At 34.4% G+C, this 125072-nt stretch overlaps 10 protein-coding genes and 1 long non-coding RNA gene across 13 annotated transcripts; 5 read left to right on the top strand and 6 right to left on the bottom strand.

Annotated features, from left to right (window-relative positions):
- Positions 1–6449: 6449 nt before the first annotated feature.
- On the top strand, positions 6450–11602 carry Aasdh (Aminoadipate-semialdehyde dehydrogenase). Of its 2 annotated transcripts, none has more exons than XM_089704389.1 (7): positions 6450–6809; positions 6886–7718; positions 8315–9029; positions 9204–9362; positions 9780–10095; positions 10633–10896; positions 11114–11602. In XM_089704389.1, exons 1-7 carry the CDS (start codon positions 6580–6582, stop codon positions 11498–11500), a joined length of 2904 nt encoding a protein of 967 aa, XP_089560515.1. In that variant the 5' UTR covers positions 6450–6579; the 3' UTR covers positions 11501–11602. The 2 variants fall into 2 exon arrangements, with proteins under 2 accessions (XP_089560515.1, XP_089560516.1); XM_089704390.1 differs by having other exon boundaries at positions 6450–6512; positions 11114–11601.
- Positions 11603–11694: 92 nt separating this feature from the next.
- Gdi (GDP dissociation inhibitor) lies at positions 11695–13551 on the bottom strand. The gene has a single exon (XM_089704391.1). The coding sequence runs from the start codon at positions 13443–13445 to the stop codon at positions 12114–12116; it is 1332 nt and encodes a 443-aa protein (XP_089560517.1). The 5' UTR covers positions 13446–13551; the 3' UTR covers positions 11695–12113.
- Positions 13552–14373: 822 nt separating this feature from the next.
- Positions 14374–75193, top strand: LOC149482064 (phospholipid-transporting ATPase VD). The gene is made up of 16 exons (XM_089704192.1): positions 14374–15568; positions 57165–57369; positions 57867–58688; positions 59012–59160; positions 60023–60167; positions 62011–62217; positions 63452–63674; positions 66250–66494; positions 66783–66986; positions 67758–67848; positions 68727–68878; positions 69337–69460; positions 69902–70164; positions 71613–71800; positions 72160–72297; positions 73225–75193. The coding sequence occupies exons 1-16, from the start codon at positions 14754–14756 to the stop codon at positions 73280–73282; spliced, it is 4029 nt and encodes a 1342-aa protein (XP_089560318.1). The 5' UTR covers positions 14374–14753; the 3' UTR covers positions 73283–75193.
- cN-IIIB (cytosolic 5'-nucleotidase IIIB) lies at positions 75179–79718 on the bottom strand. Its single transcript, XM_089704176.1, has 6 exons — positions 79561–79718; positions 79206–79406; positions 78745–78904; positions 76790–76852; positions 76561–76690; positions 75179–76130 (listed from the first exon to the last, which is right to left on the bottom strand). The coding sequence occupies exons 2-6, from the start codon at positions 79402–79404 to the stop codon at positions 75795–75797; spliced, it is 888 nt and encodes a 295-aa protein (XP_089560302.1). The 5' UTR covers positions 79405–79406; positions 79561–79718; the 3' UTR covers positions 75179–75794.
- A 4774-nt stretch (positions 79719–84492) lies between these two features.
- Positions 84493–86653, bottom strand: LOC149482062 (uncharacterized). Its single transcript, XR_016316698.1, has 4 exons — positions 86321–86653; positions 86183–86227; positions 85951–86073; positions 84493–85803 (listed from the first exon to the last, which is right to left on the bottom strand). It is a non-coding gene; the product is annotated as an uncharacterized LOC149482062 (long non-coding RNA).
- A 288-nt stretch (positions 86654–86941) lies between these two features.
- Positions 86942–96476, bottom strand: LOC149482061 (protein SPT2 homolog). The gene is made up of 9 exons (XM_089704137.1): positions 96253–96476; positions 94636–94809; positions 94263–94485; positions 93480–93590; positions 92958–93251; positions 91192–92091; positions 90762–90879; positions 88859–88947; positions 86942–87954 (listed from the first exon to the last, which is right to left on the bottom strand). The coding sequence occupies exons 1-9, from the start codon at positions 96310–96312 to the stop codon at positions 87872–87874; spliced, it is 2052 nt and encodes a 683-aa protein (XP_089560263.1). The 5' UTR covers positions 96313–96476; the 3' UTR covers positions 86942–87871.
- A 675-nt stretch (positions 96477–97151) lies between these two features.
- Positions 97152–99083, top strand: RpL27A (ribosomal protein L27A). Its single transcript, XM_089704535.1, has 5 exons — positions 97152–97247; positions 97421–97484; positions 97595–97692; positions 97794–97946; positions 98925–99083. The coding sequence occupies exons 1-5, from the start codon at positions 97245–97247 to the stop codon at positions 99051–99053; spliced, it is 447 nt and encodes a 148-aa protein (XP_089560661.1). The 5' UTR covers positions 97152–97244; the 3' UTR covers positions 99054–99083.
- A 399-nt stretch (positions 99084–99482) lies between these two features.
- LOC149482059 (uncharacterized) lies at positions 99483–101678 on the bottom strand. The gene is made up of 2 exons (XM_089704534.1): positions 101547–101678; positions 99483–101233 (listed from the first exon to the last, which is right to left on the bottom strand). Exons 1-2 carry the CDS (start codon positions 101629–101631, stop codon positions 99927–99929), a joined length of 1392 nt encoding a protein of 463 aa, XP_089560660.1. The 5' UTR covers positions 101632–101678; the 3' UTR covers positions 99483–99926.
- Positions 101679–102434: 756 nt separating this feature from the next.
- Alg-2 (Apoptosis-linked gene-2) lies at positions 102435–104932 on the top strand. Of its 2 annotated transcripts, XM_089703905.1 has the most exons (6): positions 102435–102610; positions 102838–102899; positions 103004–103110; positions 103384–103652; positions 103761–103856; positions 104205–104932. In XM_089703905.1, the coding sequence occupies exons 2-6, from the start codon at positions 102844–102846 to the stop codon at positions 104214–104216; spliced, it is 540 nt and encodes a 179-aa protein (XP_089560031.1). In that variant the 5' UTR covers positions 102435–102610; positions 102838–102843; the 3' UTR covers positions 104217–104932. The 2 variants fall into 2 exon arrangements, with proteins under 2 accessions (XP_089560031.1, XP_089560032.1); XM_089703906.1 differs by lacking the exon at positions 104205–104932 and having other exon boundaries at positions 102436–102610; positions 103761–104014.
- Positions 104933–105492: 560 nt separating this feature from the next.
- Positions 105493–107847, bottom strand: wol (Dolichyl-phosphate beta-glucosyltransferase wollknaeuel). Its single transcript, XM_089704221.1, has 6 exons — positions 107459–107847; positions 107137–107311; positions 106814–107022; positions 106385–106599; positions 105984–106121; positions 105493–105750 (listed from the first exon to the last, which is right to left on the bottom strand). Exons 1-6 carry the CDS (start codon positions 107525–107527, stop codon positions 105561–105563), a joined length of 996 nt encoding a protein of 331 aa, XP_089560347.1. The 5' UTR covers positions 107528–107847; the 3' UTR covers positions 105493–105560.
- A 121-nt stretch (positions 107848–107968) lies between these two features.
- arr (low-density lipoprotein receptor-related protein 6) lies at positions 107969–122042 on the top strand. The gene is made up of 24 exons (XM_089704396.1): positions 107969–108271; positions 108348–108574; positions 108742–108932; positions 109197–109487; positions 109712–109896; positions 110627–110856; positions 111055–111225; positions 111501–111734; positions 111997–112138; positions 112269–112433; positions 112943–113087; positions 113255–113382; positions 113642–113795; positions 113963–114237; positions 114504–114737; positions 114933–115071; positions 115274–115549; positions 115790–115972; positions 116298–116469; positions 117718–117920; positions 118727–118885; positions 119416–119527; positions 120124–120359; positions 120850–122042. The coding sequence occupies exons 1-24, from the start codon at positions 108181–108183 to the stop codon at positions 121088–121090; spliced, it is 4584 nt and encodes a 1527-aa protein (XP_089560522.1). The 5' UTR covers positions 107969–108180; the 3' UTR covers positions 121091–122042.
- Positions 122043–125072: the final 3030 nt, after the last annotated feature.

The following is a 125072-nucleotide window of genomic DNA, read 5'->3' as shown; positions in this document are numbered from 1 at the left end:
AAACGGTCTGCTCTTACTTGACGTTTCGTCATAATTGCTGTTATAAATAACTTTTAGTGGTTATATTTCGAAGGAACAACTTTAAAAGCTAAATCTTATGTATAGTAGTGACATTTAACAGATTGCATTGTTAGATAAAAATACACATATTTTAAATTATATAACGCAGAATTTTAAACAAGTTATATTTGAAGTTTTATAAACTTTCCTAATATCTCATATTAACATATTTTAAACAGATTTTAATTACTTCTTGTCAATATAACAACTAATTAAAAACAGAAAACTATACAAAATTAGGGACGAATATACCAATTAAATTTTTTCTATTCTCTATAAATGTATAAGAAAAATATAATAGAAACAGCTTTCAAGTAATATAGAGTCAAATATAATGTGCAGTTTAATTGAGAACCACCTCTTGTTTTGAAGTCGGTTAATAGAAACGATATATTTTAGTAATGCTAGAAGAAATTAGAAACAATGTAGAATAAGGTACTGAGGCCTTATTAAGTTAGCTGTGTGCCCCGTGCTTGTACCCGCATTGCTCCTCTCGGCGCCTATGATGATAAAATAATTATAGCCTCTCTCGATAAACCTACTATCTGACAGTGACGAAATATTTTTCAAATCGAAATCGTTGTGATTAGCGCGTTCAAGCACACAAACATATTTGTATAGGTATACATAATATATCAAATATAATATGTTTGACACATACATAATATTATGTATCATTTTTACATATTATGTATCATAAAAATTTTTAATTGTGAAAATGTATCAGCATGTCGAAAACTGTAATTTTATATACCTAGTTAACCTTTTGAACGCCAATGACATCTATAGATGTCATGCGCAATCGTGCCCTGTGCGCCAGCGACACCTATACATGCCAAGAAACAGATCATAGATAAATACAAAATAAACATATTAAACCTTTACTTTTACGTGTTTTATTTATACAGTTTATGAACTGAATCCCCAGTTATTACATAATTGTACACAGTAAACAAAATTGCCAAGTAGTTATTCAAATATTTGATGACAAAAAATAACTTAATTAATGGCTAAAAAAGCATGTTCTCTCGCGCCAATGACATGTATACGTGCCTACTAGTGATGTAGTGTAATATTCAAGTAACTTCATTAAAATTTCAGCGAAATTACTCTAATTCGCTTAATTTTTGTAATAACTACAAAAAAAATATATAAGCTTAGTCACTGAGAAAAAAGGTAAATACTACATTCTTTGGTATAATACCATATTGTCTATATTGTGGATATTGTTGATTTGAATATTTTCCTTTTCGCCAATCATGCGCATCCCTAGCACAGTATCGATATGCAATCCCTTCTGCGCCATTGACATGAATAGATGTCGGACTGGTGACGTCGTAAGCGCGTGCCGTGTTGTTAAGTGCGGAAAGTTGTAAAAATATTTTATCGAGTATTGCCGAGAGTGTGAGTGCCTTTATTAGAATATTCTTATGATACAAATTGTCGCTATGTCATATCAAAATATGGTAATTGACCTAAATAGGTACCTACATATAATTAGTATTTGTAATAACTCAAGTATTAAACTAAATGATTGGAAAATAAATATGTAGTTTTAGAGCTATTACGCACTGTCGACCAGTCGCCGGCGACTCAGTCGCCGGCGACTGGTCGACAGTGCGTAATAGCTCATAATGCAATTCCCTTTATTTAAAGGTAATAGTTGTTTTGATATTTACAAATAAACACTCCACAATAATACCTATAGTTCATATAAACTTAATAAATAAACTCGATAAGTTACAATAACATACAGCTACACATCCCTAATCAGAAGCGAGAGATTATAAAAAAAAGGATGGTTGCCCGCGCCATTGGCATGTATACATGCCAATGGGGCGTAACTGATAGAGAATAGTGCTGTAACTTGCTGCAATTTTATATGTATTTTTGTATCTCAAAAGGTTGATTTTTTTTGTTGATAGTTGCTATTTAATGTGGTCTTAAGTTTTTACAGTAGGAGATGGGGTTAAATAAATATTATTTTTGTGTTATAAGCTGTTTATTCAAATATTCAGACGTGAATTATTATGTTTATCGATAACATTTTGGAATCCCTACTATTTTCAAGGTTATCTCATTGAATTTGTGGCTTGGCGTGGAGGGCACGGCGATGCGTTTTTGCTCTGGCGGTCAAAAGGTTAACAATAAAATAACATGATTTCAGTCTATTTTTTATAATGAATAGAATTAATTTTATTCTATGGTAATATCAGAAATATGAATAAATGGTTATTATACCAAAACAAATGCGAAAGTAAAACTTATAGATTATCATTATGCTACTTATAAGTTTGAGATATTAATTTTCGTATTTCAGATTTTTACCATAGAATAAATTAATTGTATTCCATTATACAAAATAGATTTAAACAATATAAATAAAAAAACACTATGAACAATAAATCTACGAACACTAAATCATAGGTAGTAGTTGTATACGTAGTATATTATTATTAGTCTGTGGTAGTAGGTACCTATGCAAAATTAAGACAATTGTTTTTAACAATAAACTTAACCGTCTACTAATTGTCAGAAATAGAACAAATTAAAATGAGACTCACGGGAGGCCTCAGCTTTCAAATAAAAATGCCTCATCAAAATCGGTTAATTCAATATGAGATAGATAACACAAAAAATACGGTTGTATTTATAACCGCCTCCTTTTTTGGGATTGGTCGCAAAGCTGGATCGTTTGAAGAACTAAAGTTTCAAATAAGTTTCAAATGAATAAAATATATTTTTAATAAGAAAGGCCAGGCAATTAAATCAATAAAAATCGCACAAAATGAGAAAAATATTTATTTTAGGAGCCGATCAATGTCTGAGTCAATTTAATGTGTTATAAGCGTTTATTTTTTAGTCTCTATGCAGTTTAAAATTTAAGTCTTCTTTCGACGTTATGTAATCAAAATGACAATTTTTCAAGGGTTAAATACAAAAATCAATAAACTCTAATCAAACATAGTTCTAAAGTAAAATTATGAGAATCTAATACAAAAATAAAATTTTAGAAATTATTTTTCTATTTATAACTAAAACTACAATATCCCACTTTTATAGTAAAACTAGCGACCCGCCCCGGCTTCGCACGGGTGCAATGCTGATACTAAATACACTACAGAAAAACTGTGAACGTTGTATATAAAAACATAGCGGCCCGCTCCGACTTCGCACGAGTATAAAATAGATAGCCGGGCAGCCGGCCGGTACCGCCGCAAACGCTACCTACGTCCCGCAATTTTTAAACCTGTAATATCTTCGAAAATAATTACTTAAATCAAACGGTGTAAAGGGCCATATAGATCTATATTAAATGAACAATGTATTCAAGGTATTTAATTGGTTAAGGATTAATGCTGTATTGGTTAAAATCGCATCGTAAATTAGCCATTATTTGTCGTAAAAAGTAAATGACAAAAAAAAGTTATTGTGGGTTATCCATAAGAGATAGACATATATACCATCGCGGACTTTTCTGTAGACCTTTTCAATGTGTATAATACTCAGTACATTATTTTGATAAAACACACAGCCTGCGTTTGCAATGTAAGCGGAAAAAATGTAATTTTTTACGACATCACATTAGAAACCTCAAAAACAACAGTACTTCTCCACTATTTAATGGATGTTATTATACATATAAACCTTCCTCTTGAATCACTCTATCTATTAAAAAAACCGCATAAAAATCCGTTGCGTAGTTTCAAAGATTTAAGCGTACAAAGGGACATAGGGACACTTATAGGGACATAAGGACAGGGAAAGCGACTTTGTTTTATACTATGTAGTAATTTATACAAAAACTTACACAGCGTTTACACCAATCAACTATTCGTATATAACCGTATTTTTAACTTTTAAGTAACGTGTAACAAACAATATATCAATTTTATAGAACAGCGCAAAAAGGAATTTAATTAAAATTCAAAATTAAGACTTTCTTTTTTTTTAATAGCTGCCAGCTATGATCATCTGAAAAATATAATAATTAATGATCTGAAAAATAGGAATATGTGAATAAAATGCTTAACGTTACGATTTAATGTTTCAAATTTCAATGAATTTAATCTCCGCTGATATTTTATTTAAGAATAATTGTAAAGGTTGTGTTTTCACTGAATAAATGATAAATAAATACATTTGATAATAATAATAATTCATTCATTTATTCAAGTAACGGACTCATTTTGTTAGTAACAATTATTAATAACTTAAAAATTATGTTAGTAAAAATACTATTTATTATGACTGCTAGAAATGCACTCCACCGCTACAAAGCTGGAAGAAGCAAGGAAGCAGACAGTTTGCAGCAGTGGTTTACATACCAGCAGTCGAGCCGACTCGCTATACAGCGCATGATTAAACTTGTAACAGACGTTCGAACTGGTGCGACCGGACCACCGTACCTACTCGTGCGGTGCGATCGACTCGCCACACGACCGCACCGCACCTAGGGTTGCCAGTATTTGATTTAAGGGTTAACAGCATCAAAAATACGAGTTTTAGTTATTTTTTACGGGAGATAATTAAAATAGCAATGTTTAATAGAGAAAATTTATTTTTGGCATTTATATTTGCTGTTGGAAGAAACAGCTTTTAATAGCTCTTCATTTTCTAAAGCGAATGTATAAAAATCTTTGCACGATAATTTAAAATTACATTTAATTAATTTGCAGCTTCGCCTTTACAGTTTCAATATTCAATCGGTTTCGGCTATCCGTCCAGGCATTGCCGCACAAAGAAAATATTCTTAGTTTAAAAATTACGATTAAATTTACGATTTTTAAAAAAACATTTAAAATATTGGAATTTTCGCGGCCGACTGAGCTAAATAAATTCGTATAAAAAAATAGATACACTAGTGACTAGATAATTTATTATGTTGCTAATATATGAAGTGATTAAAGGCGCAAATTATCCCTTTTTGAAATTTTCGATATTGTCGATAGAGGCGAAAGTATTGTAATTTTTACTGATTTTCGTTTTTATTTTTTTATATTATATGCAGGCGTTAGTAGAAGCTCTGTTTAGTACCAAAAGAAACCTTGAACTGAGTTCTACATGTGACAAAAATACCACATTCTAGCCACGAAGTTATTACGAGATATAGATTTTCAAAGAATGTCAGGGTTGTCCCTAGTAAACAAAATTATATATATCATCTATTACCAAGTTTTTGTTTGTTTTAGTCGTTAGTTATAGTCGATATTTCAATATATTATTATATGTAGGTAAAAGGTTAATTTATTACAATCTTTATATGTAATAAATTAACTGAACAAAAAAAATGTCTTAGATTTATAAGACAATTCAATAGTATCAAATTAATACAAATTAATCTCCTTTTTTTGTGAATATTTCGAGCATTGATCATAGTAATCTCATTAAAAGTCAAACCGAATTCTTTGAAAATCTATTTCTCGTAATAAATTCGTGGTTAGAATGTTGTATTTTTTTCACATGTAGCTACCTCAGTTCAAGGCTTCTTTTGGTACAAGTACAAGTACAAGTTACAACCATTGAAAAGAAGAAAACGAAGAGAAAAGAATGGGCAAAATTATATTTAAAAGACAGGGATTCATTCAGATATATGCAGTCATATCATAAATCTTTGTAGAGTTCTAAAATTTATATTATTAATCTTTTTTCAGTATTAGCCACGTCATCCGACGCCATCGCCATTGATAACGATCGACCGACGTCCGTTTTGTTTGGCGGTAGAACTGTGACTAAAGCTGTAATAAGTATATAGTCTATGACTAATGCGCTGTCCGGTGCGATCGCCCGTCCACACGCGCGAATTTGGTACGGTCCGCACCAAGTTCGGATGAAAAAACCATCGAACCAACCGTACCGTCAATAATAATAATTATGTCCGGCGGACCACTGTACACATGATCGAATATGGTCCGGAGCGCACCAAGGTCACGGTGCGGTCCGTACCAAATTCGAACGTCTGTTTATAACTTTACATTGGGACTGTCCCGCACACGGCGCACCAGGGATGTGCATCTCTTTCGCATTATAGCGTAAAAACAGTCTATACGAGCTTCTGCAAACATCCCTGATGCGCTGCAATAACGGGACAGCCCCATTAACGCCCGGAACGCATTATTACATATTGAACACGGAGCGAGCTGTAAGAATGTCGAGTATGACTAGCCCATAGGCTGCACGTGTAGAAAGATGAACAATATTTGAGAGTCACTGTAATTCATTTCATAAAATAATGACTTACTAACTTACATTTTAGCAATATTATCCTTACATATATTTTCAAAAGGAAATAGACTAAATGAATATGCACCCGTAAACAGAGACAATAATGCTTTATGGAAATTTGACAGTTGACATTTTGTGATTTCGGGTTTGAAAACAAATACTATCATAACAATTTGGAAACCAATGATTTATAATGGCATAAATAGTAAATATTTAATAAATTGAATGTACGTAATAAATAATAATACTAATGATAGTAAATATTAAAATCAGTAAAATTAATTGAGTACGTAAATGAAGTTCAAGCGAGGATATTACGACGTTTTCGTAAATACATGTGCAAATTATCCTTCAAATATCGCTATAAGGCATTACAATCATGGGCTCTATAAGAATTATACGTATTCTGAGCTATACGGCGTTTGCGAATACATCTCACAAAACTTACAACAACTCAATTGCAATAAAGGAATTATTGGATTAATTACAGAGAGGAATATTATTGTCCCTTGTATTATAGCTGCGTGAGTACTTTATATGGTTTTCAACTTGTATTCTTTTATTCGTGCTAGAACTAATCTTTCTTTTATCTATTTTCAGTGCACACAAATGTTGTACAACATTCATGTTTCTTGATCCCTCGCAAGATCTGGAACCAATTATATCCGAAATAAAATTCAATTTTATTATATCCATTAAAAATGCAGATGATCTTTCCTCTACAGAAATATTTAACAAGAGGCCAGAGAAAACAATTACAGTTTTCAATTTAATAATTCATATTTATAATTTGCAAGCCAATAATCTTAATAATTCGCAATATGGGCCAGAATATTCATTTATTGCCATGACATCTGGTAGCACAGGGGACCCAAAGCATATACAAGTGCCTATAAAATGCATACAGCCAAATGTGGATGATTTGACTAAACTGTTTGTTATAGAACAACGGGACATTATTTACTTCTCCACACCGCTCACATTTGATCCATCAATGATAGAAATCCTTCTTGCATGTATAAATGGAGCTTCACTTATGATAGCTCCGGAAAAAACAGACATATTATTCCCTGAAAATCCAGACAATTCTATAACATTCTGGCAAACAACACCGTCAAAGTTTTTCCAGTTTTCAAATGCTGATATAAGGAACAAAATTTTGTCTGTACAGTCGACTTTAAAAATATTGGCACTGGGTGGTGAGCCTCTGAATGGAATAAAGAGGTTGAAAGAATTGAAACATACTAACAATAAAACAAAGATATTTGCTCTGTATGGTGTCACAGAGATGTCCTGTTGGGCGTGTGTGGCCGAGTTAGATCTAACCAAAATACAGAATGACAAGGAGGTGCCTCTTGGCAATTCTTTATCGGAAACGAATATTGTAGTTGAACCACAAAAGCAAAATAAAAGCACAGGGAAAATAATTTTAAGTAAGTTGAGATGTTTATATTTTATACACTTGATAAAACTATATTATAATTATTAATAACTATTTTGATATTTATTATGAGAATTAGTTGCTGAATACAACATAAATAATGTCCGTGATAGATAAAGCGCAATACACATTGAGCCCGCCGGGCCGCCGACATATGTCGGCAACTTTTTGTCGGCGGTCTAGTTGGCGGCTTCACTTATTACAAGTCGGAAAATTTGGTCGGCGGCATGTCGGCGGCTTGAGATCAGAAATTTAAAGAACGCTTTGGTCGACTTTTATGATCTGGGTGTTTTGGATTCCACAATACCTCCTTCTCATGATAAAGATTAATTAACGTAAGACATTTTTCGTCGTGCCACTCCATGTCGTAAAAAATACAAGCACGTTACTGGTCGAGCGTCGCCGGGCAACTGAGCGCAGGCGTACCCAAGCCGCCAACATGTCGGCGGGTAACACGCGCGGGCGCATGTTGCCGACATGATTCTTTTCATACAGGCCGCCGGGTTGTGTCGCCGGGCTTTGTCGGCGGCCCGGCGGGCTCAGTGTGTATTGCGCTTTACAATAATATTCCTATGTTATCTCTTTCAGTGAGTAAAACTAGAAGATGTGTGATTTTAAATAAAACCAATGGAGTAGATGAAGAAAACTCTTTAAAATTCATAGATACTGGTGATATGGGGGAAATTCGAAATGGTACCATTTACTATAGGGGTCGAAGAGATGACACCATTAAACGATTTGGCCATAAAGTTAACTTACAACTAATTGAATCCACCATAATGCAATGTCCAAGAGTCAAAACTTGTTCATGTGTGTGGTTGCCAAAACCATTACTTCTTGTTGTTTATTTTTCATCAGAAACCTTGAGTAGCCAAGAGCTATCTGATTTTCTTAAATGCAAACTAGATGATAAACATTGGCCTGATAAGATAATACGAGTTGACAATTTACCTACTAATCCACATGGCAAAATATCAAGACAAATATTAGCACAGATGTTTGAGAAAATCCTACCGCTACCTCAATCAGTAAGCTCCCTGAAACTATTATTTTTAAAAGAACTAAAATTCATTTTGAATAGAAACTTTACATATGAAGAAATAAAGGACAAAGATTATTTCTCCCTTGGTGGAACTTCATTTCTCGCTATATCTATGTGCAATAAATTATGTTTAACATGTCCACAATTTGGTAAATTAATTTTGCCGCATCTACTATCACGAAAAAGTACAATTGAAGATATAATGCAACTTGCCGTAAAAGAATTAGGCATGGAAATTAAACCGAAAAAGAGATTAAAAAGGTAAACTATTAGATGGGTAAACCTTATTGATATCTAAATTAATAATCTTCTAAAATAATGTTGAAACAGATTTTACATCACGCATTATAAATCAAGAGCTTATATTACTATACTGTATTCCTGATTGTATGTACATATTATTTTCTATAAGTATTTATTTTTTCATTATTCAAGGTCTCGATCAAATACGGAAAGCTTTTTATCTACAACACAATCCATTAAGAAAGCAACAGAGGTTCCAAACAGCTCTAACCCAATAGATTTTGTGGTTGCGTGGTCTTATGATACTGGGAAATGTGTAGATGCATCGCCGTCTCTCTACCAATATGGATAGTAAGTTATTTTTATTTTTAACTAGCAGTCCGCCCCGGCTTCGCCCGTGATACATATTTACGTTTTCTCTACGTAAGAACCATCCTTGTACTTCAAGGAATATAATAAAAAAAGAATTAACGAAATCGGTTCAGCCGTTCTCAAGTTATGCGCTTACCAACACATTTTGGGATTCATTTTTATATTATAAGATCATAAAATCCAGAATTACAGAGAAGCATACAAATGCAACTATTTAACGCAGACCTTCTATAAGGGTGTAGTACCTTCCCTAATTTCCCATTTGATTATTTTGTTCTGTAGAAATTTACAAAATATCTATAGGTATCAAGCTACTTAGCTTCCCTACAACATTAACCACAGCTATACTTCCATTCTATTACCGCAAATTATTCAATATTTTTTTTGCATTGTTAGCAAGCTCTACGTGACAGTGGGCAGCCACTCCGGCAAAATAGTCGTATTCGACGCAATCAGTGGCTTGATGCAAGGGCTGATAAAAGTGAAATCAAGGGTCGAGGCCGCTGTATACTGTACTAGTGAGGCTCCATTAACCTCTCCTTGTGGTATAGTCGGTACATACGATGGTACTATCGTATGCTTCATGCTAGAGAGTTGCAAGGAATTATGGAGAATTAACATCGGCTGTATGATTAAAAGCAAAGCCACGTACTGTAGAGGCGAGCTGTATGTCGCGTCCTATGATGGGAACGTACGATGCATTGATGTTTTGGTTAGTGTGTTGTTTTTTGTACACAAATATTAAAGCAATTTTATAGTGTTAGAATTTCTTACATGTAGGATTATATTAACAAGTATATTTGTATGTCAAAATGTGTTAGAGACAATTTGACTAGAAATTAGGTATTTGTTAAAAAAAAGCAGGTAAATAAGTACCTACCTACTTATATAATATATTATATTATATAAAGGTACCCATTATTTATAAAGGATTAAATCGCCTCTAATTTGTAATCTCTTGTTTAGAACCTAGAGTACTATCTATACCTAGATGGTAAACATCAACTTTATTTTCTATGTCATAAGGTTTAGTTTCGGTTTTTATTTAATGACTACAGGAAACTAGTTTGAAAATCATTCAAGTCTGACTAAGCATAAAAAACAAGGTCTTATGAACTGAGTGATCTTTGCAATTTCAATTGTAGGTACTTAATAGATACAAATTTTGTATGATTATTATTTGTTCAATTTTTCGTAGCACTTTTTTAATACCTACATATTATTTAAATTACATTCTCTTTCGTTTCAGACTGGAAAAATAAACCAAGTAGTGAATATAACTGATCAAGCTATATCCGCGGATCTAGTGCTTGCTAAAAAGGAATTTTTTCTCCTCGGAACACTTTCGGGTGTATGTGCAAGCATACACACGGAAACAAAGACAATAGTGTGGCGCGGAACGCTCAGTAGCCCAGTATTTGCTACTCCTGTCCTCTATGATAACGATAAATATGTAGTTTTTGCTGAGGTGAACGGTGAAATTCACTGCCGGACTGTCGAGAAGGGGATTAAGGTATAACTCGCATGACTATTTTGTGGCATGCAATCTATTTATACAATTTAAGCCTATTATGGTTACTTTAGATTTCTCATAAATTTGTTTTGGATTTAGAATCACATAATATACTATATACAACTGGGTGAAAAAAGACCAAGTCTAGAAATTGCAAAATAAATTTAACTTTAGACATAAATCCATATTGTTTAGCTAATTTGATATGTTCTTTCAGATATGGAAATATCAAGGTGCCAAAGGAAATATTTTCTCTTCTATTTGTGTTCGGGAAATGGACAAACTTAAGTGGCAGATGATATTTGGATGTCACGATAATAAAGTGTACAATATAAATATAAAGAACTTTCAACCAAGTCTAAATTGGAAGGCTGAACTAACTTCACCTGTGTATTCAACACCATGCAGCTTAAGTGATAAATTAATTTTAACAGCATCAAACAATGGAATACTGTGTATTTTAGATGCAGATTCAGGAATGATAATAGCAGAGTATCATTTGCCAAATGAAACATTCTCTACTCCGGCTGTGTATGGTGACTACATATACATCGGCTGCAGAAATGACCATTTGCTTGCCATAAAATATGTACTGAATCTGTAAGATAGACTGGAAACCAAACTAGCTCAAAATTGAAACATTTATTATAAATATTAGTAAATCTATAAGACAAAATGTTAAAAACTGTTTTAATAAAAATGTTACAAAAAATATTTTGTGAGTCTTCTTTATTCCATAAAAAAAGTAAGTTCTTTAAATTGTAAGTTGGGCACAAGGAAAAAAGAAAACCATATTGATACATAATAATGTAATTTTATTCATGATCATACACAGAACATTAAGATGTACAGTGAGCATTCATTAGTTGACAAAGTATGATATGGATACAAGTTACAATGTACCAATAATGGAATGCAAATATTTGCACAGAAACTGCTTGTGCAGATTAACTTTAGCCTTGTATCTTAAATTATATAAAAGCATCTTTAAAAAAAGGATAATTCCTATAAATAACAAATCTTATATGTATTATGCAAATATTTATAAGAAATAATAAAATCATTGACTGGAGCACTGAGAAGTATAACGTGCATCTACATACACATATCTCTTATAGACATACCCAAAAATCCCTATGGAACAATATAGAGCCAGTTTAGTAACAAATTTCAAAATAACAAGCAATAATATACATAGATTATTATATACGACAAACTTATTGATCTTCCTCTCCCAATTCCACCTTAACTTTGGAGAAATCAAAATCTTCACCTGTTCCCCTCTTGTAGATTTTAAGAACATCTAAACAAGTGGTCTCAAAGTGAGTGGTAGCATCATAAGATTCAGATATGAAGATTTGGCTCTGGCTTCCATCATCAGTTGGTTCATAGTAATCGGTTACTGATACAAACTTCTGTCTGATGGGACCCAATAGGTCAATACCAGGTTTGATCTCAGACTCAGGGTCATTGGTCTCCACTGTTGTAGACACCATAGCAACGAACCAGCCTTTGGCAGCGACTTGGTGTGTGTAGGACACCACAGATACATAAATGTCGGAATTCCTGCCCACCTGCTTTTGTGGAATAATGATCTGAGTCGATAGAGCATCCTTGGTGTTGTTGATAGGATGATCCAACAAGCAAATGCATCGGATCACCTGGCCCTTCTTACGGACTCTGTCAGGGACATAGCTGGGATCGCAGTAAACCTGCTTACACTTGGCTACCTCATTACCGGAGCGGACACCAACAACCCTTCCTCCCTCTCCGAGCACAATCTCGTCAATAGGCTTATCCAACATGTAAGTGCCTCCATAGATAGCAGACAGACGAGCAAATCCTTGTGGCAACTCACCTAGACCATACATGGGGTACAAGTAAGGAGACTTACCATACCGTGCGAGTGAATCGGAATACAGTTTGATACGACGTATGGTTTGACTAGCTGGTTGCTGAAGATAGTTGTCATCCAGATAAAGAGCCAGAGCGTGTCCAGTGAAATCTTGAGTGTTACGGTCGAGACCAAATTTGTCATAAAGAGCTTGCATATTAGCGGTAGTTGGATCGAAATCCTTCCAAGTCTTGGGATCATCTTCTTGGAAGTCTTGAACGTAGATCAAGAAGTTGCGGAAACGCCTCTTCTCAAACATACCCATAAGATCCGACGCGAGTGCTTCTTTTTGGTCAACTGGCACCTTGGAGATCTTACCACCCTTGTATACGTAACTGCCTTCAATTGACTTGAATTCCAGATACCGGGTGACGCCCGTATGGATAAGAAGTTTGACAAGCAAGCCATTGGCCATCAAAAATTTGGGAATCAAGTCCACATTCCAATCGCGACCTCTGCCGTATGTCTCATCCGGAGCCGGAGCATTGAACTTAGAGAATAATTCTTCTAACGGGGTAATTGACGCAGACTCTCCTCCGTAATACTTGTTACGATCAATGTGTAGAACCTTCTTTCCAGACACAGAAAGCATTCCACTAATGATACATTCTTTAAGTCCTGTGCCAAGCACAATCGCATCGTATTCTTCATCCATGATTGGAATAAATTATTATATTTTCACGAATCGAAAATACAATAGGCAAGCAAGTAGCAACCGGGACAAACGTCAAAATGTCGGAAGTTTTAGAAAATCAAGGTAATATGTCGACCGGTGATGACGTCTACAAACCATAGTGCCAACATAAAGAATTAATTGTAGACTTAATCGAGAAATGTAGTAGTTTTATAATTTAGAAATAATTGGAATTTTATACTATTGTTAATATTAACATATTGTATTTACTTCTAATCATGTAAAAAGTAAAGACAAGATTTTACATTATATAATCTGTGTTAAAATATTATGTTCTGTGGTGGTTCAAGTGTCATAAATTATAATATTATTTGTAGTGATGTGATATCTAAATAAAATTCGATAATTAGTGTTGACAATCTCTAAGGCAGTCTTTATAGCAGTCGTATAAAGGGTTTATTTTAGGAATGCGTTTTTTCTTATTAATTGATATAAGTTTTACTAAACAAAATAAGTATCACAGAAGAAAGAGTGCCCATCGCGTTAAATATTAAATTCTTATATTACCTAATTCTTATTTCTTTGTGTTGCTTCTTTAAACTTTGAAGCGTATGGTTTTAAATATCATCATAATAAATATATTTTGATGATATTGTATGTGATATGTATTCAAATAGTTTTTAGCGCTAGTTATAGTTTCTTTACATTTCAGGCATTTATTGGCCTACCTCTTTGTAAGTATTATTATTACACTTTGTGAATCATGACATAATTTTTAAAATCAGTTGCCTGTTATAATAATCGTGTTTCGTGAATTATTTCGGAACAAACTTCTATCACTCAAAAATCAAAATATTAATTTTCGACAGAGCTTATATCGATACTACCTATAGACATCACTAAAAGGGATCAACGTCATCAATGCTGCTGTCGACTGTGGTCTGCTCACTCATTCAAGGAAAGAAATTGTCAGTGTCAGTCGGTCGGTCAACTTTGCTTGTTTTGAGTTGCTGTCTTCATTTCGTAACGACTGTTTTCTCTTCGTGGCGGTCAAATATTACTGTGATACATTTAAATAAAATAAAAAGTAAATAAAAATATGCGCTTCTTCGTGTTGTTTTCAAAATTAAATGTTGAATTTATTATTTTTCCGAGAAAAGAACATTAGTGATGTGTATTACTGTGAACAGGTGATTTCAAACCATATGCTTCTAAGTTTACGATACAATTTTTAAAAATCTGATGTGGGAAAAACAGTTCCGAGTTGACGGATATCTTTCTTTTAAATGAAAGGGAAAAGTTGTTTATCCGATTCGCAGATGAGTAAAGATGTCAACAGAAGGGAGTGGAGAGACACCTTCGACTGTACCAAGTTTGCCGGGGGTACCTGAGCAAACGTACCTTTTTCCTAAAGTGAAAGGACATTCGAGATCCATTAGTCATGGAGGGACTCCGATGCTGGCAGGCAATCCTGCGGCATCTAGGCCACCGCTCAAGTCGGCTATGCGTGGTCATCAACGAGCGCTGTCTCACGGACAAATCGGCGAAGGTCCACGCGCTGCGTCTGGGCCGGGCCACAGTAGAACTGGCAGTAGGACCGACTTCATATTGCCGCCGGGCCATCGAGATGCGGCTCCAGCGAGTGCGCAGCCCCGGATCACTTCCGTCAGAGGCCATCACTCACGCCAGGCTTCCCGATCGGACTCTATCTACACCTTACGGCGCGCCTCAGTCGTGGCACCATGGCGACGCGCGGTTTTCTGGCTCATGCGGAGACAGCAACCTGCCATTGACAATAGGCACCTCATTGTCATACCGAATCATTTGGTCCCTGATAAAACACCACCTAAAGACCATCCCAATGGTCATAGATGCAATAACAAAATCAGGACTACCAAATACACATTGCTGTCTTTTTTACCTAAGAATTTGTTTGAACAGTTTCATAGGATTGCAAACGTGTATTTTATATTTATAGTGCTACTGAACTGGGTGCCTGCTATTAATGCATTTGGCAAAGAAGTGGCTATGCTACCAGTGTTGTTTGTGTTAACAGTGACTGCTATTAAGGACCTTTTTGAAGATCGCAGAAGACACATGTCCGATAAACGGATAAACAACTCTTTCTGTCGAGTCTACAAAAAGTAAGTATATAGTTATAGTTCTTTATAGTGATACAGATTTTCAAAACTGTTATTTATTATTATTTTGTCTTTATAATATGCTATTTGAAGTTATGGCAAATGAAAGTTATAAAAAAGTATTTATTTGTTCCAGTAATATGAAATTAAAACATATAAATGATATGAATTGTAAAACATATAATGGACAAATAAATTTATTTCATATTTCATATCTAAAATACATATTATAATTAATAATCCAATCATTATTAACTATATCACTCATAAACTTAACAACTTCTACGTTATGTGGAGGCGACAATAAAAATTAAATAAAAGCAAATAATATGGTTGGCCAATGAAAATTTGATATAGAAAATAAAGAAAGTAAGGTCATTCAAATTATAATTGATGCCTTGAATCAAAGTATAATTTTTATTAATTGCACAAGGAAAAGTGCATTAAAATAAATATTCATATACAGTATACACCAACTTATTTTATGTGCCATAGTCATAAAATGACCATTTTTATAGTAGAGCCATTTTAATAGGCAACATTTGACAGTTCAACAAAATTCAACAACTTAACTTAGTAACGACGACATAGAATAACATGACATTTCGTTTTGTTAGAACTGCATATTTGCTTAACTTTTTTCAATTACCATTACTTATATTTTATAATAATAATGACTGATATAAGTAATTTTAAGATTTGATTTTACTGATAAACCATTCTAAACATAATAAACAATTTCTGATTTAAAGAACTGACGTCGCTACAATTTTGTGTCAGTAAACCTTTTTTCTTTTTAAATACCAGAGACGTTACTCTAAAAATCGAAATCTGACATCTAGAATCGAATGCATTGATTACTTGTGAATAAAAATCATCATAAATTAATAAATGCGTTGTGTTTTTTTAATTATGTAAGTATTATACTTGTCTTATTTTGCTCCTTAAATTTACGAAAGAAAGTATATTACTGGGACAGGGATTCCCCTGATGAATTTGAAAATTGACATGTGTTTCAAGTTCGATTGACAAATGTTTCAAGTCCGTATCGATTAATTCACTTTAATCGATGTTTTCAAGCAGGTTACCTCTCTTCGAAGATAAAATTGATAGACGTCAAATGTTGCCTATTAAATTGGCTCCACTATAATGGTACAAAAACAATGACACTAGCTGAGCCTAAATGACGTCAAGTACGACAATAACGATCCCACGTGAAACAGGCCGTAAGGTTAACGCATTTAATGAGTTCGGCCAGTGTACACACACCTATGTACATATATGACCTAATGTGTACATACACCTTTGTTACTTACCTATGGTCTTTTGTGAATACTTAAACGATCATCATTTTGTGTGGGTGTTATAGAGGACAATGACTAAATGCCTTAAATCATAAAGATTAATTTACTATTGGCATAAACATGCTGTAAAGTGCTTTACATCAATGTTATTTTAGTAAGCAGTGGGTGGACTAATATGGAAATTCCAAGGATTCTTTAAATGCCACGTTTTCTGCATATGTTCTAAATTAAGTTTTGACCAACGCAGGCTGCGAATTTGTTTAAGTGAATAAATTTGTGTAACATTTCGTGTGTGTTTTATGATGAGTCTTACGAATATATATTATCTAAGCTTTAACAAAACTTTCCTTACTAAATTATTTTTTTCTTTTATGGTACAATAAGTTATTGTTACCTGTTCTGTTCTGTTATAAGTTACCTGTTCGTAAATAAAATAATTCGTAATAAATAGATTTTACGCAAATATTTCGTCATACATATGGACGTAAATTCATTACGTTTAAGTATATCAAGAGTTTTCTTTAGTACCTACGGTTTAATGAAGATAAGATCTAAATAAAGTAAAACGTAATAATTTGCATAACTTTGAGGTTTATAGGTAGATCCATGTAACACGAATGCGACGCTAACAAACTTTCACTGCTCCAGATCCGGGTAGATTTCTTTCACGTACATTATACTCTTTATGACTACGCCGCGCCTGTTTAAAAGTAAGCTATGAGAAATAAATATAAAATGACCATGGATTTAAATTGACGTTGGTCTGCCGTGTTCGTTGGAGAATATACATTTCTTTGGCAATAGGTACTTATTCTGCAAACGGACTAGGACTAATTATATTTTATTACTTTAGTTCCCCAGTTTATATTATTAATATCTGAAAACTAAATAATAAAAGATACAATAGTATTTGCTCCACTCAAATATTAATGTATTTTTTCTGAAACTTACCGAAAACGTTCATTTTCCTTCATATAATAGGTAACTTCTGTCACTTAATTGGCCTGCTATCGTCACAGGAAATGAGGAAAATATACTTATCCTTGTTATTATTGCAATTAAAGAAAAAAATATGTAGATAATAATTATTATGGTACATTAAACATAATTAAGTGAACAAAATGTACATGGTCGAATATCAAATACCCATAGTGGGTAAAGTTCAGTTAAAGACTTTACGAAATGAATTCACAAAGAGGTGCCAGTTGCCAAAAGTACTCCTAATAATTAAAAGACCCCATTTGTCGTAGAACCTCGGTTTAAGAGTACTCCCCTTAGTATATCGCCGAAAATCGGAATCCTCGGAGTTGAAATCTCGAGTGACGTTCAATTCCGCAGTCATTTGGAAGCGAAGGCTAAATTAGCCTCGAAAAAGCTTGGTGTGCTCAGTAGATCGAGACAGTACTTCAAGCCGGCCCACCGACTTCAGCTGTACAAGGCTCAGGTGCGACCGCATATGGAGTACTGTTCTCATCTCTGGGCCGGAGCTCCACAGTACCAACTCCTTCCTCTTGACCGCATCCAACGTCGAGCAGCTCGAATTGTCGATGACCGTAGGCTTTCCGATAGGCTCGATCCTCTGTCAGTGCGAAGAGACGTTGCGTCTCTCTGTATACTGTACAGAATCTACTATGGGGAGTGCTCTGAGGAATTGTTCCATCTACTACCAGCCGCACAGTTCCACCACCGGACCACACGCCGTAAAAATCTGTTCCATCCGCACCATCTGGATGGTTGGCGCTCCACCACTGTCCGCTTCACCCGCAACTTCCTTCCGCGTACGGTGAAACTGTGGAACAATTTGCCACCTGCGGTGTTTCCGAACAACTACGACATTGGGGCCTTCAAGAAAAGAGCTTATTTGTCCTTAAAAGGCCGGCAAAGCACCTGCAACACTTAGTGTTGCAAGTGTTTATGGGCGGTGGTGACCACTTACCATCAGGTGGCCCACCTGCCCCTTTGCTTGCTCTGACATAAAAAAATAAAAAAAAAATATTTTCCAATGTTTATTAACTTGCAACCAGCAACCATTAATGAAATCGCATTGCAGTAGCTGCTTGCGGGCTGGTTAATAGGTTACGTCAGGCTTCACTGCCTAGGAAAACACTCAAGTGTAGGATTACTATGGTTTTTATATTCCATACCCTTCCACTAAAGCGTAATGAGCTAATGTGTGTTATGGCCTAATTAGTTCACTCTATGTGTTCTGCGCTTAATTGCACCGTTTTTGTAGTAACATTCGCGAAAGTGTTCGTTCGTTTTATATTCTGCACATCTTACAACGATAAACGATTATTTTACAAACCGTATAAATAAGTAACCGTTGATTACCTAAGATACATGTTCTGGTTCAAATTCTTTGAAATTACTTTGGTAGTACAAATTCACAAAAATGCTAGCCATTTTTTATTTACAATTCCTTATTTATCATATACCTACCTAACAATACCATTCTATCCAAAATCTAGTTTTAAATTGATACGGATTTCATGAATAAAACGTCTACCTACTTCTTTTCAATGCTCCATCTCTACACTAGATACTTAGATAGAATGTGTACTCATACTCAGTAATATACGTATGCATGTAGGTATACCCACTAACTATAGTCTACGAAGTGCAATTCATCGCGTGGAGTAGCTCCATGTCATCAATTTTTCAGTTTGTTTGTCGTCGAGTTGATTCAGCTCACTTAAACCACTCGGGACTGTAATTTATCATACAAATATAAGGACGGTGACACGCAAACTGAATTCTCACGGGGCACGTAACATAGATTTTCTCACGAATATAATAATATTTGTACAAAGGTTACTAGAATTATTTACATTTGCCAGCACGACCTCATTTGACAACTTTAAAATTAAAACGAGACGCAAACAGTAAACAACCGCAAATTTGGACATTTACCTACAAGAACTTTACAAGAAATATTACCTACTAAAAATACGGGACGAAATGAAAACCTTCGCCTTTTTGAGAAAGTTAATTAAAAATCTAAATCTCGTTCCGGATCACTTACTTATTAAAATAAACTTATAAAAGCGCTTTCGAACCGTTACATATTTTTTATTCAATTACGCACTACCTCGCGGGTTCGGAAACCATTAATAATAATAATCGGTAATTATTATAATAAATTGATCTAATTTATTGTTCCTGTTATTAGTATTTTAATGTAATCTATAATAGGTTTATTGTAGGAATGCCTGTTGCGATATCGACCTCTTATCTATCTTTAGTACAATCCATAATCAATAATCTCTCGAGTGTCAGTTGGTAGGGCTTTTAAATTTAAAGCTCTGTAATTCAAACATTTATCTCGATGAGTACCTACTTGAAATTATTAAATTTGTGTATTATTTACATATATTTAACATTTGTCTTCTACAAGTACAAATTAAACCGACCAGTAAGTACAAATTTTATTAAAAAAAGTTCAGTTGTACATAGATATAAAAAAATATTTTATGGATATAAACCATATACCTACGAGTGTGTTTACGGAACAAAGTCATTCGTTATTAATTTTCTAACCTTTCTTTGATTAACAACCTTTTGATATTTACTGTAGATACACGGAAGTCAAGCAAACATTTAATAAATTGAGATTTATTATTTATAAAGCAGGTGTTCGATGTATACTCGTCAATATTAGATTACATACCTAGTCCATACTCCACAGTGTAGGACTTATGCAACACTCTCCCACGAATTTAGATCGGCGGGAATTTATTGAACGGACTATTTTCGTTATCTCGATGCTTTCAGTTTATGGAAAGCATATTTATTATATGCTATGCTTTCTTTTGAACGCGTTTTCTCATTGAAAAGAGTCTCTCCATCGAAAGATTACAGACTGGTTGTGTAAGATTTTGATGAGAATTGTTGCATAAAACCTGAAATCACTGTTTACCTAGAAAGCAAAGTACGTAATATGCTTATCGTATATTGCCAAACTTCCAAAACTGCTACGTAAACAGACAGGAACCGTGTCAAAAACACATTTCCACGATCATGTTCGTTTCGATTGATTGATTCGAGTTTCGTGTGAAGGCCGCGTGGTACAATGCACTACACACAATAGCTGGGCGCTTCCTTGAAATTAAGAATATGCGTGTATTTCCTTAGATTCCGTCATATGTAACAAACGTGTATTAATCCACTTCAATATTATTTATAATAGCAGACAAATAAAATTCATGTTCCTAAGAACTCTTCGCTGAATTATATAAATCTTGAGAAAGATGAGACGTGCCAGCATGTGGGAAATCCGCTGGCGCTTCATTAGTTCTTCGGAACCTACTTAATAATATATTTGTTATTAATGTTTTATGCATTTTTACTGTAAATACCTACCAGCGCGCTGTTGAAAAACCAGTCGCGATAATTGCTTTCGTCAAAATTATACGTCTTATCTTAATAACGGGTTGGAAACATTAACGTATAATAATTAATACTCCGTTTTAAATGTCCCTAATAGCGTATTCAAAGTCATATAATTACGTGATTCTAGAATAACATACACATTCAGTAATTATTCAATATATATAAATTAAATATACTCTAATCACCTGGAGCAAAAAACAACATAAAGAGCTGGAATTAATTCACAGATAGCATAACTTTAATCATAAAATAATTAGTAAATTAATTCCAAGGTATATATTATTTATGTAATACGAAATCTGTATGGTTAAAAATGCTTTTACTAATGCAAAATAAATTATATAAAGGCAATATCCGATATTCTTCTGAGTTCTGAGACCTTGTCCATTTCACTATAAAATTCCATTGTTTACCCTTAATGGCGCTGAGTGTTTCCATGAATTTACAACATATGATTGTAATTACAGCGTCTAGAGAATCCAATCCCGCATCAAAATCGCGATCCCGCAAGCCTGCGGGATTAAGATCATCAATCCCGCGGATCCCGCGGGATTTGCGGGATTGATTTTAATTATTATTATTTTTGTTTCATGTAATTTAAAGAAAGAAAATACACACAAATATTTTTTTTTATGATTATTCTTATCAACATGAAGCAAAGTTATCACTTATATTATAAATTAAATATATAATAATGATGATGTTTAAGACAATACAATATTCACAATATTTCACGTTTCATATTTAGATTTTTATTTGAAATAGAACATATTCATTGGTTTTAGAGGCATTTTAAATCAGCTTATTTTTTTTTGAAAATACTTTCGAAGAAATGATAAAGTATCTAACGTTTCATCTTTTAGATTTGATCTTATGTTGTTGCATAAATAGCCAGCGGCGGAAAAAGCTCGCTCAGCTTCCACACTTGTAGGCGGAATTGACTTTACATAAGTATAAACAGCTTCCAAATACTTCCCCCTATTCCCTCCACATTCAAAAAGTGTCAATATCAAATCAGTTGAATTATCTCGAGTGGGTACACGCACAGCAGCTCTAGACTCTGCCACCCATTCAGTACGCGCAAAGTTAAATCCCCGTGAAGGGGAATCCCCAGTCATAGAGTACCTACTGGAACTGACATTGATTACGTTCCGTTCCGTCCGATAATAGTTCAGATCATCGTCTGAGCCTTTTTTTCTTACTTTTTTTCAATCCCGCGAACGTGCGGGATCCCGCATGAGTAATCCCGCATTTTTGATCCCGCAAAAAAGGTGCGGGATCCCGCATTAGCGGGATCCCGCGTTTGCGGGATTGGATTCCCTAACAGCGTCATTCATTCACAAAGCCATTATCGCGTGATTTCGGTTCACATGAATATTTTAGAAAGGGTGTGTAGTCTGTAAGCCACAAACCACCCGGTAAATAGGTCATTGGTCAAGGTCCCAACAAACTGACTACAAAACGATACAATCAGGTGGAAGGTTAAATATTGTATGTAAAGAATGTGTGAAACAATATAACACTGTGAGTACTTATATAAAAAATAATTTAGCTTATCATTAAATAAATAAATATTATTATAGGACATTCGGTATTAGGTTATTTACTATCTGATATCTATAAGTTTACATTTGCCTATGCTGTCATAAGTTACACCACGCTACAAATGCAAAGTTCAACAAGTTAATATATTATGTACTAGAATGTTTGAGTGGATGGAATTAAGATTACCAAAATGTAAATGATATTTGATTTATAAATTTCAATCTCAAACAATCAATTCCTCGATTAAATAATTCTAAAGGTAAATAAATAAAAGATTGAACGTAATAGTCATTACAATATTGATTAAGCGTATAATTAAAGGCAAGTTGCTTTAAACGTTTAATTGGCAGAAAGAATAAATAGTAAATACAAATAGAATAACCGTGAACGACAACCGGACATTCAATAAGGTTACATAGTCACGAGTCACGACTGTCATAAGGTCGACATGCAAACACTTCCGATTCATATACGATTTTTACTGTAATTACGGTTTAAAAGTACATTGCATGATTTTTTTATTACACCTACTCTATAGTAAAGTCGTATACCTGTGTATACGACTTTCTTTTAAAATGTGACGCTAATTTAATTTGTTATAATAAACGTGGGGATACAAATGTATCATAAATCATAATATAAACGAAAATTATTTGATCTTAAAATTTTAAAAGCACGTTTAAAATGATTCAAACTTAGTTTACATTAATTTGATTTACGAAATTGGAATAGTTTGGCGCTTTTACAAAAAGGTCAGTACGAAATCAAATCATAAATTCAATACCGTACTAATATCATCGTTTAAATAATACAGAAAACATTTTCCTATACTGTATAAATAAATGTTGCTATCAAAAGATAGCATTTTTGTAGATTAACAAAGAACAAATAAAACGTTTATTACGAGCATCATAAGCGGTGTGAAGGCAGTAAAATCATTAGCGTTTTATATTCAAACTCACATACGTAATGTGTATTGTTAAACGTAAAACTGTATCATTTTCTAGAATATCTATCTACATACAAATAATTACATGCATTAAAGCAACGATTAAATCATACCTATACATTTTTCAAGAATAGAAAAGATTCGATCACGAGGCTGGATTAAATCATTTTTATTTACATTCACAATTTGTCTTTCTTATCAAACATTGTTAGTTTTATATTGAATATTCTGTTATAAGAGAATTATGTAAAAGTTTACGAGAGTATCTGAAGACGTAACTCTATTTGAGCAATGCTTTCGGTTGGAGGTCTTCTGTAATATTTATCTAGGTGCGATTGCAGGCGGTTCAACAAGGTTTCGCAAATACAAAAACGCTCTTGAGCATTTTTGCAACGAATTTTGGTAGATAGGAAAATAACTTTTAAATGACTCAAGTTGTTGCTGGCACAAGTGGAAATAATTCTTTTTAAGAATAGTAATATAACCTTAGTATACAAACTTATTCAGGTTTGACATGGGTATCTACTATAATATAAAAAAAGATTGTGAAATTTGGAACAACAACTACGTATCATAATAATTTATTATGCATTAGAAATTAGATTACAGCCTCGAAAATCTGGAATAATTGTTAAGTGACCGCGTAATCTGCACAAAATTTACAGCCACATAAAGCCGGGTATCCACTTAGGTTCGCCGTTGATTGCGAACAATGTGTGCTCCGCGAACGTGAACGTGTACAGTGTACACACTTAGGCGCGGGTCAAACACAAGCGGCGCGGGCGCGGGCGTGCCATAAGCGCACCTCTTGAATCTGTTTTGCACCACGTCCTTCTTATACATTTTGTATGAAATAATTTTGGAAAGGCGACGAGGCGGCACGCCACGGTTGCGCCGCGGGCGTACCGCAGGCGTACCGCAGGCGCGCTTCCCCCATCGCATCCAAATAGAGGTCAATTCACGGTCATACACAATCAAAAACAAATCGGGTGGTAGTAGACCGGGAGATACTGACACAAAATTTCGAGTCATTTGTCTGTTACAATTTTTACAAAAAAAAATTTGCAGATTTTCGGCGGTATGGCGACCATTTGGAATCGTCCGAAAAGTATGGCATGGCGATTTTCGTAAATGGCTGCACGACGATGGTTACCTGTGCAAAAGTTAGCCTGGTACAAATGGTTGAATTGTTTTTTTTAAATCAACACATTCGCGTCGGTATGGCGGGCTGTAAGTCACACCGGAAAGCTATTTTTCCGACGAGTTCGACTAACGCCCACGCGACTAAGCCGCCGGTACCAGCGTTCACACCATTTTTTTTTTTTTGTCATTGCGTACTAAGACCCCTGTAGAACCGCCATCCTGTTACAAATGACTCGAAATTTTGTGTCAGTATCTCCCGGTCTATAGGAGACGGTAGCCTGTCAGTCAAAAATGTGTTCTCTCTGTGTGGAATTATATAGAGCTGCTATTACATACCCTTCTTCGTTTTGTTTTTAAAGGTGAATTGAATTAATCGATGAAATGATTTACACAGGTGATGGCAGTAGGGAAAGTGAAAATGAAGAAGAGCATAATGAAAGTTCCCATGTATTTACAATGTCAGAAATAAAGATAATCCTGATTTTGATTGTGTTTTTTATTTATTTGTAATTGTAATAATATTGTGGAATGATCAGTACTGTAAATACTTTTGAACTGAGATTTTAATGATAAGATTTATATGGTTTAAATGTAAACCTGTGTTTGAAAACCATATTTTATCTATACTAATATTATAAAGAGGAAAGGTTTGTATGTATGTATGTATGTATGTATGGTTTTAGACCCTGAGAAAGAACATAGGCTACCTTTTATTGCGAAATATGTACCACGGGCGAAGCCGGGGCGGACCGCTAGTACAATATAAATTTTGTGTTATTTTAACCTTCTTTTCTTCCATCATTACACCAGTACTACTTTAAAATTACTTTAAAAGTACTATAAAATTTTCCAAGTAAATTCCAACATTTCCAACAAAGATATATTTGCAATCGTGGGGTTATCCTCGCTATTTACTTACAAGGAATTATCAAAACAAAATCGTTACTTTCAAATTAATGTTAATCTCTTTTAGCACAAAAAACATAATTTTACTAAATTATGCATGAAGAAAATGCATTTAACCACTCTATATAAATATCATTTTCGGACGCCAACAGCGCGCCCGATGCGCGCCGGCAGCGCGCCCGAGGCGCGCCGGCAGCGCGCCCGAGGCGCGCCGGCTGGCGCGCCCGCGGTGCGCCCGATGCGCGCCGCGCCGCTTGTATATGTCCCGCGCCTTAGGCTGCAACATCAGTGCTCCTGTCGGAGCGCTAAATTCCGCGCTCCGGTCTCCAGTAGACACACGACAGACGGTCGGTGCAAACATGCCGCCTCCAGAATTAGTCGGAAGTGCAGCTTATACATTATTTGATACATTATATTGTGATGGAATACAAACAACCTCCTCAATTTTGGCAAGGTAATATGAATAAGGGAAGAAGAAATAATGAAATAATGCATAAATTCATCATTTCATCGGACCACTCCATGTTCGCGAACTTAACAAACACACGCTTGCGTCCACGAACAAACTGCGCTCCCCTTTGAGTTCGCGCAAAAAACCGCTTCCCGAGCGCTCCGCCGCGCCGTGCTCCGATCGTGCTCCAGTCGCGCTCCGCGATCACGACGTATCCATTATGTTTGGTTTGCGGAGCGGGCGCGTTCGCAAACCACGGCGAACCTAAGTGGATACCCGGCTTAAGGGGGCGCATAAAGCAAAATAACCAATCTTCTATTAGATGATACGTGTAATATGCAAGACCAAATCTAAAAAATAAAATATATATCAAACTAGATGATATGTTCAACGATTCTGTTTAATCAAAAACATAAAATATTAAAATTTACTCGATAAAAAAAAATCACCAAGTTAGCTCTAATTTTCACACTTTTACGTTTTCTACTTGACATGGTAATACTTATTATGATTTTTTTTTCATAAACAATTATATTAAAACATTTGCAAGATATTTGTCAGAGCATTTTGTGTAAGTACTTTTAGTTTTGGTTTTATCTGCGATAAACCACTTTTATCGTGACAAAATCAAACGTTTATCTCGAGAAAAAAAGAGCGCCAAAAGTGGTTTATCGCAGATAAAACCAAAACTAAAAGTAATTACACAAAATGCTCTGACAAATATCTTGCAAATGTTTTAATATAATTGTTTATCAAAAAAAAATCATAATAAGTATTACCATGTCAAGTAGAAAACGTAAAAGTCTGAAAATTAGAGCTAACTTGGTGATTTTTTTTTGTCGAGTAAATTTTAATATTTTATGTTTTTGATTAAACAGAATCGTTGAACATATCATCTAGTTTAATATATATTTTATTTTTTAGATTTGGTCTTGCATATTACACGTATCATCTAATAGAAGATTGGTTATTTTGCTTTATGCGCCCCCTTAAGATAACGCGTGGTTGTCACTAACTATACAATTATACGTAGACTAGCGGTCCGCCCCGGCTTCGCCCGTGGTACATATTTCGCAATAAAAGGTAGCCTATGTTCTTTCTCAGGCTCTAAAGATTATCTGTGCCAAATATCACAGTCAAAATCGGTCCAGTAGTTTATGCGTAAAAACCATACATACATACATACAAACCTTTCCTCTTTATAATATTAGTATAGATAGTTATAATTAATATGTAAATTTACAATAAACATCAAAAATTGCACTTGTTTCATAGAGTGCATATATATATAGTTATACATAGTACATAATATATGGAAGTTATTTATATTCCTTTATTGTGGGTAATAGCCGCGTCCAGACCGACCGAGCGCGGCTCGCGAGTCCCGCTCGCGAGCCAATAGCTCGGCCGGTGTGGACGGCGCTCGGGCTTCCTCGGGCGCACGTTGGCTCGGCCGAGCGCCGCTCGACCCCGAGCCATGCGTTGTCGGTTTTTGGCGATGCTCAAAGGCGGCTCAGTCCGAGCGGCTCGCCCGGTGTGGACGGACATAACGACGCTCGCGAGCCAGAATCAAAAATGGATAAAGAAGACAGTATTCGCTTAATACAACTTTATGGAAGCTTCAAAATGTTATGGGATTCGAAAGATCCAGATCATTTAAATAAAAACAAGCGAGTTCCTGTTCCTTTAACAAACTGTTACCGTATTGGTTTCGGTTTTGGTACAATTTTTTAATCCAGATTTTTTGTTTCTTTTTTCTTTTTTTTATGATATATCCAGACAACACAAGCGCCGCAGCAGCTAATAAAACGTGGTTTTCCATCGTTATACGGAGATAAACTGAATGCTCAAACCGGCTCACCTTGGCTCGCGAGCGCGGCTCGGAACTTTTCACAAATAGCTCTGGTGCCACGGCTCGCGAGCAGGAAGTCTGAGCGCGGCTCGCGAGCCGCGCTCAGCCGGTCTGGACGCGGCTAATTACTAATTACACTTGGGATTTTACAGCATAGGTATTCAGTAGAATACGCTGTAAAATTATATGGTAGTAACTATACATTGATATTCTTCATATGGATAGTACCAAACTAACTTACGTCATTTCAGTATATACCTCGATTGATACTCTATTTAACGACCAGGCTTTTACGAACGGATATTTCCGATGATGAGCCTGGCCTTACTGAGTCAGCTTAGGTAATACGTGTTGATGTTGCTATCAACTCCAAAATGATGATTTAAATTTAAAACAAAGTATGAATAAAAAATAATTATTTAATAAGCATTAATATTGGTAATACATACCAACTAATATTTTTGTGAAATATAATATGTTTATTTTAATATAGGTAATGCAAAATCCATTCAGCGGAATCGCAAATGGGTAATTTGTCAAAACATTGGTTAAATTTAGCTTAGAATTAAACAAAAAAGCTTCCATACTGTTTTTAAATGTTCTTCATTACACATTCCTAATTTTAGTTTCAAGTATTTGCGTGGATATGAATGCAAACTGTATTTATGAAACATCGAAACGGTTCCCTAAATATTTATATTCTAATATTCAAATATTATTACAGTGATTTGTAACACTTAAAAATGATTATTTGTATTGAATACATGTTTGTGCACTGATTGATTTCTTCATTATGATAAATCTGACAACACAGTTGAAAACAATAGAAAGCATTATTCATATAAATTAGTAGCTGATTCAAAACAAATGTACAATTCATGTTTACTAAGTAACTAACTATTGTAAAATCAGAATTGATTATTAATATTTTTACAGCTATAATATTTTTTATGAGTTCATCATTCAATGATATTGTCTGTAACATAAATATGAGTACAATAGATAAGAAACCGATATTGGTGGCGTGTGAACGACATCAAGTGCATGAACCCTTTGTGCTTGCACAAAATGGTCTCATGATTATGGGGTAGCTTCTTGTCGACCATAAAAGAGCGGAGACTAGACACGATAATACTTTTATAACCTTTGTTCGTCTATTTTATACATTTCAAAGCTACTAATGCAAGGCTAATAAATACTTTGGTACATGCTATCGCTGTGTCTATAATTTTCCCAATGGAAATCTAACACATGAATCAAAGTTAGGTTTAAATAATATATCGTTTCGTGTCATATGTTGATTGTAATCTTAACTTTGAACTTGTGGTACTGACCACAATAAAAGTATAAATGATTAGTAGAATTACGATTCGACCGTTCTAGGTCAGTTGCGGCACATCTCAAATTATGGCAGCATAACACGTATGAGAATGCATGAATGCATTACAGATATATTAAATTAACGTTATAAATTATCTGATATACCTGTAGAATGTTCTATCAAATCTGGTTTATAAAATAATAAAGTATTCGAAGAATAAAAAGCAAATTAATGAAAGATATTTCAAGTTTCAGTTAAAAATTACAATATCTGAGATCTGTGTTATTATTTATTGTTTTACATATATAAAACATTCTATGACGTTTATCTACATATATTATACATTTATACCTGCGACCGCAACATCATGTTTTATTCTGTTATTAAAATTTTATGCATTATCAGTAAGTCGTTAAACTCGCGTTTTATAATAGTCACGGTTACGGGAAGGTCTGGGTCTTTTAATTATTATAATAATTCAATTTAATTAAGCGCAGATTATAACATTATGTAATAACTTGGATAAAAAGATAAAATAAAAAAACTGTAAATGAATCATCACTTGGCGATCTAAAATCAAAATTTAAGATGCCTTAGCAAATAATATTTATCTATTTTCATTTTTTAAATTATTTATTAGCAATGAATATCTTCAATTTTTGATTTATAAGAAATATAATTACACTATTGTTTCCGTATAATTGTATGTATTTCTTGTATGCGTCATGTGGCACAGGCAGCTGAATACAATTTATTGGACCACTTGTGCAAACTTAGCTCATAAGTATGCGTGGCTTATCAAAAACACCGATAGTCGACGATATTGATTTCGATAAGAAATCGTGATGAACGAAATATTGATGCGTTAAAACGGAAACTAAATAAGCTTTATTATACAGTAGTCAGTACATTAGTATTTACGTCGCTATCTCTATTATCTGTAATCAATCTAATATTGTTTTTGCTTGTTCATAGAATAATAGAGGTGACACACATTCAACATTAATCGAATCAATTGAATGATTAGGGTTTTAACTCTGTAGTACGCAAGCGTTGTTTACAAACAAACTATCAATTGATTTAATCTTATATCAAAATTAAACTTATTTGGTACGTTGAGACTTGAGACGCACTCGCATATGGAGTCGATTTATCACAAACAGCGGCTTAGCGACACGTTACTTAATAATGTCGCTCATTATGGCACTCCGCCAATATCCCTTCGAACAATCGCAGAGAACGGTTACGTTACAATATTTACAAAGATTTTCACACGTCACACGTAACTTTCTCGAACTAAATACTTTCGATATTTTAAGTCGTTGTGTAGAAGTTTATTTTAAAGCTTTTCCAGATGAAGACCGCGTGACCGTCGAGACGCCCTAGTTATAAATCAACGCCAGCCACGCGACAGGCTAAGCTGTTAGACAAATTAAATTATGGTCTGTACTCTACTAGTCTAGTCGAGTTACACACTTTAATGTTTCATTTATGGAACTCATTTAAAATTCTACGAACCTTGTACCTACATAGTTATAACCTAAATGCAATTAATCTTTAACAAAACTTGGAATGTTCTGGATGTCTTCTGTAAACATATTTATTGGCCGAGCTCATACACTTCCTCGTTAACCAATAAATAACCTTCTCTTTACAGAAGTGCTTTGCTAATTTGTTTGCTTCGACCGATAATTATAACTAATTGCCTCGCTTCTGTTAATCACTTTACGTGCTCATTGTATCCTTCGTATAAAGGCTATGGCCACTAATTATTGAATATTTTTATTTTAAATTCAAACTTGTATTTCATTTCGCGTTATCTAAAATTTAAATACTCATATAAATTCGTTAATATAGTCCCTATCGTGTATATACATAGCCATTATTCACTAAATTATCCTGTTTACCATTGATTCACGAATCACGTAGGAAAAATGCTAAATTATTCATCTTCGATAGCTACAAGCAATTTCTAAACTGTCAGTTCTATCATAAAATGGTTGCATATTGAACGCTGGTCACTCATTAAAGAAAATGGGGATGCGATGTGATGAATTTAGTATCGATTAATTATTATAATAGATAATCCCTGGTGTGGTGTGGAAGATTTAAGTGCTTCTAACTTATAATTATCTGTTAAGCTATTCAGTATTCACGAAAAACATTTAACTGCAATTTTTCTTCCAAGACCACAGTTAGTTATTACTTATTAGTTATACTTTATTTATACACTTTTCATAAGTTATCAGTTACTGTGGATAAAGGATTTATTCTACACATCTTATATTTAACAGTTGTTGATATTTATTTCAAACTGCTCATTGTTATTAAAATTGCGTGTATGGTCTAACTAAAATTAGCTGCTCCACATTTGAAGCATTTAGATTTTGAGAACAAACACGTATCAACATCGGGTTTGTATTTACACGTCATGGGTCTGAAGGAAAACAGACATTTGAAGGAAGCTTCAAAAAAATTAAAGAAATTATTCAAGGTTAAATTAAACTAATTATTGGGTAAATAAAGTTAGCTTATTGTTTATTCCGTTTTATTAATATTTTTTTATTGAACATTTTAATGAATATCGTAAGGGTAAAACATAATGAAAAAAGTAAAAACCACTTGTCCCAGTTTGACGTAGATAAAAAAAATACAATATATTTAAACCTTATGTTGCTCGGAACAAATAGTGATTTCTAATGGTAATGCAATTTTTCAAATCGGTCGAGTAGTTTTAAATTTAATCGGAACAAACAACGAAAAAAATATGCCTCTTTATAATATTAGTTGAGATGCATCTTATAAGTTATTGCACATCAATATACGCGCACCAGCCAGAATGCACGTGAGAGACCTTGATCGATCTCGAAGCATTCACTTAAGATCCGCGAATAGTCGCAAAATGAAACAAGCAATCTGTTCAATCTGTAAACGTCGAGAGAATTAATTGAATGAGCGTTTTATTGTAAGCAAACTGTTCCTGTTCTCCTTTGTGTGTTGTTAGGTCGATCGTGATTTGAAACAAAACAACGTAGGTATTCGTTTCACTGTAACGTTATATTGAATTCATTGTGATCGTTTGTTTAATATATATCATATTTTTTTCGAGGAATCATTAAATAAACATGGAATTTAATTATTGACGTTATTTATTAGATACTCGTTTGGATGGTTCGTGTGCTACATTTTAATTGTAGCTAGTTAATTTTAAATAGATGGTAACACGATTTAAATTCTGTTACGTAAAATTATTTAAAACGTGTCTTAGCATAAAATACTTTAAAATATTTCCAACTGCACACTAAATTTAAAACGCGATTTATTTATGTGTTATTTAATACCTGACGTTTTGCACACTACAGCGAGCATACCAATACGCTGCTAGATTTAGATTAATTAACATATCTTGGGGATGATTCAAAAATTGTTAAATAATCCTCCTACCCCTTTTATTTATTTATTTATACATCTTTGACTTACAGTACAAAACATACCAAAACGCACAAAGATAACAATTATTACAAAGTCTGACTTAAAAATATATATATGTACAATATATATAGGTACAATTAGAGACAAACGATACAATATTAACATTAAATAGGTCCACTTCAGATTTAGCACGTAAAAATTTATTTAACAAATTGATGTTAAATAAAATTTATTTAATTTTGAATGCCATCTGCTTGTTAACCTATATTCACTTGAACCTTTCCTAATTTAAATTGCTACCGTATCATAAGTTTTAGGACACTCAAACACGTATTGCTTTTGTGTCAATTCTTTCATCTGTGTTCTTTTAAAATTGTCGGTATGTTGTGTTTTAGTAAGGTGCCAAATACAATGTACAAAATGTCCAATTTCATTAAAGCGCCCGCACGTTTGGAAGCGACATTGACTCTTTATCGTCTCCAATTTGAAGCAATTATGCAACATTGTTTCATGATTGCTGAAACCAATACATTTGAGTTGTTGTAAATTGTCAAAATTGCTTCACCAATGAGCTGCTAGAATTTTTAATATGCACAATTCTTTGCGAAGGACATTAATAAGTTTTATTGACTGCTAGTTAGTTGGCTTGTTAAGGAATACACGTTATATAAGCTATTACATATTTATTTACAAATGTCACAGAGGGGACAAATCAGTTGTGGTTTTTAATATATTGATAAGAATATTGGATATATTAAACATGAGCTTTATATTACGAAGTGTTTATCAAGAATGTAGGGTTCTGTCAGCACATTATAAAGTACTATGTACCTATGTACACAGATAGAAACTTACCTAGATAATAATTATATATATGTATTAACTATTATGTAATTATTTGTTTGGCGAAATTGTATCCGCTTTCTCTCGTATATCGGCTGCTGTACATTAGTTTGTGATTCAGTTTTCGTAAGTCCATAATGAGTAAGTATTCATTTAATAATGAAAATATAAATCAGATTAAATTAAAAAATGCCACATCATTAATTTATAGTCATTTCTAAATAACATTATATTAACTACTGTTTTATAGTTCGAAACAGTAATTATAAAGAGGAAATTAACGATCAATATCGTTTGAAGGTACGTATATAAGGTGTGGCTAATCATAATAATATACTTATATAATACAGTGTTAGAATAAAAATTCATACATGTATCAATACAGTTTTTCCCTTATCCATATCCTACGAATGAAAAATAATATTTATGTTGTACAATATCGCAATGGTCGCTTTTCCTGTACGAAACATAAAGCTCTTTTATAATCATACAAATGTCATCATCTCAACGACTACTTAAGGAGGGCCTTTAGTATTCCAGTATTTTAAAAAATAGAGCGAATGCAGAAAATTGCATTTGTATGAAAACACTTCTGGCGTCACTCCAACCACATTCTCTCTGGAGTGCATTATTCAATTCGCTAACATTCCCACTGTCGGATATAAAGAACGTTATTTTTTATTATTTTTTTTATTTATTTATTTGGAGATCTTACAGAAACAATTAAAGGCGTATACATAAATTAATGACATAATCAATAATAACATTAACAATTGTTTCCTCTACGTCTCACAGTGAACATAATAGAAAAAGTAAAAGAAAAAAAAAAAAACACAATACAATTATTATCTGTTGCAAGGTAGCCAAATATTTAAAACTAATACAGACTTCTGAAATATTAAACCGGGAGAAAAAGCATTAATTTAAGCGTGTAGATACTTATTCAAAGTTAAAAGGTTTATACATATAATTGGTTTATTGAACATTTGAAACTATATCGGGAGCATGAAAACAGATCTATTTCATTTAGTTTGTCATTGTGTAAGACACACATTCTGTGAAGTGGCGCGCGTTGTCCTGCGTTGGTTCTGGTATGTTGTATGTGGAAAAGACATTTGGAACGAGTTGGTCGCGAAGGCACACGAAAGGACAAGTCGGCTAGTAAGTTCGGAGAATCTATTTCACCTACACAAATGCTTCTTAAAGTGACAGCATCAGTTACTGAACGTCTGTTGGACAAGGACATCATGTTATATTTTTCTAAGAGTTGATTGTATGAGCATCTGGGAGAGCATAAGCGATAGTTAAGTGTGCGCAGAAACTTCTTCTGTATCATTTCCAATTTATTTATATAGCAATTATAAAATGGATTCCATATAGGAGATACATAATCGAGGTGTGATCTAACTAATGATTGATAGAGGCAAATAAATGTATCCTTTCGTCTGAAATTCTTAGTAATTCGGGTGATGAAACCCAACATACGGTAAGCTTTATTCAATATGTAGTCAATATGTACGTCCATTGTGAGTTTAGCATCAAGGTAGACGCCTAAATCACGAATAGAAGAGTCGGTATCAAGAATGTGTTCTCCTAGTTTAAATTTTGATGGAATAATATTTATATTTTTAGTAAAACGGACATGTTTGCATTTATTGTAAGATAGGTATAGCTTGTTGTTTTTGCAGTATTCGCCTAACCTATCAAGGTCTTCTTGTATAAGACGAATGTCATTTTTATTTGAAATGGAAGAATATATTTTTAAGTCGTCGGCATATAAAAGAAATTTTGAGTGAATAAAGCAACTGGATATATCATTAATAAATATAGTGAAGAGCAAAGGGCCGAGAATAGATCCTTGAGGAATACCAGATGTTACAACTACTGGAGAAGATGTAAAACCGTTCATTACTACTACCTGGATACGATTTTGTAAATATGAAGAAAACCAACGGAAAAGATTGCCTTTTATGCCATTGTAGGACAATTTTTTTAAAAGCAACAAGTGATCCACTTTGTCAAATGCTTTTTTAAAATCAGTGTAGATGGTTTCTATTTGACACTTCTTATCCAAACCTGTAAAAACATAGTTAGTGAAATTTTAATTCATTGTACATAAGATTAAAATGAAACTAACATTTTCTTCGCGAGCTAAATGAGGAAAGTGCATTGTTTTGCGGGTGTCACGACAAACACAGAAAGGCTTTTATATTCTCGTATTGTGCACGTAATTGCATAAATGAAATAATGTTAGGTAAGGAAGCAAGTAAGAAATAACTGCTTTTTTGAATGAGAATCTGCTTTTTGATCACGTATTTTGTTTAATAGAGTTGAAAAAGTTTACATGTCTATGACCATACGGAGGAAACCCACATAGTTAAAACTTTTGAAATAATTTTCGATAAATTTGAATTAAATAATAGTAAATGTAGTAAGTAAGTCGCTTAAATTTATTCGTGTGGAAACTAGTTCCGAGTTCCGGAACATTGTGAAGGTTGTATATGAGTCTCTTTAAGCGCAACAGGCAACCCTGAATACTATCTAGGTAGATAATAATCAACACTAATTAATGACGATTAAAGACGTTTGTTATCTTGGATCTCTTAAATCGTACAGATTATAAACTTATGGTCTTATAATACAGTGACAAAAATGTATTCCTAAAAATCTTTAATTACATTTCCGAAAAGTCTCATTAGTAACTAAATAGTTATAAGATAATCAATACCTTATATACAGGTATATTAAGAAGAGCTGGAACGTCAACACATTTACACATTGCACATGTTAGGCCGGGAGATACTGACACAAAATTTCGGGTCATTTGTAACAGGATGGCGGTCTAGAGGGGTCTTAGTACGCAATGACAAAAAGAAAAATGATGGTCAGAATGCTGGTACCGGCGGACTAGTCGCGTGGGCGTTAGTCACACTCGTCGGATAAATAGCGAAAGTCCAACGATTTGTAACACAAAAATTTAAGAATTTACCGATAGCCCTTAAAAAAGATGTAGGCGGTAGTGTCATGCCATACTTTTACGATGTGACTTACAGTCCGCCATACCGACGTGAATGCGTTGATTTAAAAAAAACAATTCAACCATTTGTACCGGGCTCACTTTTGCACAGGTAACCATCGTCGTGCAGCCATTTACTAAAATCGCCATGCCATACTTTTCGGTCGATTCCAAATGGTCGCCATACCATATAATTTTTGAATTTTTTTTTCTCGCCAAACGATTTGTACCACCCTACATTTTTTTTCAACAACTCCTGAATGATTATAAATAGAAGTGTGATAATGCCATACCTGTGGGAGGTGGCGAATGTGTATAAGATTTTTTTCTTATTGTAAGATTTTATTCGTAGTTTGAACGATTTGTAGCAGTATGGCACTAATTTTTCCCTCTATTAAAAGTATGGCAAATATAATAATGGTCACGTTGCATCATATACTTTCCAAAAATGCCGTACTGGTACAAATCGCCAAATCTTTTCATTTTTTTTTACGTCTTGGCTTAAGTCTTACAATCATCCGCCCCATGTTTGCAATCTGCGATATTTTTTTCTAGGTATAATTGTATACAAACAAACAGAATATAATGATCCCATACTGTAAAAAAATTATTTTACGTATTGTACAGTCGTATTTTTGAAACGTGACGAATAAATTAATTTTCAAGTATGGCAGCACTTTTTCCCCCTACTAGAAGTATGGCAAATATAATAATGGTCACATTTTATCAAATACTCTCCAAAAATCCAAATGCAATACTGGTACAAATTGTTTGGCGAAAAAATTTTTTTTTGCAGATTTTCGGCGGTATGGTGGCCATTTGGAATCGTCCGAAAAGTATGGCATGGCGATTTTCGTAAATGTCTGCACGATGATGATTACCTGTGCAAAAGTTAGCCTGGTACAAATGTTTGAATTGTTTTTTTTTTAATCAACGCATCGCGTCGGTATGGCTGTAAAATACACCGGAAAAGTATGGCATGACACTACCGCCTACATCTTTTTTATGGGCTATCGGTGAATTCTAAAATTTTTGTGTTACAAATCGTTTGACTTTCGCTATTTATCCGACGAGTTCGACTAACGCCCACGCGACTAGTCCGCCGGTACCAGCGTTCTGAGTTCTGACCATCATTTTTCTTTTAGTCATTGCGTAATAAGACCTCTGTAGAACCGCCATTCTGTTACAAATGACCCGAAATTTTGTGTCAGTATCTCCCGGCCTATGTATGTGTCATATTTTGCAATTGTTTATAAATACAGGGTGATGTAATTGGTGTAGTACGAATATCTAAAAATCTATGAAGAATTTTGTGATACAGTAAATGGAAGAATTATAGACTATTTTACAGTATTTAATAAAATCATTTAATTTTTTGTTCATTTTCATTAGAAATGTCAATTTTTCTCACCAAGGTGGAAATTTGGATGAAAAGGATCTTGTTAGAAAAATATAAATTTTGACTAAAATCGGCATTTTTTTTTCAAAAATCAAATTACTAATTAATAATCAGAGTTATCACATTATTAAAAAACGCCCGTTATTTAAATCATTATCAAAACAACCATCCGTGTGTTGGGACTTGGGAGTAAGCGCACGTGTTATTTATATTGTTTTTATGACCTGAAATTTAATTATTATTTTATAATTGAATGATTATTTATACTTTTATCCAATTGATTATTATTAGAATAAATAATTAACTTCTTCAATTGATTTACTTTTAAATTATAATTATTTTAGAGGTAAATTATGAGAGCTTTCATAAGTACATAATTATATCTGCATATATTTATCTACAACGCACCCATTTTACAATTCAAGTCTAAAATGAAACTAGAGTCGCATTTATTTTTGAACATACTGTAAGTGAAATTGCATAAGTGTGAGTACTGTGAACATGCCAGCTTTCCTTAATTGACCGATAGTTAGATAAGATATTAGTAGATTGACTTCTGTACATACATATTATCATTAATTATGTATAACTAGCTTTCCACCCGCAGCTTCGCCCGCGCAGTCAAAGAAAAACCCGCATAGTTCCCGTTCCCGTGGGATTACCGGGATAAAACTTATCCTATTTCCCGGGGTAAAAAGTAGCCTATGTCCTTTCTCGGGTATCAAAATATCTCTATACCGAATTTCATGCAAATTAGTTCAGTAGTTAAGGCGTGATTGAGTAACAGACAGACAGACAGAGCTATTTTCGCATTTATTAGTTATATTAAGTATGGATTATTTAAGAAGGAGGTGGTAGGTACCTTAGATTTCCCCACTTTAAAAAAGGTAGTAGGTACCTACATAAATAATAATAGGTATGTTACAGTTAGACGTTATATTTTATCCCTTACGCAATATGATGATTCATTTCTCTTGTAAAGATACTATACGTAAAAGCCATATAAGGAAATAAATAGTCAGTACATAATGTAAATCACCCACGATATTCTTTCCTTTTAATAAAGTGCAATGAAGTATATACTACTTAGTACTTATCGTAAAAATGTTGAGTGCGGTACTCAGTACTCACCCCGCTTGTTACGGGCAGTTGTGATCTGTACCGAGTCACGACAATAGCACAACGGGACTAGGTAACCCAAGATTATAGCACAGTGACCGCTGATGTAACTAGATTGTCCATACCACCTGTTTAGACATTAACGGGACATCTATTTGTGAGCGGGAATGCATTGTTTTTATGATACGTTTGTCGTTTATACGGCATCTCGAAGCCTGTGGAATGAGAATCGAAATATCTCGCTTTGTAAGGCTACAATTATATCAAATAATATGTAGCTTATATATTTTGTAACTCTAAAATCTATCTATCCAAGAAACAACCGGGATGTTTCTCAATCGATTTCCAAAATGACTTAAAATATTATGTCGCCACATAAAAAATTAAACTCAATACAGACATAGTTAAAAAGGCTGGATTTTTTGGTTATATTTTTAACCTCCAGTGTTATCGCACTTGTAAAAACCTCGCGAATAAAGGACATTTTTATTCCGGAAACGGAAACATTTTGTCTTGTTGTACAACGCTCCGCTTTTAACATACTTTTGTATGCACTTTATTGAACGAACTGGTTGTTATTTTACTTTTGTTATTCGTAGATTATAATAAAACCAGACAACAATCATACCATAAAATCGGTCTGAAAAACAAACAAACTCACTTTCATATCTTTTATATATAAAAACTAGCTTTCCGCCTGCGGCTTCGCCCGCGTTTTCAAAAAAAAACCCGCATAGTTCCCGTTCCCGTGGGATTTCCGGGAAAACCTAGCCTATGTCACTCAGAAATGATGTAGCTTTCCAACAGTGAAAGAATTTTTCAAATCTGCCAAGTAGTTTCGGAGCCTATTCAATTCATACAAACAAACAAACAAACAAAAAATCAAACCTTTCCTCTTTATAATATTTGTATAGATGAATCGCAAAATGTGTTGGTAAGCGCATAACTCGAGAACGGCTGAACCGATTTCGATAATTCTTTTTTTATTATATTCCTTGAAGTACGAGGATGGTTCTTATGTAGAGAAAACGTAAACATGTACCACGGGCGAAGCCGGGGCGGACCGCTAGTTTATAATATAAGCAAAAGGTTTTAATTTATTTCAGTTTTACGTACCTATTTGTGTAACAGAAATTTGTATTTCAGGTTATTGTAAAAAAGTTTGTGTGAGACACTTAAAATTTCGATACAGGGCCCCCAAGGCACGCTATGTGACTGATACTTACTTACTTACTCCTGTCACCTGTGGCGCTGAAACCCCGAAGTGGGTCTTGGCCTCCGAGACGAGAACTCTCCACCTTCCCTGGTCCTGAGCGGTCTCTTGCCAATTTCCAATTGCCAAACGACACTGATACTGAGACTAAAAATCACTGTGCCTACATTAGCGTAATGTTATCTGTCTCTGTGTACATGTGCGTTGCTAATTAAATATTTTGTAACAGTATAATATAGCGTAATGTGATTTAGTATCTGATGTAACAGCTAAATGGATTAAACAAATATATAACCTACGAACGGATTCGTCATGAATTCATGATCCATTAGGTAACGATTGTGTTTTTATTGAAAACAGACTACCCACAGCCTGGTCCCAAATCCTAATGAAATATGGAAATATGCATCCATATATATAGATTTATTTAAAATAAAACAAGTATAAGCATTTACGTCGATCATATCATAGTACCTATGTGTTATTGCCAAGTTATTGCAGTTAGATCTAAAGGAATTGCGTTTTCGGTAATCAATATTTGATGATATATATACAAAACAATTTTTTTAACATATCAAATTTCGATGCTTTATGATTTTTCGTACACTATGGATTAGTCTGTAGATTAACGTAATACGCCTGTGAATAATATTGAATTTTTATAAATAATCCGATTAAACTACAAGGTTGGAGACGCCGACAATCGCACGTACATTTATTTACCTTCGTCTGAACCCAGGAATTCTCTTGCTTTGAATGGAAATAAATTTTAGTTTTATGTCCGAATTTATAGCCAATCCCATTCCATTTTACTTCTAAAGATTTGTTTTGATTTGCTATTCCGTGTGCAGTTCTTCGAATGAGCAAAGTTTTCTATATTTTATAATCTAGAGAATTTGGGAGCAAAGCCTTTCTCATTTTTGGGCCAAAGAGCATGTGAATTTCAGTAAAATATAAGTTAAACAACCCAAATAGATCTTCATTTTATTACTGACTACATCCGCAGCTTTTGGGTGGTATCCGAATAAAAACTAGCCCACGCCTAATAATAAAAACTAGCCCTCTATAGCACGTATTTCTGTATGTATAGTTTCGATGGTTAATGTTATTGTGCGTCATTCTGTTGCATCTGTAAAGAAGCGCAAAGAAGTGTAAACAAAATACAAATATATCAAAGAATATAATATTTTCACACTATAATTAGCATATGATTTAAACAGAATCAATTATTGGCATTGCTCAAGGGGATTCCTGAAAAGAATTAAACGTCGGTCAAATACGAATATCATGTGATAAATTTAATTTTATTATCCATACATTATTTTAACACGTTAGTCGAAAGCATGAGTCAGTGCTGTGTTGCAATCCTGATAACAATGATACATTACACATGACAAAAGTATGAAACATCAAGTTTAATATAAATTTATATAATAACTATTTAGTTTTACTCAAATCCCAATTCTTTTCGGGGAAATACCGTACATTCATTGTTTATGGTGTGGGTTGATTGGTTGTTTATTTATTGTTATATTTAGAGTAGGTGTGGAAGTGAGCTTTTAATGTCATAATGCGCTCTAACAAGGTCTTCGTCTATCTCTTAAGTTGTACCGTGGCTGATCGAATATCCATAAACCGGTTGACCTACAGTTTATAGAATTTGAAGAACAAATTCTTTAATTAATTAATAATTATGAAATGGGATAACATTTAAAATAACCTCACATCCTATTAGAAGTCATTTTAAGAGGCATTTAGTTACCAAAACTGTTAGTATTGATGTACACAATACTTGACACAACTTTAAAAAATTTTCATATCAAATTTCACTTCGTGCCTCGTGGTCCAAAGATCTGTAATCATGAAAAGACAGGGAGACAAAAAATTGCGTTCCACTAACGTCCACGATTCGATTTAGATGCGACGTCACGATAAGGATCCTTATCGAGCGTTCAATGGAATGCGAATTTGTAAGATCATTCAGCTAAATCTTCGTTTATCCGCAAGACGTCATGCTGTTACGATCCGAACATCTTCGAGTCATTGCGTATATCGCGAGTTTCACCGATTCGAGATAGGGTTGTCAACTTGTTGTTCTTTAGGTAAGTATAATCGTCAACAAACTTTTAATAAAAAAATATTTATTTAATATTTTATTTTCATATCATCATGCATATTACTTAAGGCTTTGGTTTTAAACAATCATATATAACTTCTAGCCATACGTGATAACTGATAAGTTGTTGTATACGTGTGAAATTAAGCATATTAGCATTGGCTCGTCATTTGAAATCGTCATGGTATTAGCGTGTCTTGAAAGGATAATTTCACGCGTAAGAATTCGTTCAAGTGTTTGTTTGCATCATCATGAAGCAATAAGCATATTTAATTTATGAAAATCAGAACCATACTTCAATATTTATCCAAAATGCAAAAGCCTCATCAATGCTTCATGAATAATCGAAACTACATCCTATATTTGTATAACTTAATGCCTAACTTTCTATTGACAGCCCTTTTGCGAGTCCGAAAAGAAAGCGAATAGATAACGGTACAACGCGAGTCATAATTATCTTGTACATATTGCCAAAATTGAGTTGATTCGTCACGAACATGAATGCTTTGCCCACTACACGTAATTCGAAATACATATAATGAAGAGCTTATTCGCTTTGGCAACGTAAATAACAAAGTTTTTTTTTCCATCGTCTCTTGTTTAGTGAATTCCTCATAATATAACAATTTAAAACATCATAATGCTGAACTATGTTGACTTTTTAACTTAAGATAAGTCGAGCCATTAAACCTATTATTTGCTATATTAGAATTATTGTACGGTTTATAATGCTAATAAGAAAAGTAAATATAAATACGGAGTTTATCCGCTAATGCTCATAGGAGGCAGCCTTATGAATGTGCTCACGTGCCAAGAAAATATGATACTCACGTAAGTCGTAATAACCCTATACCATTGTCTATAGTAAGAAAACTAGTTATATTATGTAAAACGCGAAGAAGTTAAATTTGATCCGTTTGTCGATATGCTCAGAACGTTCATGGTAAATTAACTATCCCATCAAAAACATCCTGTAAAAAACCCAAGTCTCGCAGCTCAGTCTTTCTACCGTCAAAAGTTGTGAGATCCATGTAATACCAAGTCGGTTAATCTATTTAGTGTCTACTTGAAGGACCTTCTGTCTTAAGTTATTACATAAGTTATTATCATGCCAATATTAAAAATATTTAACGTTTTAAACAAATAGATCGACTTGGACATCGCTTGATTTGATTATTAGTATGTATCACACTACACAGCACGACGGGCCAGCGACCAACAGGAACGAGAGTTTCAATCGCGTGAGGCGCGAGAGACTAAAGAATCTAATATAATATTGTAATATTCATTTTGTTTTCATGCGATGTCCAAGTCGATCTATTTGTTTAAAACGTTAAATATTTTTAATATTGGCATGATAATAACTTATGTAATAACTTAAGACAGAAGGTCCTTCAAGTAGACACTAAATAGATTAACCGACTTGGTATTACATGGATCTCACAACTTTTGACGGTAGAAAGACTGAGCTGCGAGACTTGGGTTTTTTACAGGATGTTTTTGATGGGATCTCACTTCTTTTTGTAGAGCCTTTCTTTTTGATACCATCTACTTCTAACAAATTTTGTTAAAGGTCTTATGATATTTTCTTATTTTTATATGTAGTCTTCCTCTTTTTCTTTTCCGGTACTACTTCTTGAGCTTCAGCCTCAATCGAAATTATAAATGAAAATCGCAAACTTATAGGTTAGGTTTCGAGGCACATCCGAACAGCATGAGGGCGCTCGCACGTATGCGTGCGGCTGCCGCTCGCTCGAAGGCATTCACATTTCATTGTTCTGTCATTTTGGCGTATATTTTGCTTGTCAGTCATAGAGTAAAATAGAGGCCAGTCTGTCTGTAAGGAGGCTAGTCGCGCCAACAATTTATATATAACAGATTTAAATTATAATATATTGTTTTATTAGATTTTCGTACTTCAAGACATGTCCAATCATGTGTTTTTCATTACGTCGACCATTTTACAAGTAATAATGTTGTTCAGTTTCATGGGCTAAACACACCCTTACCCACCCTATACCCCCTCCCTTGCCTCATATGGTAGGTACCTATCTACACCTATTAAATTTATAACCACCACCAACCACCAACTGCATAAATAACTTTGTAATCCCATATATTTATATGGGATTACAAAGTTATTGATGCAGTTGGTGTATTTGGAAAACTGGACCGAAATTACAAAATATTTAAGTTTTCCCATGATTAAGACACTAAACTCTATATGTATTCCAAATATGAAGCTTCTAAGTCTGCTAGAAGTGCCTTGGACTTTTGATGATCGGTGAGTCAGTGAGTGACAAAATTTAGAAACTTTAACAAGTTGTCATTCTTAAACTACTGGTTCAAATTGACTGAAATTTTAAATATTCCGTGTTTATACAATGCCGGATTAGTTACTGAAGATTCAGGTTTCTTGCTTTATCCACAACCGAATTATAGGGGGTCGAAAAAGGCCCGAATTGCTTCGAGAAAAGGATGGTACGGCCGTGCCGCTTTTTTTTTGCTCGACTTGGCGGGGGCACTGCCGTGCCCCCAGATGTAGGGCTAAAATTTTCATAATTATAAAATGATTTATACAGTTATAGTTTACTGTGGTTAACTGTGTAGTCTTCAACAATTGACATTTAAATAGGGTTTAACAGACCAAATAATTAAGCACATACATTCCCAGACTAAAAATTGTATTGCAAGTTCAATGTCAACAAAGAGGGTTGACATTATCATAAATACCTGTAATACGTTTATTGTATGTATTTTAAAGAATGTTTTGTTCTTATCGCGATCAATTATAGCAGTAAATAGATCGTTATAATGATTTATACGATTCCGTGTCTATTCATTAATTACCGGTTGAATGAATAAATTATCACGTCTAAATCGTCTAGGCTTTGTTGTAGTTCAATGTTAAAATGTCCAAAATGGATGTACTGTGTAACAATAGCAATACATATAATGATTCAAAATATGATTTTTCAATAGGTAGGTACATAAATCAAGTATCTGTGGTTCTCTACATAATATGTATGTAGACATGTGTCTATTATGCGGGAAGTGAAAAACTGCTAAAAATTCTAGCATTCATACGATGATTTGATGATCGTTTGCTAGTTTCCAAGACGTGAATCTAAATTCTTTTAGATTTACACCTTGAAAATAACAAAATAACAGTTTAAAATTACAATGAATTTTACAAATTCCAGAAGCTTTTGCACAAATTGATAATCTAAAATAATAATAATTAGTCGATATCTAACTTAGTATTTTTAATATGTGTATTGTTTAATGTGTGGTATATAAAATATCTATATGCATTGCATGTCGCGTTTCACTTTCTATTCTACGTTTATAGAAAGATCTTTAAACATAATACTGGACATTAATTGGTGAAAGTTAAAGGTAAATATTGTTAAAAGTTCAAAGTATACATGGGAGTACCGCAATATTACCTACTTGAGTTAATATGCATTTAGCATTATATCTATTGAATTGAGATCTTTTGTCATTGCTAACTTTAACAAATGTGTAGAAATTTTGTGCAAATGATTTCTGGCTCATGATATTTATTGCAAAAGTTTCCCAGAATATCACTAAGCCTCGATAACTATCTAAGTAATTATTGTTTTATTTCCGCCTACCGTAGGTGGGGCCACATGCTAAGGTCGGACACACCTCAGTCAACAACAGTTCTATTAGCGTCCAATTTGCATCTCCGTATTTATATTTGAAACAACAAACTGGAAGATGATTTTCTGAGATGAAATTATCTTGTACCTTAAAATTTCCAGTGTACTTTAACTACGATTATGTGAATTTTTTTTCTTTTGAAATGTGTGATTGTATCATTTAAGTATAAAGGAGTAATTTTAAGTTGTAACCAGTAAAACGTTTAAAAAATGTATGGCATACAATTTTTCGTACATTTTTATGTTTTGTGGTATTTAAGATAAAACTTTGTAATAAATTCAGATAAGTTATATGGTACAATTAATGTTTATAATACAACAATATTAATAACAAGAAAATTTCGAAAATATTGTTAATATTGTGTAAACAAATATTTCCTTATTTAGCTTAGCTTTGTGTTGAATTTTTTTAAATAATAATATAACACGTAGAATGAAGGTCATTCGTGCAAATCGAACTTGATATAAATAAAACAAATCAAACAATGACTACCTAGTCGATTCGCTATAAATGCAATCTGTTTCTAGTACTTCGCTTTTTGTATACAAATAATAAATACAGTTCTACAAACGATATCAGAGTTTTGTCGACACGCTCATAGAAAGTGTGGCATATTATGTTACATTTTCGTAGTGTAATGAAATTATAGTACTGTATATTTAGATAACGTCACTCACAACAGCTATGATCACAATGAAAAAATATAGAAATAGTAATATTATAAAGCGAGATTTATCTTGTGTATTAGCACAAATTAATTTGTAATATTAATTAGTTTAATTTTCTTTTTTGAACAAATCAGTCAAGTTTTTGTCACGATATGTCTTCGATACAAGTACTTGGATGACTTGGATCACAAGTGGATATAAATTGTCGTTTAAAATCTGATACGAAGTCGTTTAAAAACAATTAGGTCTGATGCTGACAAAATTGTATGTCGAACATTTTGTACGTTTTACTTGGTCAGAAAACTGTTTGCAGTCGATTAATAATCAATCGCTAGTTAATAGTTCATATTTACTTACAGATATTTGGGTCATAGTTTTAGACCGGGAGATACTGACACAAAATTTCGAGTCATTTGTAACAGGATGGCGGTTCTACAGGGGTCTTAGTACGCAATGACAAAAAGAAAAATGATGGTGTGAACGCTGGTACCGGTGGGTTAGTCGCGTGGGCGTTAGTCGAACTCGTCGGAAAAATAGCGAAAGTCAAACGATTTGTAACACAAAAATTTTAGAATTTACCGATAGCCCATAAAAAAGAAGTAGGCGGTAGTGTCATGCCATACTTTTCCGGTATGACTTACAGCCCGCCATACCGACGCGAATGTGTTGATTTAAAAAAAACAATTATTCAACCATTTGTACCAAGCTAACTTTTGCACAGGTAACCATCGTCGTGCAGCCATTTACGAAAATCGCCATGCCATACTTTTCGGACGATTCCAAATGGTCGCCATACCGCCGAAAATCTGCAAAATTTTTTTATTTCGCCTATCTTTTTGTACCAGTATTGCATTTGGCTTTTTGGAGAGTATTTGATAAAATGTGACCATTATTATATTTGCCATACTTCTAGTAGGGGGAAAAAGTGCTGTCATACTTGAAAAATAAATTTATTATTAATTTATATAAGTGAAGATTTCCAACACCTAGATCTTTGAAATTTTGTATTTATATTCGTTGATCCTCAAACTTACAGGAAAAATAAGTGCCATACTGTTACAAATCGTTTGACTTTCGCTATTTTCCGACGAGTTCGACTAACGCCCACGCGACTAAGCCGCCAGTACCAGCGTTCACACCATCATTTTTCTTTTTGTCATTGCGTACTAAGAACCCTGTAGAACCGCCATCCTGTTACAAATGACTCGAAATTTTATGTCAGTATCTCCCGGTCTATTTAATTTAATATGAATTAACCTACTTATAAAAATATGTTTGACAGCAAATGTTAGCGGAAAGACAGAAAAAAGTAGAATACTTAATAATTTTAAAGTTTTGTATGACACTGTAGAAAAAGGTGTACAGTCTATTTTCAAGTTCAAACTATCTACTATTCATGTATCATGATAAGAAAATAGAAAACACATTCCTGTACTAATTAAGTATAAATGCCTAATTTAAATGAGCCTAGGTCGGGTGTAACTAGGAAGTGACTATGTAGGTAGGTACAATTCCGTGGCGTGGCAAGGTCGCAAACGTGATAAAAACTGCAAACTGTATCGAGTAAAGTTCCGGTTTGCACTGCTAAAACTTTAATTGTACGGATTATTAATATGTATTTTATGAAAGTAAGAAATTCTTGCAGTGTTAACGAACTTCGTAATCTGCAAACATAATATGTAATTGGGTTGTAATCGCCAGTAATTACATTATAATTCGTAGCCGTATAATATTCAGTTATGAGTATATTATATCAGGGAAAGCATATACGGTATTATCATATTAAACAACATATTTATTAATATTATAATTATATGTAAAGACGGTGATAAATTACCTAGTATGTATTAGCATTGGACGAAAATACCGTAGATTATAATATTGTATGAGTATGCAAATCCGTCGAGTTTAGTACTAGTTTTACGAAGAAATGGAAAATAGACTTTAACAATGTAATTATGAGGTTGAATTTTGTGTAAAGTTGTTTAACCTCAACTTCGCATTTAGGATAGCGAGTCCTTGAACTGGGCTGTGTCAAGGGTTATAACTTAAGGATCTATGCCGTTTATGTTTAAGGAAAACTGGACAAATTAGAAAAAAAGTAGAAGTACGGCTTTAAAATCGTACAAATTACATTATTTTTACTTATCTACAACTACAATACTGGTTCATTGTATAGGTACCATAATTTGATCAAAAGCATTTTAAATATGCATTGCAAAACAAAATTAAAAATATTTTTTTAATAATCTCTCAATCAGCACTCTATTATTGCATTAACAATAGTATCGCTGTGTTTGCAATACATATCAGCATTAAAAATAACAATCACACATAAAAGAATGACGAAATATGAAAGGTACATTTTGACCCGTTATATTATAGCTTATCTGACTTTTCCTGTCCACATATTTGCCAAGCGGGAATTCCCATTAGGCGTGTGACGTCGATATTCCTTCACTTATAAGTGGAACTACGTAACGTCCGCCTTGATATAACGGATTTGTAGACTAGATAATTCAATTATGTACTTTATATCAAACAATCTCAATCGGTTAGAAATTCTCTTACTATTTGCAATGTGAAATATAAATAGGTAGCGTACTATATTACTATGTATAGTTGAGCCAATTTAATAGGCAACATTTGACGTCTATCAATTTTATCTTTGAAGAGAGGTAACCTGCTTAAAAACATCGATTAAAGTGAATTAATCGATACTGACTTGAAACATTTGTCAATCGAACTTGAAACACATTTATTAATATAAGATGATTTTTATTCAGAAGTAATCAATGCATTCGATTCTAGATGTCAGATTTCGATTTTTAGAGTAACGTCACTGGTATTTAAAAAGAAAAAAGGTTTATTGACACAAAATTGTAGCGACGTCAGTTCTTTAATTCAGAAATTGTTTATTATGTTTAGAATGGTTTATCAGTAAAATGAAATCTTAAAATTACTTGTATCGGTCATTATTATTATAAATATGTAATCGTATTTGAAAAAAGTTAAGCAAATGTGCAGTTCTAACAAAACGAAATATCATGTTATTCAATGTCGTCGTTACTAGGTTAAATTGTTGAATTTTGTTGAACTGTCAAATGTTGCCTATTAAAATGGCTCTACTATAGTAGATGAATCATGACATATGTATTTATGCTTGACGTCGTGCCCAAAATTGTTATATTTATGTAAGATTGTAAACAGTAAACATTTAGGAATTAATGTTTACGTCGAATCTAACATTCAGCGGAGATTATCTCAAATATTGTTATGTTTACGCTATTGTGTTTTGTATTCTGGAAATATTATGACAGTAGAATATAATTACTGAAGAAATAAATCTTCTTATAAAATATCTCACCACCAGAATCCTTTCTATGAAACAAGGAGTTTTTATTACAGGATGAACAGCAGGATACGAAAGGCTTATTAAAGCTTCAATTCTTATAAATACCACCGCCAAAACACAGCACGGGGCCAAGCTTTTGTATAACAGAAGGACTTCCCTTGCTTACAAATACATACTTCAATACTAAAGAGTTGGAAACGTTGGGGTTGAATTTTTATTCACACGTTCAAAATCCATCAAAGTTAATTTCGTTAGAGTTTAAAATTTTAAAGAAATGAATGACTAATGCGTGTAAATGTATGAATTTGCCATTATCATAACTTTTATTGAAGCCCTTCGATTCTAAATTCATGTCACTGACTCCAATTGGAATCGTGAGTATTGCTCACGCTGAAAACGCGTTACTGTTTGTTCAATACATTGTATATAGGCCATTAGACGGACGTAAATAAATTTTTAATGAGTTTATTATTATTTTGTCTGCGCGTATAATGCCGAGATAGGCTAGTACTAAAACAGGATTTTTTGATGGTACGAGTTAAGAGCCTAAAATGTAGTATAGAGGTGATTCAACTCAACATCAAAGAGATTTACAACAATGCAATAGACGTACAAACAAGTTAAGGCTCATCTTTGTAGTTTATAAACATAACTGAGTATAGATTGCAATAGTATTTTGTTATACATTAATATTATTTACTTTTATTGGCCAATATGAATTGATAAATCGATTACCGTACGTGTAGTTTTATTTAACTTATGATAACATTGAATAATAGTAACAAGAGATGATAGTTGTTTGAAATGCACTCACGTATCACGACCCACTTTAGTAATTACTAAAACATTACCGGACAATGTGCATTTCTATTTCTATGACTCATATGAGACCTTTATAGTTTTGCTCTACTTCACAATACGCATTCACAAAACAGTAATGTTATATGGAATCGAATAATCTTATTTCATTGTCATAATTTCAAAGATTTGTTTGAAATTTGCACATTAAATAATATAACTGGAAATTTTATTTATAACCACAAAGCTAAAGTCTAAACTATATAAGATTCCAGATCGAAGTCTACAGCAATCTCGAGCTGATGAGCTTATAAATCATAGATCAAGCTGTATGACAGCTAATGTTATTATTGTCCACCTAAGTAATAAGTTGGCCGGTGAATGTACCGGCCTTCATGGCTTCACCGTATTTATCCATATCGAAAACGTAATACTGCATACCTTTGCAATGTATAGATTTAGTGTAAGGCAATTACTCGGATTATATATTTTATAAGATTATCCATTTCTCATGATAATGCCTTAGCACAGCTCAGTGGCCGTCTGTAAGGTCGAGAGTGAATGTTCTGACCTTCACATTGCTCGCCCAAGATCCGCTGATGTAACTGGCACACTAACCGCGCAAATGATTTAGACGAATCGCCATTTGACTAATAACGAATGGCCAAAAGAGAAAGTTGGACTCATTCAGCTGTTTACGTATGTGACACCGCCCGCGCCGCCGATGCAAGTTGTAGAAATTTCTCTGTTGAGGTTAATTTTAAGCAGCCTTTTACTGAATAATAACAGAACAGAAATAGAAAAGATAACGGCAACTTGATACCAGCAAAAAATAAGAATTTGTAACGTCCGATTTCTGATGTCCGATGTCCGATACTAAAATATTATCGAAGTTAGGTGTTCAACACGCACCTACGCGTTACCTGTAGGTCCGACAATGACATTGTCGTACCTTGATCTAAGATTAGCGTCCGAATATAACCATTCTATAAATGCAGATTAGAGCAGGAACTAGTAACATTTAATATTATGATAAGTATGTCAAGACTCAGTGGTAACATTGGCATTGAAACTAATGGGCGCGCAAATGGTAGAGCGGGTGCCGGGTACCTTCACACATGTCCTAACAAAATGATGGATGACATCGTGTAGCGTTCCTGTTTTTGCGAACTAGTCTCGCATTCCAGATGCTTTATAATGTAAACGACCTAGATTATAATAAAGGCAATGCCATTATGCTTCAAGTTTTAGAAATATTTTCTTAGTTTATCTATACAACGGATGAATGGCATTGTTGCATTTTTCAGGTCGGACAATGGAACGTTATTATGTAAAGCCGGGTATCCACTTAGGTTCGCCGTGGTTTGCGAACGCGCTCGCTCCGCAAACCAAACATTATGGATACGTCGTGATCGCGGAGCGCGACTGGAGCACGATCGGAGCACGGCGGAGCGCTCCGGAAGCGGTTTTTTGCGCGAACTCAAAGGGGAGCGCAGTTTGTTCGTGGACGCGAGCGTGTGTTTGTTAAGTTTGCGAACATGGAGTGGTCCGATGAAATGATGAATATATGCATTATTTCATTATTTTTTCTTCCCTTATTCATATTACCTTGCCAAAATTGAGGAGGTTGTTTGTATTCCATCACAATATAATGTTTCAAAAATATATAAGATGCACTTCCTACTAATTTTGGAGGCGGCATGTTTGCACCGACCGTCTGTCGTGTCCGGAGCGCGGAATTTAGCGCTCCGACAGGAGCACTGATGTTACAGCCTAAGTGTGTACACTATACACGTTCACGTTCGCGGAGCACACATTGATCGCAATCCACGGCGAACCTAAGTGGATACCCGGCTTAAGACGTGATAAATAACTTGGTTGAAAATACTTATATTTTATGTGTTATATTTATACTTTTCTTTAACGAGAAAAATATGTCCTTGAAAACAGAACATTTATTGTATATTTTTGCTTGTAAATTTAAAAATTGGTTATGATATGTCTTTTGGTTTAATTAAATTTTTGTTCTTTTGATACTTTAAAGTTAATAATTACAACAGGTCGCATGAACTTGTAGTTAGACTCATATCTTATCTTGCAGATGATACGTGCCATTAAATCATAAGCTTTAAAGACGTAATATCTACACTATATAGATACCTAGTTATTTTAAAAGTCATTGATGTTGTTCGCCTCAAATAAAAGGTTTTTCCTGATTATACAATCAGGAAAAACAATGTTATTTGGTTACTGTATAAATCGTATGTAAGCTGTAATCTCATGCTGCTATGAGATATCTTAATTTATATGAAATATTATTAATCTGCATATTAAACAATGTTTGAATTATCAAGACACGATTACTCGTTTTTTTATGTCAGATTTTTTAATGTAATTTATTCTATAAAGTTTAGAGAACATTATTTTTAATAACTATTATCCTCAATAGGTTGTTCACACATGATGTAAGAGTACTTATTTAATAAATAATATACATCATTTAAAAATGCCATACCTTATTATTACATAATATTGTAATTACTCTCGTTTTGTTAATTTGTTATCAATATCCAATATCTTTAATCAATTTCCAAATTATTAATAATGCCTCAAATTCATTAACTACTCGACTAAATAAACTCATAATTTAAAAGATATGAGAATAAAAAATTGTGATAATTAATTAAAAATAGTATCAACTGAGCGTAGGTACATTACCTATGCTCAGTTGATATTTGCAACGTAATATCGTAATGGTTTCATGTAATTTATCATGTGTAATATCAAAGATTGTACTACCTATATATTTTGGTTGTAAATTTTTTTCAATTTATCGATTATAAATATCATAATCACATAACTGATCTTCCTAGAAGATTTGTATGAATCTATTCAGGTATTTCGTAAATTTTGTTTTTGTGTGCATTGTACAATAAAGTGTTTTCTATTCTATTCTATTCTATTTCAGTAAAATTATTTTCACTACGCCTCGGGCTATACAATAACGTTTTTATTTGTAAATAGCCATTGTTGATGGAGTTGAACTCTATTAATTTGTGAACACAATAGAGACATTAATGAAAGTCGCGTGTATTTACTTTTTACTACATTTCCCAAGCAACGTGTAAACAAACTACGATTGCGTTCAACTCACTATCCATTTCAACTTTGTCGATAGCGCAACAAATTTTTAAACTAACATTTGTCAACTTTTATGTTCTGTATGCAGTATGAGTAGCGCAAACAACAACTACGTTTTGTTTGATCAAATAATGGGTGTTATATAAAATGTAATCAACATTATAAATATTCATACTGAATAATTAGTGTTTCAAGGCTCTAATTAGTTATTAGCATTGTTATTTTACGAAAATCGAAATACAGTTCAATCCCAATTCCCAAAATATTTTACGTCCATACTAGCTAAAGTAGCTAGTAGAACTTAGTTCATATAAATAAAATACCCACCTATATACTGGTGGGAAATATATTTATATTTGCTTATTTATATCTCAGCATAAATGCTGGTAGCAGCCACATTTACGGGCGGAAACCAAGTAAATGCAGCATTTGTAATTTATGTATGTGTCTGTCTGTCAAGTATTGTCATTTTCTTCTATTTGGAGGAATCTTCTTACTATTCTGCATGTGTTAAGTATTACTGCTTTTTGTAGTTGAATAAATACGGTTTCTTCTAGATGAATTTGTTTTAGACTTTGTTTTAAATGTTTGGGAATAACACCGGTAGTAGAAAGAACTATTGGTACAATGTATACTTTATCTTGTCTCCAAATTCGTACAACTTCTTCTTTTAGATCATTATATTTATTAATTTTTTCAGATATTGTTTTTTGTATATTATGCGTATTTGGAACTGCTATATCGATGAGGTAAGTTGTTTTATTTCTTTTGTCTTGTAAAGTTATATCCGGTCTGTTAAAATGAATTGTCCTATCTGTAAGTATGGCGCGGTCGTAGTATAGTTTATAATGATCGTTTTCTAGGACAGTTTCTGGTGTGTATTTGTAGTATGGTGTGTTTGTGTTGTGTATGAGTTTGTATTTGATTGCAAGTTTTTGATGAATGATATTGCTTACCTGATTATGTCTGTGAGTGTAGTCTGTTTGTGTTAGTGTTGTGCATGCTCCCGTAATGTGCTGTATGGTTTCTGATTGAGTGTTGCATTTGCGGCATTTATCATTTGCTATTGTAGGGTCTTTGATGATATATTTTCGGTAATTTCTTGTGTTGATTATCTGGTCCTGAATTGCTATCATGAATCCTTCGGTTTCCGGGAAAAGATTGCCTATTTTAAGCCATTTATTTGATGCTATTGTATCTATGTGTGGTTGTGCCAGGTCATGAGGGTGTCGTCCATGTAAGACTTTTTTTCGCCAATCTTCGATTTTTCCTTTAGTAGGATCTGCATCTATATTTGGTATATCTGTGTTTTCAATTAAGTTAAGTGGTGTGTATTTATGATCGTGTTGGAGAATGGTCTGGTGTATGCTACTGGTGCGGGATTTAGATTGGAAGAATATTTTTAGTTTGGATATTTGTTTCTTCCAGAGATGTCGGATATCTATTAAGCCCCTGCCTCCATATTCTCTTTTGATAGTAAGCCTTTCTATTGCAGATTTAGGATGTAAGTTGTTATATTTTGTAAGTATCGTTCGCGTATTACGGCTATATAGGAATAATATTATTATTGATAGGAATAATATTATTATTGACCTCATTAAAATCCACCTCTTTGTCAAAGTTACATTACGTCTTATTCCACATCAAAAGAATCACGCGCACTAAATTAGGCATAATAAATCACGGTACATTACAGGAGTACCTATTATAATTTAGTTAAGCGTTTTCAATCTCTTTAGATATTTTAATGTTGAACGATAAGTTTATATCTTCTTATCAGTACTGAACTACTGATATGAATTTCATTGATTTCGGTGCCGCAGTGACGTCGCTTATTTCAAGTGATTTTAGTTACGTCACTATATGTATTTTTTATTCTATTACTCGTCTTAAAAATAAAACAAATTATTTTTAATAAGTTAATTGTCAGACTGGTAAAGTCTATAGATCTCTTTTTAAGATAATTCTCAAGGTGCTATATCGACTCTAGATTCTAGCGAAAACCTTATTAAGATAAATCTCAACGAACTCCACTGACAAATGAGTAGCAGCTTACAAATATTCCTTAATAAATTTAGATTCAATTTCAGATTCAATGAATCAGTCATTGATCGTTTATATGGAACATGGAAATTATCTACAAAACATGGCGTTTGTTATCAAAGGGTACCTGTTGCTTCGGTAGTATTGTGCGGTATTGTGGAGCGACGCGACGCCTCGCCCACGCGATAACATCATCGACGTTCACTGGAGAATTCCCCGCGAATAGCCCTTTAATAAAGCTATTCAAAACACGAACCTCTTTGCGAATTTAATGACGTAAATACTTCATTTTGCGGAGGCGACACAATATCGGAAAACGCTGGTGTATAGAATTACTCAAAAATATTCCTGATATTTTTGGCATAAAGCTTTGAGCTGCTTTGTGAATTAAACGTATAGGCATGTTTCATATATTTTAGTTAGAAATATCAACGATAGGGAATCCCCTTAATCACAAATGCTTCCAGCTACTTGTCTTCGATTATTTATATCTGTTCTTATTGTTTATGTTTATTAATTATTATTAGTAAGCCTTTTAACATTTATTGAAGTTCGATCGATTAAATTGTTTTCATATTTATTAATGTTCGTCAAGTTTACGCCGATTTGTAATTACATGTCTGCGAGGATAAGCCTATAATTTAAATAAATATTTATTTACACTGTTGATATATAATTTTTTTATTAATATTTTCCTTATAATACAAATTAACTTAACGGGACAATAAAAACAAACGTTAAATTAACTCAGATTAATAGAAAATTCGAAACCTTGACACTTGGCAGTGTTTACTTAGAATAGCTTTAGAAGGGCATCCTTCCTAATCGGCTTACTAACATTTCTTGCCAATATAATTATTGATAAATAAAGCCAGATTTTTAATTAATATATCTATCCCTTGTTCGCAGATCAATGGAAAGGTACGTGCGAATGAAATGGAAGGATGTGCGAGTCGGGGACCTCGTGCACTTATCGAACAACGAAGCGGTGCCGGCGGACATGGTGCTGCTTCAGTCGTCGAACCCTCTCGGAATCTGCTATCTCGATACATGCAATCTGGATGGAGAGACAAATTTAAAGCAGAGAATCGTCGCTCCAGGCTTTAAAGAAAAGGTAGCGTTTAATTATATTGAGTTAAAGAACACTTTTTGTAGTACAAAGTATATCTTTCAGCAGTTCTTTCCACAAGTCAGATGTTTTAATTCTTTTGAGCAGACCTTATAATATTTTTATGTTATCGAATATATAGGTCTTAGGTAATTGTAGTCTAATGAAGATTAAGTCAAACTATGAAATATCTTAATTATAAGTTAACCTTTGTCCTCGAATTATAGACGCTTTTAGATCTGTATCAAAATTAATGCAAAGTTTAGATTACCCATTGTACTATTGTTCAATATATAGTACATCAACTAGATAACCAGTGAACTGTTAACTCAATCTACATTTAACCTCGATTTTCATGCTGTCGCCGTAAACGACGTTTGCATAATTTGATCGGCACGGAACTTGAAAATAATATTTGACTGTTACCATAATTACCGCGGTGAAAATCCGTGGGAATGCTTTCTCCGAGCGTAAAAATTATATACCCAAAATGTTTCTTACAGCAACTCGAGTTCAATCCATTAAAATTCAAGAGCACGGTGGAGGTGGAGAGGCCGTCAACGAAAATATACAGATTTACTGGTACAATATCACATCCGAACGGGAGAAGAGTTCCTTTAAATTCAGACAATCTACTTTTACGAGATTGCACTATTAAAAACACAGATTACGTCGAAGGAATAGTCGTCTATGCGGGACATGAAACAAAGGCTATGCTCAACAATGGTGGGCCGAGGTACAAATGTTCCAAATTAGAGAGAAAGATGAACACAGACGTGATATGGTGCGTCTTAGTGCTGTTGTTTCTCTGCTGCGCTGGCGCCGTCGGATGCAAAGTATGGTTCGACAACTACTACCCATATCTAAATAAGTTTACGCCGTTCATTCCCTATGCAGATAAACCGACACACGAGGGCCTGTTAATATTCTGGACGTACATAATAGTACTACAGGTTATGATACCAGTCTCTCTATATGTTACTATAGAAATGACGAAACTATTGCAAGTGTATCACATACATCAGGACGTCGAGATGTACGACTCGGTAACGAATACGCGAACGGAATGTAGAGCGTTAAATATCACTGAAGAATTGGGTCAGATTAGTTATTTGTTCAGTGACAAAACTGGTACGTTGACGGAAAACAAAATGGTATTTCGGCGATGTACAGTGGGGGGAGTGGACTATGATCATCCGCCTGGTCCTGATGCCGAGCCCTCGGTGGAGCTCCCCCCTATAGTCACACCTATTACCAAAGTATCACCCAATAGAAGAATGCTTCAACATTTACTCGATAGCAATGACGGCCAGCATACACAAAAAGTAAGTTTCATTTTGAATTGACTAACGTAAAGTTAAGAATACTTACCGTAAAGTTAAAAACCTGCTCATAAAAATTTATTTGATGTAAATTATAAATTAAATTTTTTAATAATTTGGAAAGCAATTTCCTTGTTTCGATAAATAGATAGCGTATCTAATGGGACCTATAAATACTTTTTAAAATTGTCCGATAGCAGTTATCACGTTATCAGTTTATTCACAACGTCGCCAGATTGTCGAATAAAAGATTACAACATAATTGCTTCTTGGCTATTGATAGTTTTTGCGAAATATCATCACTCATAATTACGCAACAATTTCAGGTCCGCGAGTTCCTACTGATTCTTGCCGTCTGTAACACCGTGGTGGTCAGCCAACCTCACGTTGATTCCTTAAGTAATTCCACCACGAGCGATCAATTTCGAGCCCAGAAGACTTCCAGAGCAAACGGAACCCTACGATCTAACGATAAGTTCGTATATTGATTCATATTCTTTCCTCTTTAAATGTTACTTTGAAATAGACTTGTGCAATACAATGTGCTATTTAAATATTCTAATCGGTTTAAATGTTTACGCATGTCAACCTGAAACCAAACTGGTGCGAGTAGGAGCATAACAATTCAAGTATGTGGTAGTATCTCCAGAGCTTTGCTAAGGTGTATAATTAGAAACGTTTATTTCTATTCACATTCGAATACATTTCATCATGCTTCGTGTGTTTTATATTAAATTATGTTTGTCCGAAATTGGCTAGTTTTATTAAATACATCGTAGAAACTTCAAAATGAAACCTATTAACTGGATATGAGACTTATTTTACCCGGGAACGGTAACTAAAGCTTCAAGTTAGCAAAAGGTAAAATCTATTCATATATAATTTCCTCATGATACTTAATAGTTTTGCGGTTTGGCTGTAACTGATAAAAATTTGATAACTTATTTATAACAGGGCTATAACCAAGTTTATAATCTTCAAACCGATTTGGCGAAATTGACAAAATAGATAATATATTATAATCAGTGTCCTTACTATGAATTTTCACTGATAACAAGTTGATAGAAATAGCAGAAGTTCTACAACATTAAAATTAAAATTTATAACTCAAACATAATTACCTATAAAATATTGTTAGCACTAACTTTAGTAAGAACACAATACTCTTGGTTAAAACCCGAGTCATCATCAAAGTTTTCTTACATGACCTAAACAATACGTGACGTTTTACCACATTAAAACATTTAGTTCTTTATTGCTATAACATCAACCATTGGTCATAGCACTACAATACAGATTTCCAACCCCACGGCGTTTATAATAAAGTGCATTTTCAGATACGCTCGGTTGACTGAATCCAGATCGACGACGCCGTCGCCGCCGCCGTCGACGACATCGCCCTTACGTATTCGACTACCGAAATTGCCATTTGGAAGTAGAGATGATAATTCTAGCGAGCCGAGTACATCTGCTGAAGTACAAGTGAGTAAAAATTAAATAAAAAATAAAAGAGCGTGTATGCCGAGCACACGTGTCAGAACTGAAACTTCCTTGGCAAAATTCAAAGATACCAAAATCGTCGCCTTACTCCATGACGTGACGGTATTGCCATGACACGATCTTAAAATTTTACTCTCAACGTGCCTAAAGAAGTTTCACTACAAAAATAAAAGACGTGTGGCACTCGGGGACTGCCGCGGTAAAGCTATTGCATGCTATGCCTACAAGCGTGAGGTTTTTTCGTTACGGAATTTCTGAATTCGGTCCCCGCGCTCAAGGCCCGCGATAGAAGCTATGCAGCTTAAAAATAAAAACAAATTCGCTATAAGATGAAAAATTCCGTCGTTTTTGGAAAGTCAACTAAAAGAACGGATATACATTTGAGAACAGGATTAATCATCCACCAAATTTTCCTTTCATTTAAACTTCCTGTGCAACTTTATAACTTCTAATTATATCAGTATCCATGTAATGTAAGCTATCATACATTGAATGAAATAATTAAACTTTAGCAAAACTGGGTCAAACTAACATTCATAGGCCGGTTTTTGCAAATTGCACACTTTAAATTACCTACTGCAATTTGCTCAGTAAATTAAGGTATGGTATTTGAATTATCAACAGACCATCAATTTTGTTCGAAAAAGTTTAAATCACAGGCAATTAAACTTTACCATTCACATTGTGTTTCTATAAAAAGACTAGCATGAACTAATTGTTCACATAAAAAAGGGCAGCCATTTATTATTGGAACAAAATAGCGCATATTCTTGTAAATCAATAGATAAATCAGCCACACAATGATGTAATGTAAATCATAAAAGGGTATTTCAAGGTTTATTAATATTAAAATAGTACAACGTGTTAAAATGATCTCAATTCACGTTTGATTCTTATTGGCATTTGTTTATTGACAATGGTCTATTTCTATGAAACTGCTGAACAAATCAATCACGTTCAAAGCGTTTGCGAATAAAGGACTGATAATAGATTTGTATTTCATGAGATTTGCATAGCAAAGTGTAAGAAATTTGCATAGCAAATTCTAACAAATAAATGATTTGAATTTGAAAAAACTTGGTTAACCTAATTTCATATCAAAAGTCCTGAATATTTTTGATTTGAAATTAGGTTAAACTGTCATTGCCATTCGGATTCGAAGATTATTTTTTATCTATTTATAGCGTAATCCTTGAATCTGGAGGAATCTTCTTTAATCTTGAAGATAAGTTTCAGATGGCATTATCCGGTATCTTTTGAATTAAACTTTGTACAAAACGGGATCCCGTAATAGAATAAAGCGCGTCACACACGGTGAAGATACTATAATATTTTATCTTAAGATACTGTTATATTTTATATTACAGTATCTTAACGCATCCGGTATCAGCGTTGGGACCATCATTTTTCTTTTTGTCATTGCGTACTAAGACCTCTGTAGAACCGCCATCCTGTTACAAATGACGCGAAATTTTGTGGGTCATTTGTAACAGGATGGCGGTTCTACAGGATATAAAAATATAATATCATTATAAATATTTTATAATTGATATCCATAAAAACAACCCACGTTTGTTCCTATCGTGTTGATATCTATACTTTTTTCCTGTTACCTGTTACGCACAGTACCGATTTTGCATTAAAATAGCTCAAGATCAAACCCCAGTATTGAAATAGTGGATGAAAGGTTTTGCCTGTCCGCACGTGAAACTGCGGAGCAAAGCTAGTAATCATTTTCTATATGTAAGCAAAATATATTAATAAATTTATATTTCGCATACATTGTTCTATTTTCCCCCACATTTAACAGATTATTCACTTTCAGTTGGCACGTTTCGAAGCGGAAAGTCCCGACGAGCTAGCCCTGGCCGAGGCGGCCTTGGCCTACGGCTACGAGCTCAGGGGCCGAGCGCCTGATGAGGTGGAACTCGGTGTTAGGGGCGAACTGACCAAGCTGAAGGTTCTACGGGTACAGCAATTCGACTCCAATAGGAAGTGCATGTCGGTTGCTATGCGGACTCCAACGGGACAGGTAATTGATTAATAACTGAGTAAAAGAAGCGGACTTTTGAAAAAATACAAATTAATTATAAAAACATATTGTTCAAGTTGTGCAATAATATGCATGTCAACTCGAATATGAAAGTTTTAATTTTTTATTTATTACAAAAAGGCCTGCTTCGTTTCCATTTCAGAAATGATTTTTTTTTTTTTTTGGAGATTTTATGAATTTATTTTTCTAACTTAATAACCATATCATGAGAAATACGTACAATAGATACAAGTTATCGATTGTTTTAATGAAAATCAGCACTGTTCGTGCATGACTGCCAGATATATTATTGTATTTTTGAAGTGAAACTTCTTTATCGGGGTTGGAAAAAAATTTAGTGTAACATTTTTTCGTTACGCGTGACTTTTGCACGCCTCATAAGCGAAGCGTTGAGGTGGGTACTACTGTCACTTCGCGCAAAACATCTGATTTTTCAAACTTAAAATGTCTTTATGTATCATACATTGCACTTGTAAGATAATACATACACACACATATTAAGAAAAAATACTATTTTTAACATTCATGATATTTTTGATGTCATTTTTGTTATTTAAACTAGTTAAAAAACATCTTGGACGTCCGTGTGTCTGTATGTGCGGAGGATTTTCTTGTTAACACGATAGCGACCGAAATACTTTACTAATCGAGTCTTTTTTTTTTCTCTTACGCTTGAGTATGCTCAGGAATAGAACCCTTTCATTTTTCAGGGTCTGATTCGATGTGGTTTAATTGTTATTAAATAAACAAAAATAATAATTAATAAATAATTATTAAAAAAAAATTATGAGGCGTGCACTTTTGGATTTTCCAAACTATTTCCGTTACGCGCCATCTTTTTCTTATCCCTACCACGCGTGATTCGACGTATTTCTGTAAAGTTCAATATACTAAATTATTTTTTGAAAAATAAGGTCATCAAGAAGTTTCACTTCTTTCGTGTGTACACTAGTACACGCACACATTTTTTTAAGTTAGTCATTAATTTTTTTTCTTTATTTGTATAATGTGTAACTAATATTATGTTTTAATTGTTATTTTTAATTATTATTATAAGTGTAGGTTTATATAATTGTTGCATGTTGTGTTCGCTCTTAGAAGGCAACTAAAAGTCACAAAGATTATGATTGTATTTTCACCATTTCTTAATGTTGGAACGTCCAGTTAGCGGCCCAAAAAAAAAAGAAAAAAAATGTTGTGTACGGTTGTGCAGGTGGTGGTGTACGTGAAGGGCGCGGACAGCACGGTGCTGGGCGCGCTGGCCCCGATGCGCGCGGGCTCGGCGGAGGCGGCCGCGTACGAGCGCACGCGCGCGCTGCTCTCGGAGTACTCGCGCGCCGGCCTGCGCACGCTCGTCATGGCCAGGCGGAGCATGCAGCCCGCGCTGTGGGAGGAGTGGCTCGCGGGGCACAACCGCGCTTGCGAGATTGGGGAAGGTCAGTGTCGGACATTGAGATAATATTACTACGTATGGAGGAGACACCACGGAGAAAATCTGTGCGCCATTTTTTTGCTCTAACTAAGTTTTAAAAATTATTATCTAGTCAGGTACTTACCGATGAAAATTGAAAAGTTATGTTAGTCACTTTTCCGTATTATGTATTTGTGCAATATCGTAAGTCGTAACACACACGAAGGCATATTTGATGCGTTTCACTTTAAAACAAATAAAAAATGAGCGTGCAGTTAAGCCATATGGCTTATGTTGAGCGGAACATAAATGATGTAGGCGGTGTCGTCTCCATATGTATATCTCAATGGTGTTGGAGCCCTAGAGCTGTAGAACGAGGAGCGTCGCGGTATATTATTAAGTAGGGAGATATGGGTCAAGGAATAGCGCGTAGAAAGTAGTTGGAGGGGCATCTTGCAGGGTAGCGTGCAATATAGTAGCGTGGATACCGCTGATAGAGTCATAGATTTTACAGGAGATTATTACCATGTCCTGGTTCGTGAAATGTAGCGTGGGAATGCATTTTCATGTTAACGCACCTTCGTGTGGATTTGTGGTATTTTAAATCTGAATCATAGTAGGTGGATTTTAATTCGCTTTCACGCACGTAGTTGTGTTTTGTGAATTCACCGCCACTTTGTCGTATCAACCAAAGCCAAACATTCTTCCAAAACTCGAACTCGGTATATCAAGCCTTATGTGTATCGCCCGCACCCACGCGTAGGTTCGCATGTTTCTCCGCATGTAGGCGCGTCATCTATATGATCGCGCGTGCGAAAATGTGTTTTCCGTGTGTTGAACAATTCGTGTTTCTATACAACTTTGCTGCATGACAAAACATGAGGAAATATTCAAAATAAACATCGTATCTTTATTGACGAAGTGTAAATATTTGTGAAGTAATAAGCTACAATTTTTAAATAAGCCGTTATTCTAGACCTAGACCTTCACAGAGCTTATTAACACATCTACTGACTAATTAAATTTATTATTGAACAATAGCCAACTGCATAAATCGTAGTTGGAATCTTTATTCATATGTTAAAAACAATTAATGCGTTGTTAGCTTTCCTATACCTAATAGTATATTACTTTGAAATGCACGTGTACTTGTGCGATCGTATTGTTCACTCTAATTGGATTTGTTGTACGTAACAGCCGTCTCGGATGCGATAAATTAAATTTATATAATATTTTATGAACCGTGTTTATTTTATTGTTATAGTAGGACCACAGTTAAACTTTATTAAATGATGTGTTATTTCTAATATTATATTTCATAACAAAGGGCTATAACTTCGTTTATGAGAAACTACAAACATTTAGTCATAGCGTTTGCTTCAACTATTGGATATGGCGTGTTGAAACTACATAATAGGTAATTTTATAGACAACATAAATGTGTAAAATATTGCTTCAATACAAATTGAAGGGCTATATGGCAATAGAAATTAATACCTATATTGGGGCGATATTATCGTTACTAATGTTTTAGGAATTGATTAATTTTTCCATAAAAGAATACATTACAGATATTACTATAAAATATGTATTAAAAAGTGTTTTATCTATAAAAAATAACACATATGTTACATATTCATATCGTTTCCCATATATTATTTTCCCAGATTATTGTACCTATCATCCAGGTAGGCAGAAGCGAATCCACGAATCGATCGCGCGTCTCGAGAGCGCACTTAGCCTGGTCGGCATTGACACAAAAGTTACGGATTCAAAGAAAGAAGGAACAAACATTCAATTGATTAAAAATTGGGACACAAAAAAAAATATAGAAACACATACACATACAAATAAGAGAACAAAAAAAATCATATCATTTCTCACTGTGTCAAGTTAGGGGAAAACGTATTCCGAAGCGCTCGCGCGGCTCGTGAGCGCACTCAGTTGCGTATTTGTATCGTTTCCCATATATTCACGAGTTTACTCTATTCAGGTCGAGAGAAACGCATTCGCGAGTCTCTCGCGCGTTTCGAAAGTGCGCTTAGCCTGGTCGGCACTGACACATAAGCCGTACCTACTCCTTATCCATATGCTTTGCATGCTTTCTTTAAATTTTTAATGCCTAGTAATTGTTATGGAAGAGAAGCGCCTTCTAACACAAGTGAAATTTATCACTTAAATGAAGGCACTTACCTCCAGGCTCCAACCCAAGATGAAAACTTGTTTAAAAAAAATAAACAATTTTTTTTTTTGAAGTGAAAACTTCTTTAGCGGCGTTTGGTATAAAATCTTAAACTCGCGTCAGGACACGTGGCCTGATCGAAAAAGCGTAAGACGGATTTTTTTTTTAGCCCTTATATTCCATGCGTAAGACGGATACCATTCCGTTTCTTCTACTGTACATTGTGTAGTATTAATAAGTTTTTGTAACCTTTCTAATGTTGTGCTAACCAAATAAAGACCATTTTATTATTATTTATTATTCCAAAATATCAAACATGCTGAACGTTAATAATCAAGTTTTCACTTCTGCCGGCACTCCCAGGACCCAGAGTGTAACCCGACTTTTTTTTTATATACTCATGGGTGATTACTTCCAGGTCGGGAGAAGCGTATCCGGGAGTCTCTGGCGCGGCTCGAAAGCGCGCTGAGCCTGGTCGGCGCGACGGGCGTGGAGGACCGGCTGCAGGAGCACGTGCCGCGCACCGTGCGCGCGCTGCTCGACGCCGGCATCGTCGTGTGGGTGCTCACCGGGGACAAGCCGGAGACGGCCATCAATATTGCGTACTCGGCCGCGCTGTTCTCGCAGAGCGATAGACTGCTGCACCTGATGTCGAGGGATAAGGTTGGTTTTGGATTGATGGGTGGGCTGTTGATTGCACTAAGTTTAATATTTGTGTGACATTTTGTTTTTTTTTTTATTCCAAAAAAAATTTTTTAGTACATTCGTTTTTTAATACATTCGTTCAATTTTTGTTCTATATTTTTGCGATATGATTTAAGTTTTTTTTACTTGAAACAACTGTTTTACAATAAATGCCGCCTTTGACAGTAACTATATTCCGATCGATTGAATTTAAATATTAGAGCGTGGCCATATTGTTAAATAGCGTTTTTATATACGTATGCGCAGGAGCACGCGGAGTCCACGATCAAGAGTTACCTAGAAGGCGGTGTGGAGGGCGGCGGTCGCGCGCTGGTGGTGGACGGGCGCACGCTCACGTACATCCTGGACCGGCGCTCGGGGCTCGTGGCGCCGTTCCTGTCGCTCGCGCGCCGCTGCTCCGCCGTGCTGTGCTGCCGCGCCACACCGCTGCAGAAGGCGTACATCGTCAAGGTGCGTGCACACGTACATCCTGCACCACGTACATCCTGAACCGCGAACATCCTGTACCACGTACATCCTGGACCGCGTACATCCTGTACCGCGTACATCCTGTACCGCGTACATCCTGAACCGCGTACATCCTGTACCACGTACATCCTGGGCCAGTGTATGCCTACACCTTTTGATGCGAAACAAACTGGTTTTCCGCGACGCGTCGCCGCGCTATATGATGGAATATCTTCATATTACTTTTAATAAATAATGTTGATGTTTCACATCTGACAGGCATCCCCTGACGGCTCATATTTTTAGGGTGGTTTTAGCCTAGCCTCCCTTCCTTTCAAACAATGCAGTCAATTTCTGCATATAAATTGCATTGGGTCTGCATATAAATATGTATGTACCTGTTTCGTAAATAAAGTTTATTTTTATTTATTTATTTAAAAATAATTGCACAAGGTAAGGTATTCTCTACACATCTTTTAGAGTTTAGTTCTTTTAATCCCTTTCTGCCAAGTACAATAGACAAATTCCAGAGACATGTTTTTATCAAATATGGATCAGAAAAGCGATACTCTTCACTTTTGGTACCTTTGAACGTCCTTCGAATGCGAACAAGCACTCAAATTAAACAGATGACAACGCAAGTTTCATCTGTGCAAAGAATATACAATATCTGTGTAGAATAGAGTCGACGTGTTTAATTAACTAACAATTGTTTAAAACAATAATTATAATATATGTACACATATTAATTGGTCAATTTATATGGTATTGCAGGCAGTTAAAGAAGAGCTGGGAGTGACGACGCTTGCCATAGGTGATGGGGCAAATGACGTGTCTATGATTCAAACGGCAGATGTCGGCGTCGGTAAGTATACCAAACTTGCAAATAAAAAGAGACTTAGTCAAAGAGTATCTTTATTCTCTTTAGGGCCGATTTTTCAATCCTTGGATAAAACTTATTCGTCGAATAATGTATAAAACTACCATTTTAAAAACGTATTCTAATTGCCCGTAATTGACAGTTTACGTGACATTTTAATATTATCGTGTAATACTTTATTGGGCGGATAAGTTTTAACCAAGTATTGAAAAATCGGCCCTTACTCTATGAGATATTTAAAGTCTATGTAAAAAGTCTAAGTATATAGAAGAGATACTGACAGTTCGATCTTGACTTAAAATATCTTGCCACAATAACGATATACTATTTACAAATATTTGTATTAAAAATTCTGTAACCATATAAATATAAGTGCAATACAAAGTAGAACATTAGATCATTTTTATGACCGTTTTTGTACTTAAACCAAAATTGAACGTCATTTTCAATTGAAAAGAACGAAGAACGAACTTTGAAGACTACTTATTCTTTAAAGTATACATACTTGTTCTTTTGCGTGCACTAAAATATAATCCGGTCAAGTTAAGCATTTGAAATAAGGATAATTTCGGGAAAGCCAAATTTTGGTGAGAAGCTGGAGTGTACCATAACAAATAAAAATTGAAAAGTCTTTTTTTATACAATTTACGGTTTTCGAGAAAAATCCAAAAAACCTCAAATTTTGACCTTTGACCCCAAATAACTTTTGAAGCACATGATAAGTAGGGACTTTTCAATTTTTATTTGTTATGGTACACTCCAGCTCCTCACCAAAATTTGGCTTTCCCGGAATTATCCTTATTTCAATACTATTTTCAAGCTTAATTTGACCGGATTAATAATACAAAATGCAAATATTCCAGGTCTCTCGGGCCAGGAGGGCAAGCAGGCGGTAATGGCGTCGGACTTCGCGTTATCCCGGTTCAAATTCATCGAGCGGCTGCTGCTCGTGCACGGACATTGGTGCTACGATAGACTTGCCAGGATGATACTCTACTTCTTTCTTAAGAATGCCGTGAGTTTCATAGTTTTTTGAAGTGAAAACTTCTTTAGCGGCGTTGAGCACTTTTTCTGTAATGGGTATAAAATCTTAATAAACTCGCGTCAGGACACGTGACCTGATCGAAAAAGCGTAAGACGGGGATATCAAACATGCTAAACGTTAATAATCAAGTTTTCACTTCTGCCGGCACTCCCGGAGTGCAACCCGTCTTTTTTTTTTGCTGCTACTAGCCTACAACTACCTTATAGCTAATACAAGATATAGTACAGTTTACAAATATATATAACACATGATAGTTAGCAGCCAATCTAATAACTTATTTTTTAATGATATTTAATACACGTTACCTTGCAACTTAGCAAAGACTGTCTTAAACCGATAACAATTTATTAAAAAAAAATTCAAAGCCATATTTAACAAAATTCGTCATGAATTCCTATAATTTACTTGAAACTTTATTCTGTTTGCAGACATTTGTGTTCCTAATCTTCTGGTACCAGTTTTTCTGCGGTTTTTCATCGTCTGTGATGATCGACCAGTTGCATTTAATGGCGTATAATCTTATGTTCACTGCAGTTCCTCCTATTGTTATTGGTAAGTTTCAATCGAATTCAAGCTATCACATTTTGGATAAGTTAGGGCTAACTTTTTAATTGCGCAATTGCAGCATTTTTTAATCCTTTTGTATTCAGATCTATTGCCTCATTGGGGACATTCATTTCATACTTGTTTCACTGATCGATTTTACCTTAAACAACTTTCTCAGTCCTTCAAAATCGAAACATAAAACAAAACCGAGATTTCGTTTTAAAGCTGTTATAGTATTATGGTCTTCTACTTTTAGTTTGTTGTCCTATTTTTCGAACAGCCTGCGTAACCAATGTTATAAATAACCTACCTGGCGTACCTAACCTACAAAAGACCGCGTGGCACTCGGCCCCCTCCTAAACCGACATCGCTTGTAAAGTTGTAGCCTATATATATAGCCTTTACATGTAAAAGTTGAACTGGCTATAAAATATTATCATCCCCTAGGCGCCTACGACCGTGTAGCGCCAGCCGCTCTCCTAACCGAACGCCCCGGACTATACAGCGCGTCCCGCCGCGGACTGGCCTACCGCGCGCACTCCTACTGGCTCGTGCTAGTCGAGTCGCTGTACATCAGTGTGGTGATATTCTTCGTAACGGCCGCTTCGTACTGGGACACGGACGTGGACATATGGGCCTTTGGGGACTGCAATATGACGGCTTGTCTGGTTGTCATGTTGATGTACGTCGCTATTGAGACGAGGAGCTGGGTGAGTTGGGAAATTTTAATTTAATTACTATAATATGTTTAGCTCTAATTTGAACTGAGTAACATGCAAGTTTGGGAACATAGTAAGTTTGGTTTATTGTATAACTAGCTTCCGCCCACGACTTTGTACGTGCATCCCCGTTTTTCCCCGTTCCCGCAAGAATTTCGGGAAATCCTTTCTTAGCGGATGCCTACGTCCTAACACCTACCTGCATGCCAAATTTCAGCTCGATACGTACAGTGGTTTGGGCTGCCGGCTGTGCGTTGATATAGATCACTATATCACTCACCTTTGAGTTTTATATATATAGATTTTGTATTAAAAAAACAAGGTTTGGTCGCTGGCTGCATTGGTTTTTGAATCCGCGTCTCTCGCCGCTCATGATCGATTTTTTGCCACACTTTCAATTAATATGATATATACATAACCATAAATTTTGTATATTTACTAGTACATTGTCGTGTAATATAATCGGTTTTGTATAATTATGCTCCCCAACCATTCAGGGTTTCATGAATAATTAAAAATGAAAAGTTTCGTGATATTGAATAAATTAATTTTCATTTTAAAATGTCATTTTATTTCACGCAGCTATTCTATTTTACGGTCGTAAGTTTTGGTGTGAATATAGATATGGTTTATTTGAGTTAAAGATTAAAGAAATTTATAAAGAATTACACGCGATGCACGTGTTTTATTAGTGGTCACAAGCACAAAATTAAGTAAGATATTTATTTAGGATGTAGATATAAAATAACAAAAGTCTCTAAAAAGCCGCCTCGTGAAACACATTTAAAACGACAAAAATTTCCTTGTATCACTGCTTTTGGTGTTAGTATTGAGCGCAACCGTTGCTTTATGACTGGCAGAACTGCCACAATTTAATAAATAAAAACAAATTCATTTACCAACCGAAAGATACACTCTTTAGGTGAATAATATGCCATTTTGGAAGTGAAACTTCTTAAGGCGTGTTGAGAGTAAAATTTCAATTTCAAATTTCATACCGTTACACAATGAAAAAGGTGACAATGGACAATGGAAAAGATGGAAAAGGTTATCCCAGGACATCTGGCCAGTCGATATACTATTTGGTTTTAAAATCGAATATTCGACATTGAGATAATATTACTACGTATGGAGGAGACTCTAACTAAGTTTTAAAAATTATTATCTAGTTAGGTACTTACCGATGAAAGTTATACCTTTGCACTTTTCCGTATTATTTGTATTATTTGGAAATATCGTAACACACACGAAGGCATATTTGATGCGTTTCACTTTAAAACAAATAAAAAGTTTCACTTTAAAACAAATAAAAAATGAGCATGCAGTTACGCCATATGGCGTATGTTGAGCGGAACATAAGTGATGTAGGCGGTGTCGTCTCCATATGTATATCTCAGTGATATTTGAAGCAAATGTTCATCCATACGTGTTATCCGTAGACGGTGATTCAAGTGGTGGCGCTGTGCGGGTCGCTGGGCTCGTTCCTGGCGCTGACGCTGGTGTACCAGGCGGTGTGCGTGTCGTGCTTCAACCTGCCGTCCACGTTCCGTGTGCTGCAGCACGCGCTGGCCGACCCGCTCTACTGGCTCGTCGTCGTGCTCACCACCGTGGCCGCGCTCGCGCCCAGGTTACTGGCTTATATATTTATTCATATCGATAACCTTTTGCAGAATTAACCTAATTCGGTACGGACTATATATACGCTTTATTTGCCCATTACAGAAAGATTTAAGTGTTAAAATCTATTCAGTACGTTGGTTAAAACCTATATTGACTGAATGTAGCTCTTTAAATCAGTCAATAAGGTTATTGACTGAGGGTGTCGGTCAAAATCCTTATTGACTGATTTAGTCAGATAAAATCAGTCAATAAGGATTTTGACCAACGCCCTCAGTCAATAACCTTATTGACTAATTTTACCGGTCAATAAGGATATTGACTGGTTCAGGGTTTTGACTGTAACATATATAACGTGTTGTGTTGCAGGCTGGCGGTGCACGCGGTGCGCAACTCGTGGCGGCCGGGCGCGGTGCGGCGCGCGGTGGCGGCGCGGCGCCGGGCGCGCTCGCGGCTGCCCTACGCCGCGCACTACCACACGCCCACCGCCTCCGCGCACGTCTACAGGTACACACACACGTAGTGCCAACTCGTGGCGGCCGGGCGCGGTGCGGCGCGCGGTGGCGGCGCGGCGCCGGGCGCGCTCGCGGCTGCCCTACGCCGCGCACTACCACACGCCCACCGCCTCCGCGCACGTCTACAGGTACACACACACGTAGTGCCAACTCGTGGCGGCCGGGCGCGGTGCGGCGCGCGGTGGCGGCGCGGCGCCGGGCGCGCTCGCGGCTGCCCTACGCCGCGCACTACCACACGCCCACCGCCTCCGCGCACGTCTACAGGTACACACACACGTAGTGCCAACTCGTGGCGGCCGGGCGCGGTGCGGCGCGCGGTGGCGGCGCGGCGCCGGGCGCGCTCGCGGCTGCCCTACGCCGCGCACTACCACACGCCCACCGCCTCCGCGCACGTCTACAGGTACACACACACGTAGTGCCAACTCGTGGCGGCCGGGCGCGGTGCGGCGCGCGGTGGCGGCGCGGCGCCGGGCGCGCTCGCGGCTGCCCTACGCCGCGCACTACCACACGCCCACCGCCTCCGCGCACGTCTACATGTACACACATACATACACTTGCACATACACTTGCACGCGCGCACACAAACATACTTGTTCGCACGCACACATAGACACTTGCTCGCACACACGCACAAAAACATACTTGATTGTACACACGCATAAGTACACACTTGCTCGCACGCTCGTACGCACATATACGTTCACATTTGCTCGAGCGAGCACTTAAACACGCTGTAACAATTAAAACCCTATATAACACACACCATAATAAAATGACGAAAGCAGCCTCTGCCGCCACGTGAAATCAGATGAGAGCCTCTGTGTACTTTAAGTGTTCCCACACCACCTTTAACACAAACTAAACACTTCTAATATTGAATATAAATAAACCAGAGCTAACATCGTCCTTTCGCCCACAGACCAACAGACGAAGACGGCCTTCAGAAGAGCCAATCGGAAGTGGCGGCGATAACGTGACGGTGAAACTCGAGCGTTTGTTACAGATTTACTTACACGCGACTCGCCCGCGCGGGACATTCAAACCTAGGCTGTGATCTGTCGATAGAATTATTGTATAGACTTTACGTGCTTTTATACTAACGCGGGACCAAGTCGTCACGTCTCAGAGGACGGAAAAAATTCAACGATGATTTCATAAAATATATGTACTTTGTAAAAGTTAAACCGACGTTCGGTGGGCATCCGATTAGGATTTTCAGTATTGTGTTTAGTTTTATCAACTTCGACTCAACTTAATGTACTTACTTCGCCGCGAGGTGGAATCGAAATTGAGTTCCAGTTTTTGCTTGCCAACATGGCGTCCGCCAAAAGTAATCTCATGCCAATGTTCGATCTCGGCGGACGCGAGACCGGTTGTAAGCCCGGCCCGGTTTTAGGTGTTCGGAGGAAATGTAACACGAGTGATATTGTTATGAATAGATGGTGTATTTTTGTAAGGAATAGTGTTGTCGGCTTCCCTCGTGTGTTGTCGCCTTAAAGCCTTGCTTTCTCATAGACTGCACGCGTCTGGGCCACCCTTTACTTGGACGTGAAACATGCACTAATTACTATTTTATATATAATATCAATTTAATCGACATTAAAATGAACCTAACCGTATAGGTATTATTATGCCCTGCCCAAGAATGTATCAATAGATACAATTTTAAATATCATTGTTTAATTTTAAATGTATTTTTGTATCAGCGTTTACGTAGTCAACAGTAAATAACTTTATACTATCTTAATGTGTCATTTTTAATTTAAATCATAAACAAAAGATTAACAAATGAATGCATCTAAATAGGTGTTTAATTTTCTGTTGAATTAATGAAAAGCTATTAATAGTAAATTATATGTATGCTACATATCAGTACATCATTAGTCTGCGTGTAGTTTGAACCTTTTTTACTACAATCTAATTGTACCGTTAGTGTTATCGTTTTCAAAACAACACGTAATAAAAGTGCCTTTGAATATATAATTACTGCATGTCTCACTCCCAAGCCTCTGCCTACGACTAGATATTTCCTAAAGATTTGACTATTTTTAATACTGTTTCTAGTTATTGTAAATACATACAAATTATATATTTCTACATTGACAATGATTGTTATATGTACAGTAGGATATTTTTTATATTTAATAAATATTTGTGTAAATAACTTGTATGTTCTAAGACTGTTGTTTATTTAAAGCTTTTAATTTGTTGAGTTAAATTAAACGAATAGGGTAAATGCTGAAGTATGTATTTTCCAGTCATTTGATGAGTTTGCTGATTACTGAATGCCCGAGGGCGATTCTAATTTCTTGCCATAAACACGAGTATGCGGTATTCGCGATAATGTTTACACTTGATAACCACATTGTACAACTAAGAAATTAAATCGAATCTTTATTTACAAATATTATGTTTTTGCTTTATTTATTTCGTTTTTGATACACGCGATGCCTAGGACTTTGTTCGAATAACTGATGATAATGTTGCATACACCTGTTATTTGCACAGGTATTTTACGTAAAGTTTGATATTCATATAATAAAATAAAAAATATTGTATTCTAGTTACCGGCGCGTAGTATTCGGATTATTTAGCAGTATTTTTAAATTATACCTAGTCTTGTCAACGAATGTTAGTATTTATCCAGCATTTGTTATTTAAGTTAGTCTTCTAAAATTATCTTCCATTTATTAATTTACATATAACATGTATGCTTTGAGCGTTTGTTTGTAACATCTCATATGCAGCTCTTGCAGTGTAGAGAAATGTCGGAATCTATGTATCACCTGATATTAGACAGCACAGAAGAGCACAGTGATGACTAGAAAATACATTAATATTCAAAAGTGTTGTTTTTAAATAATAACAAAATATTTAATTTTTAAAAATTGTTTTATTTCAACCATATTACAAAAATGTCACATAAAAACTGAAAATTTGTTTACCTACTGTAGCATTTACCTGAACAAGCTTCGAGAATACTGATGATTTACAATATCTACCCATTGAGGATTAATATAATATCACTGAAGCTTTGTCGACAAATGCTATCTTTGTACATTTGTTATGTAAAAGTAACTATAATTACTTGATATTATGCATGTATAAAAATGCATTTTTAGTAATGTCAATATTTGGCTTGTACAGAGTTAAATCTAGAAATGAAATATTTAATCTAGGTTATCTAAATTGGTATATAAAGAATATTAATAAGAAAATTTAATTTCATGTTAACTATCTATAACAGTATAAAACAAAATATACATAAGTATTTTCAAACAAAAAATATAACAAAGCAGAATCTGCTCATAACATAACAATAAATTGTTTAACGAATTACAAAAAGAAGCACACAGTCCATTGGACTAAAACAATCTGAGTATGAGTACAAGTTCATAATATTTATATTACACAATCATGCATTAAGCACCTTGTATTTATAGGCTCACTTTTAATTTTTATTTCAAAGTTCATATAAAATGGTAAGTGTTATAGCATCAATTTACATATGGCATTGGCAACATCCATGGTATGGTCGTTGACAAGAACAATGTCGAACTTGTTCATATAGTTGTTTAGATTGGCGTCAACATTTCTGCCGAGGAATCCAACCTTGATGATAACATCGCAGTGGTCCATCCCCTCTGCCATCCCTGCGTCACCAATATTATCGCCCAATAACACCACATTGTTGCGTTCCTTCACCATCTCATAATATTCTGTATTCTTTATCACAGCCTCGTTTTTATTGTATGTGTGAATCACTTCACCCTTGATTCCAACTATTGTGTCATTCTTATCCAAAGCCAAAAAGTTTGAGATCACCTTGAACAAAACTTTCAATTTTGTCATCACGGTTGGACTTAACTATGAAACAACTTGAGAGTAGTTGACAAAAAATCTAAGTTAAGAAACTAAATTAAAATACTTGTACCTCTACCTCTAAAAATATTCAAGACATTGAAAAGTTAATGCAATATTGGTGAATATATTAATGCACATGTAACACTGATATATTATCAGTATTAGTTACTCACATCTATAAAATATTTATCAAAAAACAGTATTAGTAGTAAGTGCTTACCCACATCAATTAATTATTTATCAGAAAACAGTAATGTTTAACATAGACAAATGATAAACAAACACATTCTTATCTATTTTATTTCCATTTAACCAGTATTATACTGTATAAACAATTATTGCTAACCACTAATGTCTTCATAAAATACACAATCATAATTATCATAATTACCTTGACATTTGGTAAAAGAAAATTAGCAGCTTCCATAGCGGCCACAACACATTCACCGAGACCAGCAGAAAACACCAACACAGGGACTTGATGTTTATCACTCCACATTATTAAATCTTTAACACCAATTCTGTAAAGAATAAACTTGTTTAACTACAACAGATTAAATTGTGATTATGAGATTTAATCTGAGCATTAAATTTTTTTTTATTTTTTATTATATAGTTACCTGAAGCATTCCACCATTTTTTTGCTGATTTCTACTAACTCTTGCTTAGGTAATTTCATACCTCTGAAAAATAAACATGAACAGTTTTATTTAGAAGACACATAAAATTAAGTAGGGAACCAACAACTTTATGATAATAGGCTTAAATTTAAGTCTTGTTATATAATATTAACAACACAAATATATACTATTTTAAACAATATGAAAAGCTAATTAAGAAATACAGATAGATAGATATTAAAATTCAACTATAATATACAGGGTGTCCCAAAAAGTAGTGATGAACGGAAGCTGGGAGGTAGAGGACCAAGAGGGCTATCCGAATCACCCCCATGTGTGTTATGCGATTTTTCGTATTTTCGGAGTTATTACATTTTTTTCAATTTTTCATCTATCGCCGAGTATGATGAGATTTTTATTTATGGTGACGTGAATTATTGCGCTAGATGCTTGATTTTTTTTGTGTGCTAAGCTGAAAGATAGGCCAATTCAGTATGGTAACATTTACTATCGTTAGATCTTCGAATGGAATAAAAAAAAGAATTAAATGCCAAGAAAGATAAAATTACCCAGTATGTTCATAACTTCAAGGGCCCATAAAAAAATAAAATCACATAAAAAAGGTTTTCCATTTGGCTTTTAAAAACTTGCTCTATCGATCAGGTAGCTACCCTAAAAATTTCATTTTATTATTCTGAAGGCTTCAATCGAAAAATTGAAATCTAAATGTGGTAAGTGCAAAATTTTTATTAACATGATGATCATTTAAACCAATAAATAGGTGTTTAATTACCAGAATTTTTTTTTAAATATCCCCGCTGTTGCTCAATGCAAGTGCGACATCACCGTAAAAAGTTGTCTTTTAAATGTCTGAATGCTTTTTTATCATTTTTAATGGTTTCTTCTGCTACTATGAATTTCCGGGCTATTTCGTCCAAATTGTGGCATTCTCTCAAGTAGCCGAAGTCTTTTTAGTATCCCCATTGAAACAAATCAATGGGGTTTAGGTCGAGGGACCGTGGAGGCCAGGTTTTAAAGCAGGCGTCACCGGCGCATGCGCAGGCTGCAACGACCAATCCATCTTTCAGGGTATTTTTGCCCTTTAGCCTTGCCTCCACGGTCACCGGACATTAACCCTATTGAATTTTTTCCGTGGGGATACTACAAAGACGAGAGACTGCCACAATTTGGACGAAATAACCCGAAAATTCATAGTAGCAGAAGAAACCATTAAAAATGATAAAAGAGCATTCAGACATTAGAAAGACAACTTTTTACGGTGATGTCGCACTTGCATTGAGCAACAGCGGGGCTATTTAAAAAAAAATTCTGGTAATTAAACACCTATTTATTGGTTTAAATGATCATCATGTTAATAAAAATTTTGCACTTACCACATTTAGATTTCAATTTTTCGATTGAAGCCTTCATAATAATAAAATGAAATTTTTAGGGTAGCTACCTGATCGATAGAGCAAGTTTTTAAAAGCCAAATTGAAAAAACATTTTATGTGATTTTATTTTTTATGGGCCCTTGAAGTTATGAACATACTGGGTAATTTTATCTTTCTTGGCATTTAATTCTTTTTTTTATTCCATTCGAAGATCTAATGATAGTAAATGTTACCATACTGAATTGGCCTATCTTTCAGCTTAGCACACAAAAAAAATCAAGCATCTAGCGCAATAATTCACGTCACCATAAATAAAAATCTCATCGTACTCGGCGATAGATGAAAAATTGAAAAAAATGTAATAACTCCGAAAATACGAAAAATCACATAACACACATGGGGGTGATTCGGATAGCCCTCTAAGTTCTCTACCTCCCAGCTTCAGTATATCACTACTTTTTGGGACACCCTGTATATAATATCTACATACAAATATATTTTTAAATTACACATAATGTTAATGTGTCTATAAATATTTATATTAAAGTAGTGTATACTTACACTAAAAGTTTATGTGCTGCAATATACCAATCAATCATGTGTTTTGTCTTTTCCTCAATACCCATTTCTGAATCGACTTCTATTGGTTTATAAATATTAGAGAGTCTATTATCTTCATCTCGATAATATTGTGGTACTGATGGGCATTCTCTTAACATACCTATAGTAACAACATACCTAATGAGTCTTATGATTATGAAACAATATGCTATTATGTTGACAATAGTAATATATAGATTTAAATTATTACAAACATAATATTCTCAACCCTTACAAGTCCAATCATACTTTGATTCATCAATCATCTGTTAATATTTATGATACTATCTTCCTGCAGTGGAAACAATTATAATGGGTTGAATGTATTAACGGTATACTTACCGTATATCCAAAACGCGTATTTTATGTAAAGTATTCATATTCATTAAAAAATAAATTTGCAATGGGATCTGAAAACTTACCAAAGCTGGTGAGGACAATTCTTCCAGTATCCATATGATGCCTAGTTAAAGTGTGGTCAAAATCAGTAACAATCTGTAGTTTCTTGTTGCCATCTGCTATTAAATTATTTATTTTCTCTAATAAAACATCCTTGTCCTTGATATGAATGTGAGGCTTCGTTAGCTCAGGTATTTCACTTAAACTCGACAGTAATTTCATGGCTATAAATAAACTTTTCATTTAATAAATGTACCTATGTGGAAAACTTAAATTTTTAATAATAATTATACGAACAACTTGTTGCCTGTTTAAAATTAAGAAACTAAATTCTAAGTATATTAAAAAGTACACAATGAATAATTTTAATGCACTTACCTAATTGTCTGTATATTTTTTTACAAAAATATGCTACGTATGCTTCACGTTTGATTCTAAAAACTTTTGTAGAGTTAATTTTAACCCCGATGAACAATATTCTGATTTTATTGTTCGATAAATTTTGACAACTGAAGAAAGAAAAATATTCCTGAAGTATGAACTATGAACTATGAATTATGATGAACGTCAACGTCCAACGACCACCACAGATGACGAAACGACGACTACGTAGAAGGGACCACAGACAAGTGACATTGGTGATTGGAGAAAAAAAGACGTTTGGCACTCGGAGACTGCCGCGCCGCGGTAAAGCTATTGCATGCTATGCCTTTAAGCCACACCTCCGCGCCCGTCGAAATGGGGAGCGTGAGGATTTTCGTTACGGAATTTCTGGATTCGGTCCCCGCGCTCAAGGCCCGCGATAGAAGCTATGCAATAGCTTAATAAGATTAAATGACAATCTCTATAATATAAATAAACGGCATATAAATGCATATTTCTGTGCATTAAATTTTTATTTTCTCGTAAGTCATCCACAGACGATAATGCAGCATGACATGCTTTACGTGGTGTCATGCGTGAATGATGAAGCTTTCTATTTTAATTTTTTTTTACTCGTTTTCTGCGCTAAGCGATTGTACCTACTCCACATAAAGCACTCTCTGGTGCTTTAATTTAACTGGGATCTAAATTAATAATATGTACCATATCTAGAGTTTTAACTCTAGACAATGCAACGTAAGCCTACCCTTTACAAAATACTGAACAGCCGTTTCTGTCTTTGTATGGAAGTTTGACCAAGCGCTGCCCAGAAAGAAGACATAGTACATTTTGTTCCTCAGGTCAACACTAGCATGTAAATCAAAGCGCGCCAAACTATCCCAGGAGTTAAGAGATTTATAAACAAAAATGTTTTTGTGCGAACTTTTTATTAAAAATAAAAAAAAATCAACAAACATACTTAAAGACATTTAAATAAAAATAAAAAAAATATCCTGTCCAGGATTTTTGCAGCAAACCCATTTTAAATAATTTTTTAGAAAGAAAGAAAAGACATTTAATTCAACACACACATAAAGACAAATAAAAATGAAACAGAAATTAAATAGAAAAACACATTGAAATTACGATATAAAACATTAATATTAATAAGGTGTGATCCTGTGTGCTGAACAGGGACACCACTCAGGAATTCTGCGGCTTAAGAGCTGCAGCACTGATTTTCAGTGGTTCCCATGTTCCCAAATGACGCCTATCGCCTAATATAAATTTAGCGCCTATATAATATAATTTATATTAGCGCCTAATATAATTTATATTTATAATTTTATAATTAATATAAAATTAGTCTCATTTTATTATCACGCCGGTGAAGGTCGACCTATAGATCAAGAGCCCACGACGGCCAGACATTCCTTTCTTTAATAAAGTTGAAAGTTTCTCTGTATATGTCTCCGATAAAGATAAGAACGACTAGCGATTATCAAGTCTGGGTTGTGGTTACTTTGGCAGGAAACAGGTAGTAAGGGTGTATAAAATTGTACCTAACTTTCATTATAGTTTAAAAGCTAAATTTTATATATGTTACTTGGGGATCTATAAAAAGATGTTACCTTAAGAACCAGACAGTTTTCATGGTTCTTACATCTAGCCAGACACATTTAAAAAATAACTAACATATCATCAAATTCACATAACTACCTAAAAGCGTAACAAATATGAAATAACACACTAAAGCATTAGTTAACTATAATTATTAAAAAAATAAAAGTATAATATATAAGTAATAAAGTTATTACTCTTTTACGGGGACTTATGATGATGGAATTTCACATATCCCGATGACTTTTTTATTGTGTCAGCGTAATGCGCGTGAATTGATGCGTGCAATCGATTTATCGTTAGTAATTATTAATTGTTGGAAAAAATTTTAAAGCTTTCGTTTCATTGTAGTTTTTTCGAAATAATCAAAGTTAATTCAAATTGTGTTAAAAAAATAAATATAAGTATGGATGAAGGTACAAACATTGAAAAAAATGTTCATGAAATAATCAAAATCCAAATTACTTAAAATAACCGTAAATATTTTTCAACCAATTATTATATGTATACCATTTTATTTACACAATAATGAGATTATTGCTAACTATATGAATTTTTTTTTTTCAACACTGAACTCCCCCCTATGCAAGTGGCTTTCTATTAGCGTAAAGTTCAATAGAATCGATAAACGAATGTATGAGATTGACATAAGCTGGAGATACGTCACGTGACCGAGCGTAACGAAACGAAAATTGGTAGACGAGTGGCATTGTTTTTCTATTCCATTAAACGGAACGTAAAGTCATACGACAGGCGCCATACAAATGGCTAGCCAAGTGGCACTTTTGACAGGAGAAACGCTCTGTGGGCGTTCGTTATCAAGCGTACGCTAACATCTTGTAGAAATCGAAACAAAATGGCGATTTTATAATCAGCTGTTGAAGTTCCGTGTTGTGTTTCTTAGTGATTATAAAATTTTTAATAAAATGCACGCTTTGAGACTTTTAAAAGCTGCGCACGATGAAGAAGTTTGGCTCAGGCGCCAAAAAAGAAATGCGTCCAGACGGAGTTTGGAGACAATCGAAGAAATGCCCGAACAATTGTTTCAAGAGCGTTTTAGGTTAAGTAAAAAAACTTTTAGCGAGCTTTGCTGCAGCCTACGTAACCAAACAAAAATACGGGGTACTAAAGAAATTCCTTTGGAAGTAAAGGTAATCCACAGTTTCTTCACTGCGATTGTTTATAAGTGATGTCCGATATTTTAAATGCCCAAAATTCTTGGCAACGGGATCGTATCAGAGAATTGTGGGTGTCACCCAACATTTGCCACAATGCACTACAAGTAGATGCATTAGGCAAGTTGTGGAGGCACTCAACAGTCCTCTGATAGTTAAAAAATGGATAGTTTTCCCTCAAACAAGCCAAGAAAGAGCAAAAATTCGACAAGAGTAAGTGTTTCTATTAATTTATTTATAACTTTCAATGTTTTGTACAATTTTAATAAATAACTTAATCCTTTACATAGAAAGAAGGTCGCTGCTAATAATTGTAGTCACAAACAATTCTATTATTCCACATATTGATTGTCTATTATACCACAAAATGTTTGTTTCTGTTCAATTCTAAATGTTTTAAAGGTTTACAAAATATTGTGACAAATCCATTTGAAAGTCTTTTTAATAATTGTATTAAGTATATTTTATAATATATTTAGGTAATTGTCTTTAATTATAAAATGTAAATATAACTGATTACAGATTTCAAAGGAAATTTCAATTACCAGGGGTAATAGGATGCATAGATTGCACTCACATATCTATTATAAAACCTCACATTGATGAACAGAATTATTTTAACAGAAAAGGATACCATTCCTTGAATGTGCAAATGGTAAGCTATATTTCTTTGCATATGTATAATTAGTTAGTAAGCATTGTTTTTAACATGTTACATTAAAACAAAATAACAAAGCAACTGCAAATAGAATATTTTTTATAACTTAAATTTTTTTTCAGATATGTGATGATAATTTAAAGATTACCAATGTCAATGCAAAATATGGTGGAGCCACGCATGATTCCTTCATATGGGCATCCAGTGAAGTGGAACCATACATGCGTGGACTTCACGAAAATGGTGAATTGACGTGGCTATTAGGTAAATCAAATAATTCCTACCTACTTCTATATATTTATCATAAAAATATTGGAGTTATAAAGCTCTTTAACTACATTATTTGTTTAAGGTGATTCTGGATACCCGCAGAGAGCGTGGCTGATGATACCAATTTTAAATGCCGAACCAGGTTCTCGGGCAGCGGTGTACACTACACGCCATTTACAGGCACGCAATTGTATTGAACGATGTTTTGGTATACTGAAGGCTCGTTGGAGATGCTTGCTGAAGCATCGTACACTCCATTACCATCCTCGTGTTGCCAGTAAGGTAACTATTGCATGTTGTGTTCTGCACAATATTGCACAGGATGCTCAATTACCTCTCCCTAATAATATGGCTGAGCAACAAGAGGATGTTGATGAACCGAGTGTGCTGGTTGGACCCATTTCCAGCAACCAAGACGAGCTGATGAGTGGCAGAATAATACTTAATAATTTAGTTAATAGGTTAATTTAATAGGTTATTTTTGTCTCTCTATGGTAATGGCGTGTAGTATGTAGCGTGAACTAGTGGTTCCCTGGTCCAACTAACTGGAACAGCACCTGGCACTGGCAGCACTGCACACTCCTGATTCACGGGAGCATTATTTTATTTACAAATAAGTTTGATAATTAACCATTGTTTAATTTTTTAAAACAAAAGTATGTAATTTTGGTTATAAAGACTGAAGTAGTCATTTAGTTAATTGTTGAATTAAGTATAATATTATTATAAAAGCTAGAAGAGTGAATTACTTACTAAATAAAGACAAATTAAAATTAAGTACATAAGTGCAGTAGGTATTACTTTAAAACCTACAGTGTATTTTTTAAAGTGTGTTGTGTGTAGTTTTAAAGTGTATTACTTTTAAACCTAATGCAGTGTGCCTGACCAAGTAGTTTTGTATAATATTTTTTCGCTCCTAAAACATTATTTTGTTTACTTCACAGATTTAAATAATGCAACTGCATTAGTTACAGAATATATTAATCCTTTTAAAGTTTCTGATAACTGCTCATATTTTAGTGCAGGTCATAGGTGAAAAAATTGATCATCGTTACAGCCTCAACCTATTTTTTTATATTTTTAAGTTTGTAATTTTAATTGTATTTTTTGTTAGTATTTATAAAAGTGTGTACTGAATTAATGGTGGTATAAACTACTTAACTAATTAAAGAATAAAATATACTATTACATATTATGTATACATGTTTTATTCAATCTTCTTAAAACTAAAACAAACACTTAAAATAAATTAAGTACATATAAATCCTATAAAATTTAAAGATTAAAAAGTAAAACAACTAAAGACAGAGGACAGAAAATACTGTACTTAAACTATTAAATTAAAATCAAAAACAAATTCAATATTCTTAAAACTAAAACAAACACTTAAAATAAATTAGAACATATAAATCCTATAAAATTTAAAGATTAAAAAGTAAAACTACTAAAGACAGAGGACAGAAAATACTGTACTTAAACTATTAAATTCAAATAATATTAAAATCAAAAACAATTTCTCGATGACACAATAAAAAAGTCATCGGGATATGTGAAATTCCATCATCATAAGTCCTCGTAAAAGATAAGTAATAACTTTATTACTTATATATTATACTTTTATTTTTTTAATAATTACAGTTAACTAATGTTTTTAGTGGGTTATTTCATATTTGTTACGCTTTTAGGTAGTTATGTGAATTTGATGATATGTTAGTTATTTTTTAAATGTGTCTGGCTAGATGTAAGAACCATGAAAACTGTCTGGCTCTTAAGGTAACATCTTTTAATAGGTCCCCAACTAACATATATAAAATTTAGCTTTGAAACTATAATGAAAGTTAGGTACAATTTTATACACCCTTACCTGTTTCCGGCCAAAGTAACCACAACCCAGACTTGATAATCGCTAGTCGTTCTTATCTATATCTCTGAGACATATACAGAGAAACTTTCAAGTTTATTAAAGAAAGGAATGTCTGGCTGTCGTGGGCTCTTGATCTACTATACAATTTAAAGATTAAAATGTAAAACAACTAAAGAAAGAGGACAGAAAATACTGTACTTAAACTATTAAATTAAATAATATTAAAATCAAAAACAAATTCAATATTCTTAAAACTAAAACAAACACTTAAAATAAATTAGAACATATAAATCCTATAAAATTTAAAGATTAAAAAGTAAAACAACTAAAGACAGAGGATAAAAACAAATTCAATATTCTTAAAACTAAAACAAACTCTTAAAATAAATTAAGTACATATGTAATTATAAATCCTATAAAATTTAAAGATATTAATCTAAAATAAACGCTTAAAATCATTTAACACAGTAAATATTTTACATCAGCTCTATAAAAAAAATAAAATGGTCACAAATCCAGTCGCAGTCGCTCCATTTCTCTTTTATGGAGTAGTTTCTCACACTCCCTCTCACATTCATGGAGGAGCTTTTCCCTTTCCCTTTCTCGCTCATGGAAGAGCTTCTCTTGCGTCTCCTCCAGTGCAAGGAGTCTCTGTTCAACTGCCACAAATTCTGAAATATACAGAGCAACAATTGAGAGTCTGAAATATACAGCTAGGTTAACAAACAATTGAGAGTCTGAAATATACAGCTAGGTTAACAAACAATTGAGAGTCTGAAATATACAGCTAGGTTAACAAGGTGCAAGTTCAAACTTACTTTCTTCCACTTATCTTGTGATTTATGTACCCCACCACCAATTGAATTTAGTAAGACTGTCAGCCTTGCCCATATTTCGTCGGCTTTTACTCGACCCTGAAGTCTCCACTGAGGTCACCATACCTATAGGTAACACACACCAACGAAGCACTTGGTATTGATATGATTTCATTGTTTATTATAAGAATATAGAAGTAAGTTTGGAAACAAAACTGTATTTTTTTTATAGTACCTTTCCATGAATTCTATTAGAGCAGAAAATTGCTCCGGGCTGGCGCTGAAAAATAAGTACACATTTTAATAAATTCAATTTAAACCTTGAAGACATAATATATTTTTATGCATCATTGCAAATGCAAAACGAACTTACCTCTATATGTATTTTTATAATCTAAAGCAAAACCTGACTTTTTTAATTCACTTCAATTAAGTAAATTTATTGACTTTCTACTTTTTCGGCAGTTTAATTATTGAATTATTGAATATTTTTCAACATTACTAATGTCAAACTGAATGACAGTTCACAGTTTGACGTACCCTGACTGACGTTAGAATTCGAAGCCATAGACATTAGCGTACGATCCAATAGAATGAGCGTTCGCAAAGTTGTAATCCACTTGGCTACCTGTCGTATAGCGTATTCGATAAGACGTCAACGTTTGTAGAAAGAGAAACGCTATGAAGCGTAAGCCACTTGACTAGGCCCCCTGCTGGTGCGTTTCACGTTCCAATTAAGCATCAGCATAATTCGTCATTGTGCGCCACTGAGTCGCATTATGCTCTGTAATTGGAAAACAGCCATTATGTACTGTGTAATCCAATGTTAGAATAAAATGAGAAAAAATAAACTATTTTATTTTTAAATTACTTTTCAAAATTATATAAATCGGTCAAGTGCGAATCGGACTCGTGACTAAGGCTGTGTCCGCTCTGCGGTTAACAGTTATTACTTCTTATTATTGTTGATTATTCAAGAAAAGAAACACAAGTATGCCTGCATATAAATTTATTTTTTTGTTCTTTTTTACATAATTCATCTTACATTCAGCAACATTATATTTATTTATTAATCCATATAAAATCCATTAAATATTCGTTTCAAAACATCGACAGATAAACAAATCAAAAACAAATTTAGTTTTTCAATAAATAAAGATCCTCCATATACATAAACCGAAGTTGATTTTATACAGAAAAAAATGAACTTCAACCAATTGCTTATTTAATTATTCTTAAGAGACAGTGAGTAGTTACATATCCGCAAATAAACAGAAAAAAGTTTCGTAACTGCAAGCAAAACAAATAGTTATTCGTGATGTATATTATTTATTACTATTTATAGTTATTGCTACAACATAATAATATATACATTCATATATTTCAACATAAGGTAAGTTAATTTGTATTATAATCTATGTTAGTTGATTGAAAATGAAAACACCTGTGATGTCTTAAATTAATCTAATTCTATTTTGAAGAATATCCTAAAAATAGTAACACAGTGCCAAAAAACGCATAATAATAACACATTATTATTTGTTGCGGTTAAATATTTTCATCCAGTAAGACAAACAAAAAGTTCTTATTAATGGTTAAACTAGAGATCTGTACTCATTTATACAACACAATATTTCGTTTAAATAAATCAATAAACTGTAATTCTTTTAAACTTCACATTTATACAAAACAAGCGTAAGCCGTTTTTGTGCTAAAATAATCACCAAGTGAACATCATATTGTGTATTATTAATAGTAATATTTTGTTACGTTTAACAAATTTGCTCAAAGGTATAACAAGTAATATTTAGCAAGTAATTTTTAATCACATATTCAATTATAAAGTTTAAGCACAACAATCAGTACAGTTCACACAACACAATATTCGGTTGGTCCAAATTTATCCGTGGAAGCAGTTTGGTCGTCAATCATCAGATATCCTTCTTTTACCTTTTTTCTTTTTCTCCATCGCTTCAAGTCGCATGTCTTCTAAGTCCTCCATAATACCTGTAAAATAAAGTTTTGATTTATAAGAATAATAATTTCAAAAGTTTGTATAACTGTTAGACTAGAACAGACCAAGCGAAAAACTAGCTCACAATGTGACACGAAAATTTTATACATAAATAACTAAATGAAAAGAATATCATAGAATTATATCTGATTTGTTTAAAATCACTACATAGTATAAAACAAAGTCGCTTTCTCTGTCCCTATGTCCCTTTGTACGCTTAAATCTTTGAAACTACGCAACGGATTTAGATGCGGTTTTTTTAATAGATAGAGTGATTCAAGAGGAAGGTTTATATTTTTGAGGTTTCTAATGTGATGTCGTAAAAAATTACATTTTTTCCGCTTACATTGAAAACGCAGGCTGAACCCTACGAGTTTTATCAAAATAATGTACTAAGTATTATACACATTGAAAAGGTCTACAGAAAAGTCCGTGATGGTATATGTCTATCTCTTATGGATAACCCACAATAACTTTTTTTGTCATTTACTTTTTACGACAAATAATGGCTAATTTTCGAAGCGATTTTAACCAATACAGCATTAATCCTTAACCAATTAAAATTTAAATACCTTGAATACATTGTTCATTTAACATAGATCTATATGGCCCTTTACACCGTATGATTTAAGTGAATATTTTCGAAGATATTACAGATTTAAAAATTGCGGGACGTAGCGTTTGCGGCGGTACCGGCCGGCCGCCCGGCTATATATTTTATAGGTACCCGTGCGAAGCCAGAGCGGGCCGCTATGTTTTTATATACAACGTTCACAGTTTTTCTGTAGTGTATTTAGTATCAGCATTGCACCCGTGCGAAGCCGGGGCGGGTCGCTAGTTATTTATATTTAATGTCCCTGTGCATTTTGTGTGCAATATTACATAATATTAACTCACCAATTTTCTTGCTAATATATTCTTCGCGCTGTTGTCGCGCGAAACTAGACTCCATCATGGGGTCGTCATCATCATCCATGTCTCGATACCTGGAATAGTTGCATTTTTTAACGTGATAACGTTTTTAAAATCGTTTTAGTCGGGTGACATGTTCAGAAACTTGTGTCACACCAAAACCTCACGAGCGCGATCGCAGGTATAACGAGAGAGAGAGACGGACCGATCTCCCGTCTCATCTCGAGCGCTGCCACCAATAAGACGTTATCACGTAAACATCTCGATCGTAAACCTACTTTACAAACAACCAATTTTTTTTTGTAAGTAATGAAAATAATATTCAAAATTCATAGTTATCAGTGGTTTTTTTTTTTGTAATAATTGTTTTAAAATATTAAGAACACACAGTACAATGGCATATAAACTAGTGATGATAACAATACAATCCTACTTCCTACTTAATATCATAAATGCGAAAGTGTGAGGATGGATTTATGTGTATGTACTCACACATGCGTTTGCGTGAAAGAGTACAAGTTTGTTACTCTTTGCGTGAAAGAGTACAAGTTTGTTACTCTTTCACGCAAATACTACTGAACCGATTCTATGAAATTTAGCATAATATAAAAGGGTAACTTGGATTAACACACATCAGAGGCGGCTCGCCCTAAGGAGCGCTGGTGCAGTGAACTCCCATAAATAATTATAATAAAATCATAGTCCTTAATTTAATTATTACCATTAATTATTACTATTTAAAATCAATCGTAATCTTTAAAACTACTGTTAATACCAATGAATATATCCATCATTCCATCATCCCATACACCTGTATAATACCTACTGTATTATGTAACGCGCGAAGCGGAGCGCTCACGATTGCGCTCCAATGAAAAAAGATTTAGTACATTTCCTAATACGAAATCCAATAGGAGTGAAAGAGAGGGTTTTGCCAGAGCCCTGCGCGTGAAACAAAAGATTTTCTATGGAAAAGTAGCAAAATTCGGAGCGCCGCACCCGCAAACGTTGCCGGTTCGTTTTTACCGCCCGGCAGGACAGCGATTGCGCGCGAGGTTGCCAGTTACCACTTCTATAATATAAACAAACACTCGAGTCAACTTCAATGCACGCGCGCGATTCATGCAATTTTCTAATTAAAATTATAAAATACGTGTTGAAATAGCCTGTAGTTATCAGTATTACATGTGAGTGTTAAAATTAACAATAATTATAATGTGGCGTTCATTAAAAAGTGTGATAAAACGTTACAAATTCGGCTTGAATGTAAAGCTAAGGGACCGCCACGGCCTGAACTTGATCTTACGCAAAAATGTACGACAAAAACGAAAACATATACGCGTGTGTTTAAATCTGAACAATATGTGAAAACACCGTGGTTGTGTGGTTGTGATGAAAGCAACAAACTATTTTGTTTTCCGTGTCTTTTATTTAAAGCGGGTGCGGCCGGCGGAGGTGAGAGTGCTTGGACTGAAACGGGCGTTGACGACTTAGCTCATCTTTCAATCAAGATGAAAAAACATTCACAATCTCGGTACCATTTGTTGAATGAACTGCAATTGGCGTCTATCGGTCTTGTCGCTTTAAGTTATAGATATTTTTGCACACCAAAAAGAAAGACGTATCACGTATGCATTTTCTTTATAAGTAATTTTTTTGATAAATTGTACTGCTTTACACCATGTATTTTCAGTGTTTTATTTCAAGTGAACAGTGAACACCCATAAAATTTTGTCACGAGCCGCCTCTGACACACATTATAGGTTTTATCCCGGAAAACCCACGGGAACGGGAACCATGCGGGTTTTTCTTTGAAAACGCGGGCGAAGTCGCGGACAGAAAGCTAGTATAATATATTCTCACCAACAAGTTATCCATTTATACTTACCTTGATTTATCGTAGCCAAATATTTCTTTGATTGCAGACGAATAATCGAGATTCTCGTCGCCATCGTCGATGAAGTCGTCCATCTCGGAATCGTACTCTGAATCTGAATCTATGCGAGCTGAAATATATATTATACTCATTTGTCATCACAATGAATTTACTATTAAACAATAAAAAAAATTTGTTGTAGAGAATTTATTTGAGAAAATTAATAATAAATGAGGGAAGCTATAAACTGGTTTAATACTTAAAAAAGTTGTATTTGTGTCCATTCTCTATAGGCCATAGATCTAGATTAATTAAAAAAAAAGTACCTTTTAACCTTATAAAGGATTACCCTTATTAGGTTTTAACCTGATAGTTCTTACATTTCGCTGTTCCAATATAAAACGAAATAAGTTTGAATGCGGAATTAAATTAGCATACTCACATTTTTGTTTTCTTCTTATATCATTCGGATTTGGCCTCCTCCTGTCACCAGGTGGTAGTTTCTTATGTCCGTTTTTACCCAAAGAATTAACATGTTTATCAAAATCGAAACTATTAGATATCACAGGCTTACTCGGTCCACCTTGTTTAGTAGCACCTTGCATTGGTCTTCTATCATCTACCTTCTTAGGTATACTTTTGCCGGGCTCTAATCGCTTACCATTTTCAGGTCTCACTTGACCATTAACCTTAGGACTACTATCTAAAGCTCTTTGTTTCGCTAAAGCCATCCTCTCCCTCATACCATTCCTATCTAAGCTTTCTTTACTAATTTTTGGCACTGGTTTACTTTGTGAACTGTGGCCATTTGTTAGTTTACCGTCAGGCTTTTGTGGCAGTACTTTTCTCTCATTCGAATTTTTGTCTATCCTGTACGTGTTTTGGCTCTTTAAGTCTATACTTTTCTTAGCTTCTTGTTTTATGGCAATCTCTTTGCTTAGTTTAGTTTTGTCTAATCTATCTACTTTTCCCTTGTCTAACGAAACACTCTCCAACTTGGCTTTCGTTTTCTCCAACCTTTCTCTGTCTTTATTAAGTCTTTCCATTTCTCTGTCAATTCGTTCTCTCTCTGCCTTTAATTTGTCCAATCTTTCTTTATCTATTCTTTCCTTTTCCCTTTCTATTTTGTCTCGATCTGATCTAGCTCTATCTTTTTCTCTTTGTATTTTCTCGGCTCTTTCCCGGTCAGATGAAACCTTCTCTCTGTCGTTATGTTTTGGATAATCATTCTTGACACTTGATGATGATGTTGACGATTTCTCACCGATTTTTGGTATCCTTTTAAAGCCACAAGTTGTTTCTGATTTGTATTCTTTTTCTGGTGGCCTTTCCTCCTTTGAAACTAAAATAAAATTTCATGTTTTTATATTACCATTTCAAACAATTTGCAATATAAGATGGAAATTTAAGCAATGAAAGTTAGTATTGAAAAAAATTATTAGTCTGAAAGAAATTACCATTTTACATGCTAAAAATCATTTCTTAATTGTCAAGCAACAACTACATACAATTACATAAACATTATTTTAAATTATAAACATACAACACTCGACAAAGTAACGAAAACTACCAATACACACATAACATACAACACACATAAAATCTGATTGAATTTCTATTTTAAAAAATACTGTAGTGGTACTAATGCTTACACTCAATTAATTTATTTCTGTTTTGTCAATTAAATTATTTTCAGATAAACAATGAGTTCAATTCATGATAAATGTTGTTGACTACATTTGTACCATAAAAATTTATTTTTTATTTAGATGTCAGCTATCACAGAGTATAGTACCTATACAAAATTGTACACAGTTTATGATAAGTAGCATATACTGTGTACAATTTTGACCTGTGGTCTGGAAGAAATCGCTTTTAAGCGATAAGGTCACCTTTTGTACTTTACCTCGCATCTATACAAATATTTATATACTGTACATTGTAATGTTAAATAGTGTGGTACAATAAATGGTCAAATAAATAAATACCATAGTGATGCTATGTAGTGACATAGTATAAAACGAAGTCGCTTTCTCTGTCCCTATGTCCCTTTGTATGCTTAAGTCTTTAAAACTACGCAACGGATTTTGATGCGGTTTTATTTAATAGATAGAGTGATTCAAGAGAAAGGTTTTAGTATATAACTTATTAGGTTTTAGACAAAGCGGGCGAAGCCGCGGGCGGTAAGCTAGTAGTATATACACATACCTTTCCGACCCCCAGCTTTCTCGGCATCAATCCGTTCTTGCCTGCGCTGCCGTCTCGCCATTTCCTCTTCATATTCCCTTTTCTGTTTCTTTGTCATCAATCTGTCTGGTTCAGGTTCAGCCACAGCTTTCTTGGCAGCAATATCGATTGGTTCACTTTTCTTTTGCTCGGCAATCTTTAAAAGCTGATTGAAATCTATGGGCGGCGGCGCGGGCTTTCGGATTTTTGGCTTGTCTGGCTTTTTATCTTTCTCTTTCTCCGGTTCATACTTTTGAGGCGGACTTGACTCCCGATCTGCAATGATGTTAAAGTGTAATTGGCTTATGAATCGGAAGAATAAAAGAAATTAAATTATTCAATTGAGTCAAAAATACATATTTTTAGTACCAATAATATTAATACATGCTTTTTATTACAAATGCTCATTATAAATCAATTTAAAAACATTTATCTCCCATGAACTTCACAACTATAAATATGCAAATAATATAATAGTTTTTCCTTTATAACAATATAACTTACCTCCATTTTCTGTGCGACGTCTCCTCTTGTGAGGCACAGGATCATCTTCATGTTTCAAAGCATGCTTAACCCTTTCTCTGGTGCCATTCAAATCCTTATTATGTGAACTGCCTGTAAACATTTATTAATATCACATGAATAAAGTACAAATATTGTTAATTTTGATGAGTATTTATTTTTATCACTTATGTAGGTATTACTATGGTAAATCTATACTTAATATTATAAAGCTGAAGAGTTTGTTTGTTTGAATGCGCTAATCTCGGAACTACTGGTCCAATTTGAAAAATTCTTTCGGTTAGATAGCCCATTTAAAAAGGAAGGCTATAGGCTATATTATATCATCACGCTAAGACCAACAGGAGCAGAGCAATGTGGGTGATTCAGTAAAAATCTCTAATTAACACTTCTAATGACTTAAAGTAGCAAAAATAGTTCTGGTATGATTTTAATTCTTATTAAGCTGCTTGAACTTCATGTTTAAGGACAATATTAATCCTCAAAGCCAATTAAATTATGTAAATTTCTACATAAATATGTGGCCTCAAGATATACTCTTAAAAATTAAAATATTTATTACTATAAGATATTTTCTATGTAATAAAATTAAAAACATTGTCATAGATAGATTGATATTTAACAAATAAAACTAACAACCTAAATAAGTAAACTAACCAGAAATCCAGTAAAATACATAACGTTAAGTGTACCATAGATACATAATATATGTGTAATATGCATTTTTTTTTAAATAAGATCAATATTAAAAACATCACAACTCACTGGTACTAGGAAATTTTGGTTCATCAGGCAATTTACTGTATTTTTGCATCATTTTCTCATAAATAGCAGCAGCAGCTTGTGATTCGTAGCCATAATCATCTTGATCAGGTTGGTCTGGCCCTTCTCTGGTTACAGCAGTATTATCTCTGTCTATAGCATCAGCGATTACAGATTTGTTGGCAGATTTTATTACTTTCAGAGTTTTTTGTATCTTTCTAAGAGCCTAAAATGATATTAATAATAAATTATACTAAAATTCAATTAAAATATTATTAGATTTTCAATAAAAATCTATTTATTAACAAATAATGAAAATGTGTCATCCAAATACATATCATACATACAATATTTTCAAGTATGGAAATGTTTTCACCTTGGGGTCACGCATAGCAAGTAATTCCTCCCTCTTCCTCTGTGCCTCCAATTTCTTTTGTCTTTCTTCTTCATCTTTCTTTGCCAAAAACCTTTGTATATTTGCTGAAAGTCTATCTTTTGCTTTTTGTTCCTTTTTCGGAGGATCAAACTTGGCTTTGTAATAATAATTACTCTAAAACAAATATGTAAATAATATCAGTCGATGGAATTATCGAAATATGAACCTATTTCACGTTTTTCCTTATACGCAAGAAATTTACTATATCATTAATAACATATCACTTCAATCAAAATTGTCGTATTTCTTATCTTCGAAATTTAGTATGGTATAAGTTAATAAAATTGTATGAGGTATAAAATAACATGGACAAAAGTATGTACTTTTAGGTCGCAAATTATAACACTGGTCAACAATGATTTTGTTGCCCTGGATGTGAAAGTGGTTTCGAATAATTTAACGCATATTATATATAAAACTATTAATGGTTTTGCTAGATTGGCTCTAGTTTTTTTTTAATCCTAATTTTCTTATTAGACTAAAACGCAGCATGAAATAGAAGGTTCTATATTTGTTTAACATCATTTATTTATTACAAAGTTTTACTTATTGTTTTGTTTTAGTATTTAATTAATTCAAATGGATATAAAAATAGAGAAAAATCATTAAAACTTATGAAATAGTACAAGGAAATAGATTTTATAAGCTTCTCTTCTTAGTTAATTTTGGGACAAAAGTTTTGTTATGGACCATCAGTAATCTGCAATCATGTGACGGTCCAATATAACCTGATGCCTTTATTCCATAATTTTTACTTCTTTTTCGATGCGTTCTTCCTGTTTCTCACAGAAATTTCGCAGATTTACTGGATATCTGTCCAGGAGACTGTGGGGAAAGTGTAGCTTTATGTTCGTATTTGCTCATAAAATAATGAAGTTTTTTAACAACTGTTGTGCAATTTCTTTATAATTTGGTGTTTTAAATTTACCTTAAATTAACCAATACTATATCTCTCCATAATTTACATTCAGCATCAGTTATTAAATTTTGTTAAATTTTCATCTTTTATCAATTTTCGACACGCCCGTCCTGTAGGGCCGTCGGGTATTCTTCTTATACTTCTAGATTTATACTTCAAACGCCTAAATTTTCATCTTTATTAATTATTCCTAATGAATTTGCTTTGTCTAATTCTATTAATAAAAACATCAAGGGAATTTCGTATACCTATCCACTTTGCTGACCAAGTGCTACTGGGTTTCTTCAATTGAATACAAACCGAACATTGTTGTTCCTAAAAATGATTTTTTTACAGAAACCATTTATTATTCTGATATTCTACAGTCAGTTTTATATAATAGGGTTATGTCTGAGCGAAGAAATCTGCAGAAAACGTAATTCATCAAAAAAATAAACACTTATTAGTAACCCGTATTCTGAAGGGCCGTAAGAAAATTTAATATATGAAAATCCAGATTAAAAAAAAACTAGAGCCAATTAAATAATTTTAATGATTACATTCGCAAACTGGGTACTTGAAATATATAAATCTGTAGAAATATCCAGGGCAACAAAAAAAAATTGTTTTTTTGTTGAGCTGTGTAATCATAAACTCACAACAGATGACTTTTCTTGTTGATTACGCTGGGCTGCTAGTAACGTCTCACGGAACTCCATCTTGAATATTATAACAGTGGCTTATGGAATATCACAATGAAAATGCAAACATGATAAAGTTTTTGTAAAAATATTTACGATTTTTAGCGAAATACGTGTCAGACTTCGACAATCAACCCGACCATTTTCTGGAAACGTACTGAGCACAGATTAATGAGTTCATTTATTATTATGTCACCTCAGAAAAGTGTCGAAAAAACACAGATAATATTGTAAAGTTACGATCCTATTACATGGTAATACCAACGTCTTTTGAAAAATAATTATTTAAAATATAAAAAATACTGAAAAAATGTAATTAGAATGAAATAATAAAAAATCAGTCAATTTTAAAGCGGTTTAATAATTTGCAAAGAATTATTAAATTATAAAAATAAAGAAAGTAAAATACATATTACACTATAGCGAATTTAGTCACTAGATTTAGAAGAAGAAGATCACACTATTTTAAGCACTATTTAATTTAGTTCTTGAATCAGGGGAGATTATGAGTGTTTTAGAACCACTTGCACCAATGAATGCAGAAATTATCTACGCATAATAACGTATAAATTATATATGAATAATATGATGCCTAATATAAGAGCGAGCGCGCACGAGCAACTTTGTCTCCGCAACTATTTTGTCTCTCCCATCAATTTGTATGGGGAGTTGCGTCGCTACGTGCGCGCACTTTCATACTAGCCCATGGGTGGAGAGACAAAATAGTTGCGGAGACAAAATAGTTTCGGAGACAAAGTTGCTCGTGCGCGCTGGCTCTAAGCCTAATATAGATAAAAGTCTAACTTAAAGTGACCCAAACGAAACATAGTTCAAAAGACAAGTATCCTATCCCTGTAAATAAAGAGAAAAACATAAAAAAGTTATTTGACATTGACGTCTAGTTTGTTTCGGTCTCTTTCTTTTGCCATTCCTTCACGAAAGCCGAAAATATGGTTAGTGTTCATTGTCAGTGAATTATCAATAATTTTCTCGATAATCGTTGAAAGTTGTCGTAAATATTTGTTAAATTAGTGTTGTGAAATTAATAAGTGTATTACACGTACAAATATTTCTCAATGAAATTAGTTTAAACGAAATTGTTATTAATCTATTACTTACTGTGCAGGCCACTTCCAAAAAGAGGACCAGGAAGTTGAGAGGACATGTCAGTCATGGACATGGTCGTATCGGTAAGTTTCCATGCTATCCACCGCATCAAAACATATAACCTACAAAGCGTGAAAACACATAATATTTATATTATCTTGTAGACTTAATATCACGTGTTGTTGTGTTACAGGAAAGCACCGTAAGCATCCCGGTGGTCGCGGTAATGCTGGTGGTGAGCATCATCACAGAATCAACATGGATAAGTACCACCCTGGATACTTCGGCAAGGTAAGACTACCTCTGCATATAACCAAAATTATAATCAACTTCACTGTATACAAATATGTATTGTTATTTTATGTTTAACATATGTTTTATGTCTGTTTTAGCTTGGTATGAGGAATTTCCACTTGAGGAAAAACAAGGTCTTCTGTCCTGTATTAAATTTGGACAAATTGTGGACTCTTGTCTCAGAACAGACTAGGCTTAAGTATGCCAGTGCCACAGATGGCAAGGTTCCAGTCATCAACATTGTCAAGGCTGTAAGTATTGATACTTATGCTTTAATGTTAAGATTCTGTAAAACAAACAAATTTTAATTCAATATTTTACTGAAATATCAGATATCATTTGTATGCACGACCATGCAATATTATTTGCTTTTACTTGGATGGTATTGATATGAACAGATACTGTTGATGAGTTTTCAAATACATATCTTAATGAATAGATTTTAACATATTTGTTTCAATTTATTATACGGTGTCTGAACAGATATAAAAACTGCAGCTACAAAAAAAAGTTGTTGATACACTTTTAAAAGTTTATACTATTAGAAATTGTTTTTCAAAAGTTGTACAATGTATGCTATTTCATAAAACATAGTGTCACACTTATGCTTCTTAACTCTTGAATATTCAGATTAAAATAATAATAAAGTAATTATCAGATAAGATAATATTATTGTTTGGTTTTACTAATGATCACTCAGGATCAGGATATTTTTTTACTTCATGTATTTTATATTATAAAAGGAGAATTCACCTGTATAAAATACATGAACCTCAATTATTATATTTCAACCCCTCTTCACCTGAATAATGAATATTAATTTATATATATATTGTACACTTATGTACCATAAATACAAATTTTGATTCCTATGTTACGACTTGCGAATATCCATAAAATACTAACTACAAACTATAAATACATTCATAAAACTTGATAAAAAAACAGCCAGTTTTGCCGCTTGCAGATGATGCTTTTTGACAAATATTTTCATACATTACTAGCAAACCGGGCGAACTCCGTTTCGCCACCAGAGACACCTTTTCTTTGCTATAAACCTCACGGAGCCCGAGACCTTTCCAACGAATGCAAAACCGTGGAAATTGGTTCGTGCGTTCTGGAGTTATAGTGTCAGGAAGGAAAACCCGACTTAGTATATCCAGAAGTTGTGACACCCACTAAAATATTTTTAAATTAAAAAATAACCTTAATGTTTGTTTTCATTTCAGGGTTACTACAAACTGCTCGGCAAAGGCAAACTCCCAAAGCAGCCCGTCATAGTTAAAGCTAAATTCTTCTCGAAGACAGCTGAACAGAAGATCAAGTCTGTGGGTGGAGTCTGCGTGCTTTCCGCGTAATTTAAGTTTACAATAAATTTATAAAATCTATTCTATTCTTTTATTTACCTCCAAACAATAGGGATGATCTTTACAGAGGTCCCTTTGTAGTAATTTCTGATTTATAAGCTATATTTGATTATTTTTAAAATTTATGTGAGATCCAGAAAAAATCCCAAAACACTTATTCATATCCTTTTTGTGTGATTCGAGTATTGGGACAAATCCATTATGCGCAAATAGACCTCGCTCGCTGACGCTACGCCGCTCCGCTTTGCTCGCGTTTAAATCCTAAAACTGAATTAAATTAAAACTAAAGCTTTTGACTAATTACTCAGTGCGAAATGCTGTTTCAAGTTTAAATACAGAATTAAGTAAAACAATTTTAAGTTTTTATTGTTTGTTTGATGTTCTTGGAACAGTACTAAATGGATTAATACATTGAATAATAAGTCATGATATATTTAAATAGATTTAATTACATAATGTATGTAATCGTAATATAGTAAAATAATCATCACTTCAAATAAAATACACAGTTACATACTTCATATACATATAAAACTTGTAAATGAAGTTAATCAGTAAACAGCTTTTCATTACCAATATAATAAGTAATAGTAGCAATACGAGATATGAGTTAAATTATAGTTCTAGCACTAATCTTAATTGTTACAATATTTCCTCCATAAATTCAATAATAAATAAAAACAAAATTACAATAAATTATTTTAAAATAGCACAGATTTTAAAGGCTTATTTTTAATTTTTCCCTAAATACTAATTTCTAATATTGATTATTGATTTCCTACGTATTCTTAATACTTCGAAGCTTAATATTATTGTTATGAGATGCTCAATAATTAGCAATTATTATTCACAATACAAGCACTATTATGTAAATATAGTCAATGTGTGAGTAGCTCTGAGTTGGTGCGGAGGCCGAACCACTGACTGGTCAGTTTTAATCGGGGCTTGTTCAGTTTGTGTCTGAACAGTTTCTTGTGCTCTTACTTGTTTTGCCTTTTTCCTGGCAGCATCACTTTCTGCATAATACATACCCAACCTAGTTTTAATAGCTGCTAAAGCTGCCCCGTTAATCTCATCATGAAATATGTTACTGTACCTCCACTGTTTAACAATAGGTCCTTTCTTTCTCTCCTTCTTGGGTTTCTTAGATTTACTTGTTTCAAAAGAAACTTCTAAGGTTTGACCTTGTTCATTATATGGCATGGTAGTTAGAGCAATTTTATTATCCTGAGAGGGTTCTGGTTTAGCAGAAAGTAAAATAAATGTAGTTGGTTGCGCTGGCCTGTTGACTGATTGTAGGAGGATGCCCATGCCTTGTGGATGCTGACCACTTTGCGCAGGGTAAAAATTTGTTGCAGCAGATGAGGTTGTCAATGCTGTTTGATACTGATTCTCAAAATAATTTTCTGCTATGTTCATAAGATGACCACTGCCTGGATAAGCAATTGGAGCAAAAGATTCTTGTGGCACTGGCATAGGAGCTGGTGGTGGGGGAGGCTCATTTTGTGGCTGCACCATATCAGAGCTTCTCTTTGATTTAGGCATTGTGGCTGTAATGTTGTCAGGATCATAAGTCTTAATGTAATCCTTCCACATTTTTGAAATATTGATTTCTAGACCTGCTATCTTGTCCAATCTTATGAAATCTTTCAATCTGTGTGTATGAACTATGGAGTATATGTGATTTTTTATTTGATCAACTACTCCTGATGGAAGACGTACCTCTCCTGATCGTCTGTGACTATTCTTTCCTCTATTATCACTGGGGAACATTATACCATCATCCATTTTCTTACAAAGAACTCTGACCTTTCTCTCGGTTATGGCATGTATATTTTTAAATGCTGTTTGACATACTTGAGTCTCCCTGCCTTTAACACGGACAAAGTATTCAAAAGTGCATGTTCTACGACTGCTGGATTTCACTCTTTTTCTTTTAACATCAACCTGTCTCATTAGACCAAAAAGGTAAGCATTTTGTTCATCATGAGTTTTCATGGAGTAAAATCCCTGAAATGTCTTAAGACGTACATCCTCCGGTACTTTTTGAAAACATTTCCTACGACAATTACAGTCAGGACCTGGTTGTTTTGGAGGAACGATTTTTCCATTTGCATTGATATATTCCAGTCCAGCAATTCTTAATCGTTTCTGTTTTTGCTTGTGCCATTCTGAGAAAATAATAAGTAATTTTAAATATGACAAAAATAAATTGTTTACATTTTTTATATCGTTCTTTTATTGTTAAAAAAGTTATTCTTATTACTTATTGAGAAACACCAAAATTTTCATAGGAGAAATAAAAATAATACATATAAAAACACCGACAAAACAGGTTCAATTAAGATCTACGTATCAAAAAGTAGTAAGAGTCATAATCCGAGTAGTTCCATAACTTAATAACAGTCGATACAAATCATTTGTAGTGAGTTTTATATAAAATAATACAACCAAAAAATTTGGGCTCTGCAAGCACTAAATTACCTTCTGGATTTCTTGAGCGCTTTTTCACAACTTTGCCGTTTTTATTAACTTTTAGTTTACGCTCGTTGCTTTGGACATCCGCCATTTTAATATCAGAGAAAAATGCAATACTCTTTTTTTTTACCGAACAAGTTCTGGGCTCTGGCTTTGAACGCTTTGGTTATGTCAAACCAAAAGCTAATTTATAATACATATTATTTATTTAAAAAATACATATCTAATTCATCATTAAAACATATATATAAAAAAAATTTCGAGTATGAACATGGTATGAACTTATATTTTATTTTCTTGAAAATGCTTTTTGTAAGATAAACTGAATAGCATGGCCCGTATTTGTAATTTTTATTTTCTGTTCATTATTAATAGTTAAACAAACTACACTTGTCTAGACGATCTTTAAAATTATTATTGGTAAATGGTAAAATAACATTTTTTTTATTCTTTAAAAGTTCTACACGCATCTATTGGCATTTGGCATTCCAGTGGCATTCCACTGATAGTGGCAAAGGCCAAAGCTCAGGCCAAAGAGTATAATGTATGATAATGGGTTAAACGTCATTTTGATGACACACGATTGAATGTGTTGTCGGTGCGGATAAGTTACTTCCATAATTATAATAATTTTACTCATACCATTTTTATAACTCACATTGTTTATATAAATTAATAACAGCGCAACAGCAACTTCATTGGTCACAGAATAAATTAATCAAGGAAAACTAAGTAAATTTGCCTCAACATTAAAACATCAGCTTAACGGGCCGTTCCTAAATTCCCTGAATAATGGGAGATTTTTCGAAAACCTTGTTTCATACATATGCCAGTGCCTCATTACTATCTGTGCCTGTCGTTCTATCTATATGTCAAATGTAATGTCATAAATCAGCATCGACATCTCGATCGACATTGTGTCACTATATGCGTAAATTTCACAAATCACAATTTTATTTCAACTTTCAAGTTTGTGGAATAACCCTTGAATTGAAACAACAAGAACAAGTCAACAAGTCAAAGAATACTGGAAGTTGGAACTTTATTTGTTGCGAAAAGGACGTAAGAAGGTACTGTTGTCGATATGATTTTCGATAGTGATTTTCCTTTTCCTTTAATTATTTTAATAATCTCCTTTTCTTCATAAACAATTGTTATAATCAAATATTTGTTTTAATCTTCGTTCTTACATAGTATATTGGTTAAAAATTAATTTACACATGAGGTGTCGAAAAACGGTGTTACGGAAAATTGTTTCTTTAATGTTGTTTACAATTGAATTATCTTTAACTTGCAGGTAACAATGTCATTCCAATCTCCAATGCCAAGTAGAGAATTCTTATGGGACATTTTTAGAAGGTAAGACTATGAAAAATTAACATAGTTTCATAAAAAACTACAGTTATTATTTTCATACTTCATAACAGCAATACACTTTAATAATGATGTAATTTTTTTTTCAGGGTGGATAAAGACAGAAGTGGATACATTTCTGCTGATGAATTACAACAAGCTCTCTCTAATGGTACTTGGAATCCATTCAATCCAGAAACTGTCCGTCTAATGATAGGTTTGTAATTATGATTCATTGACCTAGATGATGTCACAATTTATGTGTGTATTTTTTTCTTAATTATTGTGATAACTAAATGATTACTTACTTTTAGTAATAAAAGACTTTAACAGATTTTAAATGCAATTAATTTATGATATTACAATTCCGACGTTTAGTACAAAAATTTCTACATATACTCACATAAAATTAAACACAAAAAATATTTATAAATGATGACTTTCGAAATTTTTATTAATTAAAATTTATGTGAACTTTTTTATTTTTTAGGAATGTTTGATAAACAAAACAGAGGTGTTATATCATTTGAAGATTTTGGAGCTCTGTGGAAGTATGTTAGCGACTGGCAGAATTGTTTCAGATCCTTTGACGGGGACAATTCTGGCAACATTGATAGGCAAGAGTTAAAGAATGCTCTGACTGCATTCGGATACAGACTCTCAGATGATGTTGTGAACATAATGGTGCAGAAGTTTGATAGATTTGGCCGTGGTACTATTCTCTTTGATGATTTCATTCAGTGCTGTGTTACCCTTTATGTAAGTATGCCTCATATATTTTTTGACTTGTATTTTTTTGAGACTGGATATTTATTGAATCCTTGTATAATTTTGAACCCTTAATCACAAAATTATTTACAATTTCAGACATTAACATCAGCATTCCGGCAATTTGATACAGACCAAGATGGAGTTATAACAATACATTATGAGCAATTTCTTAAAATGGTGTTTGGCTTGAAGGTATAAAGAAAAATTCATAATGAAAACTTAATTGTTAGAACTGAGCTGTTATATACTATGAAACAAAAAACAAATTTATACTATTCAATGTAAACAATACTTTATAGAAGTATACACAAAAAATATTATTATTAAGAATTAAGAATTTATAATATAATCTAAACAAATAAAAGTAAAATCTCAAGGAATTTAGAGATGCTTATGTGTATATAATATGGTGTTATTCATTGGTACTTTTTTAATGTTTGCAAGTTAGAAGGGTATTATTTTTTATATGCTGTGGAAAGAAAATAATAAGTTTTGTAAATTAACCACCTAAATTAATTTGTACATGTCTCTTCCGTCCAGTGTTGGCCGTAAAACTTCGGGGTTGTCAAGCTCAATAATCACCAGTGAGGTTTGAGTCAAATTTTATTTTTGAACAAATAAATTATGTTGGATATTTATCTTGGCAACGTCATATTTTTTTACATCTAAAACTTAATTCACTTATTGAATTAGCATAAATGTGCATGCATCTTGTAACAGAAAATTGTATCTTCAAAAAATAAAAATTCTAATTGCTTTTTCTATAAATGTAGACACAGTATCATCTTACATCTATTATTAAAGTGCATGCTATTTTATTATATCCATTCCATCCAATATTCCAATATTTTCCAATAATCATTAGTTCCTACCAACCCACCCAACTCCAAGTGCCTGTAATCAGTTGAAGATGCAATTTTATTTAAAATTTGATCTTTGTCTGTTTCTTGTAGCTTTACAATTAATTTAGTTTTAAGTAAAACTAATCTAAAATTCACAATTTGAATTGTAAGTCTTAGATTACCTTTGTAAACAAAGTGAATTTCCCTAAATCTATCTATTGGCCAAATATAATTGTTGTGCTCAAAGTACCTTGTGAGTTCAAAGTTTTAAATTATATTTTGCATTTAATGTTATTGTAAAGTAGTAAACATTATTGCCTCGTTTCATTATCTGTGTCTTTCAGCATAAATTTTTATACATTTCTATTTGTAACTTGAAATATATTTTTATGTATGTTATAATAAAGATAAAAATAAATGTCTATGATAAAACTTTGTTTTTTATTAACCTGCAATCAGAATCTTATTATTTATTCATCTTTTGAAGATCTCTAATCAAGTACAGCACTCTTGTAATTTCTAATCTTGTGTGACTGAAACTGGAAACTGAGTACAAGTGTGACTTGTCACTTGATAGCTGTAGAATGTACATTTGGTATTTAGGTTACACAAAGGTGTAGAATCTTGAATCAACACTTATAGAATTTCAAAGCCTAATGAGAACAAAAATTGCACTATCGGTAATTCCATATAATAATTATTTGTAAAGGCTCTTTCATATTTAGTTCAAAGAAAGAATAGATATAAATCTCGTCAAGTAACTTGTATGCTAAAATATGTGACCCAAATTACACCTACACCAATATTACACCTGTGTAAACAATCCATATGTCCAAATTTCCGCATTTCCGCCATGACTGCTGTTCGCGATAAACTCAAACTACTATTACAGTTTTCATTCTGTTTTCACGAAATCGCGGCCGGTAGCAGGTAGTAGAATATTAGCGAGAGATATGACAAATGAATGCCAAATCAGAAACAAAATTAAGCAATACAATTTATTAAAATATAGTTAAGTATATAGCTTACATGGTTAAGATATATTGTGCTTAAATTATACATTTTTAATCTTCCAAGCTCCAATTGTGTACTTGAGCCAAATGAGAGCCAAGTCAACACCCATTTGTATCCAGGACAATACTGGTGTAACCTTGGAGCCTTCAATTTCAGTCCATCTTACTGGAATTTCAACAATTGGAATGTTCAACTTTTGTGCTATGTAGAGTAATTCTACATCAAATGCCCTGTAAAACATTGACAATTTATTTATCTTATCAAGCTAGTCTAGCCTAGTAAAAGAGTTAAAATTCCATTGGTTAATCTCAATGTTTAGAATGCTTAACTATGTAGGTAGGGTACATAATTTTTGATTATCTATTTAATATTCAGATAAGATAACATTAGATTAGAAATATTGAATTTTATTTAAACTTTGTATATAAGGTTAAATTCAACATATAGAATAAAAAATTAATACCATCTGTTCACATGAAGACTTTCAAAGCAAGTTCTAGCTGCTTTCCTTGTAAATAGTTTGAATCCACACTGAGTGTCTCTAACACCTTTCACTGTGAACAACCACACTAGAAAATGGAAGCCATACATGAGGATATTCCTGCAAATAAGAAAAAAATATAGGTTAATAAATGTATGGGCCTAATGTAAATGACCTCTTTTGTAGTGATTAGTATTGTTTAGTATTTGAATACTGGAAAGGAGACTAATTATTGGCTAAAATAACATTAATAAAATAAGGTTTTGTTTCCTTCATTACCTTATTAAAATATATTAACATTAATCATGTAAAATAATATGCTATACTACCTATTAGTTTATTATTTTAAATGAAATATGTACATTGCAAAAATTGTTACTTACCTAAATATATTTCTTTTAGCTAATGACTCTTTCTCTAAATGCGCCCTGGAGCCAATGACAATAGCTTTGCCGATACTGACATACTCTGGTTGTGTGAGCGGATCACACTTACTTATCTCTTTAAGAGCCGTCTCAAGTTTTGTTATATCTTCAAATTTAGATGCGCCATCTGCATCCGCAAATAATATTGTTGCACCTCTACAGCTAAATATTCCCTAAAATTGTAATATTTGTGTATTTCTATTAACTTAAAAGTTTTGGTAATTTATGTTAGAGCAGGAGATAGGAATTCTTTTAATTTGTTTGAACACTAATGTATTAAAAATGCTTAAGTTTAGGCACTAAGCATTAGTTTTCATCAATGCTCCTATGTTTTATATAACATTATTTTTTCTGCATATAATATTTAAGTAGGCATATTAAACTTACCAATTTCACTGCACCACCTTTTCCTCTATTCTTGACCAGTTCCAAGCATCTTATCTTGTCACAGCCATATTTCTCAACATATTCTTGAGCCACATTAACAGTCTTGTCTTTACTCCCATCACTCACAACTATTATTTCATATTTATACCCAGGTTGATTTTGTCTTCTGGTTTCTAAGAACTCAAATGCCTCTTCAAGCATGGGTGGTACTGTAATAACATACATATAAATTAATATACATATAATAAAATTACAGGTATCTCTACTATTTCTAAATTTATAACTATGCTTAAAGTATTGTTATCCAATACAAAGCATCTTACATCTTTCTTCTTCATTGTAAGCAGGAACGATTACACTCAAATGTACTTCAGATGGATCTTCTAGTGTTGGAAACTTATTTTTGGATTTAGTTCTGGGGTCTTTGTAAGTCTCCTCTTCCTTGAATCGTTCAACAATAGGATATGGTTCTGTGAAATTTAGTAGTAGTGTAACTAGCTGTAAATTTGAAAAATATCATTTAATTTGAAGAATGTCGTCAATTAAATCATTATTATTTGATATGGAATTAAGTAACTGACGTGTCATTATTAAAATATGATTCCGTAAACACAAAACAGTAGTGTAAATATAAATTTAACTTACTCCAGCAAATCCGGCGACCACAATTATGGCCCCATACATGCAGAAATCATACAACGCAGATAACTCCATGGCTTTACATTAACACTAAAGTAGAATATTTGTTACTTCGGTTATTATCTACGAAATCATGATTTTTGCCGACGTACATCAACTAAGTTATTTTTATAATTTTATATTTTTTATCTTATGGCAAACCTATATGATTATGAATACTGATAGAATATAATAAAATAAATTAATAAATACATTGAATGCCGTATGTTTATTTTAAAATAAGTAAAAACTAAAAAGTATGCAGCCGCAAAATTGTTCTCTGTTGACAAAAATATGGACAAGATGAGTGTAGAAAAGATTTGTCAAAATTGACATTTGAAAAAAATAACGATGACGTGTAGCCACAGCGTGTAGCATACAAATTAAATAAAGAATAAATTATTGTTTGTGGTTTCACTCTCTTGGTTCGTCATATTTTATAATCTGTACCAAGTGTTATATGCTGTGGCTTTCCTCTGTAATTCATAGCTTCTCTTTGTTGATCTTTCAATTCATTCGAGTGCATTGAAATTTTTAATAAAATTGTTTGTTTACTAAAACTATTCAATTAAATAACTTACCATACAAATGATCGTTTTAACAATTTATCACTTTCCGTTAGTGCCTTAGTTTCTATGATAGATTAAGCTCATGAAGAATACTGTAACGCGACGTGTTTGGTTTTCATTATGACAAAACGCCGAAGAATTGTTCAAGCTGACAAAATAATACAAAATTTTATACATGTCTTCACTTTATTGATGTTTTTGCAGTTAAAAGGTATGTGCATCCTTATTTTCGTCTTTAGACCTTGTACCTTCATATAAGTGACATTTATGATAATTTTTTTTACTAGGATACTACTCTTCTGCAACTAATCCTGTATTATTATATTCAACCGCTGCTGATATAAGAGTGGGAAATGTGTCTAGATTGAGCAAAGCCAATCCTATCATAAAAGGTTTAGAGCAGGGATCAGCTGTTGATTTCTTGCATAGAAAAGACCTCATATGTTGGTCAGATCAGACTGCGGAATTGATACAATGTATGCAATACAACGAGACTTATTACGCTGGAGAAAAGGTAACGATTATTACAACAATTTTAATGACAACATAACTTGTAGTCTTAGTTATTTTATGTTCTGTATCTGTATTAGTTGATACATTTTCTATGGTTGTAGTGTTTGTTTTTATTCTTGAAAAACTATGTATTTTTATCTTCTATTCTATTTCTTAATATATTTGCAGAAGCGTATAGTGTCAGAGGGTTTAATCACCCCCACGGGTATTGCAATAGATTGGTATACAAATAAGTTATATTGGACTGACGGAGAAACTAATAGAATAGAAGTAATAAGTATTGATGACAAGTATAGAAAGGTATTGTTTTGGTCAGAGGTGGACTTGGCAGTAGCTATTGCTGTTGTTCCTAAAGCTGGGTAAGTTTAAATACATATATCATTAATAATTATTATAATAGATAGCAGATTCTATTTTCAATTTAATTCCTTAATATATTTACAGTATTAGTCCTTTAATTTATTATCTGTGGCAATGTCACTATCTTTTCATTACACTGTTGTCCATTCATCCTAAGAGACCTAAAGTATTATAATTCTTGACCTCTCTAATGTGTATGAAAGGTGACATTATATTTCCTATTTTTTGTGTGTTAAATTATATCTTTATAATTAATGTTTCAGATTAATGTTCTGGACAGATTGGGGTGAGATACCCAAAATAGAAAGGGCAGGGATGAATGGTGACCCTGCATCTCGTAAAGTTATTGTTAAAGATAATATATTCTGGCCAAATGGTATAACCATAGACTATAACAATAATCTAATATACTGGGTGGACTCTAAGCTGCAATTTGTTGATGTTATTGACTTTGAAGGAAGTAAAAGGAAGAGGATAGTGAAAACTGGTCTAAATTACCCATATGCATTGACTTTATTTAATGAAAAACTTTATTGGACTGACTGGAAAACATGGTATGTTTTTAGTATGACTATACATATTATATAATTGAACTGTAATAATAAACGTTTAATCAATATTTTAAATATAAAATGTTTAAAAATAGTTCCTGTTACCTAGTAAACATTTTAATGTAATGAAATAATGAGTCAATCACTTTATACTGTATTGAGAGTTCTGACACAATGTGAAAAACTGTTCATTTGTACAAATACATGAACAATACTTTTTAATACAGGGCCATATACACATGGGATATAAGTACAAGCGGACCTATAAAGGAATTGGTCAAAACAGACTCGGTGCCTGTTGATATCAAAGTATATGATGAGGGCAGGCAAATTGTGCCCAGTGATGACTATCCCTGCAAAGTTAATAACCAGGGATGTTCACATTTGTGCCTCTTAGCACCTAACCCACCAGGTATGAATGTTTTATTTAAATATTGTAGTTTAATGATCACATAGCTTAGTTGTCATTCATGTTAAGAACGAAATATTCAACAATATTTTACACCTGCATACCTGCATGTGATGAGCAGGGTGAATTATAGCTTAAACCTTCCTATAGTTTGTGATTAATTTAAAATGAACCAGATACACTTATTTTTAATGTTGTTTTTAATTTTCATGAATAATATAATGTAATAATGTTTCAGTTTTACCTGGTATATCTAAAGTTATTGAGAGACTTTTAAATAAAAGATTGTTAAACTACTTTGAAAAAAAAACTGTATAATCTCGAATTCACAGTACGGATTTAGACATGGGTTATCCACTGAGGATGCAGTTTTGGCTCTCACATCTTCAATCATAGACCATCTTGACCAAGGAAATAAATGTTTAACTGTCTTTCTGGACCTAAAAAAGACCCTCGACACCGTCTTTTTTCCCACTCTTGTTCACAAATTAGAGTGTATAGGCATTCGGGGAACACCTCTCAAATTGCTAATCAATCAATCAATCAATCAATCAATCAATCAATCAATCAATCAATCAATCAATCAATCAATCAATCAATCAATCAATCAATCATTCAATCAATCAATCAATCAATCAATCAATCAATCAATCAATCAATCAATCAATCAATCAATCAATCAATCAATCAATCAATCAATCAATCAATCAATCAATCAATCGTGTTGTTGCAGGTTATGTTTGTGCATGTCCTACTGGAGTAAAACTCAAAGATGGAAGCAATACAACATGCTACAATGGACCTCAATCCATGTTAATTGTAGCACAAAGATCCATTATTTCCAAAATATCACTAGACTCTCCTGATTTTACCCCATACACAATGCCTTTGAAAGATCTCAAAAGAGCTATCACTGTTGATTTTGATCCAAAAACAGAATATATTTATTGGACTGATAGTTTGGTAAGGAAGTTTCGTATATACAATTAATTATTGATGATAATTTCAAATGTTATTTTTCATACATTTAAAATTTAAATATTAAAGACTTTTCTTTTTCTTATTCAGTATAAGAACTTTACTTAAATGTGTGAATATCTTGTTTAATTGTAAAACTATGTAGAGATAATTTTTGTATTAATTTTTTTTTCAATTTTCTAGTCAAAAACAATATCAAGAGCCCGTTTGGATGGTAGTGAGCAATCTGTAGTGATACACAGCAGTGGAGTGCCAGATAGCATTGCAATCGACCCTTTAGCAAGAAACATTTATTGGACTGATCCTGTTTCTGATACCATTACTGTAGCGAGACTTGATGGTAGTGCAAAAAAGGTATATTAATTTATTTTTTGGAAACTTTCTATATTGATATTTATAATATTTATTCATTAAAAAAAGTTGGATAAAAGAGGTATAAAATAATCATATTCATAAAAATAGTTTTTTATCATGTTATATTGCATTGTTTGTTAAAAATGTGAATTAAATACAAATGATTATACAGATATGTGTATTTTTAACTGGATAACATCTTCTTATGTATCTTATTGATTTGTATTTTGTCTAGTACATCGAACTACAAATGATTTTATTTCTTTTCTTCTTAGGTGATAATTCATGACGAACTTTACAATCCTCGGGCTATTGCATTACATCCGACCGCCGGCTGGATGTTTTGGTCTGACTGGAACGAAAAGAAACCTAAAATTGAGAGAGCCAACTTAGACGGCACAGGCAGAGTGCTTCTTATATCGGAGAAATTAACCTGGCCCAATGGGATAGCACTTGATACAAAGAACAATAAACTATACTGGGGTGATGCAAGGACACACAAGATTGAGGTGAGTACCTACTGTTAGAATTTCATGTGTTATAATATTATGTAATATAGTAGGCCGATCGAATTTGTTGAGTGCAACAGATGCTCAGGCATTTTAAATTCCTGTTATATGTACAAGAAAGTGTCATAAATAAATAAATAAATGCTATTTATAACTCAATTTAAACGAAATGTAAGGGGAACATGAAAAAAAAAAGCCAGAAAATACTTTCTGATAGAAATATAATACATAATTGTTGTTAACACTTTTGGACGATTCTTAGGTGTGTAACATGGACGGCACTGACAGGCGGGAACTGCATAATAGTGATATTTTACACATTTTTGGACTGACGCTGCTTGGACAACATCTATATTGGACTGATATGCAAAGACGTACAATGGACCGGATTAATAAGGACACAGGTAAAGTAAATAAAAATCAGTTATAAAATTAAATATGCAAACACTTAAATAGTCCTTACTAATTACTAATAAAAAATAAAAATGTGAGACATGAAAAAGCCTGACAAAATATATATATTTTTTTTCACAGGATCCGAACGTCAACCTGTGGTAGAGCAAATGGCTAACATGATGGGCGTGAAAGCTTTCCGATTAGGTGACCCACTGGGGTGGAATAAATGTGCGGACAATAATGGCGGATGCTCACATTTCTGCTTTAACAGGCCACAGGATTATGTGTGTAGCTGTCCTTTGGGTGAGTGTTTTAATTAAATATTTGTTAGTAGCTCAATTGGTGCAATTAATTTCAATTTAAATGCTTCTTCTCCGTTCTAAAAATGAATAAATAAATTTGAAAAAATATTGTAATATTTTGTTTATTCTTATTATTATTTTAAAAAAATATTGAGAGCAGTGGTGGCTCAGTGGTGAGACCTCAGACTTCGAATCGATAAGTCCGGGGTTCGAGACCGGGCGAGCGCGCAGGAAATAAATTGATTTTTCAATTTATCTGCGCATGTTGTAACATCACCACTGCTCGAACGGTGAAGGAAAACATCGTGAGGAAACCGACATGTCGAAGAATCAAAAGTTCGACGATATGTGTCATCCGCCAACCCGCACTTGGCCAGCGTGGTGGATTATGGCCTGTACCCTCATAGGAGGCCCGTGTCCCAGCAGTGGGAACATATATGGGCTGATGATGATGATGATGATGATGATTATTATTTTTATTCCTTTTACTAAACACAATACATATTTCAGGTCTTGAACTAGGCAGTGACAGAAAAAATTGTATTGAACCTGAAGCTTTCCTTGTATACAGTCGGAAAAATATTATCGGGCTGATAAGTGTTGAGAATGAGAATAATGATGCAGTGTTACCCATTAAAGAGCTGAAGGAAGTCAGGTTTGTATTCTTTTTAGAGTAATTATTTATTATAGCTCAAGCTATAAGCAATTATTTATTATAGCTCAAGCTATAATAAATAATTGCTCTACGGTCTACCGTAACCGCTGTACCGCGCGTGTAAAGTTTATTTGTGATGTATAAAACCTCGTAATATTATTTTATAGTGCATTAGCAGTCCATGTCTCTGGATCTAAGCTGTACTGGTCTGACAGTAAGACAAAGACGATCAATCGCTGTTCCATAAACGGATCTAATATGGAGAAGATTTTAGAATGGATGGGCTTAGTTGAAGGTCAGTTTTAAAATGTTGTTTTATTATTTGTGTGCAAAACTATTAAATATTTTTTAAGTGTGCTCTTAAACTACATAACATAAAGGTTGTATTTTTAGAAATCAGCTCTTCTACATTTTGCGCTATTACTAACCAAAATATAAATTAATCTTATAGTTCTTTGTGCAATATAAACAGAGTGTAATAAAGGTAGTTAAAAAAATTATATAAAAATATAGTAAAGCTTATTAACAGTTGAAATTTATTATTTTCTGTTCAGGCCTAGCTATTGATTGGTCAGGACAAAATATATACTGGACGGACACGGCCGCTCAGAGGATAGAAGTTTCGAGACTAGATGGTTCCAGCAGGCGTACTCTCATTTGGCAAGGTCTAAAGAAACCCAAAAGTATTGTGTTAGATCCAAGAAAAGGGTGAGTGCATTCTGTAAAATAGTTATTTTTCTGTGTCATTTTTACCAGATTTCACATATTTTTTGGACATTTAGTGTGGACTGGAATGTCTATACATTATAAATTATTATGTTGCAACTATATCTCGACAAATTGTTAAAATTAATATTGATTAAATTTAATTTCAGTTATATGTACTGGTCAGAGCTCGGTTCGAAAACAATAAAACGAGCGTCTATGGACGGTTCTTCCCCGACCGTGCTCATAGAGCAAGTAGGCCGCGTGCACGCTCTAGCCATAGACATTGAAAAGCGCGCCATCTACTGGGCGGCGCTAGACCCACCGACCATAGAGTATGCATTCTTAAATGGTACTGGGAGAAAAGTGCTGGCTGATAATATATCTATGCCTTATGCACTTGCATTGTATAGTGACAGAGTGTTCTGGGGTGATTGGAATACTGGTAAGTTTATCGGTAACACACTTAAATATTAATAAAGAATGTAACAACATGCTATAATTCTTTTACGTTATGTTAATTACATTTCATTATAATAAATAAGAAGGTTACATATATTAATTCACGTTTTTGAATGTGTATCTTTTTTGAAGTGTAATACTTACCATATACCTATGTGCATCTCATAAAAATTTTAAACCTCATTATAATTTCATTTAAATGTTCTGTGTGTCTGTGTCATATTAACAAATAAATAATTTCTTGTTTAGGCCTCATAGAAGTCGCGAAGAAAGTAGATGGTTCAAATCGCAAAACGATACACACGCAACTGGACTATATATCAGACCTCAAAGTGTACCATAGAGCTCGGGATTCTCTCCCAAACCAGTGTGGGGTGGATAATGGGGGTTGTTCGCATTTGTGCTTGCCGCTACCCAACAATGACTATAGATGTGCCTGTCCCGCGCATTATCGACTCAATCGGGATAATATTTCGTGTTCTGGTTAGTTGTTTTTCATACATTTAGTTTTTTATTATTTTCATCAATATTTTTTGTATTAGACTGGATACAAGCTCTAAAATCAAACATAAAAAAAAGATTATGAATAATTGATGACCTTCTGTCGTTCTGAGAACAATGGTTTAAAATTTTTCTATCTATTATGTATTGTGTTAATAAAAATCGATTATTTTGCAGAACCGGAAGAGTTTCTTCTATTTGCTCAGAAGAATGCAGTTGGTCGAATTTTAGTCGCGAACGGCGAGTGTAACGATGCCTTTATACCTCTTACTGGCCTTAAGAGTGTCAAAGCGATTGAGTATGATCCTGTAGATAGGTAATATAAATTATAATAATTTCACAGTTGTTAAGAATTTCACAAAAATTATTCGTTCTATAATAGTTTGTTCTTGTTCACCTATATATCCATTGCCATTATAGTAATGAAGACATTTAAGTTTGGTAACATTATTGTTCAATGTATGTATTTGTTAATGTGTGCAAGTACGAAAAAAATATTATGATATATAAATTTTTAGATATTTATATTGGATGGACGATGAAAGCCACTCAATACGCCGCGTACCCATCTCCTATTCGACCACATCCGCTGTCACTGACTCTTCTGTCGTCATTTCCGGCCTTTCAAGACCATTCCACATGGTCTTAGATGTTCTAGGAAGAGCACTGTATTGGACCTGTTTAGACACGGAGTCAATTAATGCGACTTCGATAGAGAATAATGCTACTACTGGTACCATAGTGAGGGGAGAGAAAATGATGCCGAGGCACTTGGCGTTTCATCAGACAAAGAGGTTTGTTTAAATCGTTTATAAAAAAAATCTGAATGCATGGACATAGTTAGTGCAATCTTTTTCCAAAATTCCTTTCAAATGTTTAAACTACGTTTATGTAAATTCAATGCAATCCTTTAAGCATATTTTAAAATTTTACTTTTGCATTTATTGTATTTAAATGAATATAATTTAATTTGAAATAATAAAAGTTTTGAACGTTTGGAATTTTTCTCGTTAAAACTTAATAATATTTCGCAGGTTACTAGTATGGAGCGACGCAGGACTAGGCGCAATAATGCGGTCGAGCGTGGACGGCACCGCGCAAATAGAGCTCGCGCGAGTCACCAACGTGACGGCGCTCACGCTCGACCAGACCACGGGCACGGTGTACTGGGCGGTGGCGCGACAGATACATGCGGTAGATCTTGATACGAGTAACAGGTTCGTGTTTGGACAGGAAATTAAGGGTGTAAAGTGAAGTGATATGGATTTTTGCGGATTTATCTTCTGGTTTTGTTTTCCGGATTTATCTTGGCTTCAATTTTTGAAGTAAAACTTCTTTAGGCGCGTTGAGAGTAAAATTTCAAGGTCGCGTCATGGCAATACCGTCACAAAAAAGTTTCACTTCTGACACGTGTGCACACGCTCTTTTTCGTATTATGATATTTGCGGATTTATCTTTCTGGTTTTGGTTTTTGGCTAACTATTATAAGTAAAAGTTTTAATGAAAAGGAAAATTTTTATATTTTGAAATGCATATTTCCAGGCGCATAGTATGGCAAGGCGGCTGGGTGGGCTCGCTGGCGGCGTACAGCGGCGCGCTGTACCTGGGCGGCGGCGAGCGGGCTCCGATGCGGCTGCCGCTGCACCGCCGCGACGCGCCCGCCGCGCCCGTGCAGCACCTCGCGCGCCTGCTGGCCGCGCTCGCCGTGCTGCGGGTGAGCGTGTAGTGTAGTGTGGGAGGGGGTGGGCTCGCTGGCACGTACAGCGGCGCGCTGTACCTGGGCGGCGGCGAGCGGGCTCCGATGCGGCTGCCGCTGCACCGCCGCGACGCGCCCGCCGCGCCCGTGCAGCACCTCGCGCGCCTGCTGGCCGCGCTCGCCGTGCTGCGGGTGAGCGTGTAGTGTAGTGTGGGAGGGGGTGGGCTCGCTGGCACGTACAGCGGCGCGCTGTACCTGGGCGGCGGCGAGCGGGCTCCGATGCGGCTGCCGCTGCACCGCCGCGACGCGCCCGCCGCGCCCGTGCAGCACCTCGCGCGCCTGCTGGCCGCGCTCGCCGTGCTGCGGGTGAGCGTGTAGTGTAGTGTGGGAGGGGGTGGGCTCGCTGGCACGTACAGCGGCGCGCTGTACCTGGGCGGCGGCGAGCGGGCTCCGATGCGGCTGCCGCTGCACCGCCGCGACGCGCCCGCCGCGCCCGTGCAGCACCTCGCGCGCCTGCTGGCCGCGCTCGCCGTGCTGCGGGTGAGCGTGTAGTGTAGTGTGGGAGGGGGTGGGCTCGCTGGCACGTACAGCGGCGCGCTGTACCTGGGCGGCGGCGAGCGGGCTCCGATGCGGCTGCCGCTGCACCGCCGCGACGCGCCCGCCGCGCCCGTGCAGCACCTCGCGCGCCTGCTGGCCGCGCTCGCCGTGCTGCGGGTGAGCGTGTAGTGTAGTGTGGGAGGGGGTGGGCTCGCTGGCACGTACAGCGGCGCGCTGTACCTGGGCGGCGGCGAGCGGGCTCCGATGCGGCTGCCGCTGCACCGCCGCGACGCGCCCGCCGCGCCCGTGCAGCACCTCGCGCGCCTGCTGGCCGCGCTCGCCGTGCTGCGGGTGAGCGTGTAGTGTAGTGTGGGAGGGGGTTTATTTATTTATGCTTTATTACTCAAGATACATTACAAATTGAGACATAATCTAGGATATATATTGTAACAATCAGCGTCCTTATCGCTAAATCGCGTTGTAATTGTAATGTGTAATTTTTTTCCAGGGTTGTATCTGGGCGGTACAGATAATATTACATACAACTAGCTTTTCGTCTACGGCTACGCTCGCGTGCATTGCACGTTAACATCACACCTGTTCCACATAAATATTGACATTCCTTGTTATATTACGATTTTTTTTTGGTGACAAAATACACGCGAAGTAACCTAGTAGTCTTTCCCATGGATTTTTTTTCATGATAATGTTTTTTTTGTATGTTTATAGGTGTCCCGCGAGCACCCATGCTTCGGCGGTGGCACGTGCGGTGCGGCGCCGGGCGCGTGCGGTGCGGGCGGCGCGTGCGGGTGCGGGCTGCGGTGCGCGCGCGCGCCCGCCGCGCTGCCGTGCGCGCCCGGACACCTGCTGTGCGCCGCGGACAGCGACGCACAGCAGGACGCGCATGCGCACTGCATACCGATGCATTGGAAGTTAGTTCAATATCGATATAGACTAGTCTAAGTTTACAATATTCATAATTGTCTTAGATAACAATATTTATAATTTAGGGCCGATTTTTCAATGCTTGGATAAAACTTATCCGTCCAATAAAGTATTACACGATAATATTAAAATGTCACGTAAACTGTCAAATACGGGCAATTAGAATACGTTTTTAAAATGGTAGTTTTATACATTATTCGACGAATAAGTTTTAGCCAAGGATTGAAAAATCAGCCCATAAGCATTACACATGATAAGTGTTTGTGCGAATGGTTTTTATTTATTTATTTGGTTCACAACTTGAAATTAACATAAATAATTTAAAATGAGATACATTCACTGTGTTATTTATTAAATTTATGAACAACATCTATACTAATATTATAAAGCTGAAGAGTTTGTTTGTTTGTTTGAACGCGCTAATCTCGGGAACTACTGGTCCGATTTGAAAAATTCTTTCGGTGTTAGATAGCCTATTTATCGAGGAAGGTTATAGGATATATATCATCACGCTACGACCAACAGGGGTGGAGCCACGGGGGTGAAACCGCGCGGAGCAGCTTGTAAACAATATTGTTGAATCAGAACATTTACTTCCATCAACCTATATCATTGTTTAAACTAAATTTCCATTTACTTATTTATTCCATTTATCAGTAACTTTCAATTCACGTCATAATTTATTTTTTAAAAGTTAAATTTGCGTATTTATTTCGCGATATACATACAGTTCACGTCTTTGTTTTCTAAAAAGTTGAGTTAAGCCAAATATTAATTACACGTGTGTCCCCAGATGCGACGGTCAAACGGACTGTCCGGACGGGTCGGACGAGCGGTCGTGCGACGCGTGCGGCGGCGGGCTGCGCTGCGCCGACGGGGCGTGCGCGCCCGCGCTCGGCGCGTGCAATACTGGCGCGTTCTGTCATGCTAAGCCGCTGCCTGATGCTTTTCGGTGAGTCAGGGTGTTTTTTTTCGTAACGAAACGGTAAAACGGGACCCTATTACTGAGACTTTGTTGTTTATTTGTCTGTCTGTTTCCAGCTTGTATCTCATAAACCGTTATATACTAATATTAATACTAAAAATTAAAAAATATATATATTATCGGGGGGTCGCCATAGTACGGAGCCCTTCGTGCGCGAGTCCGAATCGCACTTGGCCGGTTTTTTTATAGATATACATTTTGTGTACGAAGAGTTAGGATTTTGTTAAATCTGACTAGAGCGGTCGTGCGGTAGAAATGTGTTTATCGTGTAAAATGCATTGGACTTCTGTAACTGTTGAACGTAAACTGAAATGGACTTCTATCTGATGAGCTCCAAAACTCGCAAAATTTTTATTTGCATACATTGTCTGAAAAATCTTTGATTGAGCACAAATATTTTATGTACGTTTATTCTAAAATTTTCGATTAAATACATTTTTCGATTAAACGCATGAATGTTTATTTTTTAATGAAACTCTTTATGCAAATGTTTATAGATGTGACGATCGGCTATGTCTCGCTCCCCGTTTGCTGTGCGATGGACATCAGCATTGTGAAGACGGATCTGATGAAACGCCCTCCGCCTGTGGATACGTACAGAAAGATTCCGTAAGTATTCCTGGATTATTATTATTGCATTTTTTGCTCATACTGTTATAATACAAATACTGATTAAATAATTAATATTAAAAAAATTGTTAATAGCATAACGCTGTGTACATTTATTAAATACATATATCCCAATTCCACATCTACTGTTTTTGTTTTTAATTTTAATAAAAATGTATTGCTGATGTTTCTAATTGACGTGTATCAATTAAAGATGCAATAAAGCATTTGCTTCCTCTTCCTCTCACTTTATTTATTGTAGAAAAGCATATACGAAAAAAATGTCTAAGACTATTTTAAATTGTGAAGAATATTTAATGATAATACGTATGGTTCACAGCATATATAAAAAAAGACGGGTTGCACTCCGGGAGTGCCGGCAGAAGTGAAAACTTGATTATTAACGTTGAGCATGTTTGATATTTTGGAATGGTATCCGTCTTACGCTTTTTCGATCAGGTCACGTGTCCTGACGCGAGTTTAAGATTTTATACCCATTACAGAAAAAGTGCTCAACGTCGTTAAAAATTTTTCACTTCAAAAAAATTGTCAGAGGTTATCTCGAGTTGTGAACGAATTACTAATATTATTCACAGATGGTAACCGGCGGCTCCCGTTCCTGGCCCGCCGTAGCAGTGTGGTGTGCAGTGGCAGGCGCATGTGCAGCACTAGTGGGTGCATGTGCGGCACTACGTCGCTGTAGAGCGCAACCGGCCCGCCGCCCGCCAGCCCGCCCGCTAGTGATGAAACCACCACCCGATTATAATATGCCGAGGATAGATCCGTTGGATCCGATGACGCCGTTAGCGCCGCCTTCCCCGCCGCCGTCACAGTGAGTACTACACTGCTAACTGCACTTATACAATTATTGAAAGATATAATTCTAAAGTCTAATTTAAATTACTAAAAAATTGTGGCAGTAGTAGAATAAAATTAATTTCTTAAATACTAAACATTCATAAAAATTATTGATTGACTTCAAATGTCGTAAATTTGAGGGTTTGCATATTCTTGCGAATGTTTGCACGATTATAGCATGCTTTATTTTATGACATTATTTTGCACAATTTTGAAACAATTTTTTAAGCTATTGCATAGCTTCTATCGCGGGTCTTGAGCGCGCGGACCGAATCCAGAAATCGCGTAACGAAAAACCTCACGCTCCCCACTCCGACGGGCGCGGAGGTGTGGCTTGAAGGCATGCTACGCAATAGCTTTACCGCGGCAGTCCCCGAGTGCCACACGTCTTTTTTATAATTTATACCTAATATCGATGATTTTCAAATAAAATATGTCACTAGAAACAATATCTCCCGTTCCAGAGCGACGAACACAAACTCTCTCTCCGCGTCAGACAGCCTGTGCGGGCGCTACCCGCGGCCCACGGCCAACCCGCCGCCGAGCCCGGCCACGGCGAGCAGTGCGCGGCGCCGCCCGTACCGGCACTACCGCGCGAGCAACCGCCCGCCGCCGCCCACACCCGCTTCTACGGACGCGTGTGAATCGGAGCCCGAGCATGCTGCACGTGCGCCCCCGCCTTCACCCGCGCCGCTGCTATACTGACGCAATAACTATATGGACAACAAACACATGCGTTAAATAAAAAATAAAAAAATAATAAGTGCGCGCTCGCCCGCGCAGCTGATAAACGGACAGACAATGCAACCAAATATCGACAGTATGACACATCTAATAAATAAAAAATCGTAAATGATTGAGTACGCGCCGCTGCCCACGCCCACTTCCACGGATGCGTGCGAGTCTGAGCCGGAGCATGCCGCACGAGCACCCCGCCGTTGCTCTACTGATATAGTATATCACACGGAAGCTTAATACAACAATAACCAAACATAAATAAATAACCAATTACCAAAAATAAATAAATAAATAATAAATAATTATAAATAACACCACCAACATCAGTTCATAGTATTGTGAAATCGCTGCTGTACTGATGGCCTACTGACTTACGTAGCTAGTCGAGACGATAATAATATAACAATGAAAACACTAGCAAATACCAGATCATAGTATTTTGAAACTATAAAAAGTTGGATTATCAAAAATAAAAAACATCATAAATGTTTGAGTACGCGCTGCCCACACGCGACTGCTAAACTGACACGACGAGCATACGTTCACGGATTTGGTCAATAGATGGGTTAAGTTGGATGGTTCGTATAGTTTTAAAATGATAAAGAAGTAGCCAAGAGGTGGATTAGGTAAGATTTCGTATTGTTTTAAAACTATACAGAAAAAGGATGACTCGCGACCCTCTCTCTTTAGATGTTTGGAAAAAGTTAAATTTGATAATAATTCACATTATGGAGTGTTTATAATTTGACGACGTCGTATATAAACAATTTTCCTGCGACATAATATAAAGTATAGAGGAACAACTCTGCTTTAAACTTTATATAAATAAATAGAGAAGGGAGATGAAAAATAAGACGATTCACAAAGAAGATATATAAGAGAGACGATACTAAATACGGAACGGTGTCTCTCTAGATATACTTAAGGGGGGTTAGGCGGTCAGCAAAAATTCAGCTATTCGGGCCTGAGGTAAGTGATGAGGGGGTCCGCGTTTAGTATGGAATCAACGTGCTCGAAACTGAAAATCGTAAGCGCCATTCACATTTTTATCAAAAAGTGAATGAAAATATTTAGTATTTTCTAAATCTAAAACAGTCACGAAATCGAGAAGGTAAATACCTATGTATTTGTGATTTTATACGAATTATTATCGTAAAATACAGTTGTAATGAGAATTTATATGATATTTTAGAGGTAACTTCAGGATTTTTTTTTATCGAGCAAAATTTTTCCAATCGTGTTTTGGAAACAGTCATCCCATCACACATACGTTCTGTAATACATATTAGAAATTTCAGTGCGAAAAAACTTCAATATTTTCAATTATAGCTCATAGAAAACAGTCCATTTTTCCGTTTTCAACTACTAAGGGCCCTTAAAATACTTTTGCTAAATAATCAAGTTACACGAATTCCATTCAAGCAGCATTCTATTATTTGTGCAGCTAGTAGAATTTAGGAAACTTACATCTTTTATTTACCCGGTTTACCACAATCTTGACGCAAATTTAAGATTTTAAACCAGTGATTAAAAAAGCCATCAGAATTATCGACCTCACTCGATTTTTTGTAATTGTTTTAACAATTTTGAGTTATTCGTGCTACATGCTTAAAGATAAAACAAAATTACGATAAACAAAGTCGTGTTCAAAGCTAGTATTAATATTTAAAATATTATCTTCTAACATGGATGACGGGCGCACAAATGTTTTTAACAAATAGCTTAATTCTACGGTGCTATTAAACTGTTCGTGCCTCATTAGTAAAATATTGTAAATATGTATGTAAATATTAGTTAAGATTTAATGAGCAATTAAGAGCTTCCTATTTCAAGTAAATGTTATATTATGAATATTATATTGATTGAATGTTTACGGTTTGTGATGTTTTGCTGTATTTTTGGAAAGTATTATTTTTATGTGCTATATTATTTAGGCCAGGCAGCATGAGATTTAAGGTCAGTTTCACGACTTCTAGATATTTTCTGTTTAGCAGTTAAATGACGGATAATGTATTCGTCGTGCGTTGAGTAGTCTATCAGTAACTATATCGTCGAGTGAAGCCAAGTCGTGAAACTGGCTCTTAGTGTAGCAATATCAAAATATATCGAAATGTATAGTACAAGGTATTATTTTGAAAGGACCAAGGAAGTAAGGTGAAATGGAAGGGATCGTAATTGAAATTTTTTTTATTGGCAGCTCTAAATAAGGAAAGGATAGTAATTGTTTTTTCTTTGCAGCTCTAATTAATCTCGACAAAACAAGCTAAACTAAATTTCTATGTAAAAATTGTTAATACTCTAAGCCTAGATTAACCCAAAAATTAAAAATTGTTAATTTTTGTCCACTGGTCCAAGTATTTTGTTCATTTAAAAAGATTTATTACTAGGTTATTTTAATTATAATCGCTTCCTTTTTTCCTTACATTTGAGAAATAATCATTTCAATGTTAGCAGTTTCATTTATTGATAAACGAATGTGAATCGTAATAGATAACTTTTTGAAATTAAACAAGAAATAAAAAAAAGATGGTCTAAATATTTCATATTTTACCTTCAGTTAAATGTAGATTTAGTTAATACGCGGCAAAACTAATAAGCTATTAATCCTTGATATAGTTTTATATTCGTTTGGTTTAAGAATACTGTTTTAATGTTTGCGTGCTAGTTATATAGATCTCTTACGTGCTGGCCACGGACAATTCGCTATAGCGAAAATTCGCGCGGCGCGACCGGCGGCGCGTCTTGCGAATGAATCAAATGTATGGAAATGTACTGGGCATGCCACGCGCAGCGGCGACCAGCGAGACGACCGGCGAATTTCCCCGAGCGAATCGCGCGGCACGACTAGCGATCGAAACAAATGTATGAGTTATTACGGCGCAGGCCACGGAGTCGAGCGGCAGACGCGGCGACTACTGCCGGAGCGAACTTAATTTAAAATAGTTTGTTTTTTTTTCGCGAAAATGGAGACGGAAGCTTTTATTGCAGAAATTCTAGCTAGACCAGCTATTTGGAAGTCTAGCCACCCGCAACATAATTTTTCATCATACCTATATTTTTCATATTTTTGGTGGAATTCTCCGTCTGTAACACGATTTCTATTTAATTCGTGTACTCCACTATATCTTCCAAACATTAAATCTTGAGCAAAAAAGCTGCTACTCTCCAAACAACGTCGAGCTAACTTTGATAAAGCCATCTCGTCTCCTCGTCTACACTGGTCGCGGCGGCGAACGCAACTGCCCGTGGCGTGCTTACCGCGCCGCGCGAATTGCCGCGCCGCCCGTCGCGCCGTCGGTCGCGCCGCCGGTGTCCGTGGCCAAGGTGTTACAATCGGCTTTGCTACTAAATTCTTAAAATAATAATGATTGTTGTGATTCGAATTGAAATTTTAAATCATAGATTATAGATACGTATAACAACGATAGCAATACATATCTACGTGAGGTTGAATATTATCAAAATTTATGTAAAATAATTTAATTAAAGTTAAAGGAATATTAAGCCCTGATAATGATTGTAATTTTGTTCCTAGTCAGACTATTTGTAATAAAAATCACGTACAACTTTTCGCACCTTAAATATTTTTATTAAATAACTTTTCCAATAAGGTTTGTTTTAGGCCTGACTGTCTAAAAGGCTTATTCAAACTACTACTAAATTGAGTTCTTTATTATATTAAATTTAACACAAAATATTTTCATGTTGTAATTTGATTAATTTTAAATGTTTAACTAAATTGCATTGAGAATTGATTTATTGTTACTTCTAGTGGATTAAGAAGTTAATCGATTAATTCACTCTCATACAGGAATATAAAATTAAAGTCAAACGAACTTTAATTTTATTTAGATAGTTAAAATATAAAAGCACCCTATCGGACATTGTCCCTTTATAAAGTACATTATACACATATCATAGTTATTGCATATAAACGATAATCACTACC

The sequence above is a fragment of the Colias philodice genome, chromosome 15 (genome assembly GCF_061535455.1).
Source record: "Colias philodice isolate Cphi_HAF_F1 chromosome 15, ilColPhil1 Martin Lab GWU primary, whole genome shotgun sequence".
Classification (NCBI taxonomy): Eukaryota; Metazoa; Arthropoda; class Insecta; order Lepidoptera; family Pieridae; genus Colias; species Colias philodice.
The sequence above is the reverse complement of the archived record's forward strand: the minus strand, read 5'-3'. Positions and strand labels throughout refer to the sequence as shown.

Coding starts and splice junctions, on each gene's coding strand:
- Gdi (XM_089704391.1), bottom strand. CDS start 13,445: ATGGATGAAGAATACGATGCGATTGTGCTTGGCACAGGACTTAAAGAA.
- arr (XM_089704396.1), top strand. CDS start 108,181: ATGACAAAACGCCGAAGAATTGTTCAAGCTGACAAAATAATACAAAAT. Junction 116,470..117,717: donor CCGCGCTCGCCGTGCTGCGG/GTGAGCGTGTAG, acceptor GTATGTTTATAG/GTGTCCCGCGAGCACCCATG. Junction 118,886..119,415: donor CCGCTGCCTGATGCTTTTCG/GTGAGTCAGGGT, acceptor AAATGTTTATAG/ATGTGACGATCGGCTATGTC.
- LOC149482061 (XM_089704137.1), bottom strand. CDS start 96,312: ATGGAGTTCCGTGAGACGTTACTAGCAGCCCAGCGTAATCAACAAGAA. Junction 93,591..94,262: donor ACCAAAATTTCCTAGTACCA/GTGAGTTGTGAT, acceptor AAATGTTTACAG/GCAGTTCACATAATAAGGAT. Junction 92,092..92,957: donor GAAAGCTGGGGGTCGGAAAG/GTATGTGTATAT, acceptor ATTTTATTTTAG/TTTCAAAGGAGGAAAGGCCA.
- wol (XM_089704221.1), bottom strand. CDS start 107,527: ATGGAGTTATCTGCGTTGTATGATTTCTGCATGTATGGGGCCATAATT. Junction 107,023..107,136: donor TTACAATGAAGAAGAAAGAT/GTAAGATGCTTT, acceptor ATGTTATTACAG/TACCACCCATGCTTGAAGAG. Junction 105,751..105,983: donor AGTCTTCATGTGAACAGATG/GTATTAATTTTT, acceptor AATGTTTTACAG/GGCATTTGATGTAGAATTAC.
- cN-IIIB (XM_089704176.1), bottom strand. CDS start 79,404: ATGAAATTACTGTCGAGTTTAAGTGAAATACCTGAGCTAACGAAGCCT. Junction 76,853..78,744: donor GCAGCACATAAACTTTTAGT/GTAAGTATACAC, acceptor TTTATTTTTCAG/AGGTATGAAATTACCTAAGC. Junction 76,691..76,789: donor AAAATGGTGGAATGCTTCAG/GTAACTATATAA, acceptor TATTCTTTACAG/AATTGGTGTTAAAGATTTAA.
- Aasdh (XM_089704389.1), top strand. CDS start 6,580: ATGAAGTTCAAGCGAGGATATTACGACGTTTTCGTAAATACATGTGCA. Junction 7,719..8,314: donor CACAGGGAAAATAATTTTAA/GTAAGTTGAGAT, acceptor TATCTCTTTCAG/TGAGTAAAACTAGAAGATGT. Junction 10,897..11,113: donor CTGTCGAGAAGGGGATTAAG/GTATAACTCGCA, acceptor ATGTTCTTTCAG/ATATGGAAATATCAAGGTGC.
- LOC149482064 (XM_089704192.1), top strand. CDS start 14,754: ATGTCAACAGAAGGGAGTGGAGAGACACCTTCGACTGTACCAAGTTTG. Junction 59,161..60,022: donor ACCCTACGATCTAACGATAA/GTTCGTATATTG, acceptor GTGCATTTTCAG/ATACGCTCGGTTGACTGAAT. Junction 71,801..72,159: donor GTGGCCGCGCTCGCGCCCAG/GTTACTGGCTTA, acceptor GTTGTGTTGCAG/GCTGGCGGTGCACGCGGTGC.
- LOC149482059 (XM_089704534.1), bottom strand. CDS start 101,631: ATGGCGGATGTCCAAAGCAACGAGCGTAAACTAAAAGTTAATAAAAAC. Junction 101,234..101,546: donor GCGCTCAAGAAATCCAGAAG/GTAATTTAGTGC, acceptor TTATTTTCTCAG/AATGGCACAAGCAAAAACAG.
- Alg-2 (XM_089703905.1), top strand. CDS start 102,844: ATGTCATTCCAATCTCCAATGCCAAGTAGAGAATTCTTATGGGACATT. Junction 103,111..103,383: donor AACTGTCCGTCTAATGATAG/GTTTGTAATTAT, acceptor TTTATTTTTTAG/GAATGTTTGATAAACAAAAC. Junction 103,653..103,760: donor AGTGCTGTGTTACCCTTTAT/GTAAGTATGCCT, acceptor TTACAATTTCAG/ACATTAACATCAGCATTCCG.
- RpL27A (XM_089704535.1), top strand. Junction 97,693..97,793: donor ACCCTGGATACTTCGGCAAG/GTAAGACTACCT, acceptor TGTCTGTTTTAG/CTTGGTATGAGGAATTTCCA. Junction 97,947..98,924: donor TCATCAACATTGTCAAGGCT/GTAAGTATTGAT, acceptor TTTTCATTTCAG/GGTTACTACAAACTGCTCGG.